Source organism: Gymnogyps californianus, chromosome 2 (genome assembly GCF_018139145.2).
Source record: "Gymnogyps californianus isolate 813 chromosome 2, ASM1813914v2, whole genome shotgun sequence".
Taxonomy (NCBI): Eukaryota; Metazoa; Chordata; class Aves; order Accipitriformes; family Cathartidae; genus Gymnogyps; species Gymnogyps californianus.
Window position 1 is genome coordinate 156,884,162 of NC_059472.1, and position 126,479 is coordinate 157,010,640.

General features: G+C 38.9%; 1 protein-coding gene across 1 annotated transcript; it reads left to right on the top strand.

Annotated features, from left to right (window-relative positions):
- Positions 1–27,752: 27,752 nt before the first annotated feature.
- Positions 27,753–86,008, top strand: VIPR2 (vasoactive intestinal peptide receptor 2). Its single transcript, XM_050891593.1, has 13 exons — positions 27,753–27,803; positions 30,980–31,082; positions 44,503–44,610; positions 48,332–48,429; positions 66,080–66,177; positions 70,136–70,277; positions 73,220–73,370; positions 74,299–74,359; positions 75,701–75,770; positions 80,199–80,290; positions 83,875–84,004; positions 84,087–84,128; positions 85,826–86,008. Exons 1-13 carry the CDS (start codon positions 27,753–27,755, stop codon positions 85,997–85,999), a joined length of 1,320 nt encoding a protein of 439 aa, XP_050747550.1. The 3' UTR covers positions 86,000–86,008.
- The last annotated feature ends 40,471 nt before the right edge of the window (positions 86,009–126,479 follow it).

Sequence of the window (126,479 nt, forward strand, 5' to 3'; positions counted from 1 at the left end):
AAAAAAAAGACCAAAAGTTATGTTTTTTCTTTCTTTAACACGAAAAATTTAAATGAAATGTTTTCATCTGTCCATCAACAAAATGTTTCACTTGAATATCAGGCATCCTCCTCAACCGTGACATAATGAAAAGATGAGTCTGATGTTAGCCTCTGTAAAACGGAGGTAGGTCATCGCACTTGGTTAGAGCCCTAAGCTTGACTTCTCTGCTCTTTTTAAAAGGTTCCCACATTCCCCATCATGTTCCTGCCCTGCTCTGTATGTAGTATAAAATACCAATATTGTCACTGAGACAAAGAGTGACTTTATAGGATGGCTGTTGCCCCTTCTTGTGTGCAGCCATGCTTTGGTGCCTTCATTTCTATGATCAGTATTTTATTGTTAGTGGTAGACTATCAACAGGGGAGTGAGATGCTTGGAAAGTGGGAGTGGTGGATGCAGATCTCTTAAGGAGAAAGGGAATTTGATGTATGTTCTCCATTCCTTGAGTAAAAGCCTAGCTGCTGTATCGAAGGATACAACCTCTTCCAGTATTTTGTGAATCTAACTGATGACTTCTCTTTCACCGTTTTGATCAGATTAGCTCTAAAATAAATAGAAAGTAAGTTATTAATAACTTTTTCTAGTATGCAGTAAGTGTATAATGAGTAATAATTTTCATTAACAACTTTTCTCTGAATTCAGTCTGCAATTACAAGTGGTTTGGGGTTATTCAAAAGCATATTTCTAGTTAATAAATGGCTCATGTGGAAAAAATCATCCAATGCTAACATTAGCTACAGACAAACATAATTCTCCCTTAGCTAAGATGTTTTCAGACCGTTGTTGGACTCTTCATGATCTCATGTTGCAAATGAAACATGATGATGACTATGCTGCAGAAAAGTAGTTAAACAAACATCTTGTAGCTGTGAATTTACACAGGACAGTAAAGCTCAGCTGCATCGACTTCTTTTATAGTATCACAAAGCAACCCTGAGATTTTGCAGAAGTTTCTTGATATATTCCACATTAATATTTCAGAGCATCTGAAAATGTTTTTTACTCTATACAAAATGGCAGTCAAGACATAGTATGCAACTAATGAAACAGCAAACAATAACCTCTGGCAGTCAGCAATCCAGCAAATCAGTTTTTTTGTTTTGTTTTGGTTTTTTTTGAGAAGGATTACTATAGCCTGAAGTTGTGAAAATGAGTCTTGCAACAAAACCTTCTCATATTACTTCAGGATATCTATTTAATTCCCCTTTTGCCAGCTTGTCTTCTTCCTACACCCCTTCTTTTGATTTCAGACAGGCTGTGTGAGCAAAATTTTAGGGCCAGCTAACAGATGTCTTCATATAAACCTTCACTTAGGGAAAAAAACAAAACACATTGGCTGTGTCTGTACAAATAGCTTGGCCCATTCTTGAACTCCAGAAAGTGCTTTAAAATGATTTGTAGTCTTTCATAAAAGTCATCAGTTCACTCAAAACTTGAGTCCACCACTTGAGCTCTGCTTTTTGGTATTACTGGGCCAATGATGAAGACTGAAGTCTTGGCTTGCCACGTGGACATAAAAGGCGGCCAGGATGCTGGCTTTCATGGGAAGAATCCACTCCTCACTGACACTGTGTACATGTAGTCCTGCTCCTCTGCGTCCTCCTCCCCTTCCATCCCTGATTGCACTCTCACTCCAGGGCTCAGGGCTGGGACAGGTAGTGAGACAAAGTGCTTGAAGTCCTGCTGGTTGGCACCTGGAGCTGGGGAAAGTGCTGCTCCACTGTGCTTACAAATACAGCACCATTTCCTATTTGTTGCATCTGTGTTCTGCCACAACACTGCAGACACATTTTTTTTCTTCTGTATATATTTACAAATATTCCATCAGCTTAAAACAAATAATCAAACCCATCCATCAGGCATACATATGTATTCAGGGTTAATGTATAGGTGGAAAGGGTAAAGAAAGTGGATTACTGGAATAACACTGGCGAGACTGACAGTGATAAACTAGAAATGTATGATTCCTCTATAAGAATGTGCTTGAAGTCAGCCATTTAAGGCCATGCTTTTGTAGACTTAACTATAGGTTAAAAAGCATTTCTACTTCCTCAAAGTAAAATTAATAAGGAATTTTCAGGAATTAGCATACCAACCTTTATGGAAAATTTCCATGGAATTTAATTACAATTAAAAAAAAGGGAGGGAATATTATGTGAATTAATTAGGTTTATAAAACAAATTTTAAAATATAGAATTTGAAAAGAATTAAATAATTATGCATAATTTCAAGCTTTTACAAATTTAATTAGATAATCATATCCTACAGTAGTGTTCTCTGTGAAGTTTTTAATAAATTTAGAAGGGTTATTATTTTCTGTTCTTAAAGGATAGGAATATTCAGTACAGATTCTTTTTACTGACTAAAAATGTTGTGTGCTTGGCAACCTCATTGAGTTCATTGGCATTGCACAGATTTGATGACAATGGTTTGAAACCCAGAAATATCAGCTAGAGATCAAACCAGAACAGAGCGAAAATAAAGGAGAGCGCTCTGTGCAATACCTTTGAAACAGGAAGATGCCTGCTTTCTTGAAGGCTTTAGGGATGTTGGTTTTCCAGATTCAATACAAAAGACCTTATTTTGCTCCTATTTAGAGCTGCCATCTAATCTGAGTTCACCACTGCAGTCTTCAAAAGGCGCTGAGCATGTTTAATCATTTATGGAATAAATTTATGCATAACTGTAAAGCTCTTAACATCTAGACTGCAATTTTTTTGTTTCATTTAATTCTTCCTCAAAAAGGTACTTACTGTTTCCAGTTCTCTGTAACTCACCAATTTCAAATGAAACAGGAGTGCATAGAAAGTAGATAAAACTCACTCGATATTGTTTTGTAACACTCTGAGAAACAGTTCTAGCACTTTCTGTGTCATACACATCCGCAATTATTAGCTGTTTAATAGAAAGTGCAAATATACTGCAAATGAACTGGTTTGCTTGCTAAAAGGCCGCCAATGTTGTGATGATAAGGCTAAAGTAGCATTACTAAACGTTTTTTTCTATATAGCTATTCTGGCAGAAAGTAATGTAGTTGGAGTTGATTAATGTTGACCAGCATTTTCCATTTAAGACTCTGTTTGAGGTTGCCTACAATGTTTTATAGAATAGAATAGAATAGAATAGAATAGAATAGAATAGAATAGTTCAGTTGGAAGGGACCTACAACGATCATCTAGTCCAACTGCCTGACCACTTCACGGCTGACCAAAAGTTAAAGCATGTTATTAAGGGCATTGTCCAAATGCCCCTTAAACACTGACAGGCATGGCGGGTGGGGGGTGGGAGTGGGGGGGTTGCGTATAACAATTGCACATTAAAACAATCATTCTACTGAGAAATTAGGAGACCTCTGTGGTTTGGAGGATTGTCCTAGCTTCATTCCTAAGTAAATCTTCCAAAATTTGGGTATGTTGCAAAGTTCTGAAAAATCAGTCAGCAATAGAAACTTGCTAGTATTTAATAGATAGGTAACTCTCCTGAGATTTTATTTGTACTCAGTATGCCGCAATCCATGCCTGCACAGTTTGAGCTGTTCTTTCCTTGCAATTGCTCTTTTCTCTTGATAGTGCTGAAAACATTAACAAGGTTTTGCTGTTCTCTCAATATACCTATTGTATGGAAGAAAAAGTAAAGGCATGGGAGAGAGAGTCTGCATGAAGCACAGAAGAAGGAAACAGAAGAAACAGAGGAAAAAATATTCCGGGCATAATATAAAATAATGCATAGTTAGCAAAACCCAGAATCCTGAATACATGCCAGAAGAGCATGCTGAAATCCATGACAAACACTTCAATGATATCAAGAGGATATCTACCTATAGGATATCTACTGATGTTATTTTACCGTTTTCACAAATTGAAATGACATCCAAAATTAACTTATGTAATGGTTGAAAAATCAAGCTTTCAAAAGATAAGAAATACAAGACGTGCATAGATGTCATGTGCACAGGTGTTATGGTGAGTTCCAGGAGACCTAAATCTCAGTGAAGAACCTAACACTGAACTCGAATTATTGCTGGACTAATGAATGGCCCCAACAGAGCTCACTCATCCCACACAGAGTGGCAGCTCATGGCAGCAAAATGTATGCCTGTGCTCCCCTGTGGTTCTCACAAGCGCTTTTTGGCACTAGTGGCAGGGTGCTGAGGCTGGAGCCTCCAAGCAGGCAGAATGCACCCTGTAGTCAAGCATCTCCATGCTCAGGATGCAACTGTATGATCACCGTGACGGCTATTTCCTCACTGTTTTTTTCCTTATACTTACACATTTCACCCCATTTAATGTTCGCTTGAATTTCCTTCCTCTCTTCCTCCCCACCCCCCACCCCCTTCCTCTTCCCTCTCTCCTTTGCCTCCTCCTGTCCTCTCTCCCTGCCTCCTGCCCTCCTGTTTCCATGACTGCCTCTCCACGTAACTATGACATGCTTCAACAGAAAGCAGCAGGAAAAGCATAACAGGAGTGATCTTTGCTTGGATACAAAATACCCACATGCTTCTGTCATTCCTGATCTGTTTTCTTAAGCTCCCACTTCCCAGATTTTACGTTATCAGTATGCGGCAAAGCAGCACAGCAGTGCATGGCCTTCACTGCCCACCCAGAGCCATCTCCCTCCCGCACCGGTCTGGGAGCACTCACCCATGCACCAGTGGTGGCTCCAATGCTCTGCGAACACAGAGAAGAGGACGAGGATCTCTGCCTTTGCTTTAGGTCTGGTCTCATCCCTTTTTTAACTCTCTTCGCACAAACTTCTCTTCCTTTACTCTTCTTAAAATTGTTATTATCACAGATAGCTCTGTCTTGGGACTTCTCAAGCTCACCGTGCTACAGAAGGAAAGACCCTCTCTTTATATGAAGTTTATGCTGGTTTCTTCTCCATTTCACTGCTTACATTCTGATGAGACAACAAGGTCTGTGAATCACTTAGGGAGCCTTTGTTATATTTATCACAGGAACATTTTGGCCAAAAGACCTTCCCAGACCTTCCTTATGCCACCTCTGAAACCAGAGCCATGTAAGCTGAATGATGAGGACAATCAAGTTTGTGTGTTTGCAACAACCTGGTGGGCAAGGGTGCCAGCAGTGAAAAGGCTGCTGCACGCTCGAGGTGTGGGTGTGCTGTAGTTCATTTGGTATTTTCCTATTCGAGAGTTGGGTTGCCTTGTCTTTTTCTACCCGGTGCAGTTTTATGGGAGGAAACAAGCCACAGTTTTGAGCTGAAGGCTGAACTGCAAGGTAAGGGAGGCTTGAGATAGGACTTGGTGGTTGTCTGTTTTCTTGCCTTAGGTAACAGAAGAAAGTGGCTTCCTGGTAGCAGCAAAGCATCAATTAATATTCAAAGATGGTTATGAGGGTTTCTTTTTCTACAGTCACCTGTGACTGAGGAGATCAGAAGTGTTCTGTCCTGGCTAGTGTAATAACAGTTTATCTCCCAGATATACCCCCAACATACATAAAAACCCATGGAAGATTGCCTGACTGCTGTCACCAAGGGACCATGCGAGGTGCTGACGTGTTTTGTTGGCTTTAGCCAGGCATGGAGGCTTCCTGCAGGAGTAGCATCCAGTCCCTAGAGGATGACGTACACGGGTCATGAAGGCCTAGGATGTCAGAGAAGTTCTCTCCATGCTGTTCTTCAAAAGAGCTGAGATCGTGAAGGAAAAGACTTGTCCCCCTCTTGCTAGTAGTCTGTAGGGGCAGAGAGGCCCTTGGAGGTACAGTGGAAATAAGCGGCATCACAGAGGCTGAAGTTCAGTCTGGCTTCCCTCTCTCTCTGCTACAAAAGTCTGGTTGATCATGTCAAAGGCAGGAGGCTGTGCCTGCTATGCCAGACTGCATGGCAGGTCACAGGGTGTGCAGTGCGGAGATGAGGGGGGTAAGCGCTGGAAAGCCCTTGCAGGATGGTAGAAAGGTAGTGGGATAGCCGCCTTTCGGGGAGCATCTCTGGCATTCGATGTTGATTTCACTGGGACTGTCTGAAGCACTCTCACCAAAGTGTCTTAAAATTGCAGTTTGTAGGTTGCTAGAAAGTACTGTAGGAAGTCCTAAGCAATTAGGCTCCAGGCATTTCAGCTTGGAACACAAAATTAGGTAGTTAGCTTTTGACCTTCATATCTAGGTCCCTACAAAGGGCTAATAATAATGTAGCACCTCAGCTGGGTGCTGTGAAAATTAATCCATTACATTTGTGAAGTATCCAAATACTCTGAAACTGAGCACATCAGAACAGTCATTGAGAAAATTGACAAATCTCTGTTCTGAGGAGGATTTGGATAGCTTGAATTAAGTAAGATCTCTAAGGTCACATACTGAATAAAAATAAAAGGAAATATTATATATCCGAGCACCGAATGAGGCATAGATACTGGGGGAAAAATATGACCATGTAATGAAGGTCTGAATTGTAATGCACATGCTAGAAGGCCAACAGAAAGTTACAGGCAACCTTAAGTCTTCTATTCTGAAACCTTTGAATGCTTGGCTTTGCAGCTTTGGTGCTTCATTTCTTTTGACGCTTGCTTCCTTCCTTCCTTCCTTCCTTCCTTCCTTCCTTCCATCCATCCATCCATCCGTATTTCCATCCTTCATTTTCCTTATTTCCATCCTTCCTTTCTCCCCCCAGCTTTTTGCCTCTTTCTCTTTCCAGAATAGCATTTTTGAATGTAGTACCTTTCCTGCCACCATGAAAGTGACTTCTACACATACAACTAACAACTTTTTAGAAGGCAAATACTTCCAAGCATCTCAAATTGACTGGATTTTTCCCAGCTTTTTAGAGCTTGATAACATCCAGAAAGAATCACAGTACTCAGATGTTTTTGCTCTAACGTGCTGAACATGTGACTCATCTTTACCGTGCACTGAGATCCAGCAGAACTTGGATCCAGGACTTAGAGAACAACAGGCCAAAGTGACAGTTCAAGTTTGTTGGTCTATGTTTTTAAAAGGAATAAAATTCCTAAAACAACGAGAGAGATTTTGGGCCGCTGATCCATATAGCTACATTAAGTGGCTTAGAAAATATTTCAAAACTATGATTGCAACCAGTTGCACAGTGCTAACGGGCAGAGTGATGGAAGAATTAGGTAACATTGTCATACTGAGGTATAGGGTGGGATGAAAAATGAGCTTGGAGCTTGCTTCTGCTCTTTATAATAAGCTCGTTTGTGCAGCACGGTATGTATGGTTAGCTCTGCATTGCCTGGCCGGACAGGCAGGCGCAGCAGGAGCACCCCGGCCCCACTGGCGGGGTACGTCAGCAGGCGCAGCCACAGGCCGGCTCCGGGCGCTCTGCCAGGCAGCCACGCGCGGGCAGGAGACAAAGCACGCTTCGTGCACAGCCGTTGCAGGGACTACTGCTTCTGAGCAGCAAAACCACAGCCCCAACCCCTACCCTCAGTATTAACAGATAGATGTAGAGAGTGTCTGCTTGCTGTGTGATCTTGGAGAAGTCACTTCGCTTCCTTTTGCCCGCAGCACGTGTCTGAACAGCGCCCAACAGCGTGGAGCCCAGGGCTAGGGCTATCATGGGAGGTCTAGGTGCTATAGTAACACAACAACTCGCTATTAACTTTAGAGCTCTGCCGAATCTTTCTGCAAATGTTTGGCAGCATTTGCAAACCACTAGTAATGCCTCCTAAATATTTAAGGATTCCATGTGACAGCAAATGCAGGACTTTACACCAAAAGAGCTGGTGAGAGCTCAGCAGTTCTGAAAATCTGGTTGTTTTTATTTAAATGATTACATGGAAGACTAGCTCTTCTTGTCCTGTCTTTTTCCCATGTATTTTTGTGAGCACTTTAAGAATATTAATGATAGCACAATGATAACTAAAAATCAGGTTCATATGTTTTAAAACAAGAATGGACTGTTATTACTATATAGTCTGACTTCCTATAGAGGTGACTAAAATTCTCTGTGCAGTTTCTTCACCAACTCTCAGTTCACCTATAGCATTTATTTAAAAAAAAACATGTCTGATCAGATCAACATCTGTCTTTAAATAAAGATACCTATCCCATTCTTAAACAAGCTACTCAGTAGATGGTTATTAGCACTGGTCAGAAAATATTTTTTCCACTGACAAAGGAATTTGAGGGTGGGGGTAGGATTCCACTTGGAAAAGCCAACACAGAGTTGCTGGGGAAATGGATTTCAAGTAAATTTTGCTTTCATTCTTTTCCATAAGCGAGGTTACCTGGCCAAGATGCACTGTGGTCTTTATTCTTCTCAAAAGAAGCATGGTATATCATTGGAGAAAAAAAAGGAAATATCAATTGCAATGGAATTCCAATTTCTGGGTAGCAATATGATGATTATACCAAAGCCAAAATATTTTCCATGTGAATATTTATATTCAAAATTATGTGAAAAACAGAAACATGGTGAAAAACATAAAAACTAGAGATAATAGATTATCTTTTACTAATACTATTTTTCTCAGTTAAAAAACCCAAACAAATATACTCTGTTCAAGGCCACAGAAGACAGTGCTATGACCAACAGCCAGAAGGCTTCCAGTTCTGCTTGAATATTGGAGCAATGTGTGATGTTCCCGGGAGTTCTTCTGTCTCTGAATAAGATACCAAGAAAAAGGAGAAACGCTTGATGTTGATGCGGAATTTGGGAGACAGATGTTCAATTTCCTCCTTCACCACTGACTTCCTATGTAACTCTGAACACGTCGTTCAGGTCTCGGTTGCAGGAAAGGCTCTGATAGCCTGATGCTGAGCCTTGCAATGCCCAACTCATAAGTTGCTGGTCTCCAAAGTATGAGTCAATAACAGAAAGATAGGTTCTAGATCTCTCCAATGCACAAAGAAAGAACAAACAGGATCATAACTGGCAACACATGAAGCAGGCGGCTGCCTGGAATAGTCAACAGGCTAGAGTGAGCATATTTTGAATTCTACCTCATGCTAGGTCCTTGCTCAGGGCTGCAGAGGGGTGCCTCTCTTAAGACAGAAATAGTTCAGCTAGCTCTATCATCTGGTGTGCCAAAACTCTTTAAAAATTGTTTGGGCAATATGAATAATTTTTACAGCTGTTATCGTGCTCACTACTATTGTTATCTCTGAGATCCAGATTTAGTTCCTTCCTCTGCTATATCTCTCACATCTCTGGAAGTGCCCTAATTAGCAACTATCAGCTATGGCATGGCCTGGGAATTCTTTGTCCCCCTACTGAAGCTCTACTGCTTTGCATAAAGCAGGGGTTCCTGGGGTAAGAGACAAAGTCCCTAATTTTTCCATCTGGAATGGCATTTGGAACAATCTCTCCGTCAAGGTGCTTTACTCTGTTAAGACCTGAGATGCTACAGGACATTTGCAGAAGCAAAACATGGTGCAGCAGGGAAGCTCGTAATCAAGAATGCAGAATCTGTGAGGTTTTGACCCCTCCAACAGTAAGCAACGGCTGAATTGGAGTTTTGGGGATCAGTTTGTATTTGCCCTCTATATTCCACACAACGGCTTTTTTCTTTTATTGTTATTTTACTAGTTTATTCTTTTGTCATTTAATCTGTTTGAGTCTCAATCTCTCATCTATGAAACCAGGGGGATGGGCCTACCTTAACTATCAGCTGAGCTCTGAAAGCAAAGGCTGTACAGACTTTGAGTTGTTGTAATTAGGATCATACAGCTAAGGTAGATGCTTAAAGTAAAGCTAAAGCTGAAGATGCGCATTCTTAGAGCAGTATAAATCAATTCTCTCACTTAAAAAAGGTGATATCCAGAAAAATATTTTTTGTTAATTCATTTTTTCTTTGTTTACAGTGGACTTTATATGCAGTATAGTATACTGAGGACAGAGTTTTTTGCATTCAAGTACAAACCCCCCAAAGCCATACCACCCTACTTACTATGGAAGGATAGATACTAAGTTGCCAGGAAGAGAAGTTTATGAAAACAGCTGAATCAAAAAGGGAAGAATTCCATCAGTCTACCAATTCCCACATAGGAGCAGAATGGAGTAATAGTTCAGGCCTTGCTACAAAGAAGAGAATTCATGGAAGACAGAAATGTTAGAAATGTTCTCACCATGGGAAAAACGTCAGTGGGAACTTCACCTTATTAGGCACTGATGAATGCACTCCTTCCTCAAGATTTTTCTTCCATGCGAGTACCCTGCACTAATGTTCTCACTTAAAGCTAAACACAAATCCTTAAAAAACCTGTTCTCTTCCAGTGGTCCTGCAATTACTTTTTTTGTGGTCGATCCTATTTAGATTTTAAAATTCTAGGAGCCTACACTTTTGTCCTGGTTTTGGCTGGGATAGAGTTAATTTTCTTCTTAGTAGCTGGTACAGTGCTGTGGTTTGGATTTAGTGTGAGAATACTGTTGATAACACGCTGATGTTTCAGTTGTTGCTAAGTAGCGCTTATCCTAAATTAAGGATTTTCAGTTTCCCATGCTCTGCCAGCAAGCAGGTGGGCAAGAAGCTGGGAGGGAGCAGAGCCGGGGCAGCTGACCCGAACTAGCCAAAGGGGTATTCCATACCATGGAACGTCATGCCCAGTATATAAAGTGGCGGGGGGGTTGGCCAGGAGGGGCGGATCGCTGCTGGGGCATCGGTCAGCGGGTGGTGAGCGATTGCATTGTGCATCACTGGTTTTTTTCCTTTTTTTTCCCCTCTTCTTTTTTTGTTATATTCCTTTTCATTACTATTATCATTATTATTATATTTTTTATTATTATTGTTAGTATTATATTTTACTTTAGTTATTAAACTGTTCTTATCTCAACCCACGAGTCTTACCTTCTTTCCCGATTCTCCCCCCCATCCCACTGGGAGCAGGGGGGGAGTGAGGGAGCGGCTGCGTGGTGCTTGGCTGCTGGCTGGGGTTAAACCACGACAACTTTTCTCTAGAATAAAAGTTTTGTACTTTGGAAACTTTTGTTGCAGGTTACAGTAGCAAGTTTTTAAGTAATTGAATCAATTATATTAGATGCTTATGGAAAACCTCAGTTCTTCCTGTAGGATTTGCTTTGCTAGATAACGCAAGCTGAAATACAATTTCCTCTGTCTATAGTATATGGGGTTTAATGAGGTTGCAACTAAAACAAAAGCTATATCCCTTTTATTCTAATATAAGCAGACTGTAAAGTCTGTCTGGAAAGATTAGCAGAATAGTGACATATCCTAGATCAGAAGTGACATCCCAAGACCAAAGGCAGTGAAACTAGAGCTATTCAGAATAGAAAGGATTTTCTCTCATGCTAACGAAAATGTTCCGGGTTTTCATGGCTCTTTCTTTATTATTTGTTACTTAACTTCAGGAACTGAACAAACCCTTTTAAAAAATATTTGGCATTCATCCCATTTGAAAAATGGTATTAACAGATTACAACAAACACCTTTATTTGCTCAAAATAATGATTCAACAAAACAAGGTAAGAGTTGATATTTATGGGTATTTTTCAGTTACGGGGGGGGGGGGGGGGGGAAGACAAACACCACCCCCCATCAATCTTCTACCCAAATCCCCATTTTTTACAAATGGTAGTTAGCAGATACATATCAGCAGTGTGATCACAAAGGGCTTATAGCTTTAGGAAACCAGATACAATTTTTTGCAGACCACCTTTAAGACAGGGCTTCAAATTTGCAGCCAAGTATCTCCAGTAAACCCCTTCATCTTAAGTCTTAGTATGGGAGTTGATGAGAGATGAGAAGTTTTCTTACTTAAAAGGCTGAGACCTCAGCTGACATATGCTTTACAGGCTATAACTGAACAGATGTTTCTCTCCACGTTCAGAAATGAAAATTTCAGGGTAATACTCTAGAAATTGGAACTATGAAAACAATTTTTATTACTACTTTGATGTCAGCTGATGTGAAACTGAAATAACCTTAATCAAAATTATGTTGACACAGTATTTCAACAAGCTTATACCATCTTTTCCATCTAGTTATTTTCATACAGTTTGTTTTTATATCTTTATGCATTTTGGGGCAGGAAGTGGTGGAAGATATTTTACTAGCTGGGGTGGGAAGTGGAGGGTATCTTACATACCAAGTTCATTCACATGTGTGCCTATGCATATACAATGAAGTAAAGAAATAAAAGGCTGTACATGAGAGATACTACAATCTCATTTTGGAAACTGCTAAAAGAAAGTTTACTTTTTGTTTAATTAGCAATTAGAATATACACAAAAGAGAAGAATTGCATATTTCCTGCCCTACTGGTTTGTTTGGAAATGCAGTAACTATATTTGTTCAGGCTTTCCTCAGTATTTTGAGCAGATGCCACAATTTAATCTCAAGGAAATTTTAAGAAGAGCATCTCTTCATTTTCTGCAGCCTAGGAGACCAAATGCTGCCTTCAGGCTCAGGAGAGTGGAATTCAGCCCCTGGCCCACAGATTGACCTCAGGAAAGCCACATCATCTCTCTGAGAAACTTCAGCTTCGCCGCTTGTTTGGGCTGGCTGGGCTCTTGTGAATGCCATGCACAGAGGTACAACTTCAACATGAGAAATGACAAGTGCTCCCTCACAGAAGAAACTTTTTCTGAGAGATGCGCTTAAGCCCCATTAGGTAAAGAAGAACTCTGCTCCACTGCACGCTGATTGGATACTCTTAATTGCAAGGCTCTGGAGCAAAATGATAATTTTTCCTCTCAGTGGACTCTACCCAAGGGAGGTCCAAGTGATGCAGTGTCTGCCTGAGATCCTGAGCTCCAGTGCACATGCTGGAGCGACAGAGAAGCCTTAGGTCACAGATCTCTCTTCAGTGTTTTCTAAAGGTTGGTTTCAGCTGTCCCCACTCGTGCTGGCTGTTGCAGTTCTTCTGAGATGGGACAATTCCCCTCATTCGCTTCATAGGGACCAGGGCGAGACTGTTATTACTTCATAATACTACTGATTAATGGACAGGGACAGGAAAAAGGAATGCACAAGTGTCTGAGGAACCACCAGAGAGATGTTTGTAACTGGGGACAAAGAGAACTGATGCAGCACGGTTTAACTCAGGATAAGTAGGAACAACTAGAAGAAGAAAGAGCTTTACAGAGCTCTGTAAGTGGTATGAAAGCTTGTATTTGATGTAATAGAAGAAGTTGTTGCATTGGAGGTATTTAGAAATAAGAATGACTTGATCTAAACTTCTGGCATGGCAGAAGTCTATGCATAGGTATATAGTCTGGAGAGAGGTCAAGAAGAAAACCAAACAAATAAAGAGGAGGATCAGACATCAAAGTAAAAAATGAATTCTCCTGGGACTGCTACCTTCTACTCTGGTAGGCACTCCCTACAGAGTGCTCAGTGTATCCAGTACCAATTTGGAGGCACTTCTTAAACTTTCTTGAGACATATTGCACATAGAAGCAAAAAAAGAGAACCTGAACTTTGTCACTTTATAGTCAGACTTATTTTTAGACAAATAAAATGCTTTAAAGGGGTGCCTTTTTTATATGAATTAAACAGTTGGAGCACTGTAGAGCAAATTGCTAAAATGAAAATTTTGCAATACTCATTCTGTCATAGCTTTATTTGAAGTAGGTGAGTGCAGATCAGGTAGAAAGGCATGAAAACCATCCAGTGGCTAATATTTGGTCCCATAATCAAGCATCGGTACCAAAGCCTTCAAACAGAATATCTGGGTTATTTCACTTCATCTGGAATGAGGAACTGGAAACAAAGACCTGTGCTAGCATTCAGGAATGTAATTTTCTTTGACCTGATACCCAATTATATGTTTTAAAATCTGGGGGATAAATTCTCCATCTTCTGTTTGTGGATGGAACTGGTTGATAGCTGTTTATCTGATTTGTTTATAATTCAGTAGGAAGGATTTGGAAATTAGATTTATCTTTCGGAGAAAGTTATTATAGAGGAATGAAGCAGTTTGGAACAGAAATAATAAACAAGGATATGTATTCATCTTAGCAATACTGACCCTGCAGAAAATTAATTTATATTTCTGTTTCTGGGTAATTCCATAGAAAACTTCACTAAATAATACACAGCTTGTTACTGAAATACATTTTATAAGTATAAATATTTGGAGTTAACTAAACAGCTTGAGCATTTGTATTGGGACCCAGTTCCAGCCTTGTGGTGTTAAAGCTGCTTAGTCTTCACCTAGCAGCACGTTTTAGGATGGGATCCTAAAATCATAGCCAAAGTCTAGAAACACATTGACAAATGCTTTTGGAAATCACAGTCTTCCAGGAAAAGGAACAGGAGCTGGCAACTCTTCTCAACGAAGCAGTCTGCAAGTACCAGGACTGAGCCCAGAATTTTCTGAAATACATTTTTCTTTTGTCCACTAGCAACTGGTGCTGGGGCTTACAGGACTGTTTTCTTTTAAAACTTTCCTTTTAGCCATTCTTTGGCCAATATTTTTTAAACTTAGCCTCTGCCAGATTTTTCTTGATTTAAAAAAAAGAAAATTAACTGAGAGAGATCTGGATAGTCTTTAGAAATAATACAATCAAAGCCAGCCATACTGTCGCCGTATCGATACATGGCTAATGAGACTCAAGGAAGTACATAGTCCTTTCTGTGTGCACGGGGTTTCTTCCAAGACGCTCCATATCTACTTTGCTGCAGTAGCCATAGCAGCTCAAACTTGTGAGCAATGTTAAAGTCTGTGAAGAGGTATCCCATGTTCCCATACCAATACGGAAGCAATTGGTTCTTTCTATCAAGTTACTTACCGATCACTGTAGAAAATTACATGTTCCCAAATAACTAATTGGTGCTGCTTAAATCAGTTACTTCCCATTTATTGATAACAGCAACAACAAGAAGCTTGCTGAGGATGACGTTCACAGACTATCCCAAATCACTGATGACATTCATATGAGGATAGCTCCCCTCCAGGAGACAGTCTTTGTGGATATGTATATATACACACCTATGCTCTTGAGCCAGAGGCTTTTCAGTCCTAACAGTATCTCCAAAAGACATTCCTCCTTTGTGTGCTCTGTGCTTGAGCTGGGAAGAAACCTGTTTCTCCTGAGTGTGTTTTTGCCTGTAGCGTTACACCTCAGAGTATCATTCTTTTCCTCCTCATGTCCCTTTGCAAAACAGTATATTGGTTTTCCTTTAGAGAGGCATATTGTCTTTTTTCTTTACATTCTGCCTACTTTTTGTTCCATCACTTTGTAACGTTCAGCCTGTGTAAGGGGTTGTGTTAAATGGACATTCCTTGCATTTGTTTGGCTTAGGAGAACATGATATACCACAGAAATATGACATTTATGCTGCCAAGAGCTAATAAAGAGCATCTTGGAAGATCTTTCAGTTTGACCTCTGACACAGGCAAGCCATGCTGCAGACAGTAACTGATTGCTAATGCAAATTGTGTTTTGGGAGTAGTGAAATACTGTGGGTCATTCCTGATACGCTGCAAGTCTTTGGAGCTCCTGTTGTCAATATTATTTTATACTTCAAGGATGAGGGGACTCCTAGACTGTATGAGGTATGTTGTACCTGATTAATTTATGGAATAAGTGGTGTAAGAATCAATTTATTTGCCAAATAAAATAACAATCTAAATGGATCTTTCTGTGCTCGCTAGTTTGGGAACACAGTGTACCATGGACTTGGCTAATGCATATTGCTAGTTGCTGTTTCTGCCCTGTCATAAAATCTTTTGAGGTTGATATGATTTCAGTTTTCCATTTCCTTACAATTAAGTGGACACCAAAAAGTGCTTAAGCAAACTTAAAATGGCAAATATATTCTCATAAAAAATTATTAATAATCTTGCATGTCAACAAGAAATAAATGTGCACTTTAAACTAGTAAACAAGGTATTTACTAATGTGTATACACTTACACAAAGTGTATGAAAATCCAAAAAGCAAATTAAAACTAAAACTAATGTGAAAAAAAATTAACTAAGAGGCAGAGTTTTGATGCTGCCTGCCCTTTTCCTGTTCTTTGTTTCTTTATCTTTCAGTTTCTTCTTACACAGTTTGGGTAGAGCTGTAGAGGAGTTAAATAAACAGGGATTATTTGCCTCATTTGTTCATCTCCAAGGGAATCACTGCTAATCCCAGATCCTGCGCAGCTGCAGGTTACTGAGGATGATTCTGGAGAAGGAATTTGCCCTCTTCCTGTTAACTACCTGCAGAAGAACCAGCAAAGATACATTTGCTTATTGAAACTGCTGGAACATAAAATCTAACACCATCAGGACTTCCATACTAATCCAATATCATGTCTCTGACAGCAGCAAACAGCAAATATGTAGAGAAGAGCATAAAACAGGACAAAGACAGTTGGTCTTTCATAAGTATTCTCCCAGAATCCAGTGATTTGCATTTAAAGTGTTTCCTAAGCCAGCGGTAATATCTTTGTATTTAACCCGCTGTGAGTTTTTCTTCCATTAATTTGTTCAATGTCTAACCTGTATAAACTTTTAGGAACCCCAGCATCCTCTGGAAAGGTCTATGCATTGTCTGTGCATTGTGTGAAGAAAGTAGCTTGGTAGTTTAATTTCATGTCCTAACTAGTCTTTGTATTGAGAGAGTACCAGCAATTTTTCATTATTCATCTTCATGCCACCCACACATGTCCCCTGGAATACCACTTAAAAATTTGTACCATATTAACTCACTGCCAATCTTCTGCACCAAAGATTTAAGTGAGAAATTGCACACTATTGTTAGCAGCTCAGTTCTTTCACTTGGGAATTCCTTTAGGATCCTTTGGGAATATTGTCAGACCTGGCAGTTACTGTTCTTCTTGTCTGTTTGTTCCATAAGTTCTACCAAAATCTTGACTAGAGACAGATTTTCCTGAAACATCACTTATAAGCAAGGCTCTGCCAAGGTGAGCTCTCTAGACTCATTCCCTGTGATCACAGATGCAAAGAATCCATTTTGTTTTTCTTCTATGGCTTATCTTTTTAAAAATGTTGATGTACCTTGATCCTCTATTGACACTCCAGCAGACTTGCTGCTTCTGATGTGTTTGAGAAAGACTTTACTACTAGTGCTGATACCATTTGGAAGCTCATCTCCTGTCCTATTCTGCTTTTTCACATATAATATGTGGAGTTTTATGATTTTTCTGGTTTTCCTCATTTGGGCACATTTTCAGCTTTTGAAAGGTTCTTTCTTTCTACTAATAACCTCCCTTAGCCTCCTGTTCAGCCATGCTGGATTTTGTCTTTCTAACATGGGATGCACTTGCCCTGAATTCCTATATGGCATCTTTGAATAGCCTCTTTGCTGCTTGCCAGAGCTTTATCCTTTGATTATCCCTTTTATTGAGCTTACTCCTCTGTATGTAATTTTTCTTTTTGAAAATAAGAGGAGTGGCATTCTTGTTTATGTATCTATCATCTCCTACCACAATTGAAAATGACACCAATATCTAGGCCTTACCCAGAGACATCACTTATCCTTTAACCCAAGAGGCTCAGGGGCATCATACTCCATAGAAAGTGACAGACTGTTGAGTATCATCCTATAGACCTTTCCATACTTTATCATTCCAAAAACATTTATTGCATTTCATCATTCCATGAGCAACCATCCATTTCTTCAACTTTGTGCAACCTCCTTGAATTTGATTCTTCCTTTATGCATCCTTTCTGCAGCGTCATGTCTGCATCTTTCTTCCCATCAGCATTAACATAATCAATGCACTCAGCCCTTGGCAGAATGGCAAGGGCTTCGTATTTCAGAGTAGCTACAAGAAAACAGAAAAACACACCATTCATTTTCAGAAACACGTAATTCTTTTCAGAAATAACAGAACGGCTCTTAGTTTCAAATTCAGTTAGGTAAGTGACCTCTATGAGCAATATATTAAAAATGAAGTAGCAATGAAGTTGCTGTGGCTACTGCGGTCAAAATCATAGCCGCTGGGTATTTTGAAATCCAGATATTGACCAAACATGGCACTCCCCAGCTAAGCTAGCATCACGGCTTGACAAGTAGGAGTTGGCAAATGACCTTAAGAAGCTGTTGAGGAAAAAAAGAGTGAAATTACTACCACATGCTATCTAGTGTCCAGCCAGTACAAGGTGGATAGACAGCAGCGCAGAAAGGCCAGATGACAAAAAAATAAACAGTGAGATCATGAGTAGATGACACTTTGAATCTGAGCCCTGTACTTCATCATCGTACTACAACCAAAATGCAAATCAGCAGCATAGGGTGATGACTAGCAGTTAAGGGACAGAACTGCAGCAAAGACTTACAGGATGTGTGAGTTGGGGGCTGTTTCAGTAATAGAGAAGTAAATGAGTAACATCAACATAAAAGTTTAGTATAGCATGAAAGCTGGTGTTAGGATTTGATCTTACAATCTTTCACATCTTCCTGTGCCACTATGGACTGAGATACTTCTAGTGAGTAGATGCAGTTAGTTCAAGCATAATGTAATTTGGAGCTCATTTACTTCAGAGCAGTCCATGCAATCAAAGCTATTTTTCAAATAAAACATCAACATTAAAGGTTTGTTACCAATTGGCATATGCAAATGCATTAAGAAAAAGGGGGAAAAAGTGGAATGACTAGGAAGGGAAAGCATGCACTGTGTGTGCTCTTGCTATGCTCTATTTGGACAGAACTTGAACATTACAATCCAGCCTAAAAAAAAAAAAAAGTAAACCTTAAAATCTCTGCAGACAACTGCTCATAATCATCTTCTAGGACATTCTGAGCTTGTTCCTTTGTTTTGGGTCCTTGTCTTGTTTTAACTACACAAAGCCCTGTGTCATCGCTAACAACTGTGGAAGGAATATGTAGAATACCATCAAATTTGGAAAAATAAGACATTACATCCACTCTAGTCATTTTGCTCCAATGTAAATCACTACATAAGGTGCAAGGCAACAAAGACTGTGGACCATTGTATTTCCATAGCCTGACCTTAATATTAAATCCTATGACTGGTGAGTCAGTTTCTGTCTGGTGTTTTGACATTTGCCTCTCACTAATCATTCTGCACAATTCCATTAAAAACAGTATATATTAAAGCAGGGTAATTACATCTCTTAGGATTAATTTCTAAGTTTCCAACTCAAAATAGCACTGTGACTGGGGAAAAGTTGAACTAGCATTTCAGTTTGGGAGACTTCGTTAGCTAATTGCTGGCATATTTAGTGCATATCATTCCTATGAGGTGCCCCATATTATAGCTGCTATAAGATACTTAAAAAAGGAAGAGACTGTGCCATGATTTCTCTGATGATCATAAGCCCAGCCAGCTATGTGCTGACCTCAAAAAGAGCAGTGTGATTTATAGAAATTTTAGGTTTGAGCAGTATTTGCATGGTTTCACAGCCAAGTGCTTGATTGTGTTCCCAGCTGACGCCAGTGGGATCTCAAGGTGAACGGGGTTGCGCCACAAATGCAGGATTAAGGCTAACAAGGCAATACTCAGTTTCTCTTGAGGGTTCAATTATTCCAGTCTGAGCTTCCTCAATATCCACTGCAGGTACACAAACCCAAGGACACTCAACACCACTCTAGAATCAGAGCAAGAGATTTCAGAGTTAGATTCTCAGGGCTTAGTTAGCACTTGTTAAAGAATGATTCAGGAAATATGGGGCAAGATCCAGCTCACAGACATACATTTTTCCAGTAAAATGTAAGCATCTAGGGCCTACAAGCACTTTATTACATCTGTTCAAAGCCCTAGTTGTTAATACCCATCTTTTGTGTAATACCACAGCAATAAATGCACTTTCCCAGGAAGTGGGAAATGTGGGTTTCCAGGGCCACGTAAGCCTGAGAGGGTTTGAACATACATCTCCTAGCTGCCCAGTCCACCAGGCTCTCTGCTCAAAGACATCCTCCATGTGTCCTCTTGAAGCTGGGCCATTATGCAGCCACGAGTCTGGCTGTCATTTTCTATCCATCTATTTCTAACAACTTTCAAACCAGGTAGCTCATCTCAACCAAAGAGAAAGTATCAAGGATGCTCTAGAGAAGGACAGAGCACATATCTGCTCCCAATATTTCATTTTGCAGACAGACGCTTGCTCACCCGAATGCCTGTCTTTCTTCACCCACTAACACTGGCAGCCTGTGTCACAATTGCCCTGCCTTCTCCTGCTTTTCAGATGTTTTCTGTTTAACTTGGGCACCTGAAGTGGGTGCTATTGATTTTGTCTGTGGAACATTCCTGTGGATTACAGGGGCTTGTTTTGTGAACAGGTATTTCTTTTACCCTCCTGTTACGTGGGAACACTCTTCATACAAACTTCAGTAATCCATTCCTGATTAGAGTGTCACTCAGATCACATTACACTTGACGATTAGGCTTCACTTACTACCTTATGCTGTTGAATTTTTCTCTTAATGGAGACAGCAATTTTAGAGTGTTTAAAAGCTTGATGACACTAAAGATGAAGTTTCTCCTTTCATATCTCCTGGGTAGACTTGAACTAAGCAATAGAAATCAAGCCACATATTGATAACTACACTGAAATCTCATCTCTCTTCTATCTAAAATTCTTGCTTTATATATATCCCCATTAGGCTGATGGTCAAAGTTTTTGACAGAATGATGTTCTGAGTTTCTAGAGTATGCCAAGCTTCAGTCTTCTTCCTGAAGCGTCAAAAAAAACCCCCCATGGCGTAAACAATATTCTGTCCTAAAGATACAAAAACTTAACAATCAAAACAACCTCAACCTGTAACTTACTCCGACTAAAAAGTCACTATATATTTACTTGGCTCTTTTGCAAGATTGAAAATCATGCAAAATTAGCACTCAAACTTTTGACTATATTAACGCAATTTCTCCCCCTCTTCCTTTACCAAGACTAGGAGTGGCCTGTTTTTTTCATCTCTTTTTTAATCATCCTTTAGTACAAGTCTTAATGTTTCATTTTCCCCTGTTTGTGGAGAAGAGCCCAGTACAGGGTTCCCGATACAAATACTCTCAAATTACCAAAAAATGACAATCCAGATCCAGCTTTTGTAAATTGGCCTAAAATCTGCTTTGAACCAAGAAAAGGTTCCACTGAACAAAAAATCTTCAGAAAGTAGAGCTTGGTAGAGACTTTTTTTCCCCCTCTAGCAAAATTTATGGTTGTTTTGAAAAGCTCCAAATGGAAAAATTTATCCAAAAGCTAAATATTTGTATTTCTGCGAAAAAGTCATATTTTTGACGGAAAATAGAAATTTTCCACAAAGGTGTGCACTCTGTATAGAAAACTATTTTTTCTGTGTAAAAATACAAAAAATCCAGCAACCAATTTTCTGTAGAACAGTGATTTTGATGGAAAAGTTTGGAGAGGGACTATTTATCACAAAGTAGGAGAGGGGCTTGGAAAAGACCTCTAGAAAAGCCTGGTCTACTGTTTGTGCACAGAGCCACAGTACAAAATCCTTTTCACTGGCTGATCAAGTTCTATCTTGAAAAGCAATTTCTTTCTTTGCCCTCACTGTTAAAATATTTGTCCAGAACAGCTACCTGCATATCTATCTATGCATTTACTCTCACCTAGGTTAATCCACCTGTTTTTCTGCCAAATTTCCTTTAGTCTACTTAGTTCCTTCCTGGTGACATATTTCATCTCAGTTTATATTTTAGCAGGCTCTTGAACCAAGCGTTCTCTAAAATCCTTAGGTCTTCATTTATTTGCTCTGCACCTGCTGAATTCATCTTTCCTGACTGCGGATTGCTAAATTTATATGCAACACTCCAGACAAGATCTGACCAGTCCTTTGCATGTTACCTAGCCTCATTACTTTACTAACTCTACAGCAAGTATCTCTCCCATATGTCCTAAGATCACATTTATTTTTCACAGCCATGTCACATTAATACTCGTATTTGCCACACACTGAGCACACCCAGGACTTCCTGCTATTGCCCTTTAGCTTATGGTGGAAACACTTGTTCATTGTTCTTTAGCACATGACCTTCCATTTTGCTTTATTAAATTTCCAACTTTTTTCTAGTACTTTCAATTTTCAGTTGATCCAGTTCTGTAGGATATCCAGATACTGCTTACTATTGACACCACCTTGAATCATTAGCAAATTTTGTTTTGTCAAAAATGAAAATAATTACTAAAAATAATAAAATAGGACCCCAGCCTGATCTCTGAGGAACTTCACTGCTATTTCCTTTTATCCTCCTATTTACACATCAACATTATTTGTCAGGTTCATTTAACCACATTTTGGCCAAACAGATTTTTCATTAAGCTCCATCATTTCAATTTTAACTAGCAATTTCTATGGCACTGTATCAAATGCTTTACTGACAGCTATCTAGAATAAATCTAATGTCTTTTCTTTGTGTAGAAAGACATTTTCTTACTTTTTCTTAATAAAGAAAAGTATTGGATTAAGCTGGTACTGACTCCTCTTGATAAATATTACTTGTATTTTATTCTTTTTCATTTGTCTTCCCTTCTGCACTTACTCTTCTCTACTTTTCTAAAGCCTTGCCTGCCACTCTATCAGTTCATTTTTTCTGCAGTTTTTGAGTTTTGCCTCTAGAGTTTTGTGGCAAAGTCTATCCTTTACTTTAAATTGTACAAAAAAATTATCATCATGATAAGTAACCATTACAAAACCCCTAAAACTAATGGAGACAATTTTCCTCTCATTGTATCAGAATAAAAAATACTTCAAATTTTCAGAACAAAAAGATCTGATTTCTTCACGTCCAGTAAAAGCCTCAAAAATCACTGATCAAACCTGGAGCTTTGTAGCAAATCATAGCTAAAATGACATTAGCCAAGTATTTTCCATTATGCCAGATACCCAAATCATTTATTTTATATTTAATTTATAAATTTAAAAGATCAGATTTGACTTCACCTATACATGCGAATGTAGCAGAATACCTATTAATTTAATGTGTTCAATAAGTATTAATGAAAGGACCTGCCTATAATGGTAACAGGAAAAATAAAATACCCTGGCCAAGAAATTGGAAAGTTCATTATACTGACGGGACTTCTCTCATTCTTTTGAAATTACAAAAGACCTGGGAGTCTTATAAATTTGAGGGAGAGAGGACAAAATTGCATACTTTACACTACGTATTATAGACTACACTCTGTCTTTGGTGAACAATGTCCCTGTGACACATTCTGACTGAAGACTTCACAGTTACAGACATCTCCTTAAACAAGCCATTTAAAAGTTGTGAGCTTAAGATACCAAAAAAGAAAAGTATCTTTGTTTTCATAGAATTTCTTTGTATTTCTAATCTGCAGAAACATATTTTTGAGTAGCCAGGCTACTTGCACATTATAGAAAGACCACTCTGAAGAGTTCTTCATATCACTTGTTGTTGGATAGGAATATGTGCTGTTTGGATGCATTTGGTATGCTGATGTTGGTAAACTGCCATTTCACAGGCCACTGCAAAAAAGCAGTTTGTGGAGCAGTTTGAGCATCCTCACTAGAAGATACGCTCTCAGCTACAGCATGAAGCTACTCTTCATGCCTAGAGACAGCAGGGCACTGTTGGGGATCCTGAAAAGGAAAAGAATGAAAAAGCTGAGGTGACACTTAAGGACAGCCTTTCCTTAGAAAACTCTCCCTCTGCAGGGTATTGCTTCTTTGTCTAAGAAACAAGCATAGGGTTCAAGAGATTATGTAGACATAAGATGATCAGTAATGACAGCTAAAGTTTGAAATAACTAGAAGAACTTTTTGAACACCTGCTGGAGCTGCAGATAAAATACACTGATGAGTTTGTTTATTCAGAGAACCTGCATTTCACCTTCTTCTCTTACTGCAGCTACTACAACATTTGGTGCAGGAGGGTCAACTGTTGGACAGTAGCAACACTGTGCTGCTTCTCAAAGGATGGTGTGATAGCCATATGTCCCCTGGAGCCTGTCCAAGGTCTGAATTCCCATTGTCATGAGCAGGACATATCGTTTGCCCCACTCAGGCCTGGCACCTTCTTTGTTGTGCTTCCATCTGACCACTGAAAGAGGCTGAATAAAATCATCTATGTTAATAGTTACCAAAGCTAAAATTTTGGGGAACTTTAATCTTCTCCAATATAAAAGGTCCAAACAGCACGTACATTAAAGTCACAATTCCTTTTTCTTGGAAACCCTCTCTAATGTCTGTTTCCATGGCTGATGAGATCTTCCCTTAAGTATTTGGACTGCAGAAAAAACAAAAGCCTAACAAAATGCAGGATGACAGTAGAGAGTGCCTTTGAGAGACTTAGGAATATCTGATGAAGACCTAGTGTCTTTGCTAAGTGTGAAGACTTAGGAAGAACATCCCTTTTGCAATGAGAACAGTACAACGTTCCACATAAAGTGAAAGCAAAAAATTTCTCTGCGGTCTCGAAGGCAAGACTCAAAAACATGTGAAATAGCTTGAGCAGCTCAAGAGATAGTCACCCTTCAAAGAGGCACGTTGTCCAAGATGGCTTGTACACATGCTTTGAGGGAAATCCTAAGTTTTTACGCAGTTCAGGTATTTCTGGCAACTGTGTGTTATGCATTGTGTAAACAATAATTGTTAGATGATTGAACAGAAGAAAATCTCCTTCTAAACAATGAAAGCAATGTTTTTTTAGTCTTTATACACGACATGAACATGATTTGTGGATAGAATACAAATTGTCAAAACATCTTGAACTCCACAAACAATTTAAATAAGGATTCAGCTCAAAGGGGATTGATGTCATTGCTTCAGTATGGAAAGCTGTTAGCTGCTTCTCCATGGGCCTGACCAAAATCACATCAGCTACTTATTGCCAACACTATGTATTAGAGGACTCTGAAGAGACAGATGGCCAGGCAGAAGGTACTTGTTACTTACAACTCTACTGGCATGTACCTTTCCTTGGTAGGTAAGACTTTTCCAACAGCTGGAATTGGAGCAAACCTTTTGGCTCCTGCATGTGCTGTGGGAGCAGAGAGCTTGCAGTACCTTGGCACTGCTTGCCACTATGCCCGTTACCTGCTGCTGAACTTTCCGTTTCCACTTTTACTGCCCTCTGTAACACCCAGGCTCTGCTGATTCAAAATAGTATCTATTTCAATCAAACTGCATTTACTTTTCTACTGCCTCTGTTGTGAAGAGGGGATGAATTTCTCTCTGTTTTGGACTCCATCCTTTTCCTCCATGTCTGTGCAGTCCTTCTGTGCCTCATGGATACCTCCACAAAATCTCTTTGTTCTTTCCTTTGAATTTGACAGGCCATTCTTGGAAATGGCATCAAATCTACACTGACTGTCTAAATTTATATGACTCCTTGGTTCCTTCATAACCCTATCTGTTCTTTGCTGCATAAGAGTATCATCAGTCTCATTCGTATGTCTCTATATATCCACAGCTGTTTTAGTTCCATTCTTGTTCTTTTTTTCCCCTCTACATCTCCTATAACAGGGCACTGAACTGTGCTATGTTTAAGCGAAAAGAACCACGTTTTCTGGGCTTCATCGATCAATAATTTGTATTCTTTTCAGGCAAAAAAAAAAAGCACTTAGCCATATCTAAACTTATCTATCAAAGTATCAGTATTTGATGCATCTCTTTCATCTGGTGTCAAAGAGTCACTGGGAATAGTGACAAAATAAATGGTTGAGAAATAACTGATGATTTTTCTTTGCGCCTAAAAATGCTGATTCATTTAAAACAAAACATCACAAAACTCTGACTCTGGACAATCTTCTGATAGAAGAGATGCAAGCTTCAAAACTTCTTTGCCAGTTCTGGGATATGTGGACTGCCTACTACGCGAGATACTAGTTTCTGGCATTCCACAGAAGGCATAATGATGACGGTTCCCAAGACTGTTTCTACACAGAACGTTAACACTAATTTGTTAATTGGTTTCCCAGGCTACTCAGCTTCAACAGCCTAATGAATCATTTGCTCGAAGAATCAAACACTGGGTTTTGGTGTCTGGCAACCCTTGTGTCCTCAGCTGCTGGGGCAGTCCAGCTGGTGTACAGCCTGCCTGACAGCTCCTCTACGCAGGGACTGCTCTTGGGTTTACTGCTGAAGTACCTGAAGAGCCCTGACATGTATAAATTTCACTCATGAGAATGACTGCTTTCTTAGCGGGATGCCAGTCATCACAAAGTGCAAGAAGTAACTTCTAAACAGAGACAAGACAGAAAGGATTTTCCAAAGCCTTACAATAATGATAAGACATCAGATTCTTGTGAAAGATAAGATTAGAGAAATAGTTTTGAGATTGTTATTTTGGAAAGACCTATAGCTCTTAAGAAATTGTGCGGAGCACCCCCAGACTGCATGTGTCAATAACCAGGAGCCTGAAGAGGAACCTCGGGCACTGGTCTCGGGAATCAGGGGGGTTGCACTGTGCAATTCTCCATTTCCAAGAGGTTTAACCTGAGAGTCTGCCCAGGAATCTCAGAGCTAGTGGCATAACCAGGTCCTCCTCCAACCCGGCTGTTTCAGGCGTAGGCGCAATTTGGCATTTCAGTCCACCTGTCGCATTCAGATCAAAGTCAATCCAAAGGGGTACTATTTTCTGTTACAGCATGCAGGTTATAACACTGCTCATTACAGTTTGTAGTATTTCTTTTTCATGATATCGCAGACGCTATAATCAGTTTTTTCTTCTCAATATATGAAAAGAATTTTTGCAAATGCATTACAAAATATGAAAATTCTCTTCAGCGTTTTCCTCGAAGTGTCCTTGGCTTTGCTTATAGCTGGTTGTTTTGGGTGGCATAAGGCTATTTAGGAGAGTTTTATGTTGCCCGCTCAGTCCCTTTTAATATATAGTACTTAAATTACAGCACAAGTAAGACCGTGGAAAGACAACTCTAATTTAGTCTCATTCTCAGCTAAAAGGCAGCATATAAACTCTGCTTTTTCTATAACAAAAGGCATGCGCTAACATAAATGTCACTTAATTATATATTTTATATGCCTTGTGAGGCAAAACCAAGATCCGTGCCTGGTGTAAACTGCTAGGCAATAACATGGAGTTGCCTTAAATTGTTGGTCCTCTATTGAGATCTCGAAAAAACCAGCTTGGGGGGAAGACAGATTTTGTAATACAGTTGCTGATCTGCCCAGTGATAAGACTGACCCTACCAGGGATCACTTCACTTACCTCACATCTGTGTGTGGCTTTTCGTGTGTGTCTGGCTTGGGGAGACTGTGCTCGATTATTTTAATGCTTTCACGGGCAAAAGGCATCCCAGTGCTGGCACCGGTACGCTGTCGGGACGGGCACCCAGGCCCCTCTGGATGTGTACGCATGAGAAGAGGGGCCTTCTCCGGCACCTCGAGGCAGGCAGAGCGGGGTGAATGCCGTCCGTAACCCGGCAGCGGCCCGGGATGGCGAGGGAGCACCTGCGAGGCGCCGGGATGGGCGGGGGGTGTCCCGGCTGAGGGGAACGACTCGCACCTCTTATGGGGGGAGCAACCGCGGCAGGGAGAGGGAGGAGGAGAAAAGGAAGCCGAGGAGAGGGGCTGAGGAGAAGCGGGAGGGAAGGAGGCCGGGGTCTAGAGGAGGAGCTGAGCGCAGAGAGGCGGCGGCGGGCAGGGACTCAGTCGGGCCGGGAGCTGACGGCCTCTGGAGCGGCGGGCGGGCGGGCGGGAGGCGGCCGGGGGCAGGTGCGGGAGCCGCCTACAGCCGCAGGGCGGCGGCCGCCCGCGGGGCGGGGGCTCGGCTCGGCGCCCCGGCAGCGCGGCGGCGGCTCCCGGGCCCTATGGTGCCGCGGCGGGACCCGGCTCCTGCTCGCCGTCTTCGAAAGGGGCCCGCGGAGCGGCGGGGGGCAGCGGAACCGGCCGGCCCCGGCACTTGGCTGGCATGAGGAACCTGCCGATCCTCCTCCTCTCCCTCTGCTGGAGCCTGGGGCGGGTAAGTCACCCCGCGCTCACCCCCGGCCCCGGCCGCGCCGCTGGGAGAGGGGTAAAACTCGCCCCTCCAGACCGCGGACGGGGTGACCCGTACGGCTCTGCCCGCCGCCCGCGTCCCTGAGGTGCCTGTGCGGAACCCACCCCCCGGGCTGGCGGTTCCCTCACAGCTTCCCCCGTTCTCCGGGGCGCGGGGCTCAGCGGCAGCCGTAGCAGGTGCGGAGACTTCGTCCCCGCCGCACTCACTTCGGGAGACAAGTGACTCCCGCCGCTGGCGCTCACCGGGTGTTCCCGCGCGGGCAGCTCGCAGGGGAGAGGGCTCACCAGCCCCCCGGCACCCCCAGCCCGTCTCCCCTCCGCCGCTCCTGGGGGCAGGCTCCCCGGCCGCACAGGCAGCGGCGGGCCGGGCCGGAGGCGCCGGCGGCGGGGGGCGCCGCCCCGCACCCCCGGACGCCCCTCAGGGGCCGGGACGGCTCCGCCCCGGCGGGGCAGCGCGGGCCGGGCCCGATCCCCGTGCCGGCGGAGCGGCGCTGAGGGGGGCTGGCGCCGGGCCGTTCGTCGCCGAGTCACTTGTTCCCCGCTATTTTCCCCGGCAGCCGGTGGCCACCACTAGTTTGCGATGAGTTTTCACGGAGCGCTGCCCTGGTACGGTCTAGAGGGTCGCTGGCAATCGTAATATGGGGGGAAATCCTGCATGATTAATTTCTCTTTAATACATGCAACCGGATAACAACGTACAAAGCATTGAGAATGTTAAAGTCTTCAAATTTAGGGCGTCTGCTTTTAACATCGTTATATTTTTAAGCGTTTCTTCAGTTGTTTGTAAGTCTATAACGTTGCTGGAAACATGATTTATGGAAAATAAAAAAATCTGCCCTCTAAATCTTTCCATTTTTTGTTACTGTAAATTTAAAATAACAGATCATTTCCACCAAAAGTCGGGAAACCATGCTGAAGGTAAATGTAAGCTGCTTGTCAGAAGAAATGTTTTTCCAGTCAAACTGCTGTTCTGGGTGCCTTAAAAATTGTTAAGCCACTAAAAACGCAGAGAGGCTCCTCAGCTGGATTTCCAGCTAACTGTGTACCTTTACAATGCGCAACACAGTGCACACGGTTCTGTATTCAGTGGTTACAAAGGATAACCTACCCTTGGTAAAGCAGAGGGAAAGATGGATGAGCACCAGCCCTGAAAGGTGCCAAGTGCCCTCAAAATCCATCTTGGGGTTCTTGATATGCTTCAAGACGTAGTCAGTGCCATGTAGTCTGGAACCCTAAATCTCTTTAGCTTGGTGAAGTACATCTGAATGAAACAGGTGTATGTATTAGAACAAAGTACATTACAGTTTGGCATGTGTCCCAGGTTTGCAAAGTAACATTGTGTTGCCTTTGAGTACTAACAAATTTATGTTCTCAAAGTAACCTTTGCTATTAGATCATTGATACTGGGAAACTTGCAGTTCTTTCAGAAGTACGAGAGAGAGAAGTCACTTATTCGGCAGGTTTCTTAATTGCACTAGCTGCTTTGATTTATCCCTCCTTTAGTTAGCTTTTCTATTTACTGGAACCTACCTTTCCAAGACCATATAATACTTTTGATGAGTAGATGTACTCTCAGTTACCGAATGTTTGCAAATGAAAAAAAAAAATATTCAAAATCTGTTACATGAAAGGAGAATGCAGTTAAAAACATTATGTATACATGGGACTTTATTTTACATGGGAGCTATCTGGAAAGTAGATAATACATAACAAAACACAGATATTTTCAGTATAGCACTGAACTTTCTATTATAAGTGCTACAAATTCACTTAAAGAAAAAAAAATCTGCCCTGAAAACATGTAATTTCAATAGTCAATATAGAGAAAAGATGGGGAAAAGGAAGTAAGGTTCTGATGTTGTCGATGGTGAAATGAGACATTTGGAGAAGAGACACGTTTTCGTGAGTTTTCATAACAGCTCCTGCTGTTATGCTTATGGCTATTACGCCGTATTTTTAAAAGCTGTGCAAGTGGCTTGCCCACAAGGAGACTGCAGAATAACCAGGTTCTCAGTCCTAACTCTGGGTCCTAGGTTCTGGGTCCATGATCACAACTTAATTAATTAAGTGTTGCCATTTTAAAAAAAAAAAAAAAAAAGTCTCATGAATCAGAGATTATTACCAGATTCTGTTATTAAATGTCTCCTAAAAAAAGTAAGGGGGAGAGAGAGAAAAGAGAGAGAAACTTGGAGAGAGACTGTCCTTTTCTTGGTAACTACAAGCGTGAGGATGACTGAAGTACTGCATATTCATGTTTTATTTCATTATGATGTTATTTCATTTGAGCTAATCTCACTGTCCCTTCAGCTCCAGTGACGTTTCCTACTTTCCCATTTGTCACCTACTACAGTCATTTCTCCCATGCAGTCTCTTATGGACTCCGCATGTTTCTCTATTAGGCTCTGTCTGCCTCTGTGAATCCAACTGACTTCAGTACAACTTCCCGGTGTCTTGTTTCTCTCCCCAATACTGCTACATCCCTGTCTCTTCCTGTGGACATAAATAACCCTTTCTGAAAACCAAGGAACTGGGGGCAGGGCTATAAATTAGTAAAGGCAATAGTGCTTTCATTTTTAAAGGAGTGGGGTTTTCCTCCTGTGTAGCACTTGCTTGAATCAAATAATCATGCTCTGGGGCCTTTCAGGAGATAAAATATACATGGTGGAAAAGGGAAGAAAAGCAAAATTTACCATGTCAAAGAGAAAGCAGTTTGATCGGTTTTCGTGTTCTGTGATTCGTATTAAACTTTCAGCTTCCTAACTTACTACAAAAGGAAAAAAAGCAAATGTGTTTACTTTCCTGCTTCAGTTTGACTCACAGTTATTCTGGAGGAAAAAGTCTCATGCAACAATATTGGTGAATGCACTAGAAAGTTAATTTTCTTGTAAATGACAATTGGCCTTGAAATGCTACAGGAAGGAACCAGTGAATGCTCTAGTAGATTATTTTAACATTTTGTTTTGAAAAGTCAATGTGTGAGAAGCAAAATGGGCAATGACTGTGCCTGTAAAATGCCTAGCACATACTGGCGCAAAACCAGTGCCAGTTAAAGTTGTGGCTTTTATTAACGGTAGTTGCGTCCTTCATAAAGCATTTTAATTCGTGTTTCAAGACCCTGGCCTGTTTGTTAATTTGACACAGGTGAATGGTGTCCATCCAGAATGCAGATTTCAGCTGGAGATTCACAAGGAGGAAACAAGGTGCATGGAACTTCTAAAGAATGCAAAGCCAGTGGACTACAAAGGTAAGAAAAGATAAGCTGTAATGTAGAGACAACTGGAATATTCAAGATTTTCTCCCTTTACCTTCTTTGCTGTTGCAGTTGCTGTATTTGTCTGTACTGTGCTTATAATTTTATGTATTTTAGAATCTATGCAGATTTTGCGTTAAAAGTACAGCTGCAGCAAGCATGTTGTGAGAGGTGTGCCAGGCACTAGGCACAGACTGGGTGGGACACTAGATGGGAGCAAATGCATTCTCATGTTTTAAGCTCTTGCTGCCAGTATTTTCTGACTGGCAGAGAAGCTGCAGGCTGGTGATGACAGGACCAGCAGAAAGAACAAGTCTGAGGAAAAGTTGAAAGCCTTGGATCCAAGCATTCTCTAGCTATGGTTGAAAGTAAAGTACTAGTGGCAGGAATGATCTCTGGGTTTCCCAGACAGAGGATCAGATTCACACCCAGGGTACCATAGAGTCATGCAAAGGAAAAACTGGACAGTAGTGTTGCATTCAAAAACCAAATTTTCTCTGTTACTTTATTGTTTTTATTTTCTCTCTACATAGAAAGAGAAATATGTAGATACAGATACGGCCAATTGTACTTTAATAGAAGAAAGAAGGAATAGATGTAGTTTATTCTTTTTTAATTTTAGATTTTACTAGATTTCACATTTTCATGTGAGTAGAACATAAGATTATGAAAAAATGACATTTTTCTTGTAAGTTGGAGCTGCTGATAAAGCCATTTGTTCAGCAAGCAGAATACGAAGGTGATGGATAAATCCAGACAGCCAAATGAAAAGCAAATCTGTAACATTAAAGTGGCGAGGGCAGAACGAGGTTAAAAGTTTTTGGCTTTTTAGGAAAATTGGAAGTGTGTATTTATTATTTTTTTTTAATGACAAAAGTATTAATGGTTTATGATCCGTTATCTTTTGTAAACCGTATGCCAGAACTTGTGAGCAGAAAGCAGTCCCTACAGACCTACTGGTGAAAAGGTGAAAGTGCTTCCTGTCGTGCTTCGTTTGCATACGTGTTCTGCCCAGCACGCCTCTGGTAAAATACTGAAAGGAAGGGTGGGCTTTCAGTGAGACTTAGATACAGGGGAAAGAAATTTTAGATCTAAAGGCAACTGAACATTTTTCAGTTCAAAATACAGTTTTGACTTTTACAAAGTAATGTCACATCAAAAACTAATCATTAAATTTCTGTTGTTAAATGATCTTTAAGTGGCTGGAAGTATTTAATTTCAAATTAGTTCTACAAAGCCCTAAGCCTCATCAGTGTCCTGCCTTTTGATATGGTAGTCCGGGTATGTATCATCTCAGAATAACTGGGCTCCTTGGAATACTACAGCTCTTGCAGTGCAGTTGTTTTCCTTTGGCTGAACTAGGTGATACATAGTGTATTTGTTTTTTTCATGTTCAGTCTGTTTTGAATGCGCTCTGAAGATGATTATGGTAGCTCAGGGACCTGCCATCTGCAGTGCCCTTGGAGCATAAACATGAGTCCCAACTCATGATGCTTTCTTCACCCCTCTTCTTGACTTAAATGTGTAACTCCCTCAGTGCATACTCTAATATCAATTTGTATACAATAAAATAATTAAAAGGATCAGCAGCAGTTTGTATTTTACTATAATTTCTCCTTTTTATTAATCCAGATCAGCAATTAGAAAAATTATAATAACAGTGAATAATTTACATGAATATCTCTCCAAGCAAAATCTTACTGGAATAATTCATCTACATTTAGATTTTTTTATTTATATGAGTGGTGAAGAGAGACGGCTGTTAAATAAATAATACTAGTGTGAAGCTAGATGGAGAAATAATTACTAGCCCAGCTTAACAGATTAAATCTTGAATTAATAAATTCACTATTAGCTATTATATGGCTTTGAAAGTCAAGCTTTCTTCAAGATCCACTTTTGTGATCCAGATGCTGGGCTGCTCCAAGGGTATCCTTGTGATGCACACCAGTTTCTTTTGGGTTCCCTAGGGGAAGAAAGAAGTTTTCTGTCAATATTTTCTTCACAGCCTCTCTTCACTGGAAGAGGATTGCCTGCTGAAGGCAAACTGCTGTGGAAGAACTTCATGTCTTGGAAGGAGACAGTATGTCTGATGGTGTTGATTCAGCTCTGCAGGTAGTGATAAAACAGCGATGGAAGGATTTATACATTTAATTGAATGCCTGGCTGAAACTAAGGGAATATTCCATTTTGTAGGAGACTGGAATAAAGCCCCTGTGGTAATGGACCCTTAAAAACTGTATGTTTAATGTTATAGGAGAATTTATCCTATGCTTCACGTTATAGATACCTTTACCAAGAACCTGTTCAGAAGAGCCTATGTTAAATATATGCATTTGGATTTCCAAAAATACCCATTCTCTATGTCCTTATTTTCCTAATAAACTCTCTGTATTCATACAAAGATGTAAGGAGTATTTTGAACAGAGGCTTGCAGATTGTCATAGTGATACTCTGACTGCTGATGAAGAAGAATTACTAATGAAAATTGGCAAGCTGGAACTAGTCCAAGTCCTAGCTCCACACCTAAAACTTGTAGTACATTTGAAACATAATTCATTACAATAAATTCATAAATCCTATTTCACTTTTTCTTGAATGGGAAAGATGGTTATACAGCCCTTGTCATAGTTTTCTAACTTTAGTATGTGCTACCTACCTTACAAAAGCTCTAATGAAATCTAGTGAAGGTCCTGTCTAGAATTTGGAAATAAAGGTTCACTGAGATTTTCCACTGGAGGCTTGGGCCTCCTTTATCAAAATCAGTGGGCATTTTTTCATTACCTTCTTGGGCACCTGAGAAGCTGTCACACCTCTATGTAACATGCTCCAGAATTTGGCTGGCATGCACAGCTACCGAATTTTGGAGGATCCAAATTTTATGGGACAGGTAGTTTCTCCTTTGACCTAGATGGCAATTATGTATTGAATATCTTATCTAATACTTCTCAGTGAGGGAGACATAAAGGAAAGATTTAAAGGTGATTGTGGTGTGGTTTTGGGTTTTTTTAACACAATAAAATGATGCTATAGTCATCTTACCTGAACTGCCTCATAACATGGGCTGAAGAATTTGACTGAGTAATTTTTGTAGTGCACCTAAAATCACTGTCTATGGAGTCTACAAAGGACTTGCTTACTTCATGGCTTAATAAAGCAATAGTGTGTTTTGCAAGGAAACACTGTATAAATACTGTGTAATTATTCTTTGAACAATGCTAAGGATATATTAAAACCACAGGACCCAGTTTGTGTAAGTTCTGCTCATTTGCCAACGACAAACTGTTAGACATCCGGACCTCCTCCTTTGCACCCTTTGGGGGATTTTCAGGCATTAACACATACTCTTCCATTAGTGGAGAGCATTACACTCCATTTAGGCAAGAAAGTCACTCTCCAAAGATCTGTGGCAGTGCCTTCCTCTCTGTAGTGCTCTCTAGCAAATCTAGTTGTTTATTTTATGAAGACTGCATTAGCTTCTATCTGCATTTGTTTTCTTCTTTCCTCCTATAATTTGACACCTGAGGTATGGATGCTCCTTAGCTGGAAGCCGAGGAGAGGATATTTTTTTGCGCACTCATTTTTAGAGGACAAATGAATTGCATTCTAAATAGCTCATAATAGCTATGGATTTTGAGGTCTGTATGGAAAAACACTAATTTATTTTTTACCTACTACCCATGGCTTGTCTTCTTACAAAAAATAGAAAGCTCCCAATAAAAGTGATTGAAAATACATAAAAATTGGCCCGCTGCAAACTTCTGTCTTTATTCAGTATTTAGAATTTTTCCTTACCAAGTAATTGACTCATTTCTGTTCACCTTTAAATGAAAAGTGAAATCTTATGGTCAAAAATGTTAAAAATCAGTCAGTAGACTTTATAACAGGGTTCTACAACAAAAAGTTCTAAAAAGATTTCATTAAGAAAAATGAAGTCTAGGGGGTTTTTTATTCATTTTGGACTGAGTGGCTGCACAGTTAAATGAGTCTTTTCGTCTTGCTTTCCAAAATGTTTTTTTGTGAGACCCATATGCCAGACAACATTTTTAATTTTAGATATGACATCTTAACTTTGAGGAAGGGATGTAGACTGAAAGAGAAATGGCTTTGGAAAGAATTTCATAAACCTCTCAAAGAGAGGCTTCATAATGCAGCTAGTAATGGGAAATTAGACAGGACTACCAAAATGGTACTCTTATTCATAAGTGTAAAGCAAGGTTAAGGTTTAAGCTGTTAAGGTTATTTCTCCAGTAAGAAAGGTGCCTATTTTGCATTCCAAACCCACACATACACACACACACCTCTCCCTCTGTATCATGCAGAAGGACTGACTGAGTGTAACTAAGCCAACCTGACGATCACTCTCTCCTCCACATCAGTAAATAGGAGACTTACACATAGCCATATGAGGCCTTTCTTTTGCTACGTGAAAAGGAATATCCTCAAGGTTCCCCCTTTCTTAATCCTCCCAATCTCATCAAGGTCTTCCATTAGTTTTTGTTGGTTTTACAGCTATTTTCTCTGTAAAATGGGTCAGTAGTTCAGAGTGCAGTGTTGCTTACAGTTATCTGAGGTAGCATTAAAGGTAGAATTAAATGAGATAGTGGGATCACGGAATTTCCTTTCATGCAGCATCAGTAGCTCTGGGCAGGACAACTTTAGCTTTCTTGAATCTCTGCTGCTGCTTTTCTAGCTGTAGTACAGACATGTTGCTACTTTTAGGTTCACAGTTTTTTTTAATGAGGGGAGCTGAAGGGGCTGCTTTGAATGTTTGTCTATTTTGGCTTCCATTAATTGAAGTGTCATTGTTAATGACACCACATAAAACTGACCTTGTGGTGTTGACAACGTCTGGGCTTTGTGGAAGCTATCCTTAATTATTTGAGGGCAGAAAAGAGGCAGAGCTGGCTTGTCTTTTGAGGAGGCTGGGCGATAGGTGAGAAAGAACCTTGAATGAAAGGAGTTGCCAACTGAAAAATAACCAACAGGAAATAAATGGTGAAGACCAAGAAAATGTCCTGATCAGCCTCATTTAAAAATCTCACATAATAAAGGTTACTAAGAGTGACAATAACAAACTTTTTTGGAAAGAAGAGAGGCAACGTGTGGCCACAGATACATTCTACAATTTTGAAGGTCTGAAATTTCTATTCCCCCAAAACATAAATAGAAATTCAGCAGTAGACATTAATAAATGGCATTTGGAGCCCTGAAAAAGGAAAGTGCACAGCCATAAGTGAATTTATTGTGTTTTTCAGAAGATTCCGAAAGAAATACTGCCCCACGTAGTTTTGCATTTCTGATAAAGACAGCTGTGGCCATGGCAGTCTACTCTCCATGACATCCAAAGTTCAAATAGCACAAGGAAGCAATCTGGAATACCAAAGCACTAAAAAAGCTCCAGCTAATACAACAAATAGCACATGGATTAGACATAATCCAAACTAACAGAAATATATGGTCCTAATACTTTACAGAGACTTTTAATACTTTGTGGTGGGGTTAATGTGAACAGGAGATTGATATTTAATGGTATTTTTTGAAGAATGTACAGCATGTCTGATTTGGGGCAACATGAAGATGAAGGTACCTCTTACAGCTTTGACTATACATCCGTGAATATCTTTGCAGTGTAATAGAAAATGGTGTTATTATGGTAAGATTAGAGTGCTGTCCAGTCATACAAAAATAAATGCTCTTGTCTCCAAAGAACATTTTGAGTAATTGGAAAGCAGGATTTACTTGGTGGAAAATTTGGATGGAAATATGTTTTCTTTTTCAGAGGGTTTTTTTCAAAGTTTTTAACTGGCAACTTCCATACTTCCTTACAGAACCCTAAAAATACGTGAATTACATTAAAATATAAAATAGATTTTTGATTCTTTCATGGGAAACTATTCTTCAGAAGGGAAATAAGGCATTTCTTCTGAAATGTTTTGTTTAGTGAAAAGCCATTAATCACCTAGAAATCTCAGTAACAGTATTTTTACCATTCCTGGAAATAGGACTGCCTTTTGCAAACCTATAAACTGCAAACATTTTAGGTGAATGAATATGAGATAAACGCTATTGGTTTCGTCATTCTTTAACTCGTTAAATCTGATGTGTACTGTAGACTTCCAAAATTCTATTTGCTGTGTATGAGTAGTTTTTGTTGACAGGTAATTAAAAAAGTTTACATTCGCATTTCCTCAGTATATCTGAATAATCAGAGCTTGTATACACTGCACAATTTCACAACAGTGCTTTAATTCAACATAGGCATATTGGAGCTGCTTCTCGACTGTTTTGCAGCCAGTGTTTTCATTTTCACACCATTGCAGCCTGGCAGCTCCTTCTGGAGGGGGTTTGGGAGCCCCTGGGCAGGCAGGGCAGCAGGCCTGGCAGGCAGAGCCCGTCCCACGCCCAGCCAAGGCAGCCGGAGGGCAGCCACGGGCACCCCCAGTCCCGGGCATCGGGCACCTCCCTGGGGTAGGGACAGCTGAGGACATTAGCCTGCAGGTGGGGGGTCAGGATCCGGCCTGGTGCAGGGAACCAGGGTCGGACACAGCCCTGGGATGGCCGGGCAGGGCCATAGTGGTGGATCGGGGCCCAGGCAGAGGCAGGCACAGGCACTGGTGTGATGAAGCTGAAATCAGGTGCACCCACAACATCACTGAAGGCCCAGACCTGAGCTTAGATGGGACCCCGGGCAGAGGCGTGAGGCTGGTCAGGGCCATTAAGGGCTATTAGTGCACTCAGGGCCCTGACAAAAGTAGACAGCAAATAACTTCAGCAAAGTAGCTTGGAGCAACAGTATTTTTGCTACTATCTTATTCCTATTACCTCTTTAAGCAGTTCTGTTGTTTATTTGCTTTGCTTCCAGTTTGCTAGCTCGCTATTTCTCTAGAACCTCCTTTTCCTTTTTTTCTTTCTTATTACTTGTGTGAAAATGCAGAAGGAATTTCAGTCCGTATATGTTCATAAATTCTCATGCGGCCTAAATTACATGCTGCAGCCGTCAGACCTACAGTCTAAAAAACATTGCCCATAAGAGGTGAGACCACTTCTGCTTTGTCAAGTTACGTACAAAAATCAAAACGTCTCCCTGTTCGAAAAATAAACCCTACACTAGTTGACAACTTTCTGGCTGATTTTCAAAGCACTTTCTCTTTGTTTCATGTATCATGCACGCCTAGAGAGTTTAAAAAATGCTAGACCTCTCTTTGAATTGGCCATTTTTAAAATCCAAATGCAAAGTGCCACCTAGTGGTTAATATATGGATAAAATGTGTATATAAAACCTTTCCAGTCCAAACCCAGCGTTACATTTTTATAGATGAAGAAGCACATGTTGGCAAGCAAACTTGCTGCTCAAAGACTGGACCTCAGACAGCAGGATGGTAATGTGGTGGCAATATTTATGTAAGCTGAAAAAAAGAGAAACAAAATGTAGTTTATAGTCTGTTACATTTCCTTTCATTATGAAGTATCTGCAAATGTATCACAAGCATTAAAGACCAAACATTGAAATAAAGTAAGTGATCTCATTGAAACTAGCTAAGAATAGCATCTGCAATATCATCTGGAGGAACAGGAGGGAAGAGCAGTAGAGGAGTGACACTGTGGCCGCACTTTTGAGCGAGTCATTGAGCAAAGGTTTTCTGGGAAGATTGATTGTTTCCTTGATATGCTGTGAATGACACACCAGAGAAATAAATGATGCAAACGAAGACATTGAAAACGGATTGTTATATGTAGGGTGCAGGACCATTCTTCTAGACACCACAGAAATAGGGATGAAGAACCTATTTTTTTTTCGCCTTTGCTAGCTTTATTAATAGGTAAAGAAGAAAGTAAAGAGTATCGTAGCAGAAATGTGCAGCAAATTTTGAGGAGCTAAGACAGATCGAGAGCTGGACTGGTTTTATATGTGTACATATCAGAGTGAAAGGACAAAAACATTCAAGGCTTGAGAATTTATTGAAGCAGGATGCAAACATAGAGACTAAATCCATTAATGAACATAAAAGGATAAAAAAATACATTAAAATACTTTTGGGTACTTAGAATACTTTTTAAATATGATAAATAAAGAAAATTGCAGACATTATATGAAATAAACATTAGAACAATTTAAGTTTTATTTAAAATGTGAGATATTTTCCATAGAATTATTGGTAAAATTGTTATTAGAACTAAAACTTAAAACCTTATTTAAAGCTAAAAATAAAAATGTTTTGTATCTTACTTGATTAATATCCTTTGGAGACAGTAGGAAATAGGCTTATATATGTGGGAGATGGGTGAAACTTCCAGAGAATAAGAGCGTACATAATGATTTTATGAAATGCAGCAGTGATGGATAGCAGTCCAGAAATCCTAACACTGAATGAATTAAGGGCTGGACAGAGAGTAGTAGAGAGTAAGCAAGTAGAGAGGAGAATGTCAAGCTTGATGTGTTAGATATTCTATGTACAGAAAGAGACACATTTAACACAGCATTTATTGCACCTTCATTTTCCAACAGCGTGGGTATTTATAGCACTGTAGGCTGCTCTGTAGTCACTGGGGAGAAACAGGCAATTGTTGGGAGCAATTAATCTGGCCTATTTTCATGTGTTTTAGGATGAAGTGAATCATTCTCTGTCACTCTCTGACAATATTGCATATGTCATTGGTGTTGTAAAAGGATACTGTGGTGGGTAAAGAGCAATACTACTTGAAGACCTGTGAAACTCACCAAGGTCTCCAGTTGTGCTACATCTTGAATTTCCAAGATCAGTGGGAAATTAATTGCTAGTTTCAATTGTGCACAATTAAGCTTGTGCTGTACAACAGAGATGTGTTGTTGGAATGGAAGAGACAAATTGGTGCAAGTGTAGTAAGAATGGACTTGTTAATTGTATCCCACCTCTGCATAAGGGTATGTTTTGCTAAGAGAAGAAAAAGATATATGACTGCAATATTGTCAAAAATCTGTAGTAATAGGAGGAGGGGGAAATGAGGAAAGGTGTGACTTGAAAGCCCACAAAAGTGCATATTGGTTAACAGTTGTACTTGTAGCAGCTTCTAGCAGCGCACCAGTAACACCGTCATTTCAGCATTCAGCCGTAGACCAGTTTTCAGAAGCACACTGAAGTCATTCAGTGACTGTAAATGCCTCCAGAACATTTCAGCAGGTTTCTCAGATTTCCTGTACCATAATAAATAAACCTGTAAATATACATAAATTGAGGCTTAATGTTCTTCTTGGCATTCTAATGACAGCCACTCAAGTTTCACTTTTGAGATTGTTGATGCATTTGAATGTAGTCTAGGTGTAGGAAATACATCTTTTGTGTTATTTCATCTATTTGATTTCAGGAGTCTGAAAAAGTGTCATTCTCTCCTGTGCCGTAGATGCCTGTAAAGTCCTAAAATACTGAGGAAAAACTGAGGTAAAAAATACATTCCCCAGAAAACATTTGTGACTTGTGATGTTTTGAATGTCAAAAAATTGTATACTGATTTCCTTCCTGCAAGCTAGCTTCGAGATCTGATACAAATTGCGTTGATTAATTTTGGTCAGAATAGGACTTGGACCTCAGTTTTTCTGTATAATATTTCATCTAATTGAAGCTTCAATAAGAGTTTTGTGGTTTTCTGTGGAAAAACGTACTAATGGAGCTCTGAAGTCCACGTCGTTCAGCTGCCTTTTTAGCAAAACCTTAGCCCAGTCCATATAGCAGTGTAGCACAGATTTATGAAGGCCTCTGAACTGTTTGCAGATTACTGTAGCAAATCCACCATCTTACAGAGAGTATATTGAACAAAACGGAAAATTTGAGAAAGTCATCAGCTTTTATGGGTGTGCATGAACACTTTCATGACTCAACTCTCACTTGTTAGTGGAAATGGGGAGGAACTAAAAATGTCTGAAGTCGCACAAGATGCTAATTATTCTTGTGTACTCCAGGGCTTGTTTATGCTGGCTCAGACAGTACACCCATCAAAGCCAGAAGAGTTCCATTTTGTCACTGTAGTTCTGAGTGCTGGCAGATGAAGAAAATAGTTTCTTTGTCTTTCTGATTAGTTGCATGTCATGTTGTTGATGTTGTTTCTGGCTTAAAATCAATTGGGAAGGAAGCGTGACCTGAATTGGCTGAGGTAAACATTCTTTTACTTTGCATAAGCCCTGGTGTTGCATCATAGAGTTGGACTTGATTTTGATCCAGTACTGCAACTCAGGAAGCACCTAAGCATGTTTAAGTTCCATTGACTTCAAAGGGCATGAAGATGATTTGCTCAGGTGTAAACCTCTTAGATTATATACAGATGACCAAGTCAACATCATCTCAGAGTTATCATTACTAACACCAGAAGAAAAGCCACAAGTGCTAGAAGGGAGTACAAGGTAGACAGGTAAAACCGAGCATAGATAAAACTCATGAGTTAATTCTTAAAGAAATGTATGAACTAGCTGTAGGGTCAGATATACTAGAAACGACAAACTCTGCATGATCATTGGGGAAAATAGGAGTGTTTGTGGAGTTCAAAGAGTATTACACTCTGAGTGAGTTGCTAAAAACACTTATTCAAGAGGTAAGGACCAGAAACCTGAAAAGAGTGAATTGTCAATGGAACAGGAACTTCTCAACCAACTGTGGAATACAGCTAAAAAGAATGTCACTCTCACAGTTCCTAGTCCTGAGTAAGTCTCCCTTACCCTAAGGTAAGGCTAAAAGAAGCAGTCAGATATATTGGTCTAGGAGTCAGAGTTACTAAAGGAACCCAAACAATTAGTCCTCTTCAGGTAACTGGAGAACTTGAGAAGCTGAGGTTAGTCACACAGTATTAAGCAAATAAGGATGGGATTGATTGGAGTAAATACAGATACCTAGAGTCTAGATTCTGCAACTGGATTAACGACTTCAGGCTCTCTTGGGAAGAAATAAGCATTTTTTAGGATTAAATTCTTCTGACCCATTTTAGGAGTTTGCTTTAGAAATATATTAATTTAAACATGAGTCAGCAGTGCACCCTTACAGAGATGAGGCTTCACCGTATACTCTGCTACATTAGTAAACTGGTAGATCAGGAGAAGCAGTTGTGTGTTTCTATTTGGCACTTGTGAGACTGCATCTCAGCAGAGTACTGTGTCCAGTTTTGGGCTCCTGTGTACAGGAAAGCCATTAATCAGCTCAGCAGAGGGCATGGAGTTGGCACTGGAATATGCAGCATGTAACAACTAACTGAAAGCTGGGTTTGTTTAGCTTCGAGAAGAGTGATCTGATTGCTGCCTTCATCTACCTAATGGGCTTATAGAGAAGATGGAGCCAGACTCAGATGTGAACAGAAAAAAACCCCAAGAAACACAACAGGAAGCGATGGAAGCAACCTGCAGCAAGGGAAATCCTAATTAGATGAGTAGAAAAATTCTTCATGGAGGAAGTTGTGTGTGTGCAGGTTGCCCAGAGAGGTTGTGATATCTCCATCTTTGGAGATATTTTATGCTTGACTGGAAAAGGCATTGAAGTGAGTATGGGTGGGTAGGTGAGGTAATGAACGTTTAATACATTTGTTGCATATCTCTTTGGAGGTCGATACAGCATACAAGGCAGCGGAGGATAAGGCATTACATGTTATCTACCCAGGCAGATAAACTTTGTGCAGTGTTCCCATTAGTAATCCCTTATTTTTGGCATCATCTTTCTGAACATGGAACAGATGCTGCATTTAGAGCTGTATTATCCTAAGAGGAGTGAAGAAAGACCCAGTCCCCGTAAACAAGTGACTCCTCTGGAGAATAGCATTTCCTTGGGAAACTGTATAAAGAGGACTCTATGGAATTGGTGACCAAATGCAGAATTTACCCCATAATCCTCCTCTCATCTTCTTTTTTCATCTCCAAACCCTATTCTTGGTACAGCACAGAGGCTCCCTCGCAACTATCACACTTAGATGTCTTCCAAAGGAAAGCAAGGCCCATGGGAATGCAGTGCCACTGGCTCTCCTTCATGCTGCAGATAGGACATACCCCCAGGGGCAAATCCAACTGCCGGTCCTGTAACACATTCTTGGGTTCCATAGTTTACATGTACTTTGAAAGTAACTTAAACTTTGAAAGTAGGATGCTAGACACTTTAACTCAACACAGGCTGTCCAAGTTTAATTGCACTAATATGGTTTAATACAAATATAGAACTTTTAAATATTCCTTTTCCAGCTTCATTTAACTCAGGTGCCTTGATTTTGGGCATGACCTCACTAGCACAGAGTAAATGAATAGTGAATTGCTAATACTATAAATATTCTGAAGAATAATATTATACATGGATGTGGGCAGTTCCTAGTCCAAGTTTCATGTTCTCTACTGAAAGGAACAAACTGTCCCTTATACTTTCTAATAATCTTACGGAGATAATACTGGTAGGATAAAAGTTTTGTTTCTTTAGCGTTAATTACAAATTTAAATTGTCAATTGTCAATTGCCTTATTTGAAGACATAAATGCCCAGAATTTTACACGATTTTTTTTTTTTGAGATAACTCAAACTGAGATAATATGAGTAACATTTCCTTACTTCTTTGTCCTCATAATTCTTCATAAGGCTTATATTCAGAAACCTTCATAACTCTTCATTTAGCTTAGAAGGCATCCATTATAAGTAGACACCTTTAAACAAATAGATTATGGTTGATCCAAGTGCCCATAGTGGGCTATAGGAAGATTTATGCTCATTCACAAGATACTGCTTTTGAGACACATTTATACAGACATCAGCATGGGCAAAGCCGTAACAAGTAGTTACTATCTACTAGTAACAAGTTGTTACTAGTACTACTATAAAACACGCCTATAAAATTTTATGATCCCGCCTTCCTGAAATCAATATACAGAAGCATTCTTTGTTCAAATCTCTGTTATTTAGTTTAGGAGAGATGATTTTGTAAGTCCATGCCCATTGTTCCAAAAATTCTCCAGTCGTGATGCGCTGCTGTTGTATTGGTGATGCTGAGTCCAATGAACTACTTAAATATTTCTGTGTGATGTTCAATCTGCCTATTACTGCAGAGAAAAAAGTTTGTTTTAGCTGTGATTAAGAGATTCTCAAAATTTTGGAATTGTTAATAATCCATATTAATACTCAGAAGTTATTTTTTAACATTTCTTGTATTTTCTTAGCATGATCCCATCCAAATGACATAGTTTTAATGAGACATTTTGCAAACAGTGTATTAACTGACCTAAAAGTAGTCTGGTTAATCAGCAGACTCTTATGATTCCCTTAACGTTTCCATAGAAAATACAATCTTTGCAACTTTCTTGAAAGAGTCTAATCTCTCTTGAACTACTCATCCAAAGCTTCCACCAAGTCTTTGTAAGGTAAATACAGTAGGGTGATTCGGACCAGACTGAGCTTTCAAGTCTGTTACTGCTGTTTTTGTTTCAGGATGTGTTGGAGTTTGGGATAACATCACCTGTTGGCGTCCTGCAAAGATTGGAGAGACTGTCACTGTCCCTTGTCCAAAAGTATTTAGCCTTTTTTCTGGCAAACCAGGTATTTCATTTTAAGGTGTATTTTTGCTGTCTTCTCTTTGGTATTTTATAACATAATGTACTAAAAATTATTTATTTGCAGTTTAAGGTTTTTATTTTCTTTTTAAAGACTTAAAATAATAGATTCTTAACAGAGCTGTTCATGATACATCATTAAAAGACCAAATAATTGGCTTTGTGGTCCGTATGGTGTTCTTTGAGTCAGATACTAAATACATATTCTGATATAGTGACACTCATCAAGGCTGAAGACATTGCTTGCTCTTTTTAACCTATTTGTGTTAATTATTGAAGCAGCTGAGCCTGACTGACATCTTTCAGCAGGTCACACGAAGGTTGTTCCTTCTGTGCTTAGGAGGGGGGCTCTGCCTTGCCTTCATGAGAATAATGAGCCAACATTAACACATAATACCTAAAAATTATCTCCTATTGCAATTTAAGGTAGTTATTATGAAACCTTTTATTCTGCTTTTTAATGGAACTTGAAAAGAGCTCATCAGTGTCTCAGATTGCTGAAACATTTAACTGTTTTAAGTCTACCATCTTATGTACCGTCTAGTCAATACATCCTAACGCAGTTTAATTTTGCACTTTGGCTTGCTAGTGGAGTTTTAAAAATAGATGATGCACACATAGCATTTCACATATGTATCTAAAAATGCAGCAGGAAAAATCTTATCCCCATTGCTCAGGTGAGAAACCTTTGTCATGAAGAGCTGGTGAAAGATGCAAAACTTATTACAGTGATTTAATTCTGCTTTTGAGGTCTCTCTGGAGAGCTTTTTAACAATATTGCTTTTAACATAGAGGCTAACTTGGGGTATGACTAAAATACCTTTATTCTCAAAACTGTTGATTAAGTCTTGTTCCAGTAAAAAATAAATAACTAAATCTACAGATGAGCAAAGGTTTTCATTCCTGGAGCTGGTGAATCTTGATTAGGTTATCATGGATAGTCTAAACAGTTTATAAAGGGGAAAGTGTGTGTAATCTTCACTAAATCTTGTGAAATCTATGAAAGTATTCAGATAAGTCAAATGAAGATATTAAGGTGTTGTCATGAGACAAGGCAAACTAATGAATATCAAAAATTCAAAATCTGAATTAAATCACACTGCTTCTGTCTATTTGCCAAAAGCTAGAGCATGCACGTTCTCTCTGGAGTTTGGATGTTTGATATTTAACAACAGTTAGTATCTTATATTACAATAACATTTTAATTTTCCTATAAAACAACTGCAATAAATATTTAAGTCTGAAACCTTCACAATGCATGACAACTCTATCTCACTTGGGCATGGCATCACCAAGAGTGAAAGATCACTTCCTTTTTATAGTTTGCTCTAATTTTCCCGTATACAGCTTTTTTTCATAGCTACCTGTTTCCTTCTTGCTTGTGGAACTAACAGGGAGGGGTTTTAGAGGTACCTGTTCAATTAAGAGGATTTTTTAAATCTTGTCTTTCTATAATTTCAGAGAAGGAAGACAGCAAACATCTTGCATGGTTGATTCAATTAAGATCTAACTAAGTATCTCAGCACCTTTATAATTTGATTATGCTCAGGAATATATAATTTATTTAATTCATACACAGCACATTTCAAATTCGCTTGATTCGTATGGCAGGAAATTATAAAAATACCTTTAAACAAGAAATCTAACTCTTTATTTAGCCAGATTTGTGAGATATATGTTTTAGGTTTTTTCAGGGTTTAAGAGGAATTAGAATTCTACTACAAGGTGATCTAGACTACCTTATTTTTTTATGGAAGTATTCCAAATCACAAGTAGGCTTTTAAATACCATCAATTCTTTAAAGAATTTTTTAATTTAAATTGTGAATTTAAAAAAGTAGTTGTCTTCTCATCTTTACAACTTTTGAAGAACTGGCTCTTAATTTCTTCTGTGATGGTCAAGGGTATAGTTTAAGCATACCATATAATTAATTCTCTATTGAACATTAGTAACTTTATATTAAGTGACTTTTTACTGTAAAAGCAATCATATTATCCTATAATGTTTTTTTCTGTATTGTACATGACGATGTAAGTACATGAGTATCAGAAAGTTATTCTGTGAATTTTTTATTCAAATGTATGTGTCAAGTTATAGGTTTTAAATGAGGTTGCCATCTGAAATATTTAATTGCATGGAATGATGGTGTAGAAATAAACAATGTCTTCCATAGAACATTGCCTAACTGTCTGTAAGTTAGAAGGCCTTACAGTATTTATAGTAGAAAATACTTCAGCATCTTGAGTACATAGAGTCTTTTTCTTGCAAAATTGCCTTTGACGTAATTTGTGGTTCTGTTAGCACATTCCTCTGCTCTGCTTAGTCAGAGAATCTTGATGTACTTTTAAAGTGAAGACTCTTCAGAGTGTATAAATAGGTTACATTTTCTTTAAAAAATGCCATGTCTATGCCAAATGGCAGAAGTGGTCCTGTCGTTTGAGGAGACACTGTGTTTTGAGGTCAAGGCCTTGTTATAAGTTAGAAAGATTTGGTTGTTGGTTGGTCAACCATCTGTAGGATATTTACAACTTTTTACTGAAGACTTTATACAAAGAAGAAATTCCAGTAACCAATCAGCAAGATAAAAGTCACAAAAGCTTTAGTTTGGAGTGTATATAAACACGTTTGGTTATTCTTGGCCAAAGTTGATCTGTGACACAAATTTGTTCTTGTGTGGTGAAAAACAGGCATCTTTAAATCAGTTAAAGACCACTCCAAACCAAAGCAGTATGCTATTATAGATTTCAAGTATCATGGATATAAAAATTGCCGTAAGAAGGGTGAGGGGAAGTTGCTTATGATTTAACGTTGTAAGAGTAAGTTATAATAATTTTAATGACTATTCTTTATTCTGACATCAGACTCTTCAGTTTTCTCCTATTGAAGCTGTTCCATATTGTACAAACATTAGTTCATATTAATTAGATTAAGGACTAGAATCATGGGTTGCCCCCATCTCATCACCATGACTTCAGCTGGGAAAAGAGTCAACTTCTGCGCTCAGTTGCAACCAAAAAACCCTTTCTGAAATTAAGATGTTCAAAATGCCTTTCCAACCATACTTGCACATCTCCTGCACGTTCCTTGGACTACATTGTTTCAGTGATTGGTTCAAAGAGTGAGATTCAGCATGCATATTTATTTCTTTGTTCTTCAACCTATCACATAATTTGGCCTTTAAAGTGCATTACCAACTCTACCAACATTTCCTGTAGCAGTAATTCATCACCATAATATCTAAGAGCTTTTATAACTCTTCAGTAGATCACTTGGTATTGCCTTCTCAGAAAAGCTTAAATAGGAGGTTAGAACAACTCTCACTTAAATTACTTTTCTATCAAATTACTTTACCTACAAATTATCCACTTTATAGAGCGAGCTGAAAGACTCCCTCCAGAATACTTTAGATAAAGCAGCAAAATATTTCAGGCTTTTGCAGATGTAACAGAAATAGCTGTTACACAAGCAGAAGCCTGCCATCGCAGCTTGAAGTTACTTCTCTTTTTCTCTAGTGCAAAGGCAACTCAGAGCACGAGTAAAAGCCAAAGTAATATGAATGAAGAGGACATGAAAGGAAATGGCTGGGTTGCTTTAACAAGAGTTCTAGGAAATACAGAATGTTAACAGAGAATGACAAAGTTACGTTGTCTAAAGATTCCTAAAGTTTCGAATCTTTCAGATTTAAACTCTCAAACTTTGCTTTACAGGAAATATTAGCAAAAATTGTACGAGTAATGGATGGTCAGATATTTTTCCTGACATCTTAAGTACTTGTGGATATAACGACTATGAAGATGATTATAAGGTAGGAAAAATACTTTTTCTATTCATTTAGATGCTGGTGTTCAATACAGCTATCAGACGTATTCTGCTTCTAAATAATTCCCATTTTACTCTATCAGAATTAATGAAAATCTGTAGTAATTTTCCGTAGCATTGATTGCCATATGCTTGGATTGCAAATGTCATATAAGATAAAATCAGAAATGTAGAATTCAGTAACTGAAACTCAAGGCTATAAACAGTTGGTAATTGCAGTAATACATCTGTATTTCTAACATTGCAGTGTTACTCGGCTTGTGCACAGTATGTTTTGCATTGTGTTATTTCTAGAAGTTTCTATTATAACAAATCCTAATACTGTAATAATCTGTTAATAATACATGCACCACTTGATTGCTGGTATGTGTTTAAGTTACAAGTAAAATAGAATGAATTTAGGTCATTGGAATTATTGCAGATTTATATTGGACTTTAAATTGTGTTAGCAATTGGAGTGATTCAAAAAGCTATCAAGATATCTTAAATACACTATAAATGGAAAAAGGAATTTGTTCACTTTGCAGATACTATTTCTTGTTCTATTTGTTGAGGGAAGTACTTTTTCCATCACAAGTTTTACCTATTTTCTAGCTGTTTTCCTGCTGAGGCTAACAGAGCAAGATTTTGTTTACAAGCATGAGCTCATAGTGTCAGTAAAACTCTTGTTATCATGAACAGATTAAGTCCTCTCATGAATAAAGATACTTGGCTGGCTGGGTTTTTCTATATTTTAGTATGTGTGGAATAGCTCTAGCAGACCTGTTCTGTCTGGTTTGCAGAGATGTGCTGGCATTCTAGCTAAGACATGCAGTTCTTGCCATCTCTTTCTCTATTTAAAAGCCCAGCCATTACTGTAGTTGAAAACAGATAATAAAGGAAATGGATAGAATATGTTTTCCCAACTTTTCTGAAGACACATTCTAAAACATCAGTATCATCTGACAGCTTGGGAACAGACACACATTACTGCTAAAACAGCCATTTTAAACCACTGTCATTCAACCCAGACATTGTCATGTGGAGTGAAAATGGGTCAAGACTTAAAAATTCAAATTAAGGAAAGATAACATTTCAAGTAGTGAGAAATACTTAATTAGCAGATGAACTAGTATAATAGAAAAGCAGTTCTTGTTTGACATATTCATTAGTAATTTGAAGGAGGAGAATGAAATGCAAATTGACTATACTTGCAGGAATTAACTTAGAGAAACTGGAAATAAGAAGTAGTAGCAACATTTACAAAAGACTGGAAAAGAGCAAATAATAAAACAGTGAGGATAAAAATCAGAAGAGAGATGTGGAAAGCAGGTACTGAAAAAATAATTAACAAAAGTACAATAGATAGAATATCATAGATATCTGTCGTGGTTTTAACCCCAGCCAGCAACTAAGCCCCATGCAGCCACTCATCCCTCCCCCCTCCCAGTGGGATGGGGAGGAGGATCAGGAAAAAAAAAGTAAAACTCATGGGTTGAGGTAAGAGCAGTTTAATAACTAAAGTAAAATAAAATAGAATACTAACTAATAATAATAATAAATAATAGTAATGAAAAGGAATATAACAAAAAAAGAGAGAAATAAAACCCAAGAAAAGACAAGTGATGCACAATGCAATTGCTCACCACCCGCTGACCGATGCCCCAGCAGCGATCCGCCCCTCCTCGCCAACTCCCCCCCATTTATATACTGGGCATGACGTTCCATGGTATGGACTATCCTTTTGGCTAGTTCGGGTCAGCTGTCCTGGCTCTGCTCCCTCCCAGCTTCTTGCCTACCTGCTTGCTGGCAGAGCATGGGAAACTGAAAAGTCCTTAACTTAGGATAAGTGCTACTTAGCAACAACTAAAACATCAGTGCGTTATCATCAACATCATTCTCACACTAAATCCAAAACACAGCACTGTACCAGCTACTAAGAAGAAAATTAACTCTATCCCAGCTGAAACCAGGACAGTATCTAAACATAGATAGTATACGGAATAAATGCATAGCATGGTGCACAGAGGGAAAGGGGAAATGCAAGAACTAATTGCATTTCAAGCAACATGGCCCGCGGGCCCTGTCCTCAAGTACCAGTGTTATTGCTCAGGGAATGTTCTTTACATGAAGATCATAAACTGGTTATTGAAGTGGGATAAGACAATAATTCTTTTCTAACCTTAAAGTTGACAAGTCAAAAAGTGGATACAATAGTGCTGGCTTGTCAGAAGATAAGCTGTTCCTATGCAAATATTAAATTTTTTGTAGTTAAAGAAAGGACAAAAATTATCAGAATAAAATTTGAAAAGGGAATCAGGAAAGCATATGTTTAAATCCATCTCTTCATGGGAGACAGTATAAAAAATGCAAGTATCATGCAGTTGTGAGATTTCAGGAGACATTTGAGGTTCTGCATCAGCGAACTGTTACACAGAAAGATGTATTCTTTAATTTGGATCTTAATGCTCAATGGTGGCACCTCGAAACAAAAAATCTTTACTCAACATGAATCAGTATAGTTCATTTTTATTTGACCTAGAATTTCAACAAAAAGAGCTAAAAATGAAGTCCTATGTATGTGGATACAAAATATTTTGGACACAAAAATGTCATGCAACAATATGCTTTGCAGATGATGTATGAGGTTGCCCTCAAAGTTACAGTAACTAAGGAGATCATACTTTAGGGAAGGTGGCAAAATAAATTTCTTATGGTAAGTCTTAAGTTTTCTTCTGTATGCTTTCTCTGAAGACAGTGTTAAAGGAGTAGGTAGAAACTGTCTTTGATATCAGTTTGGTGCCTGCATCTTCACTGCTGAATGAGTTTCCATTATAGATCCAATTAAGTATTTATTCCTGTTTTTTTGCTGTCTTTTAGGATATGGACTTGTATCTTTACTTCAAAGGGGACTTATTTCTCTACATTTTTTATATTTATTTATATATATATATGCATACACACAGACATATATATCTCTCCAGATATGCATCTGTTTTGGGCAGTTTTGAATATTCTGGAGAAGGTTGAAATGATAGAGATTGGTGAGCAAATACTGAACAGGCAATTTATTACTAGGTACCAAATTCTTATGCTGAAAATGCACTGAAATGAGAAAGCTTATTTAAAAATACCATAAGCATGTCATCTATTATTTCTCTACTGAAAGAACTTGTCTGCTTCCACAGTTTGCATTGATTTCACTCAGAGTTAAAACGTTCAATTTTTATTCCATGTCAAATGGTATACTAGCAGGTTCTATAAAAAGAAATCATTTGCTTAACATTTTGAAATTAACTATAAGTTCCTAATACAGCACCCATAAACTGAATGTTTTATTTTATGTTAGATCTTCTGTTAGTATTCTTTAGTGCTCCTGCCTGTATTTATAGGGGACTAATTTGACAAGTATGACAGTGTCTGAACAAACTATCTGTACGTTGTTATTACATCAAATTGTAGGTGCAAACCTTTATTATATACTTCCAGTCTCTTCACTGTAAGTAAACTAGTTACTGCTCACCTTCAAGATCAAGTTTTAGATTAATCTCAGTCATTCAAATAAGTGTCTTTTTTTTTCCTTTTATGCTTCTGTTGAGCTCATGGCAGCACAATGGCAAAATGAATAGCTTGATTTGACCATGCTAGAAACACACATCAAGGTGTGTTAACCCAAACCAAGCCTCACTGCAACCTTTCCTTGACATATTTTGACATCTTCTATCTAGACTGAACAAACTAGGGATGTGTCCTAGCTGTCTCCAGAGGGTATTAAACTCTCTGTCAACAGTATTAATATACGGCAAGATGCCTGGTGAATGTAAAGGACTGAAATGTGTCCACTTTATTTAAAATAATAACTGGGTCAGTTAATACAGCTTTGTCTAATCTTAGTGTGAATTGGCCCGAGATTTATTGGATCACACAAAAACCCCAATATATACAAGTTACAGGCTATGTGGCTTGAATGCATAGGGTCATACAAAGACAAATTCATGGAAAGAAAGATCCTCGGGGCTATTAAACGTGGTGATTCTGTTGCAGCTTGTGCATAAGTAGAAGCATCATCTGTGGAAGAAGTATTTGCCTATTTGGCTAGTTTCCTGAAGCATTCACTCTTAGGCTGCTGTCAGAGGTAACATCCTGGGTGTGCTACCCACTACGCAATACAGATACACTACCCAAGACAAGTGGAGTCAAGGCAGTGAGGTCAGGACTAACGCAAACACTGTCTTGAATGTCTGTAGCTACCTTTAGAAAACAGATACATTACTGCTGTCTGTGAAGTGGATCATTGCACTGGACTAGTGGATTGTTTGTATTGAGTCTAAATTGAATCCTTCCCTCTCAACAGAATGTAATGCACGGCAGCCATCTACCAATGCTTTTTCTGTGTGCCTATAAGTCATGCTATATTTATTTACATTACATTCTGCATTTTTCATTACTTTTTCCATGAGATGTGATTAAGAGACCAGTATTTCTTAAAATAAATACAAAATCTTCTTCCATTGACTTCAAGTGAGAAGGACTAGGCCTGAATATAAGCAGATGTTCTCTCTTGTGAAGCACAGTGGGAATTTATTTATTAATTGCAGACTGTCCAAAGACACTGCAGAATAGCAGTAAGTGGTGAGAATGTTCACATTCACAGATACACGTATGCTGGTACATGTTTACACAGGAAAATATGGAGTTTGTGCATTTATAAAGTTGTCATCTCTCCCACTGTCATTAGAGATCTTTGTATAAGAAGACATTTTTACTGACATAATTAAAATTAATGATGCTAATATTATTAAGAAATGCTTAAGGCAATGCTGGTCTCGTCTTTTTTGCATGATGCTTAGGCTTAAGGTGAATTGAAGGAGAAACGTGTCAGAAAAGGGAAATCATTAATTACTTGTATAAAGATTATTAAATACCATGAGGAATACCGATTTTATTACATATATTTTTAGTAAATTCTGGTTTTCTCTACACCATTTAAAAATGTGTAGAAGTGCCTGAGAAGAAAAACGTAAATTGTCCATAACATGTAATCCATCTCTTTATCTCAGTTTATATTTATTCTCTTGTAGTAAGTACTACAAGATTTTAGAAACGGCTACTGTGTTGTTGAAGTTAATTTTGCAAAAGGAAAGAACTAGGGTTCTTTATTCCACTTCTATTTGCATTTGCTCGTTTCAGTGTTTCTAAAGGACTGAACTCATTTGCTAGGCCCAGTTCTGATTTTACATTGTTTGTACAGTTTAAGGTTTTCTGATATGTTCTTCTAGTATGAATATTTGGATATTATAGAATGTACTCTGACACATGTATCATGAAAATGTAAGACCACAAATTTTAATATAGTTGTAAGTAATCATATCTGTGAATACTAGACTCTCTTACATACAGTATTACAGGAATATACTAGCCCACAGAATAAATAAAATGAAGAGTCATTTGGGATGATAAAGATCATAAATACTTTAGTAATGATCAATTATATTTCTGGTTAAATGAATACAGAGGTGTGGGTTTTTCTTTTACGGTAGGGGTGACTTCTGGTCAATAGGAAGACTCCTTTGGACAAAGAATCAAGCCCTAAACTTTCTTCAGAGCGTTTTGTCCTTCAGCACTGAATTACCCTGTTACCCCTAGAGGTCCTTCCAAACCAAGGATGAAGTTGAAAGATCCACTGGGTAACTGTCAAGTTTGCCTAGGAAGCTTCTGTGCTATGTCTATTCTGTAAATAAACAGATTTCTGTCTCCTGAAGTTAGTAAAAGTAACATGAAACTAACTTTAAAGGAAGCATTAGCAGAAAAAGGTGTCTGTTCTAAGAAAACAAAACTCAAGTGTGCGTAAGAATAGATTTTACAAAACAGTGTATTGAAGATAACACTAATTAGACAACCTCGTGCTAATCCAATTTATTTTTATATGTGTGTTTTTTCATACCCTTTTAAATCCTGTTAACATTAGGTAGCCACAAAAAAAGAGGAAACATCTTAGGATTAGATCTTTATAGTCTAGAAAGCAGTTATAGATTCTGTAAAGGTTTCCATAACATTGTTCTGAAAATCATAAGCCAATGATTTTTGCTGTGCCTGACCACCTATTGAGTTTAGTTTAGTGGTGGTAATTTGAATATTTTCCTCGAAACTTTAAAAGTAAATTGTTGGATTTCAGTTTTGGAATCAGTATTGCTCAGATAATCATGTGAATATTTTGCAGAGGCCAGCTGTTCTTACTACTGTTGCAAAAGTACTATTTTTGTTAGATTTGCAGAAAATTTCATGTCATTTCAATTTCATAATGGCATTTCAATTTCATATGCATGACTTGAATCAGTTTATGCTTTGAATACAGTTACAAAATCTGAAGGGTTTTTGATATTTATTGTGTGTTAAAATCTTTTAAAAATATAAGTATAATTTAGTTTTAAATTCTGTTTTGGTCAATCCATACCTTCTTTGCACTCATTTTACTCCTGCCAATCTTGCAAATTTTTTACTGAGTTCAGAGGTTAAAGCTGACGTTTAATTGAGAACTGGCTAATTGTGGTTCACAGAGAATAGTAAATACGAAATAAGATATGCCCCTCTTACATAAAAGACACTGATTTTTATGTGCTATTAGATTTGGTATTGCTTTACCTGTTTCTTTTGCAGCAATACAATAGAAAGAGTTTGTTTCTAAATGGTACTATGTAAAATACAGAGTACTGACAAATATATAATAGCTATAACTAAGTCAATGTTAATCTAAAGTAATTTCCTGGTTTTCAGCTACCACAACACAATGCAGAATTTAATTCTCTGTCTTTATGGGGGTCGTGTATATTTAATAAACATATAATTTCAGAACACCGTTCGCCAGTTTTTTCGTTGAGTCACTAGGAGTTATAGAGGTCTTGAAGGCAAATTATGACACAGGTATTTACACTCATACAGGAAATTTAAGTAGCAGTGTGATTGCATTCTCTTTGATGCTGAGTCTGATAAAGTGCTTCATGCTAATCATCTAAAATTTTTGCTTGCTTTTGAAAATCATAACACCTGAATTTAAATAATTATAATTTTTGATGTAATGGATTCAAAATGTAGTAGTGTTTACTTATCTTTGCAATGGTTTGAGAAGCAGGGTTAATTTTTGATCAGTAGAAAATTTTAAAACATTTAAGATTTCTGACCATTATAATACTAGACCAGTAAAATGGTCTGAAAGAAGGAAATGTGTTCATTACCCACAATTTCAAGTGTAGAATAGAGAATAATTAAAAATCTGTGTTGTATGATAAAATAATTTCAATTGTGTAATTATTTCTTATTTGCTTGTACTTAGTTTGAACAAAATGACCATGGTCAGTATTAAGGTAATGGCAAAGTACTCTTGGCTGATGAGCTTCAATCCTGACTTAGACCTCCATGTAGCTATTTCATGTTCATCCGCTGGGCAAATGAATGGCCAGCAGATACATTCAGTCCTGCTGACACTGACAGCTATTGTGCTGGACTAAAAGTACACAGGATTCTTGTTTTGATTTTAGTCAGACTATTTGTTGTAGGGGTCATGCGTGTGTACAGAATGCCAGAAACATTATTTTAAATAATATGTTTTTTCTGGAGGAAGACAACTTCTTCTATTCTCCCTAGTGGGTAGAAGTGACGGGAGTCATTTTACATGCAGCCTGCCTGACAGTTACTGTCAAGCTCAGAGTACATACCTAGAGGCTAAATTAGAGGCACAGTTACATCAGTGTGGCTGGACAACTGATGCTTTGTTAGAGAGTTCATGCGGGGTTTCACCTTTTTTTCCTTCATTTAAGAATTCTGAAATCAGATACAAGTAAGACAGGTCCAATTTCAAAAGATTCAGTCAATGGAGTTTTTCTGAAATCAAATCTAGACGGATTTTTCAAGATGGTATGGAATGATAAAAAAAAGAAACAAGTCTAACTTTTTCGTTGGGCATGTTTCAATCAACCCAATGCTGTTTGAACCACAGCTATTTTTTTTATGGTAAAGTACAAAACACTCTCTTATTATATAGTCAAATGGCTGAAAAATATTTGAAGTAATATTTTGAATTCTGTAATACCAACACCTGCCATGCAAGTTTGTTTATAGACGGCAACAATTTTGGTAAGTATATGCAGTTTAATGCAAGTTATGCATCTGCAGCCACAGTTGGAGTTATTAGACAATAGTCCAGCTCCCAACTTGAATAATGGGGTTTTATGATGCCTTCAAAAATTGACAAGGTGAAGGACCTTTCAACTTTCAATGCTATGAACATTGTGAATATAGCTGGTATAGTTCCATCTGCTTCAAGAGGTGACACGTGGCTTATATATAGAGGGCATGACTCTTGGGAGAATGTAAATATAATGGCTCCTGTATTTCTTGCCAGTGCTATAGAATTGGCCATTAGATGCCTTCTAAGGACTGAGATCATCTCAGTTGCAAGTTGATAATATCTGAAGCACAAAAGAACTGGAGTAAAGGATGTCTCTAGTGGGAATCCTTTATTGCCTTCAGGGGATTTCTGGACCATTCACCATTCCCTTTAGCAGATGCTTATACTACTGACTTTGGAAATTCACTCCTTACACATAAAAATAATCTCAGAAATGCTGTTAGATAAATTTGTGTTAAATTCTGAGACTGCCTGCAAATCCATTTAAGCTGCTTTCCTTCTCTTTGAATGTTTATGAACAATTTTTTAAAAGAACATCCTTCATTTTTGTCTTCGCATGTTATTCCTTTTGTCTGTTTATTTGATGCCTTTGCAAACTGACAGCCTGCAAAGTTGGTTAACTTGGCAGCATGATGGCAGGTCATAGTCTAGCCAGGCCAGTCAAGAGCAGACCCGAAAGGAACAATTTGTCTACTTAACCATGAGCACCAAGGGGTTATGAATTAGATGATATAAACTCTCCAGCAAGTTGTGGAGGTATTATTACAGACAGGTCAGTCAAGAACTTTGTGCAGTATACTTTATTGGTAAAAACAGCAGATAGTATTTTATTCATAAGGGAATGAGGCCATTAGGCAAAAAATACCTTTCAATGATATTGTTCTCTCTCCCTCTACCTATTTGAGTTTACATTCACATCTCAGGAAATAGAGGGCACAAGTCAAAAAAAGGCAAGTTATACGGTGAGGTATTAAGAGGAGACATAGCTCTAAGACATTGATTGCAGGATAAAAAATGTGTTAGAGAAGGGCTTTTAACTCTTAACTTTTTTATTGAAACTTTTCCTCAAACAAATGCAACGTAGGGATGCTATTAAGATACAACAAATTTGAAATGGACATCTCTGTTTTCTTTAACATACTATAAAATCATTCTGCAGTACTGTCTTCTGCAAGATGATACCCTTTAAGAGAAAAGCACAGGATATTATGAACAAAAATAACATCTGCAGTTTATAGCAGCTAGAATTGGAGCTGTGCTCACGATGTGCTCTGTGCTCATTTTAGATCTGGTGAGAATGACAACTCCTTTTGACCAGTGCCTTGCTTTGAACAAATGTAAATTACAACAGCAGAAATGAATTTAAAAGACTAAGGCTCAAACTCTGGCTACACAAAAACTTAAATCAGTTTAACTATGTGGTTTTGAAGTAAGCCGAATTGACGGGCATTGTATTTAATTTTATTTGAATTAGGTTTACTTGAATTACCTTAATTTCTAACTGATTTATAAAGTGTACATCCTCTGCATGCATACCTAGCTGTATATACATATTAAAGCCCCTATCTATTATGAGAATGGTGCAACACAAGATGGAAATCCAGAATTTTTATGTATTTCTGTGGGAAAACAGTGTTTAAAGCATAGCTTAATCAGTAGCTTCTGACACCTGACCTTTTAGTAAATTTCCCTTCAAAAATGCCTCCTCCCTCTCTTCCCTGTAATTTCTCTGTGCCAAGCACTACTAGATTCTTTTTCATTAGTCTTCAGTAACTTTGAGATACATGCTTGTTATGTTACACGCTGGCATCACTAGGACTGTGTGCAGTTACCAATAGTAGTATGATGGCTGCTAATGTACGGACACATCGCAAAACTGAGATTTTTGAACGCTAAGCAAAAAATATGTACTTTTATGTGACTAGAATTACAACTCAAATGAATTTCTTCTGACTAGATTGTACAACGTACTCATCTGCATTTAATCCAGACAGCCTATACCTTCTCTACAGTCGAAGGAGATCAAGTCTTTGGAGCCTGGATGGAAATCATGTCATCCTAATTTCTGTAAATTGCTACAACCACAATGAAGCACATGAATCATAGTGTAGAAGAGTCTGTTCTCTTCCATTGACTCCCCCTCTCTCAGGGGACAATGGCTAATTCTGCTGAGTTACCTACCTTTTAGAAAGATTATATCCCACTGTTACATGTATTAAGCTAAATGAGTCTTACCTTATTCATTTCACCTAGTCACCAGTAGTTATTTGAAAGGTTTCAAACGAATATGTTGCGTTTTTTTCTTCATGCTATTATTACTGAGAAAACAGACTTGTGTTATCAGAAATCCCATAAGAGTTGGACCTCAGCTGGAAAAATTACAAATAAAAGCAAAACCAAATACTAGACTTCAAATGTTGGCCTTCAAAACAAGATGGAAAAAAAAGAATAAAGGAAAAAATCTTAATGGACATAAACCCCGAAGTTTTGTAATGCTTTTATTGCCTGATGGAAAGCTGACCAAATCAGTGGAGAAACTCCTGGGACAGAGTCATGTTGTCTAACTTGACAACATCTGTCATCTGCATCTGCACTAGTCTCTCTAGGTTCCATTCATATTTAATGAAGAAAAAGTAGGTGTTTTTACTTCACTATCCTTCTAAATTATTTTAGATGCCGTCTTAGGATGACATGAATAGTACTCTGCTACTTCTGTTCGTTGGTTATAACGAGAATCTTGATACCTAGCTCAGATGGACTCATCCCTGCAAAATTCAGTGGCTATTAGTGCATCTGTTTCTTTACTGTACTGTTCTGCACTTTATTCTAACTTACTCTGAGGAAGTAAACAGGAACTCTGCATTCCTGGGCATGGAAAACATTTACAGGAAGGCAAAATTGCTTATCCTAAAATCAACTTTATAGAGATCTCCAAAAAAATTATTCCACAAAAAATGGAAAAAATACTCAATTGAATTACATAAACCAGATAAATTTCAGTGTTGTTACTCAGTGTAATGGATTCCAAGAAAAGGGGAAGTAAAAGATATGTTGAGTTCAAATTGTTCTTGACATGAAGCAATGCAGAACATATAAGCAGAATCAAGGCTTTCCCATGGGAACATTGGTCTGACTGCAATTTCCCAATAATGACTTCTGGTCCCGAATCATTCCTATAAACATCTTAGTGCACGCCATCTAAAGACTATAGTGACCGTGGATCCTTAGAGTCTGTAAATCAGTTGATTCTGTGTTCTTAATTTGTGAAACTATAATGGTGCTGTGTCTAGGACAGGAATGAGGGGAGGAAAAGAATGTAGGAGCAGTGCAATTCATTCTGAAATGAAGATGGGCAAAAATATGGAAAAAGTGAGCAAAGGCAATGCAGACTAAACATAGATATAAATTTGATATACATGGCACCAAACAATTTACATATTTCCTAAACAAAAACTTGCAAGGCAAGACAAAAATTAAGGGGAATATACAATCTCTCTCTAGATCTGGTATGCTTGGTCCTTTTAAGGATTATTAACATCATAAAAATACAATACATAGATGAGAGAATTATATGATAACGCAAGTGGTGACTGTTTTATAAGCAGTAAACTTGTTGAATTGCCAATAACTGCATCAGAACAACTGATCAGAAGACAAGAGATTTGTTCTTACCCATTCAGAGTAGAAGCCAAACGTTAAACCTTTCACCTTATGCGTCAGGTTTTCTTATCTGTTGGGCACTGACTCGGCTGTGTTCAGAACATCAGAGCAGGTGCTAGACCAAATTTCTTGGGTCTCTCAGTCACGTCTATGCAACACAGTCAACCACATCAAATTCTTTCCAGTTGTTTCCATTCACATACTTACCACATATTTTAAAACCTGGAAGGCTGAAATTCAACTTGCAAATCAAAATTCCTAAAGTTAGATATTTACTTGAGATGTAGGTGTCTAATCACTAGTGTGTGGAAACAGGGCTTGATGTGATTGCCTAAACATAGGTATCTAGTGCCATTTGACCCGCCACTGCCATTCCAGCAGAGAGGTCCTTTGTCACATCTGCCATGCAGATGTCTTAGATACCCCAGGGCATCTCAAGTAGTACCAGATGACTACATTTAGGCAAGTAGGTACAGCTTGTTCATTATGTCAGTGGAACTTATGTTGACCAAAAGATGATGTCTGATTCTCTGTTTGATTTTCCTTTATGTGTTTGAAAGGAGAGAATGAATATCAATGAGTAGAGGTATTCTATAATGATGAGCAGAATGCACACTTTTGACTGTGATTGAAGACATTTAAGACATTAAATGTAAAGGTGCTGATACAGCTTAACTGAATCATTATATATGATAGTAAAACATATAGTATATTTGCATTTGTGTATGTTGTACAGCCTGGATTAGTCACTCAGAACGATAAGGACATATACCCATAGTACAGTCTTTGACATCCACTCCCTGCAGTAGATACAGAAACCCTTTGGGTGAATTAATAGTAAAGGATGTTATGACTCATTTTTGAGAAACTAATGTTATATTCAGCGTCAGGTAGAAGCCAAGGACTTGAGTAATGAGTTCTCAAAAATGTCAACCATGTTCAAGAACAGCTACTTTCTATTGTTGAAAGGAAATGTGCAAGTTGAAATTACTTCTTATAGTTGCCAGACTCTTTGATCTCTCATGTAAATACAGGATAAGTGGTCACTAGCAACAGAATTATATAATCAAAATTGCTAATATCTTTCTTGTAAGCTAAATGTATGCTTAATTCAAATATTTTTAAGGATCCCTGCATCAAAATAACAATGTTTCTAGTACTGTCAGCTTCCTAATAATTCCTGTGTATCATATGTGTGCAGAGTTCTTTACAAGTTCTGCAGAAAAAGGGGTTCAAGGCTATTGTGGGTTAACTCCAGCCAGCAGCTCAGCCTCACACAGCTGCTCACTCACTCACTCCCCCACAGTGGGATGGGGGAGAGAATCGGAAGGGTAAAAGTGAGAAAACTCGTGGGTTGAGATAAAGACAGTTTAATAGGTAAAGCAAAAGCCATGCGCACGAGCAAAGCAAAACAAGGAATTCATTCACCACTTCCCATCGGCAGGCAGGGGTTCAGCCATCTCCAGGAAAGCAGGGCTCCGTCACGCCTAACGGTGACTTAGCAAGACAAATGCTGTAACTCTGAATGTCCCCTTCTTCCTCCTTCCCCCAGGTTTTATTGCTGAGCATGACATCATATGGTATGGGACATCTCTTCAGTCAGTTGGGGTCAGCTGTCCCGGCTGTGTCCCCTCCCAGCCTCTTGTGCACCCCCAGCCTCCTCGCTGGCAGGGCAGCGTGAGAAGCAGAGAAGGCAGCACTGTTCAGCAATAGCTAAAACATCAGTATGCTGTCAACACTGTTTTGGTCACAAATCCAACACAGCACCCTACGAGCTGCTATGAAGAAAATCAACTCTATCCCAGCCAAAACCAGGACAAAGGCCGAACCCAAATGTCAGCAGTGAGAGAGTCAGCACAAGAGAGTTTTTGAATGAAGCAAGGAAGTGATGAGAGGATGTTTAATGTCTAGCCAGAGGGAACTAATCGTAAGTCTGGAGTTTAGAGACCATGGTGGTACTTACAGAAAAGTGTACAGTTGGGTCAGTTTAGTCATCTGTTTAACAGCAAATGCATGAGTTGGCATGTGTCAATCTCACACACTTCTTGTCTCGGAGTTATTTCTGCTCCTTAGGCAAACCTAAGACTGTCTTTGGACAGATCTTATAATGAAATCATAGGACACTTTGGCTGCTCAGCAGCAGAAAGGGACCTTACAGCTGCTTTAAGATTTTCTAGCACAATGAGAAACCTGAATAGGAGGGAAAAAGTCATTTTTACTGGGCACTGTGAAGGGCCAGGACACAATTTGCATCAGAAGTCCTGGTTTAAGTGCTTTCCTTTTGAAGGTTATTAACAAATACAAATTATGGGAGGCCAGTGGTTACTTCAACATGTCAGGATTCGTTAAGCTACTTGGTAGTTCCCAGGATAAGAAGATGAGAGTGGTATAAATTTGTCCCTGTGTCCACTCTTACCAGGTGTTGTGTGCATGGCTTTAGGATACCTGGGGAGATCCCTGTCTCTGCTCTGCAGTAATGTGAAGTTGAACATCACTGTTAGTATTAAAAGTGTATCTCTGCCAATCAATTTTTTCCATGAAAGTGAACAAGACATCTTCCACTCAGTATTTAAACAGCACAGATCTATTGCCATCGTGACTTCTTTTGCAAATGACATTTATCTCTCTCAAATTTACAATATTTGCCTGGTGGATGTTAAGAATTTTTGATTTAGAGACCATTCAGGCTTCTATTTGTACACTCGGTAGAAATGTACTCAGTAGAAATGGGGTCTGCAAATGCCAACAAGATGATAACAAATAGAACATATTGTGGAACTTCTGTGCATCATTTCTAAGCTTTACACTATATTTGCAACTCCTGATGTGCACAAGGTCAGGAAATAAAATTCCTTTTCTTTCAGAATACTGTTGATGGGGACATGAGGCTGCCAAATTGTTAAGTCATTTATCGGAGTATCCTTTTTCCATAATTTTGTGGAGCAGGTCAGGTTGAATAAATGAAGGAGAGTGCCCAGAGTATTTGCAGTGTTCGTGGTGCCATGGGCTGTTGTAATTGCTGCTGAGAAACTGTTTATCACTCTATTCCCAGAAAATTGCCTGGAGACTGGCTGATGTTCCTTTTGCTATGACAGAAGCCAAATTAAAGAAGCATGGGGGTGGTCTGCAGTGCTTGTCTGTAGGCATAGTTTTTAGAACTGTCCAAAAATGAGCTGAACTGGGGAGTATAATTCTGCCATTCTAGCAGGGAATTGAAGGACAGTTCTTCAGAACTGATTTTGTGTGAAATTATGTTAATTTTGAAAAAAAAAAATTAGAATTGTATTTGAAAACAATTTTAGAAACATTGTTCAAGAAACATTGGACTACTTAGAGTCCTATTTAGCAAACACAAGTGTCGTGGTTTAACCCCAGCAAGCAACTAAGCACCAGGCAGCCGCTTCCCTCTCCCCCCTCCCAGCGGGGTGGGGAGAGGGGGGAAAAAAAGGTAAAACTCATGGGTTAAGATAAGAACAGTTTAATAACTAAAGTAAAATAAAATACACTACTAACTAAGATTAATAATAATATAATAATAACAGTAATGAAAAGGAATATAACAAAAAAAAAAAAAGAAATAGCACCCAAGAAAAGACAAGTGGTGCACAATGCAATTGCTCACCACCTGCTGACCGATGCCCCAGCAGCGATCCGCACCTCCTGGCCAACTCCCCCCATTTATATACTGGGCATGACGTTCCATGGTATGGAATACCCTTTGGCTAGTTCAGGTCAGCTGCCCGGCTCTGCTCCCTCCCAGCTTCTTGCCCACCTGCTTGCTGGCAGAGCATGGGAAACTGAAAAGTCCTTAACTTAGGATAAGTGCCACTTAGCAACAACTAAAACATCAGTGTGTTAGTAACATTATTCTCACACTAAATCCAAAACACAGCACTGTACCAGCTACTAAGAAGAAAATTAATTCTATTCCAGCCAAAACCAGGACAACAGGATTCATGTGGAAAACCAGGATCTTTTTGGGGCATCCGTCTTAAGTGCAAGCATTTGTACACTCTGGGTAGCTACACTTGAATTAGTTACTGTGGGGCCTCTTCATTGTCTGCAGAAATATATCCAATGAAGTCCATGTTGACTGCTTACATAGATACAAGAAGTGCTTCCTAGAAGGCCCTATGAAGAAACCCTAGATTGCCTTAGATGTTTATATTTGCAGTGTAGACAGCTAACGCTAGGTGAAATAGAGCCTACGATTTATACCCAGAGAGAGTCCTTAGGAATGCAGTGGGGCTCTGCAAATATACAGGAGACTCTTTATAGAGAGCAATAAAGTAATACTTTAGGTTTTACCATTTTAACCAGCCAGGGACACCAATTAAAAAAAAAAAAAAAAGAAAAAAAAGCAGTATTTATTCAGGATTTTAACTGAGAAACTTTCCTATGGTCATTCTAATGGCACTGAAAACTTCATTAAGTCCATATTTTCCTTCTTTATCTCTGCAGTAAATGAATATTATGTAAAGCAAACAAAACATTAAAATGTCACGACTGTTGTCAAAAAGGCCATCACAGCTTACTTCTCTAATAAGAAAAGAGATTTCTGTTTTCTGTGACACCTCATATACCACTTTTAGCTCCTAACAAGCATGACAGTTGCTATGAATATACTTAAGATCTGTGGCAGTTATGTTTCCCTTACTTTTCCCCTTTAACCATATCTACAATAGTGCAGTTGCAAGATTCTTCATTTTGTTTCACATTTCATTTGGTCTTTTCCATATCTGCATAATGTTTGCTAAGTGACTGTCCAGCTGATTTCATCATGAATTGGACTGCTCTTTACTTGGCCTTTTAAATGCTATAAAAAGAAATATATTAAGTGATTTGCTTTTCCTTTTGCTATCGTAGTTTTAAAAGTTTTGCTTCCTTGCTACTTTTTACAAACATTGTTCGAGAAGGTGAGTGATATAACCATGTGCACTAAATATTGAAATTCTGTCTGTTATACATAGCACATTCTAGACTGCTATTAAAAAATTTAATTTTGTAACATAGTAAAAAACTTTACAGTTTTAATATTTTATCTAGCTTGAGTGGAAAATAATGTCAGTCTAATGACTTTGTTGTAGGCATAAATGAAGAAGCAGCTTAATTCTGAGAATATTTAGCATTATTTTTCTTGATGTTGTCATTCAGAATAGGATTTAATGTAATATGTAGCTGGTAAATTTACAGATAACTGCAGTTAATCAGCAGACTGTGCATTTCAGTCTGCTTTTTCTCTGTTGAAAAATTTCCTTTCCAAGTTTTAGCAAATAACTTTACTAAAGAAAGAAAGGGTTGTTTGGGTCACAATTTAATAAGTATTTGAACATTTAGATTAGGAAATTAATGAGACTTAAACATGTCTTTAAAATTAAACTCATGTATAAATCCATTACAAAGTACACTAGAGCAGAAGGACTGAGAGAGATACTCTCTTTCAGAGATAATCCATTCTTTCAAACTGTGGCTCATTCTTCCCAGTTTGGTTGTGTTTATGGAAGTTGATGAATCTGATACTTTCTTTGACCTCATTGACATGGGATAATCAGCTGAAATTGTACCAGCTTGTGTGTCTTGAGTTTTGAGTTCCTGAGACTGAATTTTCTACTGAGGTCAATTGGCTTGAGATGTTGCATTGCAAAAATATGTTGGAATAAAGATACAGCATTCTCATCATGGACTGTAGAGCAAAGAGTGAAAATAATGCCATTTATTTAGCCTTCAGAGCTATTTAATGGAAAATTCTATCATTTCACAGTCAATTTTACATATCAGTAAGTGGTTTCTGCATATATATTTTTCTGTGCAGGTCAACTTCTATGTAAGGGTGAAGGCAATTTATACCCTTGGACACAGCGTATCTCTGATTGCTCTTACTACGGGAAGTGTAATTCTTTGCCTTTTCAGGTATGTATTTTGCATGAGTAAATATGAATAATGATAAGGCGGTTTTAACTGTTGTCTTTTTGCTCAGATATTTAGAAAATGCATTGTTTTTTACACTTTTCTCAATTAAACAGCTGACAATAATGTAATGCTAACTTGATTTTTGCTAGCACCAGTCATATTAAAAAATTTCAAAGCACTTCACAAATTTGCAGACATTACAGCCCATGTAAGAAAGAATAGTCATTTAGGAACGGATTATATAAAGCATTTTCAATTTGGTTATTAAAATCGACACCTTGAATTGCTCTTGAAAATTAGTAGGATACTGGTCTGCACACTGGACAAGTGGGCAGCCATATTTTGCGGAAGCTTCTGAGTGGTCTCCAGGGGTACTACAATTGAAGGTAATCATTAATTTCTCCAAGTGGGATTTAAAGGTATGGATAATTGTGCTGAAGGGTAGTGCTGAGTGTGCAATGTTTTTGTTAGGCAGTGTTAGGAAAGGCAGTACTGTCTGTTGTTTTTGCCTAATTTCTGGAAGTTACGTGAGACTGAAAGCTGTCTCCAGCTGGTAAAAGAAATTGCAAAATGGTATTATCAGTATCATAGCTTTTCTCAGTCTCTCCACCTTCATGCCTTTATGTATCACTTCTACCTGTCTGATAGAATAGCCTTTATATTCTCCATCATAAACTTCACACAACTTTTCTGTTCCACTCTGCACCAAGAAAAACAAGAAAATGCATCTCTCAGCTTTGGTAAAAAAGAAGTACAGGTAATTTGTAGAGGACAGCATGTTGTTTGTCGGAGCCTCATTCCTCTGATGAACTATTCCTATGGCAAGTTCTGTAAGCCTTTTAGTCTGCCATCAAATTTTCTCAATATTTAAATGTTCAGAGACTATTCAGAGCAGATACATAACCCATAATTATATTTTGGAATATCTTTGAAAAAAATGAATTGAGTCACTCATGGTTATCTTCTTTCTACCAGCAAATGCTACAGGCAGATCGTGCATTTTCAAAACTGCTAAAACCTAATAACACATTTAAGACAGTGTGTTACAGACATCTGAATGTTGTCCATCACCAGAAGTCAGTTATAACAAACAGATCAAGAATTTCAGAGGTGTACTCAAAGCCTTCAACTTCAGTTTAAATATCTAAGTTGAGAACTCCCCAACCTCTCTGTTGAGTCAGTGGAAAGACCCAGGCTTTTTTTCAGGGGGGAACATAAGGTCTTCTAAGTCTCCCCCGAAAGAAGCCTGTTTCTGTGTTAGCTGCAGGGAGTGTAGGGGCCTCCTAACATAGTGAGTTGAATTAGGAACCCAAATAATAGTTGTAAAAATACCCTGTTCAGTATATAGTTTCCCAAGCACATAGCAAGCAGCCAGTTATTATGGAAGGCTGCAGCTGAAACAATTGTAAATTATCAGTAATAGAAGTGAATGCAAATAGCCATGTGTGTATGCCTGTTTGTCTCGCAGACATGTTGTAAGGCATCCCATACATTATGGTCATTTTTAAGCCCAGAGTTCGGAAAATAAGAATGCTTATGTAAGTTTTAACTTTTCGCTACTCAGCTGGTAACACCTCCTATCCAGGAAACATACTTTGCCCTGAAAGGTCCCAGGGTTCTTTATAGAGAATGTCAATCTACTGTTTGTAAAGATCAATCACTCACCCCTGAAATGCATTCACCTTTGAATGTAACCAGCAAACTTTCACCTTGCTGTGTTTAAAAAGGAGAGCAAAGAACAGCTCTTCTAAGTGAAGCTATCTAAAGGAGATTTGGTAGTTAAGTAGTGAGTTAAAAATCAGAAGTTACTAACGCAGTAGAGCTGTCAAAATCCTGACTTCATCCAGCAGGATTAGGATTTGAACTCTGGATACTAGTAACACAAGAGATTATTAAAATTGTGCATTGCTGGATTTGTATATGTATGCTTCATTTATACTGCACTTAATCCTGAATACGTGCAGTATTTTTAATGAAAGGAAACATGGAATAATGTGGAGTTTAATTTAATTGTAGGTAATATGTTCATGACAAGGAAGTGGAAATTCTTTTTTAAGTATTATGACTTGACTTCTGCAGTCCATTATATATTGTTATGTACTGTCTGGCAGAACGGATACAGCCTCAGGGCTTTGCAGTTGTTCACAATATCAGCTATAAGCACACGAAAGGCAGAACTGTCGGGTGGGGAAAGAAGAGTTGTTTCTGAACGTTTCCATGCAGTTGCAATATTCTGTTTTGCATTTCTTCCAAAGAACTGGACTTGATTTTAATCTTTACAGAAACATTATATGGGTTCCCATTCTTAATATCTGTAAAGGACACATTCAGAAGCGTTGTAAAAGGAAAGGATTTTATATCTGGCTAATCTTTTAATCTCAAAACAAAGACATAAAATGTGAATATATGTAAATACCTTGCCAGACTAAGCTGACAGCATTTTTCCTGTTACTAGGGTGCCACTCCCCACATAATACTCTATGGACTTATTATAATTAAAACTAATTGGTAACTTTCCAGCACACTATTTTCCTGTTGGAGGCTGCCAATTTGTCAGGCACATTTTTGCTTCTGCAAACTTAATTTATAAACAGCAAAGCTAATAATTTTGATTTAGTCAAAAGAAGTTGCCTTACCCTTCTTAGAATGCAAGTTTCTATTTCTTCATTTTGAATGTCTGTTTTAATATATCATAAAGTTTTAGAAAAGTGGAAATCAAAATGATTGAAAATAAATAGTATTTTTCAGATATTTTAAAAAAGGTTGGTTTGTTCCAACTCACACTGAAAATAAATTGTAGAACAGCGTATTTCTACATAACACTGACATTCTCGATCTTACTATACTTCAGGGTTACTCCTGTATAACAAAACCTTCCAAAAAAATGTCAGTTTCTCTGATATGTGTTTCTTACCAAGGAGAAAAATACGAATCTCCATCATTTCTATAAGATGTGCTCTCATGCGCATCAACTGTCTGTAAACGTTCCTCACATGGTAGTTTTGTATCATGAGGTAGTCATATCAAAGGAATAAGCATGATAGCTTTTGTTTCATTGTTAAAGAACAGCATTTCTTTGTTCTTCTGAATCATCATACATATCTCAAATAAAAATACTTTCTTGCCCACTACCTCCAAAATGTTGGTTTGACAGCCTTGTATATATCCAACATTATTTATTTCAGCTACTGAATGGGATGAAGAACTAATCATCTAAATTAGTTACTCAAGAAAAATATTTTCCTCCTATTTGGAACTTGCATGTATCTCTGAATTCCAGAGGAACATACAATGCAGTCCAACGTAATAGCAGTATTTCAGTTTTTCTCATAACCTGTTTCAGCAAAGGACATGCATAGCCGCAGAAATCACTGGATTTTTGACAGCTGCTTTAAGTTCAGCCTGGTATTGTGTCCTTTGCCAAACTGGGGGCTAGCAAGATGGATCTATTATTTATTTCCCTACGCTCACTGTAACTATCCTTGCTTTAGTAGTTTCAGAATGGATTATTTAGTGTTTGGTAAAAATCAAAACCTGAAGACTACTTGGAAGCTGCCGCTGCGCACCACCATAACATCCTATTGCATCTTCGTTCTTTTGTTGCTTGTACTTGCTAAAATGCCCTGGCTTCTGGCGTGTTTCCAGGTGCAGTTCAAGGTGCTGGTTTTGACCAAAAAAAGCAGTGGTATGCAGAAATACCACTGGGATCTTTTGGTCTGTGATACTGAAAACAAGTAAGAGATACTTTATTTGTATATTTTGGACAGCCTATAATGATGATGAGGATGATGATGATAAAAGAAAACAGCAAGGCAGCACTGACAATATGACAGAGTAGGAAAGGGTAGGCTTTTACTCAAGGTTCATATTACTAAGAAACAACCGGAGAGTAATAGAAGTCTGTTCAAGAGCTTTCTGTCTGGAAATCTAAAATGCCTGTTTTTAAATCTCTTCTTAGAAAACTTCATTGTACTCGGAACTACATCCATCTGAACCTGTTCTTCTCTTTCATTCTAAGAGCAATCTCTGTTTTAGTCAAGGATGATATTCTCTATTCCAGCTCCAACACAGCTCACTGTCCAGAGGATCAAACCTCATGGGTAATAAACCTCATTTACTACCTGGTATAATACTGTTGTGTCACTAAATTTTCCTCCCTGATCCCTTTAAATATTTAGGAATACCAAGCTGTCAGTGTAGACAATTCCACAGAGAATATAATGACTAGCAAAATGGTCTATTAGAATTAGCCAGAGAAAGAAGGTTGCAGCACAAGTAAGAGAAGTTAATGTTGTTTTGCATGTCCATGAAGGGACAACATGTCATCTACCAAAACAAATCATGACCAGCTATAGCTCAGAATAAATATAGCCACTGCATTCATCAGCTGGGAGAGTTTAAGACAAACAGGAGTGCCATCAGCTGGGAACGATTAAAGGCAGCTCATCTGGAAATGTTCCAGCAGCTTTATCAGGGGTCCAGGAATTGGACAGGTATCAATGGAGGCAGAGAAATGAGTCAGGGAATTAAATATTTGCAGGATTTGTCTTTATTAACTCTTCTGGCTATGACAGAAGTGTTGTCATCTGCATTCTTGGCAAGCTAATATGTTTACTGCATTTCCATGCGCAGGAGTTAAAAAAATCTCAAGTCATGCTGTTAAAAGACTGACCACTATATGATATTCCCCATTCTCTGCCTCCGCTGTTTCAGTCAAAAGTGCTGCAGAAGAACCCCACAAATATTGCTGAATATCTTCTGAATTTAATTTACTACAGTTTAAGCTTGTGAGAAAAAAATGGAAGGAAGATATTTCTATATTGATGAAGCCGTATTGTCCCAAAGCATAAAGTTCTTAGCAGTGACTACCAAGCTGTATGTATGAATTCATAATCTGGGATATTTCTGATGAAGGCAACTAGGCTCTGAGTTAGTAGACCCAAAGTAGGCAAAGTAGTTAGTAGGCAGACTGCCAGGGGTAATCAAAAGTTCTTAGGTCCTTGAAAGATTAGTCAATGGACTCTCAAAATACTACAGGATTTCTGCAATTTCTTGTATCCTCCAGTTATTCTTGGCTGCAAAGCCTCATATTTTCCTATTTGCATATGTCCAGTTTTGTGGACTGTTGGGTAATTTCTGTTGCGTTATACGTGGGATGATCTGACACCAGCTTGGCAAGGGTGTTTTGTCTTGCATCGGCTGGATGCTACCCTTCTGACGTAACTGCATGCGGGGTTTGCCCCTTTTGTCACGTGTGTGATGTTCCACAGTTCTGCTGCACGCACAGATGTCTAAAAGCACACAATTCAAAATGCAGTGTAACTAGGTCCTGGATCTGAATGACACAGAGCCATAATTTTGGCTAACTCTTTACTACTTCCGCTGTTCAGCATCTGGAAATACCCCTGATACAGGATTAGCTGCAGGAGGAAGGGAAAATATTTTGATGCGGGGCTCTGGTATGTAAATCAAGAATATAATACAGGGGAGTATTGGAATTTAAAAGAGATTACAAAAATTTTAGACTTTGACTGCTAATCTCGTTCTAAGTAGTCATAAGCATAAAAGCCAATTTCAGCTTGCATTTTGAAATGTTTAATTTTCTCCATGTTAAATTTTCTGGCCCATTACTGGTCTGCAATGGATATCCCTTCAGTGGATACAAAGTCCAGAGGTAGGATTGGTCTTACCAAACAAGATGACTGAACTAAGCTGTTTCTCTGGGCTTCTGTCTTTCTCACTGGACAGTTTATCTCATCTGCTTTAAGACTTTCTCTGGATGTGCCTGTCTCTCTTCATGAGCTGTATAAGGAGCTAGTTGGCTAGTAAGTGGCTAACTTTCATCAGAAATCTTGCTTGTAGGCAGCTAAAATTAGGTGAAATGAATTCAAGCCTTTGGACTCTTAGTTGTCTATATAGGCATGTACACAGGCATAAATATAGGTATGTATGCTGCTTGGGATGCACTGAGATATCTGAGACACCACAAGGGGCTGATGGATAGAAAGAAGTATCTCTAGGAGGTCTATGCCCTTCTGGCTTAGCAGCTGGTGACTGGAGTCCCTGAGGGCATCTCACTTCATAATAGACACCTATGTTTAGACAGAAATCAATTACTAAATGAGTAAGTTACCTACTTAGGTATTTGGTGTACTTGGAATTTTAACAGAAACAGTGGAGGTATGAAGGGTATTTAAAATGGGGAAGGGAGTAAAGCAGGCAGAAACTAGGAGTTTTATTTAGTCCGTTTTGTTTAGTCTGTTACATTCACCATATCATCACATTTCTCAGCTCAGTCTCAGCAGAAGCATTTTTATGTTCAATTCTCACATCCCAGATTCCTGCTGGGAAGTACCAAAGTAGCAGCAGCCAGCACTGTGGAATATCAGCAGCACAGACATCTGAAAATTAATTCTGAAGAGCAGCACACAGACTATAAGTATATTGGGACTTCATTTTATGATACGTGCTTATGTGTTTTGTTAACTAAGAAACACTAAAGCATTTTCTAAAGGGAAAATATAATTTTTAAAAGTCCAGTCAACTTTTTCTTCTAAGTTTACTTAGAGTATTCATCATGTAAAGTTACATTTTTCACTGTTTCCCATTTAGCCTTGAAAAATTCATAAAGCAGTTTATTTGTTAATTTTTACTACATTAGGAAGCCAGCTGGGATTTTAATACATTTATTAGCCACCTAGTAGATGATCGTTTAATCTAATACCATTCATTAACCAACTATTGCAAATGTGTGCATTTATTGATAACCACCACCTTTTACAATATTTATGCTATGAAGTTTTCAAAATTTCTGAGTGAATTTGCTATGACAGCCATCTAAATAATTTTTTAATAATTCATTTTCTTTTTATATATACAGTAACATTTACAATGTCTCAATTTGCTTGACTGAAGAAAAAAATTTCTACTGGACCTGGGTTACTAGTATTATATGCAGAGTTAAGACCTATAGGATATATTAATAAGAGAATAATACAGCATCTTTCCTGCAACAACTTTGATCCCTATTCTCATATTTCAGGTGGGCTGCAAGGCTATTTTGGTGTTTTTTCAGTACGGTGTTATGGCAAACTTTTACTGGCTCTTAGTTGAAGGACTTTACCTCCACATCCTCCTTGTGCTAATATTCTCCCCCAACAGACACTTCACAGTCTACCTGTTGATTGGATGGGGTAAGAACTTAAGACATCTTCCAATAATATTCTTTTTTCTGGATGAATGTATTAGTCAGGTTCAATATTTCATACCAAGGTAGTCATGCCACTTCTGTTGGATGACTCCTCAGACTCACTAGTTCCTCAGTTCAGCTCCAGCATAGGTTACAGCCGCTGTACCATGGGAGAGAGCGGGCACAAAACTGCCGAAGCATAGCTGCCAGCTTGCTCCTTGGCACAGGCTCTGACCTGTGCAATCTGCACAATGCCCAGGGGTTGTTCAGGATATAGGATGGTGCAAGGACTGCCACTGCAAAACATATGATTCAGGCTGTCCTAATTTGGGAGGAAAAAGAAAGTTTAGCTGCACAGCCACAGGCTATGCTATGCTATTTGCCTTTTTGAAAAGCCCAATAATATTGTCCATCTGGTTTTAAATACATGTATTCCATTCATTTCCAGAAAGTGCAATGATATTTATGTGGAGCGCTTTAAAGCTTCCGGTAATAGGTGGTCATAAAACGTTTAGGTAGTGTTGGGAAATGGGAATAAAGCAGTGTGTGGGAATGGTTGCTTATGAAATGATTTACACTTTGGTTTTATATTGTAGTCATTGGAAGCGCATTGGGAACACATAACTTGTATCTATCTCCTTGCAGGTCACTCTGACAGCTTGAAAGAAGCCTAAGAAAGGCACGTTCTTTGTGTATTAGTCATTATGGCTGCATTTTCTTAAGAAATAAACCCACTTCCCTGCAGTCTTTTTTTGTAATACATTGTTTACATCACGTAGCTCATCAGATGGGCCTCTCCCTCCATTCACTAAACTGTTTAATATATGCTGTATATTTGGGGAATAATTGGTTACTAACAGGCTGAACTTTTTTTCTTTTTTGTGGACTTAAATTTTTGTGATCATCCTCTCAACCTCTTTGGGATTTTTCAGGAATTCCTACCATATTCATTATTACATGGACAGTGACACGGATCATTTTAGAGGACACTGGGTAAGTGCGTGTGGGAGAGAAAGCTCAAAGCCTCCAATTGTGCCAATACAATTCTTGCCTTGGATATGGTGGTGTTCACCCAAAGGTAGTTTGCTGTTCTGAAGGGGATGAGCACAGAACTGAAAATTCAGATACGGCAATAAAGGCACAGGTGTTTAGGAGCTCTTCAGCACGCTCTTCATGCTTGCTGTTTATTCGAAAAACTCTAAGGGCAGGAGAGGGCCGAGATAGGTTATGACTAACATTACCCCTTGAGACCCACATTTAGAGCTATCATCTGCTTTGGAAGTCAAAGTAATACTTAAAATAGCAGTCGGGGTCCTTGGGTTCAGTGCTGCAATACAGTGCAGTAAGATGCTGGGCATTCTAATTTGCTAACTAGCAACTCAAAAGATTGAAATCTAGATAACTTTGGGTATATCTAAATTACATTCCCAGAAGTGAAGCAGTGTAATGTAAACATATGTAAGATGCACATAGTCAGGTAAAGCTATGACTAACTAGAGCTAGGCCTGGCTCCTGGCATGGAAAGGGGAACTGAGATAAGAATTTTGTAGGAAGATCAGACTTGCTGCTCCTGCTGGCCCCAAGGAATGGAAGAGCATTCCTAGCTAGTGGGACAAACAGTTTTCACACTCCTTTTTTTCAACCTGACTAATATTTTTCAATTGGTTCTGTAATTAAGCTGAAAAATCATGTCCTACATAATTTCTAAGTTTTCTTTGCAAGACCTCTAACAGGTAAACTGAAGGCTAACTCCTTTTTCCTTTGTCATTATGATCACAGTTAGAGGAACTCGAAAGGGTATTGCCCTTGCTTAAGATTAATCTTTCAGAGCACTTATTCTCAGAGTATTTGGACCAAAAGGGCTGAGCCCATAGTGAAAATTAAATTGTCAGTTTTTCAGACAATATTTCAGGTTCAGTCTCACATTTTCCTAAACCAGTTCCAGCCATCTGTAACCTAAATATCCCACAAGGAATTAATTATGTCATTTCAATTGTATCTGTCAGTTGCTTTAGATCTTCCTGCTACCCAGAGGCTGGTGTTTATTGGAAAAGTGTCCTTACACAAAGTGAAACTAAGCTTCGTTTCCCTAAAGGCCAACGTCCTCCATGATGTCTAGTGGTACAGTCTAGTGTGCCTGATGTTTTAGCTGATTTGAATATGTATATTAAAACCAGGGAAGTAAAATTAAAAGCAGAAAAATATTGAATTCTAGGCTAGAACAGGGATTATTTTAGTGTACTTTGACTTGTATGTAAGAAATACTTCTCTTCACAGGTCTTGCTTGCCAGATGATATTAATGTCAACGTCGTTTTCCCTCTTTTTTTCCATAGTTGCTGGGATACAAATGAGCATGGTGGTCCCTGGTGGGTTATACGAATACCAATTTTAATTTCTATTATAGTAAGTAAACTTTGAAGCATGAATTATAGATCAGTTCAGCATTGTGCAGTGCATATAGCCATTATTCTTTACTGCTAGTTACAGATAGGCAAGAATCCTGTTTTAATGAAAAGAAATTGCACTGTAGGAGAAATGTTAAACAGATGCCAAGGCCATTAAAATTTGTTGCCTTCAAAATTTATCTGCCTCCTATTAAATGAGCAGTTGCTTTTATTTGTATGTTGTTCTTTCTTTAACATCTCTCCTGTTTATGAGCCTGGGGGAAGCAAAAATCTAACTATACTTTTCAATGAATTGCAGATTTTATTTTGCATATAAATAAGATAGCCCTGCAATTGAGAATCTGATATTATTGCAGCCATAAAAAACTACGGCTGTGTATATCTTTCTTTAATTGGTAGCCTACTGAAATATATATTGAACATGAAGTATTTGCAAAAGAATACCATTGAGAATGTTTCATGGGGCTTTTCCTATGTGAAGCTCATTAGAATTACTGGAGTAGCATAATAAAATTCCTGTTCACTGTGATGACTGTGTAATTAACTTTGGGCATAATATACTATTGTTATATGTCCATTTCTGAAAACAGTCACAGTGCAAATTAATACATTTCAGATACACTTGCTTTATTTTTAACATTTTAGTCAGAAAAATTAGGGCATTATTAGATGACAGAAGATTTCAAGAGTACACATTACGCTTGGGCTTGCCTTTCAGTCTGTGTCTGCTGAAAATAATTTTGAGAGAACTTCCTATCATCTTCATCAGAGTGAATTCTACAGTGTTTAAAGAGAAAGCAGAGTAGGCATATCTGTGAAATGACATAAGGTAAGGACTCACAGAAAAGATGTTTTATGATATGAAGAAATGGGCATGCAACAGAACTACAGCATGAAGAGGATACGTGTACCTCAAAGGGGCTGGAGAATGGGGGATGGTCCAGAGTGAAGAAAATATGCTGAAAGATAAAAGCAAAACAAACCACCTGGTCTTTACAGAAAGATTAAAGTCTATTCTCTGGATGTTCAATTTAAACAGCTATCTGGTAGACAGCTGAGACTTCATGTGCCAGAAAGCAGTGCTTCTCCAAAGAAGTCCTAGATCTGGAAACAGAAGTTATCCAAGTGCTCATTGGCAGACTTGCATTGCAGCTGGATCTTAGCAAAGACTGGGAAATGAGTTGTGAGTTAAGAAAATGGAGTACTGGTCAGTCAGCAAAGGTCCGGTCTATCATAAAATGTGGACCAGAATCACTGTCTGAGGCAAAGGAACAGTCGTCCTTTGGTTTTTTTAATGGTTCTATTACCGATTTGATACAAAGGGATTGTAAGACATAGGGAAACATTTTGCAGATGACCTTTTTTGGCTTGCCGGGTACACACGTTTAGAATCTGCTGTCTCCTTCCAGATATGTTTCTTCTCTTAAACAACATGTTTTAGGGATGAGAGCAACTAAAGATGGCCAAGTGATTCTGCAGTGTGTACTGTGTGAAGCCACTTACTTCTCCAATTAGATGATTCTTCAGCTGTTTGATCAACTACATTTTGCATTTGGGAAGTTAAGCTGTGAAAGAGAGTTATAAAAGCAGTGATACTCACCTTTTCCTGCTGGATAAGTAACATATCTTGTTGGAGCATTGAACTATAAACAGCACGTTCATTGTGGCAGCTAGGATGCTACGCAAACTTACTGCTGTGCATTCCTAGAGCAAGAGGAGCTAATGAACGTAAAATTGGTCACGTAAAATTGGTCATTGATGAGTGAAAAACACTACATTCATGAGACCATAACTTTCAATGTACATACACCACGATAAGCCTCAACGTTTCCTGTTACCTTCTAGAAAAAATAGAAGTTGAAGATTCAGATCTTTGAATAATGAGGTCAGTGCTGCCTGCCATTCAACAGTGAAAACAGATTATTGCAAGTTCTTTGGATAGGTGTTGTGAAAGAGTCATGATGTTTCTCAATAAAAGTATGATGTACTTACATCATACTCACTCACACAGTGCCTTCAGGCTGCTCAAGAATGCAGGAAGACTGGAAGACTCACGGAGAATGGTGACAAGGATGACCAGCAATAACAAATGGCTTCAGTAGTAGGAAGGACATCTGTGTAAGTAAGTAATCAATGAGGTGAACACAGGAAAACTCTGAAAGAAGCTGAATTTCAGGACAATAAAGGAGAGCAGAACACCTGAGCTGAGAACTCTCATGGACTGTCTTATGTAGTGGCGTGAAAGAAAGCCCAGAGTATGGCTGATTGATATTGAAAATCTTTAAGAGGAGGAAGAAGAGTGAAGAAGAGTAGAATAGAGCCTGGTTGTGAGGATGATGCCATGAATATGCTTTTGAAAGACAGAGGAAATCAAGCAAAGGTTTTAAGGAACAATGGTTTAACTGCATTAGATTTAATGGGAAGTCCGCTCAGTCTTCATGCCATATCCACTGTCGTCCATCGATTTCTGTGTTAACTCCAAACATTTTCACTGCTTAGAAGATTATACTTTCTATAAGGTTACTATCCAACAGTAAACAGTGTTGTGAGAGCAAGTTCTGAAGTCACTTCTCAAAGTGGGAATGGCTCCAGTTAATTCAGTGTGTCAGAAACCTTCCCTAGCATCTCCTCCTGACAATTTTGGCTTGAGAAAAGTTATTTGGCAGGCTTCTATGCTTCATGCTGTACACATTTCAGAGTTATTTAATTGGGGGTGACTATTCCAAACAGTTTATGTGGTGTTACCCGTATTCTCCATTTAGTAAATGCCTCCACAGCTGCCTTCTCCATACTTCCACTTGCATAAACTGCTCTCATTTGGAAAGGAGTGGTGTTCGGGTGGAAACAGTACTTCTGTCACACCAAAGTAACTGAGAAATGTTTATCTTGGTCTGTACACTCTGCTGTGGTAAGTCTGTAGATACAATCACCAATAACAGGCTTCTGCCTGTTACTTTTGTAGGGGACTTGCATCAAGGAAAACGTCTAAGTCATCATCTGCCTGAAAAATGTGTGTTAAGTTCAGTAAAGGCCTATATTTTCTAACATTTCTTTTTTGTTCTTCTACTTTCAAAAAATTTAGATATAATTTTCCTAATTTTTTATTTAATCCCTGTCAGTTCCTGTCACTTCCCTTCACCTGTCATTTCAAACAAAATATTAAATACAGAGGGGTGTGCAGTTGCTACGATCATGGTTTATTTATTAACATCACAAATTGTACTGGGTATGTCAGAGAAGACACAGAAATTCATTGAACTTGAAAAGCTTACAGCCAAGTTGTTAAGATTGGAAAAAGAAGAGTTCCAGCAATACATCAAGGCAGAGACTGAGGGTTTATAGCAGTGAGGCAAGCACTGTCTGGTTGGGTACCCAACCTCCTGATTATGGGCTTTGGGATGGGGTTAGTTAAAAACAATAAAATGCTCATTTTCACAGTGATAGACATTTTTTCCAGGTTGATTTCTTCTAAAATGTATGCATTTCATGCAGCTGTTTATGTAGCTGTAGCTGTAGTTTTTAGCTCACGTTGTTGCTGTGAAGGTGTGGATTCCAAGTGTTCCCTCACTTTAGTACAGGCATGCTATATTTAGTGCGCTGTTTTCTAGACCGCACCAAACAATCCAGCACCAGAAGGGCTGGTGAACACAAGATGCCAAAGGCCAAGAATGAAGAAATAATGTGAGTGAGACTTAGGATCTACTGAGTTTTATACTTCCATTTTCTAGATTGATCAGGGTCTGATCATAACTTTTTTTATGCAAATGGCTTTCTGTGAAATAAAATATGAAATAAAATAATACCACTGTTCTATCTCAGACAGCTGTCACGAGAATTAGACTGCAAGGATTCAGTTCCTTCAGTGATAATGTCTGCATCAATACCCAAGACGGACAGATACTTGTGAGAGGCCCTTTCTATGCTTGATCGGAGTGGACAGGTCACCTGTGCAACAATCTTCTCTTCCCCTAATTCAGACAGAAAATATTAAAAGTCAAGGCGAGAGGCAAGAGAGGGTCAAAACTGTGTATGGGACTCAGATTTTCCTTTGGGCTTCCAGTCGTGAATCCACTTGACAATTTCGGACAATGCTTGATTGCACCAAATCACATCCCATGTCCCATACTGCTAGGAAACCTGTCTTCAGCTGAGATTTTGGAAGGAGGGCATTGCTTACAACTGGAGCTTTCAAAGGCTTTTGCCAGCCAGACTAGAACTGGTGGCCATGCAGAGGTGTGCTGGACGTAACAAACCTAGTGAGGCAGAAAACAGACAATAGGTTTGACAGTGTAGAGCTTGATGTGTTCTGGCAGGAGATACACAACACCCACTGCTGAGTTGATTTGTCTGACTTGATAAGCATTTCTTTGTGGTCCGTATTGAGTGGAGAAGTCAGAAATCACCATTAAATTTGTTTTCTTTGCAGGTGAATTTTATACTTTTCATTAGTATTATAAGAATCTTACTGCAGAAATTAAGATCTCCAGATGTTGGAGGAAATGACCAGTCACAGTACAAGTGAGTCATATTTTTAGATATTATATACAGAACCAAAATAATCTCTGTAAGATTTCCTCTGCTGAAACCTGCTACCAACAATTGCTGTGATACTACCATTACATTTAATTCCAAAGTACTTTTAGATGTGGTTTAATGAAGATCTTATCACTATGGTGAAAGAGATGAACATAATTTTTTTGTCAAACACTAAATTCAATAAAAAATATGCAATTTCATAAAGACCAACAAGCTATTCTTGAATTTGAGTTTAATCCATGTGTCCTGGTTTCGGCTGGGACAGAGTTAACTTTCTTTTTAGTAGCTGGTACAGTGCTGTGTTTTGGATTTAGTGTGAGGATAATGTTGATAACACTCTGATGTTTTAGTTGTTGCTAAGTAGCGCTTATCCAAGTTAAGGACTTTTCAGTTTCCCATGCTCTACCAGCAAGCAGGTGGGCAAGAAGCTGGGAGGGAGCAGAGCCGGGGCAGCTGACCTGAACTAGCCAAAGGGATATTCCATACCTGCAGCTCGACGCGCCCCGGGATTCCACCTCAGCCGGCGCTCGCCGGCCCTCACCTTCATTTGTATCAGCATGAATATGCTGATACAAAAAATATGGAGAGTAAAATCTTTCTGTTAATGTATAAATATTTCATTTTGACATAACAAAAGTTTCAAGATCAAAACACTTTGCTTCAACCTCCTTGAAAACACTTCTTTCAAATTTTTCATCTCTAAAATACTTTTTGTTGTAATATTTACATATATTTTAAGAGCTGGAAAGAAGTTATGTTGTTCCCAAAAAGTAAAAAAAAAAAGAAATACAATGTTTTATGTTGATTTAAAATAGCATCTTTATTTTTCTAGAGGAAAACAAGTGTTTCTGATTTAGATCAACTTCATTTCTGTTTAGGCTTTCTTCTTTTGTGTTTTGGTTTGAACATCAAATCCTAACATCCGTTGTTTCCACAGCTTTAGAATCAAGGAATGTTGGGGGGAAATTTAAATACATCGCTAAAATTCGATTTGTTCTTTATTATATTGCCATATCAGTTATTGTTGTTTATTATAATAGCTGCTGGATACTGTAATCCAGAATCAAGAGTCTGTTGTAGCAGGTCTTATTTTAAAGCCCAGATATAGACACTGAGTTTGACACTTCAGTTTGTTGTTAATATGATATTTCAATGACAAAACCTCACATGAACACTGAAAATTCAAAACCATGCAAGTGGCCTTTGAAAATGTGCTCGTGGATAACACCTTTTCTTCACTTAAAAAATACTGAATTCCTGTCCCAAAAGCAGATAAAACATGGTGTGCTAAAGTAAAGCATATCTTTAAAGCCAAGAGAACTAGGACCTTATGTGTTTTGTAAACAACGTGACACATTTGATGCAAAAAGTGAAGAATTCTACTGTGCCATGGAAAAGGTGACACGACTAGATTGACATAAGGCTTTGCTTCCTATTGCTACAAGGGTCCTTTTTTGTGTTTGCTGCTTGACTTAACTAAACCTGTGGGAGAACCAAATTGACCTAGATGAAATTATGCAGTTGCCACAGTATTATTTAGCACAATGACCGACCTATGGGCAGGAAATCCCCTCAAGTTTACTTCTTGTGACAGGAACTTTTCTTTGGCTCCATGTGGTATTTATGTATTTTATGAAAATGAAGCATTCCCTTCCTATCGGTCCCATCATTTTCCATAGTTTACTGTAGTGCTTCATAGTATAAAATGTTCATTAATAGCAACCTTGTCCTTCATTATTCGGCCCTGTGAATTCTTTGCTTTTAGCATTTGATTGCCTGATTAAGTTTGGATTGGATGGTCTTTAGCCGATACCCATGGGAACAGTAGATTAACCTCCTCAAGAAATACTGCATCTACAGAGCAAATTAAAGGTCTGGAAGGCTCGTTTTTCAAAATGCAAATGCATTGTCTAAAATACAGAGAAGAATAAGGCTATTTTGTCTGTCCCTTTCCTTCACTAAAATGTAAGTGCAATATAGAGAAAGTAACATCAGCTAGATAAAAATTATTAAAACAAGAATGGAGTGGAAGTGAAATATGAGTCTAAAATGAATACTACTCATGCAAGTCACCATTTTTCTTCCCCTCTTCTGTCCCACTTGCTTGTACCTGGTTCCATCCTTTTTGTTGCTGATTTTACTTTTGCAGTGGGTAAGGTTAAGTTCAAATAAAATCAGTTTTCCATTTCACTTGGGAAACCAGAAAATTTGCTGCCATCGTCATCTCCTCCAGTTGTAAATTAATTTCTTCTGCTAAGGAAATCCTATTTGTCCCGCTTACTGGTATCACCTTTAGATGTGAGGGTTTTACTATTCTTGAGAAACTTTGCTGTCAGAACTGATTATTTCCACATAAACAGATGCAGCCTCTGGGACATTATGAACAAAGGAAGGCCATGAAGACTGACACAGAAAAAATAAAACTGCTTGAAATACCTTGACTTTTCTGTTAAAATAGGTGCATTCACAACAGCATCCTTTCATTGTTGGATCAAGTTATATTCATCAAGACAGTGAAGAATTATGGGACTGAACGTTATAACTCCTTGAATTTTATCTGATACCAGATATCCATAATCATGCATGACTGGCCCTGTATAATATATAAAACTGATGTTATTAGAGTGAAATAAGTGATAGAAAAGGGATAATTAGCAATTCACCATTTCAGTGGTTTCACAGGCAGTTTGTCAGAGCTGCTCTGCTTAATGATTTAAAGTTCTCCTTCCTTAACTTCAGTAGTGTCTTGTGCTAAAATGTATTATGTAATTGATGACATTAAAAATTAGTTAATGGTATATGCTTAATACCATCAGTATAGTTATGAGATTTTAGCATTTGGGGGTAAATCTGAAATTGCTCATAAAAATCTCACAGTTGAGATTATTCTGGATTACATTTCCTAGATACTGTTTGCATAGTGTGTATGTCCAATGTACAGACTAACCATACAGTTGCACATTTAAAGGAAATTAACATCAATTAATTTCAAAAGAGAGATTTTGCCTTCCATGCAAGAGGATCTGTCTGTATGACGTTGCAGGAAGGTGTTACTCCTTTCCACTCTGAACCCTTTATGCCAGGTAAAAAAATACCTTGAGAGACCTGATGGCAGCTCATGACGCTTGGTCAGATGTGGTCCTGTGGAACAATGCAGTAAAACGCCACCCTCAAAAACCGTGCCATGAAACCAGGCTGGCAGCTGGATGTGTGCCATAGAGCCACAGCAGAGGGCAGGTCCTACACCCGCGGCTGCCCAGAGGGCAAGGGAAAAAGGGTCTTTTGGTTTAGAGAGGCCCTGCAGCCCTTTACCAGCTTTTGGAAGAGTGCAAGGTCAGCAAGATCAAGTATAACATGGAATTGCACATGTTAGTTTATGAGGTTACTATGTGGCTAATCTCATAGCAAGCCTGAAAGGAAAACAATTTGCAATAAATGACTCTTACTAAGACTGTTTATAAATCTGAAGTCATACGAGGTTTATGTAAACGACATAGCATCAGGTTCTTATCTTAGTAAAACGAGCTTATCATTAAACTCCAGCCTTTTCTCTTTTGTTTACTCAGGAGGCTTGCAAAATCCACGTTGTTGCTTATTCCATTATTTGGAGTTCACTACACAGTGTTTGCTCTATTTCCTGACCGCAGTTCCAATAACTATAAAATAATCTTTGAGTTGTGTTTGGGATCTTTTCAGGTAAATTTTAAAGTTTTTATTCAAAAGAAGTTTTATTGACCTAGGTTGGTACTGCCTACTAAGAAATATTGTCTCTTTCCAGGGGTTGATTGTTGCAGTCCTGTATTGTTTTTTGAACAGTGAAGTAAGTCTCACCTTTTCTACTGAGGATGTTAAATATTGTTTTCAATAAATCTATAAGTGCCCCTATAATTCCACTCTGATACATGAAGCTGTTTTAGAAGATGTTTGCATTCCTATTTATAGAATATGTATGTGGCAGTTTCCATGCAAAAGGAGAAATTAGTGTATTTGGGTGAAGAGTTAAGAGCTGTTTGAAATCTAATTCCTTGCAAACCGAGGTGTTAGTAAGTGTGTCTTCTGTTATTTAACATGATGTAATTCCAGCTCTGTTACAAGCAATGATGTGTATTGTGCAAGTGAGGGGCAACAAGTCTAGAAATTTATCCAAAACTTGAAACACCATTTAGTAAGTATTTAGGGGTAATCTTCTGACAGAATCTAACTCCCAGAACAGCAGCAGATTTTCAGAAGTGCTCAGCATGTAGCAGCTTTCCTAATCTCAAATGAGGAAGATGCAAGGAATTCCTTTTGATGTCAGCCACTTTTTAAGGTAGAATATACATTAAACAGCACGCAGTGTCTGACAGGAGGAATCTGTCTGAAGAAGACACCTGCTTGCACAGGGAATTGGCATTCAGGTCTCCTGAGTGCTATTCTGGTCTTTGATATTCATAAGATGCCTGATTGTGGGCTAATCATTTGGGTCTACGCTTTAAGTACGTGTGATTAATAGCTAGATACCAAAAGCTAATGTTGCAGCACAAGTGATACAAAAACTGATTTTGAAAGTGGCCTTGGGGCATCTCCTCACAGACAGTGTAGACACAGTCTTTGCCTCAGTTTTGTAATTTTGTAAAAATTGATTTGATGTTCTAGAGGGAAGGGATGCCATCCAGAGGGACCTTGACAGGCTTGTGGCGTGGGCCCATGCAAACCTCATGAAGTTCAGCAAGACCAAGTGCAAGGTCCTGCACATGGGTCGGGGCAGTCCCCAATATCAATACAAACTGGGGGATGAATGGATTGAGAGCAGTCCGGCAGAGAAGGACTTGGGGATACTGGGGGATGAAAAATCAGACATGAGGCAGCAATGTGCGCATGCAACTGAGAAAGCCAATTGTATCCTGCATCAAAAGAAGCATGTCCAGCAGGTCAAGAGAGGTGATTGTCTTCAGTACAAGAATGACATGGACCTGTTAGAGTGAGTCCAAAGGAGGGCCACAAAGATGATCAGAGGGCTGGAGCACCTCTCCTATGAAGACAGGCTGAGAGAGTTGGGGTTGTTCAGCCTGGAGAAGAGAAGGCTTTGGGGAGACCTTGTTGTGGCCTTTCAGTATAAGAAGGGGGGATTAAAAGGAAGATGGAGAAAGACTTTTTAGCAGGGCCTGTAGTGACAGGACAAGGGGTAATGGTTTTAAACTGAAAGAGGGTAGATTTAGATTGCATGTAAGGAAGAAATTTTTTCTATGAGGGTGGTGGAGACACTGGAACAGGTTGCCCAGTGAACTTGTGGATGCTCCATCACTGGAAGCGTTCAAGATCAGGTTGGATGGGGCTTTGAGCAACCTGATCTAGTGAAAGGTGTCCCTGCCCATGGCAGGGGGGTTGGACTAGATGATCTTTAAGAGTCCCTGCCAACACAAACCATTCTATGATTGTATTCCTAGAGGTCCCCATTTGACAGCCAATAAAGGTGGAAAAGTTCCTCACGTAAAAGAACATTTTCAGCCCATCGTGTGCATTTTCTTTTTAACACAGGTGCAAGGGGAGCTGAAAAGAAAATGGCGGAGTTTGTGCTGGAAGCAGACAGCAGGCAGAGATTACAGACTCCACAGCTCTTCGATTTCTCGAAATGGATCAGAAAGCGTTTCTCAGCTCCACCGGAATTCAAGGGCTCAGTCATTTATGCAGACAGAGACCACCATGATATAAATCAGCTAGGTCCCCCAAAACATGAAAAACTGTGGGATATATCATTCATTATGCAGCTTGATGTGATATTTTATAAAATGTACAGTTTAGTTCTTTGCTTTTCTACATGTTGGTATTTGGGAAATTGGTTTGTGCAGCCAACCAGTTAATAAGAGACACCTGCCCCATGGATGCTTTCTGGTTTTTTTAAATGGTATTCATATTAATTCTGATGTTCTCTTGCCATTTACTAGCCGTAACTATTCAAAAACTCATTTACTATAATGGTCCCTTTACCCTCCAACATGTCTACAAGATAGATGTATGGTATCCTGTTCAATGCAGACTGCTTTGGTACATGTTGAAAAGGTTAAGATGGGAAGCAAGAAAATTTCTTACACTTTATTTATAGTTAAGGAAACATTTCTTTTTCCTTAAGGATTAGAAAATTCTTTCCTAATTATGGAAAACAAAATAAAAATGAAGAAATGTAAGACTATAATTAACCGCACTGGGAGTTTGGTGTGCTAATCCAGGAAATCATTAACATTATTTATACAGAGTGAAAAAAGGTAGTACTTCTCTGATAATTGTATAAATTTCAGAGATTACTATCTAAAGAGTTTGATTCCAATCCTCTTGTTCCTTTCAAAAGTGCCTGGTTTTATGTTTAGGTGCAGAAACTAGGGCTACCTTTGCAGTCCATACAGAAAAGGCTACTGTAATAGTTTTGATTAAAACATCAGCATTTTCCAATAGTGCTATTGCAATCACCAGTTGTTCTCTTCTGTTTAAAATCAAAGAGATTTCTGTTGATCTTTTATTAAACAATTTTCTGAAGAGGTGCTTTATTGCTAGAGCAGTCTGGCAAAGGATAAACAGCCTTGGATAGCATATTACTCATTGAAAATATAATTTTTATATAATATTTTCATTGAAATATGTCTCTAGAACTACATACGTGGCAGCTAAAACAAGGAATATTGCAATAAAGTTACAACTCCCACTTAAGGAATAATGTAAATTCTTTTAGCTTAATTCTATTCTGTATCTATCTGAGCTGATTTAAAATTTAGTCCTGACCATGACTACAGCAAAAAAAAATTAGACAGAATCCCTAAAAATTACCATAAAAGGCATAAATAGAAGGAATTCTCAACAACGCCAAGCCTCTTATGTAGCCACTTCGTAAAAAAAAGACAGAGAACTGACAGATTCTTATAAACATACACAGAACATTTGCACTCTTTAAAAGAAATAAACCCAGTGATGTTTACTTCTCATGTCACGTTTAACCATGTCCACTCTAAATAGCAAGTGGGAATAATATCTATTTGCATGAGTACCTCTGAACCATAAAAGCAATTGCCCTGATATTTCAGATAACAGATTGTATAGAGCTAGCAGAATCCAAGGTCCATAATATTGCCAAGGAAAGGGAAGAACAGCAGCAAGGGCATGTCTTGGCCAGCATACGTGTACACTCTTGAAAATATTACCAGTACTGGGAATATTGTTGGCAGCCGTCAAAGTGTCCATACACCTCTTGCTCTGATTTAATTTAGCTATTTATCAGTCAAACACAATTTATTTTAATGGGATTACCCTGGAGTGATATAAAGTTATGTCAGACCAAAGACAGAAAAGGCCCCATGGTTCACATGAGTACTGCAGAACAGGTAACTCCGTGAATGTTACATGACACCAACCTTTACATAGTAGGTATTGTTTGAGTTAAACAATAATCACTTCATGAATTGTTACTTTGCCAAACTTGACTTTAAAGAAGCTATTGATCACCTCCAGTCATTCAGAGTGTTTTCTGCTGTCACTTGGTGAAGCAACCATGAGATTCTGGAGTGAAGTAGGCTGCCCAATGACAGTACCATAGGGTCTAAAGATACACCCCAACACATGTATTTAAACTAAACATATTCCCAAAGGCTTTAGACTCAGAAACCACTGTTAAACTTTAGTGTTTTTCCTGGATCTCTGAACAACCTTATCAACAAACTCTTAACTGCAAATATGTGAAGACACATTGGAGCTTTGGGGGCTGCTCCTATACCTAAATTAAACACATCTGTGCGCTTTAGGCTTCTTGGTCTGAAGTGGCATTGGGACTGCTCAGCTCCCTGAGATGTGAATTGCAGGATGTACTTTTTCCCCCAAATTTCTAGGGTAGAAGGGCACACTGGGCAAGCATTCAAGTGTACTCATCTTTATGTTCAAAGGAGGTTCTTTGAGTGAGTTGGCACACAGACAGAATGACAGTATAGAAATAGAGGTTTCAAGCAATCTGTTCCATCAGTCTGTTCTGCATGATGCATCACCAATTATATGTGTTTATAATTCATTTTATCCTAGAGAAAACTGTCTGTGTTGTAGTTAGGTGAGCATGGAGGAAATCTGCATTTTAATGATTTCTGGATTATAAACCAGAAAAACTTAAATAAGAAAATACATTTTAAGTTGCAACAAAGCAGCATAGTTTCCTTTAACAGGGCGCAGATGCATTTGGACTTGATTCTACTTTTCACGCAGGGAGTAATGCCGTATGAGACAATGAAGTTACGCCAGTGGGAGAACAAAGATACCAGTGGGTGTCACTAAGTTTGTAAAGGACTATGTGGGCATGCAAAGGATGGCACACAAGGGAGAGAGGTGCTGCATGTATTTTTCTTTCAAACCAGTGAAAAGTGCAGTACTTTGTAGAACCTCATCCCTCTATTAAAAGTCATAGAATCTAAATACAGAACATATGTTTTCTGTGAGACAGTTTAACTTCATAATGCTTTGTGCAAGCATTTTCATGTCAGCAAAGACCCAGAGGGCACTGTGCTCACTTGGTTTTACTCCCAGAAAGTTCTGATTTCCAAATAATTTTATGCAAAGTTACAGCATCAACCCCATCATCACCTGTTTGACTTGCAGCTGCCTTTTCACGCACAGATACACATATTAAAATGTATGTAAAAGCTGCAAAACAGTATGACAAATCTAGTACTTGATCAATGTTTTGCATCTTTATGACACCCAGAAACATGCTTTTCATGGCTTTGTCTTTCATTGCATTTTGCACAGGGGTGTGGAGTTAAACACTCCTGCTCTGTGCTGTGGTGACTCTAAGAGTCAAAAGGACAATGCAAGAAAACATCATTTGGCCTTCTGTCATCCCTAAACCTAGTTCTCGCTCAGTCCTAGCAGCATCAGGGGAGGAGGCAGAGGCAGCAAGACAAGCGTATGCTTTCCCGGCACAGCCTTGTCACATAGTGCTCCTCTCTTTCTTTATTCCTTTACTGCCTTTCTCCCTTTGGTTGCATCAGGGTCCAAACTGAGTTGTAAAGTCTTCAGAGCAGGAAACCTGTTTTTTTGTCCCCACTGAAAAGCCAGTAGCACGTCAGGTAAAGTTACTGAACAAGAACGGTGATAGAATTCACTCTCATACTGCCCTTACTTGTTGTACTTTACTTTCCTTGGAGCTGCCAGGGCAGCACTATTCATTCTGAGTGATTTTTATCAGCATTACCTGCTGCTGGTGCCTAAGGGACACAGTGACACATTACTCTCCAGTTGCTAACCATGATCAAAATCTAAATGTATAGCAAGCATTGACTTAAATTTTCCTCTGTAGAGTAGATTTCAGCTAGGTGCTCAATAAACTCAGACGAAATTCATCTGCCTTCGTTTCAGTATCTAAAAGCTGGATGTCTGTCTGAGCTAAAGACTCTTTTTAAGTGCCTTCCATAGTCATCATAGAGAAATAGGTAGGCACTAGTTGAAGATGATTCATCCCATGTTCAGGTGGGCATCTAAGGTAGGTAAGCTGAATCACCTTTCTGTCTATACTTACTATAAAATGAGCCCAGGGTAGCTGGCTAGTACTTAGTTTTCTCACTCTACATCTAAAATTAGGTAAGATGAATCTCTCCAGAAGAGGCCATTCAGTTATCTGGCTAGTATTAACCAGATACTCCTTTTTAAGCCAAGTAACTTGGGTTGGCCAAAGGTATCCTCCAAGAAATGTGCAGGGTGATTCAAAAGTTCAGGCAATGGAGGATCCCTCAGTTCATTTGGTAGGGTGTCCCTGTGGTTGACTGCCTTCCGTGATAAAGCCAATAGCCTTATGTCCCATTTTGATTTGCCTGGCTTCAGCTTTCAACAATTGTTTCTTGTTTTGGGTTAGGTGTTTGGCTTTTTGTCTTTTGTAGAGAGGTCATACGCTAAAACAAAGTGCTTTAGACTACCAGAAATTTTCTTTATGTGAAGTCTCTTGAAAGTCACTCTTTAAATCATGTCTTGATTTCCTGTCTGAGAAACTAAACGTGTCAAATATTTCAAATTCTGACAGCGAGGCATTTTCTCAAATATTCCTCCTGATTCTCTTCTGTGCTCTGTTCCATTCATAATAGCTTCAGCCAAGAGAAGCAAAGACAGTATTTCAGTAACTCCTCCTTCAGGAGTGCACACACCATTGACCATATTTCTCATTCCCACTTGCAGCTCACCTGGTCATACCTTTGAAATCTTTGACTTATATAGTCACTTTAACTGACCAGGAACTGGCTAGTGACATGCAGTGAGGTTATTGCTGGTATGTTTTTTGCCATACAAACCAGTACCTTTTTAAAATATATTGGCCTTGGTGTCTGGGTCAGGTGCATTAATGTGCTTTGCAAAATAACCTTAGGAATATGGAGAGCACCCTTTTAGCCGTTGAAAGCAGTACTGGCTTTCATGAAATTTTAAGAATTATTTGACATGTATTTAAGTACTCCATGCACTCCATGCTGCAGTGCACGAGAGCCCAACAGATTGCACCTGAACAGCATGGTGATGGATGCTGCAGCTAGCCAGCTGAGGAACTACCCAGTTGAAGCATCCGTTGGAACTGTACTGTAGCGGCAATAACTAATCGGTGGCAAAAAGCATTACAAAAAGCCTTCTACAGTCAAGTTGGAGGCAGCCTGCCCCACTCTGCAGCATCTGCTTCATGTCCTGATGCACCCCAGACAGGCTTCCCTCTGCCTGTAACGTGATGAAGGGGAAAGCAACAAGCATAGACCCTCAGCAAACCAGAGAATCTGTCTGGGACAGCTTTATGAAATAGGCATTACCAAGTGCACGTCTCATGCTCTGTGCGTAAGGACTAAGATGAGTCATTTGCATTATTTGTCTCCTATTTTCGTGAGTTCTAAAAAACACCTTCTGTTAACTGTGAATTTGTCCATTTCAGCAAAGTGATTGTGAATAAAGTTCAAATTCACTTTATACAGAATTTTTTCAAACATCTCTAATGAAAAATCAAGCATTAAATATATCTGATAAAAAGGAAGAACCAGCAAGTAACCTGCAGAGAAAGCTGCTATGTATATAAGGGTTATTGTCTGAGCAATTACTGTCTGTGCATAGTGATACAGGAAATACTTTTACTAACAAAAGTACCTTCACGTTACCACGAGTGCCTATATAAGCTGTGGGCTGTCAGTACTACCCTGACATAACCAAATAGCGGAAGTTAGTATGCAGTGCTATTCTGTTGATGAAAAAAAAAAAAAGTGTTCTAACATATGTTATGAGAGGACATCAGGATAACATTTAAAAGGAGCATTCTGTGGTATGGCTTAACCACTCTGTGTTGAACCTGGTTCTGCCCAATGATAACAGTATGTAGTTAAATCTAAGTCAGTAACATTTCCATTGTCAGCTAAACCAGTGGCTGAAATGTCCCAACATTTTATTTCCCAAAGCATTGTAATAAGTTTATGATAACCTGCAGCTTTTTTTCCTTGGCACATTAGTATGAATATTGCTTTGAAATTCTCTTTTGTCATCTTTATCGATAACTTTTTATCTGTCAAGCACGGTAAAAATTAAAGATGATGTAAATGAATGTGATTATTTTTTACAAAATGTACAGACTATGATGTTGTATAGATTAACGTGTGTAAATAGATTTCCTTTTCATACTGTAATTCACTATACTTTTCTTCTGGTTTTGTTCTTTTTTTCTTTTCTGTTTTCAGTTTTTAACGTCACATACCTAACAGCCTTCTCTGAGATATGTTATATATAAAGCTGTGAACAAATAAACGTTTACATCTTTATGCTATTAGAGATAATAGTAGTTAATAACACCATAATGGACTGAAGAGGAATCAGAGAATAAAAAATTTAGACGTTTTGCACAGAAATTCTGTTATTTATGTTTCAAAAAAAAACGTGTAAAATGATGCAGTTTTCTTCCTGATTCAGTGGGTCAGGGCCATGCTGAAGGATGTGGCTAAGTTAATATTTCACTTTTGAATTCAACAGCTGTAGGACACGCATGTTTGTTAAAGAAAACCAGCCCCTGTGTGAGATACTCCACTGAGGAAGACGTAGCTTCATGCAACCTAGATGTACTTACAGGGGTGTGAGAATGGCACACACGTAGAGCAGACCCAGGTGATCCCGTGTGTTGTGTATGTCAACACCTCCACGGCCAGTAGCTATTTTTGACTTGCTACATCTTACTTAAATTCGTTGTCCAGGTATCTGTCAGAAGTACAGTATAATGGAGCTAGAACAAAGGAAATCTAGGAAATCTTTGCTGTAGAGGGAACACCATATATGATGTATTTCTTCCCTAAAAGATATGTATCTATTCATATATATGTAATGTATATTTTTTAGAAAATCAGATGCACTCATAAAGCAGATTTTCAAAACTGTAAATGGTCCTCGTGCCTTGGCAGCTCAGGGCTCCTCAACGACGTAATTAAAATTGAACTGTATTGCACAGAAAGCGAAAGGCCAAGGCTGCTCCTGCCATGGGAATGGGCACAGGGAAGAGACACACCGGGGTGAGACTGGCAATGGTACGTTGCTGGTGGGGCCAGAGAGGGAGGTGAGCACACATGGAGGAGGAGGTGGCACCTCATGGGGCAGCGTACCTCCCCTGGCAGCAGCACCGAGCAGGGACAAAAGATGGAGCGCTGTTTTGCTGTCTCATGGACCAGAGAAGCCATCCCTTTCTGTGTGTATCTATATGTATCACAGAAGCTACATCACCAAACGGTGTCTTCTGACCCTTTGAGAGACCTGAGCTGTCATCCTCTCCCACCTTATGTGTGTGCCTGTATGAGCTGCATATCAGCCTGAACCCTTTTCCAATCAATTACATGACTGCAAAGCACTTCAGTGTCCTTGCCCACATGCCTGTCCTTTCTCCCCCATTGCTAATTGGGTGGCCCCACAACCAGAGCACCTTGACATCTGGAGGTGAGCTGCTTTAGGGCTGAGCCCGAACGTGCAGGAGAGCCAGGGTGCAAGTGAGCAGGGGCGCTGGCAACTGGACCGATTCCCATCAGTGCTGGCAACAGTGCCTGCAGGTTTCCATGGCAAGTCTGAGTCCTGTCAGATGCAAAAAATGGATCCCTTCTTACAAAAATTCTGGATAATTTTAACACCATCAGAGCTGACAGACTCCTGTAGCTAGAGAAATGAATGTCCCTAGAATAAAAGCAAAAGTCAGTGTATTGGAGAGGGGAGAGAGTAAGGGAGCCTGCACTCAAGAAGCAGTTTGAAGAAGCAAACACTTCTATTACAACATCTGCATGGTTATGTTAGGCAGTATCGGCTGCATGAGTCTCTTAGCTCTGTACTTGTAACCACTGGCCCACAGGCAGGCTTGAATACCGCCCAAAGCTCCCAGTTTTCTGCGATTGTACCAAGGAGTTTCTAACTGGGACATTTGAAAAGGTAAAGGAGATCAGTGCCTGGGATGGTAAAAGAGTCAGAAAGACTCTTCCCCTCCTCCCTGTAAGAGAGCTGAACCAAAGAACTACAGCAGACAGCAAAAGAAAAAGGTATTGCAAACTCTGTGTGTGTGTAGTGTGTGTTTATGTATGTATATGTGTAAATTTGGGTGTGGTTTGTAGAACGAGGTTGCTTTTATAGGACATCTTGTTTTCCCTTGGCAGTGCATAAGCCAAATCCCAATCTAGCTCCCAATTCCAGTTCTGTTTGCTTGTACCTAGGCAGAGGTCAGCCCTTAGGTGACAGAGTGACAGTCTAAAAGGGGATTTACACAGACCATGATGAGGAACCGGGCACTCGGTGAGAGGCCTGAGAGGCTGTGTTCAGGAAAAGCAGCAAATCTACACCGCAAGCTGCAGTCTGCTGTACAAAAGCAGAGTCTGTGTGTAGCCTCTCTGCAACGCTGCGTTGTCAGTGGAGTTTGAGGGGTGACTTTTACTGCGGTGGCTCCGTGGCAGGACAGAGGTCATTCCAGTTTGCAAAGGGGATTCCTTGGAGTGCACAATGCTATTGAGTTAATACAAAGTTCCAAATAATAGACCCTATATGTCCAACTGAATAAAAAAATGCTTTCTATTAATTAAGTTCTATTATTTATAATTGACTGTATTTAGTACCCTCCTCTTTCCTCAACAACATAGGCTGGGATATATTGTGAGCTAGCTGACATGCAGTTTAGGTTGAACTATTGTATCCAACCATTTAATAAGTAAGTATAACTTGTATCAAACTATTTATAGATTTTTCACATAGGAAAAAGAAATATTTTTCTAGTAATATCCTACAGAATACAGTCAGTGCCCTAGGATATTCAATTAAATATGAATATTGGGTTTGGAAGACAAAAGAAATCAAAATGAAGAGCTGTGCTTTATATTGAAGCCCTTCTGTATTTCTGAGACTTTGTAATTGAGACTGCTCTCAACACAATCCTGTTAAGCTGTGAAATCCTCTATTCAGAAAGGCTTTATTTAGCAATAGCCCTCAGCCACTGCTTATCCCTGGTTTCCTGCTTACATTCTTCACCTGCTCTTAATTAGTGCCTTGGGCTTTGGCTGCCTGTCTCTGTAGGATATGAAAAAATATTCTGCAAGTAATGAGGGAATCAGTAAGCAAGTTTATAACAATATAATTAATAATGGATCCTGACTACTAGGGGACATTTTGTTGTGCAGAGCTGTATTCATGAGAAGGAATTTGAAAATTAAAACATAATCGGAGTAATACAGAAAATTGTGCTGTAGAGGATGATCATGTCTTAGCCAGGTGATGAATTGGACAATTTAATCATTCCTGCAGATTCTAGCTTCTGTTATTCAGATAAGTACCCAAACCATATGGCCTGTTTTAAAAAATACTTAACTTGACCTTATTACTCAACAATAAAAACATGAAGAAAAGTAATGTTTCCCTCAAATACACAACATCTTTAAAGAATCATTTTCATTTTGCCTATAAAGACCATAACATCCTGTTTCTTGGATGAGGACAATAATTTATCAATTTAGACACTTGAAAGTACCATTTTGTCTTGTAACACACGGAATTAATATTGTTAATAAGTTTTTTAAAAATCCTTTAAAAGCCCAGCATATGCCTTGCTCAGGGTATAGCTCTGGTTACTCATCCTGATGCCCCAAATATGAGCTGACTCCAGCTTGGAAGACACAGGCAATATTGGTTTTTTTGTCATTTAGGCCGAGTTCTTTTCTATCTAACTTTAAACATGTTTAAGTGTTCTATTTATAAATCCCCTTTTTGGCTGAATGCAAAGCCAAAAATCCAGCCCGAGCACTGATCCTGCCTCTGGGCTCTCTCACGTCCTGCCCCAAGGGAGGGCTGCACTAAGGACCTGCCTGGCACCTGCGAGGGGCTGCAGTGGGGAGACCCCTGTCCCCGCAATGGGTTCAGCAAGCCCTGACAGTGCTGCTGCCCCTCACGCACACATTTCCCTCTCATTGGCAGCCCGACAGGGTTGTGCTATAGATTTGTTGAGGTTTTCCCATTCTTTCAGCCGCTTATGAAATCTGAATCTTAATTTAAACCGGATGATCACTAGCTTTATTGTCCCACTCCCATGACATTCAGTAAGAAGATACTTTACAACCCTCGCTAGCTTCACTGCAGTGAAATATTGAATTTACAGCAATGCTTTGGAACAGCCTAATGAGGAGGGGGAATGTTTTATTTAAAAGGATTAATGTTGAGTAACAACTGTTCTTGGATGCACAAATGTTAGCAGAAGGAGATTTTTATGGTTCTGCTACCTATGCAAATTTCCATACAGAAGTCACATATTGACTGGCATCGCATAAACTGAGGCTGGAAGTTAGAAAGTTGTTTGTAATCACTAGAGGAGTGAGGTTTTGAAAAAGCCTCATAGCATCTAAGGAAAATTCCACTTTTAGATTCCTGTTTATATGGCTTAGAGGGAGTAATATGGTATAAGTCTAAAACAGCAGGGGATTAGACCCCATAACCCATGAACTTATACTTCCTACACTACCATAAGACTATGGGATCTTAACTGCATTAATATGTCCAAAGTTTTGGAAAGAAATAGGAAAAGTTAGAAAAAAGTTATAAACTTTTCCAAATCTGAGAGTTTAAACACGTAAATGAATCACAAAAATCATTAGGTTTTGATCCTTTGTCAATTGCTATCATAAAACTCTCTATTAACGCTATTTCAGTCGATTGTTTCAGCTGTAGATTCAGTCTGACATGGCTCCTTTGTTCCTGGATGAACAGAAACTGCTGTTGACGTAGATACTTTGGAAGAAATTGTGAGTACTATAAAGAGATTTTTAGCCTAAGTTCATCTTCTTCCTCTATTGTGCTCTGCATTCATCCCTAGCCTAGAAAAGTTCTTCCAATTACCTATTCATATACTGATCCATAAATAGTACAACTGTAGTTCTATATATGTTCTCCAAATGTCTGGGCTGAATAGTTTATTTCCTCTAATTATTCATCTCAGCATTTGGCAATGTTTTTGAGTGGTTTTAACTTTCCTCATGCAATGTGTCATCAGGTTTAAAAAATAGTGGTTTCTTTGGACAATCTGGATACTGAAGTATTTGGTTGGCTCATAGGGTGGAAAGTGGCTTCTGACCTTCACAACTAACTTGCAGTTGACTGCTTTAGTACATGGTAAAAATTCAGATTAACTCAAAATGATAAATTAAAAGAAAAACATACAGAAAAAGGATGTGAACTTGGGGAATAAAATGGGGTCAAAGCTAGGATCTTACTTTGAGGAAATAAGATTATACTCTTGGAAAGGAATCTTGGTTTGGGGGGGGCACATGTGGTATGAGGTGGGTGGAAAAAGGGTTGTGATAGGAAATTAAGAGCTTTGCTGAAGATCCCATTTGAGTCAGTCACTCCCTGGGGACCATTTTCATGGGGAACTGTGGTGGTGCAGCACCCCCCTGGGCCACGTTGCGATGTCAGGACCAGCCACCGTTGCGTTCCTGTGCAGTGAGCTGAGACAGTCTGGTACTTTCTTGTCCTGGCTACGATACAGTGAGTTCGGACGATCAGGCACTCCCTAACCGCACCTGAAACTCCTGTTCCCTGGAACCGCACCTGACACTCCTGCTGCTTTGATCATGGCTCGCCTTGGAGGGTGCCAGAATTACCTGACAAGAAAGAATGATGGCCAGAATGGAAATATGCTGACCAAAGTCAATCATGTCACTATCCTATAAATAGCGACCCTAAGTGAGACCCTTTGAGCTCTCCAGGATCGCAGCAGGCTGTGACCCAGTATCTCACCCTGAGCTGGGACGCCTCTTAGGGTAGATTTCGCGAGGATTTCCAAGATCATCTGCTGATAGATGCCAACAAAGAAGAAGGGGTCTAAGATTGTCTGCTGACAAATGCTGACGAAGCAGAATATGAGTAATTCACTACAGCTGGATTTCATGAGGTTTTTAAAGATCATTTGGTACCAATAATTTATCACAATTGGCCAAGACAGAGAAATCGTGATTATAGGTTAACCTCTATATCTGTGTGTGGGCTTGTATGTGTGTGCGATTTGATTTAGGAAACTTTGTAGTGCTGATAGCAAACTTTATTAAATCACTCTGATAACTGGCTGATGATTAAGTATTGTTAAAAATCATATAGCCTAATCTTGTGATTTACCATAACAGTGTTAATAAATCTTAAATTGCTGCTACCTCAAAGTCGTATAGGATCCATAATCACTCATTTCCCGAGTAATTGGCATAGTAATTTAACAGGAGATTTTCCTTACCCTTTGTATCCCTTCCATTAATTCCATTAGACATAAACCATTGACCAAGTCTGGGACTGAGATTGGATCTAGCCACACATAAGCTCCATCAGGAGTCTAGAAAGCAAGGGGGTCTGCTCTGAACCTCATGACTCAACAGGAGGGTCTCCCTTACCCTTTTGCATCTCTGGTCTCTGTGTAAATCATTCTGAACTGATTCTAACTCGATTTTCCTGTGTATGTCCCACATGTAGTAAATAACAGAGTGAACCTTGCCATCGAACTTTAAGTTGCACTTTTACAAATTCACATTAAAAAAATCACTTTTGCTAATATCTTTGACAGTGATTCTTTAAGTGATCTAAACCACTCCATTCGCGACAGGAACTGTGAATGGTCTTCCAAAAAACTTTGCATTGTATATGTATGAAGCTGAACTAGAAGCTAAATTTTCAGAAACATGCACTGCATATAAAACCTGAGCAGTTTTGCTCCAGATTGCAGCTAAGTTATACAGGCTGAAAAATTGAGGTGTTCAGGTACAATCCACCTGTCAACTGATGGTCTATATTTTCTCTCCTCCTAAATAGAAATTTTACATATTTTAGGTTACATGAAGGCCATTTTTTGGCTCTCTACATATGACAAAATGAAAACTTCTCTGAATAAAGAATAGAGTTGGGGTTGTTCAGGCTGGAGAAGAGAAGGCTCTGGGGAGACCTTATTGTGGCCTTTCAGTACTTAAAGGGGGCTTATAAGAAAGATGGGGACAAACTTTTTAGCAGGGCCTGTTGCGATAGGACAAGGGGTAATGGTTTTAAACTAAAAGAGGGTAGATTTAGACTAGATACAAGGAAGAAATTTTTTACAATGAGGGTGGTGAAACACTGGAACAGGTTGCCCAGAGAGGTGGTAGATGCCCCATCCCTGGAAACATTCAAGGTCAGGTTGGATGGGGCTTTGAGCAACCTGATCTAGTTGAAGATGTCCCTGCTCATTGCAGGGGGGTTGGCTAGATGACCTTTAAAGGACCCTTCCAACCCAAACCATTCTATGATTCTATGATTCTAACACTGATTCATCTGCTAAGACAGAAAAGGCAAAAGCCTTTCACACCACCAGACGAAGAAAGCATTTTTACAACAATAAGCAAATAAGGTAATACATTTGAGAGGCATTTAATATAAATCATAATTCTTGGTCTCATCACCAAACTTAAACACTGTGGTATTAACTATGTCAGCTGAAGGATTATGTTTGCTGTAATTCCCAAAGCCAAAATCAGTAATGGAAAAATAAAATTCTCTAGACTTTCATATGGCTTGAAGTATTTCCACTATATCACAGATTTTTTTCGGGACCCAGCATGGCTTTATTCTTCCATTCTCCCAAACCAAAACACAATAATTTTGGCTTTCACTCTTTCATTAGTGTCCAGGTTGTACCTGTTTAATTGCAAATGATTCACTAATGGTACAATCCCAGTAGCCAGCGGGCTGCTAACCATCAAAGTACAGCTCAAAACCAGCTAAGCAGAAGGCAAGTTCTTGATGATGACTCATTAATCTGCCCTTCAGTTTTCTACTTGCAAATAGTTAACATTTTGTTTCTTTATTAATACGACTTAAAGTTTGCCATCTGCCTTTGTAAAGCCATAAATTTGAGACATAAAGAGTCAAATTCCTGCAAGGTAACCTATTGCCTATCGCAACCTCAACTATGTCTCTGCTATTCCTGACCTATCCATTTAATTTATTCTTCATGTCCCTCAGCAACAGGGACTAAACAACCGTCCCAGGGCAGAAGTCCCATCAGGGAAGGTTTTTGTCACAAGCTGTGGCTGATGAAAGACCTATGCTTTGTGTACAGCCCTTCCTCAAGTGCTTGTTCTTCCCCTGCTTATGCTTCATGGTTTCAATTATGTAAATTATATGTGATCTTGAGAATCCTTTACCAATACTTACCCATCTTATAGCATCTGTTTGTAACTCATCTTTTGCATTTCCCCAGGATGCAGTTTATTTCTTTGCAATACTGTGAATACTTTATGATGTTGTACATATTTCCCTTCAATTTATATACACATTACTTGTTTGCTGGCATTGGTCTGCATGTTATTATTGTTTCAGAATTGTTTTGGCAGGAGAAGAACAAGATCAGAGCTACATCTGAGACAAGACAGTCAAGAGACCCCTCAGAGCAGGAAGCTGAGACTGGAACATTAAGCTGAGAGGGCGAGTGCCAAGGCAGAGAGCTGGAAGACCAAAGCATGTCAACATGCTCATGTCAACATGCTGCAGGAAAGAGCCTTGAGCACCCATACTGCCACGGGCAGAGCCAAGGAGATACAACTAGAGCCTCCCACAGAGGGGGCTGAAACCTTTCCTAGTGACCTTGGTGTTGACATAAATTGCCACCTCACCAGAAAAGCATAAGGGGAGGGCTTGGATCAGCTGCACCAGTGCTAAGGGAGCTCTTTTGAAGGCTTTAGTTGACTTATTTCAGCAGATGATTTTAAGGGACAGCAATCTCATCTGGGGCCATTGGACAGCAGTGCAGACAGCTCCAAACTCGCAGGATGACCTCCCAGTTGTGGGTTCCAGCAGGATCTCTGGCTCATACATCAAAAAGTCTCGCTATCATTGCTCAAGATTTCTGTTTATTATTTCAGATATCTTCTTGCAAATGTTTAACTCCTGACATTACGTTCAAAGTACTGAGGTGACTTAATTATGGATTTGAGGCATGGCTTGAGAATATGATGGGAGCTACTTAAATCAAGATGGCTTTTATCTTAGTTAATTACTAAGAACTTGAGAGATTTGATGTAGCACTACTTGGAATAGGTTCTACCAGGCCTATGAGTGTGTTACAGTGGAAGGAGAGAGCTTGAGTATGTTAAAAACAGTTTCAGATTTTGAAGATATAGGACACACTGTGCTGTTCATGAGACATAAGCATAACCAGCCAAGATGCAGAGGGCCAGTAGGCCACATTTTATTTCTTCTTTTATGGGTGAATCATAACTTGGAGCTAGCTTCTAACTCAATTTCAACTGACAATAAACAAGTAAACACTCATGCAAGTCCATCTAGGTGCCAGCATCACTTAAAAATCAGCCATTGTAATGTAGATGAGGAATTCAAACAAGTGGAGAGATGAGCCCACTACATTTTCCTTCTAACCTCCAGTGCAATCCTATTTTTAAAACTGTTGTACATTCTGGATGGGTAATAAGAATAGTAGTCTATATCACTACTTGTAGAGCTGAGTAATTCTGAATGACATTTACAGTAATTCCTGCTTCTTCCTATAGCCTTGTTTCTCATACATAGTTTTTTTCATCTTTTCTCCCCCACAGAGCAATATCGTTTGTGATTTATCACATGCTGATTTAGTACCAAATTAACAAAGCCCAGAGTTGATGACTGAACACTGAAAAAAATAGGATGTAAGTCACTGACACAGGACACTGAATTAGTGCAGAAGTTTCTGTGCAATTGATGATTGTACTTGAGAATGGTACAGTGTATTTAAAGTACTTAAGGATCTCCAGTAAGTCTCACACCATCCAAATGAGATAATTGTTGTTAAAGTCATGTCTTTGATGGGGAAAAGTAAGAAAGCTAGAACTTGTGACATTTTCCAAGTCAACAGCAATATCAGTGATTGAAAAACAGAGGTTTGCCTACAGATAAAATTAGTGTTCCAGGAATAGACAACTATGTGGACTTATAAGTGAGGACTGACTTTCTATTTGTGTGCATAGTGTCAGATTCTCATAAATTTACTTCAAATACCATTTTAGTCCACAAATCATTCAACTGGATTCTATGAGATGTCCCTGCAAAGGGAAATAATTGGTGTAAAACAACGATAAAGACTGCAACTATCTGTTATAAACTGAGTATCATGTATATGTCTGCTAGTTTTCAAGAGGCTTTTTTTGGTTTGTTTACCTATTTACAAACATTTCTGAATGCATTGTTATGTCATAGATAGTACAATGTGGCATACTAGATCAAATCAGTGATCTTACTGTCACCTATACCAAACGCTTCAGGAAAAACACATCTAAACATTGTTAGTGAACAACCTCTGCTTGGGTTCTTTCTAACCCAAAGTGTTCATGATCTACACCCGGATACATGCAACACCCAGCTCCCTGTGTTGCATTTTAACTATTCCATAACAGTCCCCCCCAGGACTTATTTTTTTTCCACTGCCACCCCACCGTAGACTGTCCTTTCTTAAAGGGTAACTTTTTCTTTTCAGCTATGGTTGTTGAGCTGACCAGTGCACTTTCTAAGCGCAATGTTTCCGTGCTATATAATACAATACTTCCAGCAGTCTAAAGTTTCCAAACTAAGACATTGCATTTCCTTATTGGTTTCTCGCCTCTGGGCTCAAGCATTGCTCTGTGTTGCTCCATGCTGCTTTGCTGCACACCAAGAGATTTTCTTGCTATTGCTGATGACTGGAAGTTGTTCCTTCTCCTTCCCCAGCCCTTAAGATAGCAATTTCCAGGCTGCTTACGCAGATGAAAACACTGTGATGTGCCAATGCTTTTTTTCAGGATTTCCACTCCCAGAAGAATGGAAAGCTTCATCACACATCAAATTTCTCTGACTCTGCTGTTTCAAAAACCTTACAGATTTGCAAGAACAGATAAAATTGCAAAATATCAGTAGTCTGTATTTAATAATAAGAACCTTCCTTGCTTGCTTTCATTCCAATTTCAATGAAGGTGGAATTAACTCTGTGATGTTAAGATTAAGTTTTAAGATTGCCCAAAGCAGCACCTTCTTCCTGCCTTCCCTTGCTTTTCTCACTCTGTAAGGACAGGACCCAAAAGCCAGAATTTTCATGTGCTCACTGTTGTGGTTTAACCCCAGCCGGCAACTAAGCCCCACACAGCCGCTCACTCACTCCCCCCCCGGTGGGATGGGGGAGAGAATCGGAAGAGTAAAAGTGAGAAAACTCATGGGTTGAGATAAAGACAGTTTAATAACTAAAGCAAAAGCCACACGTGCAAGCAAAGCAAAACAAGGAATTCATTCACCACTTCCCATCGGCAGGCAGGTGTTCAGCCATCTCCAGGAAAGCAGGGCTCCATCACACGTAACAGTGACTTGGGAAGACAAACGCCATCACTCCAAACATGAAGAAAGAATGAACTACAAAGAAGTATGAAGCTACTATGAAGAAAATTAACTCTACCCCAGCCAAAATCAGTACAGTCACACAAGCTAGAAAGCATTCTTGTGCCCATTTTTTTGTTACAAAACTTTGCTTCTTTGTTTCTTGCTGTTGCAAGAGAACACCTTATGATACTTCTTCTTCCAATAAGGAAAATTTTCTCCTTGAAATTGTGTAATATTGCCCATTTTATACTTTTATTCACATATTTCTGCTTTCATCTGTCATGTCCTTTTGAAAATGCTCTAGTAAAACCTTTTGCATCATCATATGAATAATTTTCAAAGCACATTTTTTTGCCAGATTCAAAGCTGTTTTCTCCCTGTGAGGCTGTAAAAAGATCTAAAGATGATATCACAGGTGGTGAAACTGGAACAAAGCTGCTTAATTTGACTAATATCCCTTTCCCTAATACATAGTGTTTAGGACCCCATTCCATTCATATCCTATTCCATTCATGAATAAATCATGGGTGTATTGGCACTATTTGTGGGTTTCAGTTCACAGTATTTATTTCTGAGGGTGACATCCAGAATTTAAATAATGCAGCATACCCCGTGTATTGCCAGCTCTGAGTGATTTTATGTAAGGAAGTGCAGCTTACTTCTATATGGATCTGGAAAGAGCAATTGAACTGGTTTTGTTGGAAAGGAGCAAGACTGTGATCAGGCAGTTAATTAAGCAATCAAAGTGTTTTGTTTATGATGCTGCAGGGGCTGTCAATTCACATTATTTGTTAGATTAGTTTCACTGGAGTGGAGCTGAGAGCTGAGGGAATGGTTTCTGTCTCTGCTGGAAACCAGCAGCAGATAGCTGGTGCAGAGCAATCTTCAAGTTCCTGGTCCAGCAGGCAAGGGAAGGGAAATGCAGTATTTTAGCACAGACATGAGGTGTGCTGCTAATCAATCTGACCTTCTCTCTCTGGTACCTTGGCAAAGGCATGATTCTGTCTCTGTGCACATCTCTCTCAAAAAGAAAATCACCCTGCAAAATATGGTTATTTTTAGCTTAGAGCAATTCCCAGCTCTGTTTCACCATGCTGCTCGGCAAATGGTTAATTTGGCACACTTAGAGTTGGTGTAGACAAAGGAATGGGGGTGGGAAAAGGGGGTCAGAGGCTGCTTAAACCATAAAGAAAGACTTGTCACACTGTACCCATGTGTGGGGATAGTATAAGATTCTACCTGTGGCCTTTCAGAGGAACTACAAGTTGAGTTTTCTTAGAGCAGGAGCAATTGGTAAAGTATGAACGTGGGGAAATTTTAGTAGCTTGAAGAGAAGGGACTGAAGAATGAAAGATGAAGAGAGAAATCAAAGAAAACTAATTTTATCAAGTGAAAGATAAGATTATGCCAATATTTCATGTTTAAAATCTGCAGTGCATGAATAATTTAGACTCCTACCAAGAAACAGATTGTTTCAGATGTAGACACCCTGTAATGCACAGTGATGAAATATAATATATATTAATCTTTTGCAGCTCTATACTGTCTCAAAGTGTGTCAAAGTGCTTGAAAAATATCAGCTAATAAATTCTCCCAGTTTATTAGCTTGGTAGAACTAATCACATTTTTTCTAGGAGGAAAACTGAATATTTCAGATATGTTTAGTTCATAAAGGAAGTGTGTGGCAGTCCAGGATATAGTCCAGACCTTCTGAATCCCAGCTCTGCTCTTTAGCTATGAATTCAGCTTTCCTTAGACTTGACTTGTTTTGAGTCACATCTCATACTCTGAAATAGCCTCCTCCCTCGCCAAAGTTTTAATTCAAAAAGGATTAAGGGTACAATTTTGGGGTGGATTTAGGAACTTTTGGTGAAAAAATGCATGGAGACAAGCCTCAAATTTACCAGCAGACAGGCTGGCTTGACACCGATAAGGAAGAGAGAACACAGAAACTTCAAGGATAGACATTTTTGAAAGTTTTAAATAGACATGTTGCAAGGTTGCATGTAAAGTGTACTATGATGAAGCATGCTGTCATTAACACTATCTACTCCTTTTCTGGATGACAACAAGGTCAAATCAGCCATTTGTCTGCCAATTTTCTCCTTTTCAAGAAATATGTGCAAGTTTACTGAAACCTTTGTAGACTGCCCTGGGCTATTCTTGTGAAATCATTCTGGAGGAGATAGATTGTGCAATGTGATTTTCTTGAGAGATGAAAATTCTTACTCTCCATTCCCTCCTTACATGCTATCAGAGTATCAGCATGATGGAGCCTCTCAAATTCTACGTTATTCAGAGTTTTGGAAAACAAGTAAGACCATAACATTGCAACGTATCCTGCAGTCCAGACTGCAGCCGCCCCAGAATCCCCTCTATATTAGGTGTCTTGATCTTTTACTTCTATTCTATCTTACTTATTTTTTCAAATGTTAATTGATCTAGATTATTTTCCACTAAAGCTTGATTTTTGTTTAAAAACACCACAAATTTTTTGAGTTTTATGACACACTTCTTAGAATTAAAAGGTCTAGGCAGATGCATCCCAAATTGTGGCTGACTCGTAGTCCTATCCTGCTCTTTTAGCACCTTTTTAAGTTAAAATTAATCTTTCCTGAGTACAGGTTAGTACAGCTGTATAAAGCGTTCCACTTGGAAACCTGCATTTTCCCAAATCACTTCTTATTTCTACAGGAAATACCTTTCCAAACACCTTCTGGGACTGCCAGTTCTTCCTCAGAGTAGCAATGGCAGTTCATAGTCAATGATGTGACTAATACACCAGTCTTTCATTCTTTCATTCATTCTCATAGAAACATAGAAATGTGGTTGGAAAAGATTTCTGGATCCCCAGTCCAGTCCTCCTCTCAGAGGGAAACTGTTGCCACCCTGGATGATGACAGCTTTAGCTTTGCCTAGCCAAGTCTTGGAACCTCCAAGGACGGCACTTTGGTTCATAGCCAAAGTTTATGATAGCAGCCCTTTGCTCAATGGGCTTCCATCTCACATTATGTTTAATCCCATTTCTAAGATTTTGATCGTGAAGTGCCATGTAACTATATTTTCTTTACACAACAAATCCCTCTATAAGGATGATTTTTCTTGACTTTGTTTCATCTGCAGGTTTCATTAGTAAATTCCTACATTTCTGGACCAAGGCCTTATGAATTTAATTAATGATTACTGTTAAGTAAGATTAGTCTCAGGAGTGATTCCTGAGGAATTTCGCTGATATCTCCCTCCACCCTAAATAGGACTGCCTGCCATTTCAGCTTTTTTTCTACACTGCTTATACTAACCCCCATCTTCTCTGCCTAAGTCACGTTTTTAGACAGTCACATGCCAAATGTTCTGCACTAATTCAAGTACATCTAGCACTCTCTTTGCCTAAGAGATCAGCTGTTCTCCAAAAAGGATATTGGATTTTCCAGCAGTTAGCTGTGGCAAACTCTTATTTGATTTCCTCCCATTTTCTATTTATTCCATTCCTTAAGTTACTTTTTCCTTAAAAAAAAAGGTGTTTTAAAGCTTTGCATCCCATTCAAGTCACACTGCTCATGTAGTTGTTTGATGTCCTGTCCTTCCATATATATAGTTACAATGCCTGCTATTCTCTAGACATGTGACACAAGTTTGGTGCTTTGGACTACAGACTTTTTGCTAGAGGACTTACAGTTTTGTGTGCCAGTTAGTGATATGAATTTGTAGTTGGCACTTTTAATGGCAAGTGACACTCTGACTATGGGCTGACTCCTGTGCTGATGAATTAATTCAATCGATTTAATGCAGTTATTCAAATCTGTTTGTCAGAAACATGTATGGCTACATGCTGGTAACTATTTAAATGACTAGAAATGCATTTGTGTTTCTTTTCTGGCTAGAAAGGGGCCATTTTTTAAGTCTCTAGCTCCAAATTATTGTTTATAGAAACCAGTGGAGATGTCCCTGAAATGTGTACTATTGTAAATGAGGGCAGAGTTGGTTTACCAGTTCCCATGCAGCTATGGCAATGGGAGCATTTTGCTGGAATACTTGAAGCGTGGCAATGCTTCTGACCCTGTGAGCTGCACACCAGATATTTCATGTGGTCAAGAGCCATGAGTAACATTCCACATATGCTATATAACTAAAAAGAAGGGGATCTCAAAAATTATGTGAATGGATGAGATAATGACAGCTTCCATGGCTTCCCCTATTTCCATCCAGTTTGAGGCTTTTCAGGCTCCTATGACAACATCATGACTAGTCCCACTGGCTCTCGCTGGCTCATTTCCACCCAAAAGCCACTCAGTTTACCTGCCAGCCCTCCTGGCAGTGCCATGGGTCTGTCCTGGCATGCAAGCACACTCAAATGATTTGCTGGCTGAGTGCACATTGCAAACAGTCATTATCATTTTTGAAAGTTCAGGTAATCATTTTAAAAGTTAATCGAAATAATATTTGAATGTTAATTTGTCCTCCTTTTCTGCTTGCTTCAACTGGAAAATATAGACTACCTGTCTCCAAAAGGAGCAAAGTCAAAAAGGCATGTATAACTGGAAATGTACCTGGAAGTATGCACCTAGCATGATTCTCCATGACAGTGCAGCCTTGCAAGGCAGAGTGGGACAAATTGCAAGACAGCACAACATCAGCTAGTGTCTGAGCTCATCAAGGTATCCCTCGTGCATCCCCCAGAACCTCCTTTGCCTTTCTGGTCTCGGTGCCTTTTCTCTGCTGGTCATAGTTGACCTTCCCACTTGTGCTGGACTGGAAGCACAGTGCAGAGAACTTGGCAAGCTGTCTGTGAAAGGGATGCGTTCCAGCCTGAGGAAAGCAGAAGTTCATCAAGAAAGACTTGGTAAACAATGACCTGCATAAAGAACAAAAATGGAAGTAGAATAGCTTGGAAACTCATGAGCATTTTGAAATGGCAGGAGCCATGTTACCTGGCATCTGAAATACGTTTAAATTACTATAAATGTTGTGGATCAATGATCACTAAACTGCATACTGGAAGGAAACTGGTGATATAAAAAGTAATGAGAAAAGCCAGAACTGAGCATTAGTAATTTTCTTCATAAAAAGCAAGTTTCCATGACTCATTCATATACTATCAATTACATGTGTTTAGAGGCTGAATTTTAAGATTAAAATAGTCAACTAAATTTAACTATGCCATTATCTTTATGTTCTTGCAGAAATGTTTTGCCCTGGCAGTTGCAGAGAACAGCAAAGTGATTGTGAGCATAGGTTATGATAACATCCGCCCGTAAACTGCATTTACTGCTTATATAAATGTGTGGTTAACGTTGAGGGGATTTTCCATTCTTCTAAATATTTGCTTGCCAAGGTAACACTGTTTAATTCACATTTCCAAAAAGAGCTTTATTTTTACAGATGCATCTTTAGTTTTTTTCATAAAGATGTTATTTATGTGCAACGTGAACTGAACTAATGTCCTGGACCGCGATGTTTAGAGATTGCTGCAGCCATACCGGCTCACATTACGCATGATGATTTTCACTTCCTCAGTCTTAGTTTGTGTTCACCTGTGAATAACTTGTTTGAGAATAAGGACATAAATGCCATATAATATCAATCCAGAGATAAGCCCAGGTAATTAGTCTGTCTCTGGCAGGAATTTGTGGTGGATGCAGGGGGAAAAGTGATGGGAAGAAAACTATGGATAAAATGATTCTTTCCTGCATGCGTTCTACCAGTTTGCAGCTTATAATAGTCTGGGAATATCTTGAGTCAAAGTTGCATCCAGCAGCTGCTTACCACTTAATATTCACTGTCAGGTTTGTCCTTCATGAATTGGACTGAACACAAGTATATCTTTTTGACCAACACAGCATCCTCAAAGTCTGAGTACTACAATTTCACTATGCATTATCTGAGAAATTAATTATTTTTATTTTAACACTGTAACCTAATAATTTAACTGGGTGTCCCTTAAGTTTTATATTATGAGAAGTTGTGAATAATGCTTTTCTTGTTGCTCCATTCGTGAGTTGACTCTGGGGTACCTTTCTGCAGTCATCACTCTTCTAAACCAGGGAGCGCTAGGACATTGTCCTGGTTTTGGCTGGGATAGATAATTTTCTTCACAGCAGCCCATAGGGTGCTGTTTTGGATTTGTGACCAAAACAGTGTTGATAACACAGGGATGTTTTAGCTATTGCTGAGCAGTGCTTACACAGCGTCAAGGCCTTCTCCGCTTCTCACACCGCCCCGCCAGCAAATAGGCTCGGGGTGCACAAAAGGTTGGGAGGGGACACAGCTGGGACAGCTGATCCCAACTGACCAAAGGGATATCCCATACCATATGACACTGTGCTCAGCCATAAAAGCTGGGGGAAGAAGAAGGAAGGGGGGGACATTCAGAGTTATGGTGTTTGTTTTCCCAAGTTAACATTACGCATGATGGAGCCCTGCTTTCCTGGAGATGGCTGAACACCTGCCTGCCGATGGGAAGTGGTGAATGAATTCCTTGTTTTGCTTTGCTTGTGTGCACAGCTTTTGCTTTACCTATTAAACTGTTTTTGTCTGGACCCATGAGTTTTCTCACTTTTACCCTTCTGATTCTCTCCCCTTCCCACTGGGGGAGAGTGAACGAGCAGCTGTGTGGGGCTGAGCTGCCTGTCGGGGTTAACCCACAACAGCTATTTAATCTGTCCCGATATGGTAGATGCTCTGTCCCTCTGACCATGTTCTTCTTCCCTCTTGGTATCATCTCTAGCTTTGCTGCATCCCTTTTCCAACAGGAATCAGAGCTGCACACAGCAATAAAGAAGTGGGTGCACCATTGATTTCTACGACTTAGTGATGATTTCCGTTTGTTAAGAAATACATATTAAAGGATCTTAATTAAAGATCCTTAGTTAATATTCTCTTTTTGACTTTTGACCACCACTGAGCACCAAGACAGCATTTTAATGAAATTACCTAAAGGCACCTCTCTGAGTGGCTATGGCTCATGTATATGTGGCTACAGCCATATATACATACAGCTAGGGGTTTTATTCCCCATCTGCAGTCTTTTGTCAGGAGTAGCTTCCAGAATAAAACTGACTTAAAGCAAAATGAACCTCAGAAAAGAATACATCAGAAATTTCTGAACCCCATCCATAATGTATTCAATTTCTTCTTTTCAGAACACCCTGCCTTGAAAGTCTTACAGCACAGAAGTCCTATGGATTTACATGAAATATTTGAGCAAAAAAGAATTGTTGCACATGAATCAGAATCCTTCTATTAGCAGAATATTCTTTTCTGTAACATTTGGTCTCTCTTTTCATTATATGGCATAGCAGGAGTATTTTGAGTTGATTGAAAAATAATTTATAATCAGTGGAAAACAGAACATAAAAAGCTGAATTTAATATCCATTTCTTTTCACATCCATCTCCCGATGAGCCTCTCACTTTTTTTCTCACGTTGTTTAGCCCTGTCTTAGGAAATACTGCAATTACAGTCAAGTAAAATCAATGCAGTCCTTAATTAGAATAATTTGATTCCTAAGGAAATGAAAAAAAAAAAAAGAAACCCAATAACTAAAACCAGTTACTTCAGCTACAGATTTTTGGTATGGCTGTATTTGGAGAGCTTGTAACAGAATGCCTCCTCCTTCAATAGAAATGGTTTTATCTAAATGAATAAAAAAAAAGAAATTCTAATTCTCAAATATTAGCCATAAGTCCTTTTGACTAACCGTCACGATCGGAAATTGTTGAGAGATGGTGAGAGGAATTTCAGTTAAAAGCAAGTCATTCTTAATAGTTTATCATGGATTATCACAACAGTTTATAAACTGGGAAAATATGAACAGGTGAATAATCTCATGGAATTTATGTTATTTAAATCGCGTGAATAAAAATAATCTAATGAAGGACTTTTCTAGAGAGACACAGATTAAATGGTTGTTCGGTGTTTTAAACCTAACACAAATCCTGCTATTTTTCTCTTTACAAATATGTAGTTATTAATAATAGGTAATAAGATATGGCTATGTCTTATCTTCAGGAACATCTGACAGCCTAAAGCAAGGCTTCCCAAACTCAGTTTAACTGAATTACATGATCAGTCTGAAAAATATTATGGTACATGGGTGTCTGTGGTTGCTTCCCCTCTCTGGCAAGTCCTGATGTGTCTTGAGCAACAGCTACCTTTGGAGCCACTGAACTGCAAGAGCCAGCACTGATGTGTGTGAGGAGATACTTCTTTAATCACTGTTATTTTGACTAGCCACTATCCATCTTGCCAAATCCTCCCAAAGTCTGGTTTAATAATTAAAATAGTGTTTTTTCCATTCTTTTTCTGTCTTCACCCTTTCTTCCATGTTACAGATTCTTTCCTTGCTCTTTGTTTTTTCCTCTATTTAATACTGATTTGACGGTCATTCCAACACACACTTCCTACAGATACTCTGATTTTGGCTTTTTCACAATTGCAGTGCACGTACAATTATGATACTTCATCATTTCAGAACTTGTGAAAACAAACCTGCAATGATGGAAAGGTCATTTTTCTGCAGGAGCATGGAGGGGGAGGAATACATACTTTAATTTCACCTTGTTATATAGTTGGCATAACAGTTCATAGAATTTTATTTGGGGACACTTCAGTCATTTGTTGCTGTTATTCAACTGTTTGTTGTGTATTTTGCCATTGCACCTACAACAATTCAACTTTTAACAAGATGAGATTTTAGTACCATACACTCAAGTGACTTTAAATTCTCTGACACAAAACATTCTATTTCTTCTTCTGTGCTTTTGCAATAAATATTTCTTTCAAAACCCACATTTTAAGGAGATAATGCGTTATTTTTCTCTAGAGTATTCCCCAGTCCAGGGATAAGAAGCACAGCACTCAGATCAGCGTTTCTCAGAGGAAGTGTGTCTTCCTTGCAGTCCCTGAAGGACCTAACTTCATACCACACTATTGCCATGAAGTGTTCTGTCATGGGGTTCATCTCAGACGTAAATGATTCGCTGCTATCAATGAAGCAGGGTTGTGATTTTCCCCACTCCAGATGATTTTATAATGCCTTTGCCAGTGTGATGAAAACCCTCAAAGCAACTTTAAACTGGCAGTTTTAATTTATCTTTTAGTCACTTGACTCTCTGAGGTACTTCTTTCATTTCTATGGGGTTTAGCAGTGGTTGAGTTACTTGCGAAAAAAATCTGAATGCTACAATAATGTCTTAAATAAGATGTGGTTATCTGGAATTCCTCTGGTGCTCTTAGCCTCTTTCATGTCTAATTCTTAAATAAAGTCTTTAAATCTTGAAAAATATCACCAAAAAACACTGTTTCTTCCTACCTGCCCCTGCAGGCCTGGTCTCCAGGCAGAGGGTCGGGGACCTGCAGTCTGGCAGCTCCCTGTGGAGGGGATGTGGGGGCCACAGGGGCCCCTGGGCAGGGCAGGCAGGGCCTGGCAGGCAGGGCCCATCCACCCCCAGCCAGGAAAGCTGGGGGACAGCGGGGCAGCCCCAGCCCCGGGCGTCGGGCACCTCCCTGGGGACGCAGACAGCCAGGAGCCCTTCTCTCCCCACAGCCCAGGGACAGGGACACCCGCAGCCCCGGGCGGCAGCAGCAAAACCCCTGACACGGGGCTGCTCTCAGAGCCATGACAGCCTGTTTTTTTCTGGATTTAGTAAGGATTATTCTTGAACAATGCCAGATAATAAATTTCCCTCTTAATATAAATTATCTGTAGCGTTCTTCATTAAGAACCACTCACAGCGTTCAAGGCCCATTCGCAGTTGCCCATTAATCATGTATTATGCGCATAGCAAGAGTTCCCGTGCGTGGGTTTGCTTGATGAAGGTTTCCATTAAAATGGAACGTGTTTGTGAACGTATTCTCAGCAGACATTTATCTATGAATATTAGCACGTGGTTACTCCAAAAGAAATCTATGAAATGCCTCATCTGCTGAGTACTTTGGTGAACTAAGCCAAGGCATACATTGTCACAGTAAATAAATCCATTCAGATAAATCCAAATCTGCCCGCTCTGACAGTTTTTAAACAAAGCCTGTATTTGTGCAGTGTCTTGCGGCCTGCAGTTGTGTTTGTTGTGTGCCATTTGTAGAGCAGGGAATTAAATTGCTTCATGGATAGTCTCAAAATTTGCTCAATGAGTTTAAAACAAAGCTTGGTTTTACGATTGTTTCATATCTCAGCATTAATAGGATTACTGTGAGATCAAACATCAAGGGAAGAAAAACCATAATTAATTTTTTGAAATTATTTCGTTAGCTGCCCAAAGAAAACAAGTGGAATATATGGATTGTTAATCTCGCATTCAGTAGCTCATATGTAAACTGATGCATCCCAGCAATAAAAGTCTCAGTAAAACACATCACTTTGTAGCGACACCAGAGATAACTGATGATGAAGATCTATGCAACGCCAGCTGAGTTGCTGCCGCGTTGCTACAAAGCTATTTAAGTTAATTTAATGGCACAATATCCCTGGTTCAGTGTATATTTGGTGAATTAGTATTGAATTAGTTCAAGTTACAAGGAAGTGCCTCAGAAGCCAAGCAGCATCAGATAATTACCACTATGTGCTGACAGCATAATCTCATTTTTTTCATAGACGTTGACTAAGCAAATCACTCATGTGCCTGCTTCCCTGGCAAAACATTTATATTTGATTAAGAATCCCATACACATAAACCATGTGCCCGAGGTATAGTATGACCAGTCATCACCTGTTTTTCAAGAGATTTAAATAGGCTTTGGATCAAGTCCCAGACTGCAGTGGTCTAGTTCCTTACAACACTCTCTTAACTGATAAGAACTTGAAAAGGTCCTGAAATTTTATTTTATAAGAGCTACATAACTCAACAGAGTGAAGAGAGGACATACAACACTCCATAAGGTTAAGTATTAGCGTGCTACTTCCTGGTCCTGCAAAATATTATTATATATTGCTAAAAATATTATCTTCCATTGGTTCTGTTTTCCAATTCTTTGTGCTCATGGTTTGGTACTAAAAGTAACACTCAAGAACAGGCTGAAGTGTTCTTTGGACGCAAATGTTCAGTATACATATCACTCAAGGTGGGATTTTTTCAGGCGGACTGGAGAAGTCAGCTCATAGTTACAATACACACTTTTGCGTGTGCTAGTGCACCGTTTACATATGCAAATAGCCACTTGCATAGTTTCCATGACTCAAGGTTGAAGGCCTTCTTTGAAAATGTGACCTCCTTAGAGCCTAAAATGAAAGAAGAATCAGAGAGTTGCAGAATGACATCAAGAGCTTTTCACTAATAGTAACTGTGGTATTGTATTTCTACCAGTCAAATAACAAATGCAAGAGTTATTTCCTTTGTTATCCTTCATATGAGATATATTGCTAACACAATACTGAGTGTATGTGTGAAACAAAACAAGTAATTTCACACACAGCAGTCATTTAAGTGTCCATTTATTTAATCTTGGTAAGAAGTACAACCCATATCCTTACGCTGCCAAATTAAATTGATTTCATTTGTCTGTTCATCTTGCTGCTTTTACGTTTGAGATTTTTGACATCCACAGAGATGGATGTCTTTAGGCAAGATGCACCGTTTAGTGTTCTATAGTGAAATAGCACTGACCTACATATATGTCAGCAATAGCATAAGGAACACTATACAAAGAATATCAGAAGTTAATTTCCTCCAAATTTTGTTTAATGAATTATTTGAAAATGTTTGCTATATTTGTTGGTAAAGGCTCATATGTATGTGAAATGCTTCTTTAGTCAGTTCTGGTCTTTTTAATGCACCTTATGAGGCTGTCTGTCAGCTCTTATTAACATCTACACTAAAAGTTTTGTATGTCTTAGTTTTGAAGTTTTATAATTTACAGGGAAAACAGACCTTTGACATTTGTTTCTGCAGAATGGACTATAACCAAATAAGATGGGCAGTATAGTTTAATGCATATAGTTATACTCAGTCTTAAATGCCTTTTGGTTAATATGCTAACAAGCACTCCATGCAGTCTTAGAACAGTGACAGAGGTAAGAAACTTGTATCCATAGCAGCAATTCACAGTAACCAGTCTCTATTTCTACTTACTGTCTATTGTAAGGAAACTGCATAAAATGTTCTGCTCACCAGGGAGGAGAGAAACCAGTATCCCACTTGCTGCTTTTGTTAATAGGAAAAAGTGGAGTGATTAATCATTAAAGAACAAAATGTAATATATTTTGTGGGAACAATGACGCTATCAGTAAAAGCAATGTAAAGGGCACCTACACAAGTAACAAATCTGTGTTATAAAATGTTGGGGATTATGGCATATGGGATAAAAATCGAGGGTGAATTCCTAACAGTTTTCAAATCTGTTAATGTTTTTCAGTTTTCTAACTTCTGTGTAAGTGTCTTGAGGTACAAAGAACATCTTCTACCACCTCTGAAACCAAACTCTCAAACTTTTTTAGTGATATTTATTCCCTCTTTAAAAGAGTGGTTTTACCCTGCAAAGTCACAACGTTCAAATGATCATATTCAGCTTGCCACTTTCCTCAGCTGTTCAGTCCTAGAAGCATATTTCAACACCATACTGTTAATGTGTCTTTTGATTTTGTCTTTTCATTACTTCTTTCAATTAGATAGAGCGTTCTATGATTATTTCTACAGTTGTAGACCAAACACACAAAAACCACAGGCACTTAGAGAAGAAGCAGAAGATATGCCCAGACAGTAAGTTTTAGTGCAAGAACTCAGGTTGTTAATTTAGTTCTTTAGGTTGGAATCATGAAGATAGGACGATGCTCCCTTATTCTTTAACCTAAACTAGAGACCAGGATGTGAATCACCTTCTGAAAAGCTGCTTTCAAATAGCCATCTAGAGAGAAGGAGAGGCTTCTTTTCTCATTCTCTGCAAGGAATTTTCTCATTTCCCTTTGCAAGGCACAAAAGGTAATAGAGAAAATAAGATGGAGACTGATGTTTTAGAAGTTATCAGGGCTCCAGTCCGGATTCCCACTGCTGCTCATGTTTTTTGTACTAAAGACCATTGACTAAAATACATAGGTGATTTGGTGTCACCATACCCCAAGCCCCTTCTCCCAGAGACTACTCATCAACAAGAAGCACTTTGGTTCCTATTTTGTGACTCTCCATTTCAGTCTAAGGGCTTAGCTTCACTAGGAGGGATGAAGGGCTGCCACATTTTATAATCTGGTGTTAGTCTTTAAGCAAGAGAATGATAGCACTTATGTATGTGACTGAATTGTCTAAATAATTTTTTCATTAAAATCAAGTCAGTGCTGTACAAAATAGGTTCCCAGTGTTACAGTTACAGCTCCTTCTGTAGATGGCCAGGGACAGGAATGACAGGAAGACTGTGACTCTAGGACTGTCTCCTTTCTGTTGTCCTCATGAGAACAGGAACCCCCGGACACATCTTTTTCTTCCTGGGGCATTATAGATCTTCAAAGAAATTCTGTGTTTATCAGTATGCATTGGACTGACTTCCATCCTCCAATTTTACTGGGTTCTTTTACACTCAGGACCACCATGTCCTTGAGCAATGACATCTGCATTTGGATAGAACAAGTCACAGGGTTTAGAGCAGGTACTAGCTTGACGTGTTTTCTTCCTTTCCTAGAAACCTTTGGCTTTGGAGTCTCCAAAGCATGGGAAGACATCAGGGATACCTATTCACTATACTGATCTAGTGCATGCTTAAGAGACTGGTTTAAATTCTAGCAGCCTGGGAACTGGTCGTGTTATCTATCTGAAAAGATGGAGTAGTTTCAGTAAGTTTACAATGGAACAGACATATCTTAGTTGTAATATTCTCTGGGAAAGCACTTCAAAGAGCTAATTCCTGGAAGAAGAGCATGAAGTCATAGGCGATAAATCCAGCTAATGTTTATAAAGTATGTAGAGTTTTGAAACTACTGAATAAAATATACTCACAGAAAATCAGACAGAAAGAAGACGTTTTGTTCTTGGCCTTATAGTTTGTTTGGCAGCCCAAATGAAATGTGGGGTGAGGGACACTCCCACTGTACCAAGGGCAGGAGGCAAACGTTTCACTAGTGTATGAGTGGGCTGTCCAGAGTCATGTCTAGGGAACAGAGCAAGGAGAAGATGAGGGAGTGAATAATTGTTTTTTTCTGAGGCCCATACCACTTCTCATGGTCCTGAGTAGTTCATTATGCACCAGGTCCTTTCTGAAGATGTAGATATTCCTAAAGGTTTTCTGTTAATGAAAGTTCAGAGCAAAATTTTGCCCATTCAATGTCCAGCTGAGGACTGAGAGGTCACTCTCTGCCCATGTACAATTGCAGACTGAGACATGGCAGGTCCAAAAGGAGCGCTTTTCATTACAGCTTCTCATAGGGATCTTCTTTCTGAAGAACTTTTATTCGTTGCTGACTCTGAGGCTGTCTAGGCAGTGGTCAGCTTTCAAAATCACTGTATTGTTTTGGTAGGTTTTTGTGGGGTTTTTTTAACTGTAAAAATCTTTATGTGTGTTAATAACCTGAAAATAACAATTGAGTTTGTTCACTACCAGGCAAGTCATATCTCCTGGTGAGAAGCTGCGGCTTCTCAGCAACTTTGTTGATCAAACCATTTGGCAAGGAGTCTGGCACTGTGACCCTGGAGAGACATAATTATGTTCTCAGATGCCAGTGGATGACTGGGACCCCAGAGAAAAGACTCATCCTTCCAGATACATAGGTACCACTGATGACAGGAAGACACTTCAGAGAAGACGGCAGCTAAGGTGTGTACTAAATCACAAAAAAGTTCTGATGGAATGTTAAACTTGCAACATATCATCAATGACTAGTTTGCAGTGGACTCCAGCCTGCACCACTCAACACTCTGGCACTTCTTTTCCCGAGAACACCCAACAGCCAACTCATGTGCTCTTCCTGAATCAGGATACCCCACTCTTAGCAAGGAGGTTGTAGCACATACATACCCTATAGTGATGGGATAAAGTCTGTTATCCATCAAGGCCATGCTAATTTCTGTGCATTGAAGTATCAATATCTCAAATATAATTTCCATAGACAGCTACAGAAATACCAGCCTTTAAGCTGCTGATGCAGCATGCTGTCCTAGTTTTCTTTAAATATATGTATATATAACTGTATATTCACAATATACACACATACGCTCCCTTTACCCATGGAAAAATGCCACCTATGTGCAACAGATGGTCTCTTAATTCCTTTTTGTTTAGTAAAATATCTATTTAAATACATAGTAAAGCCTCTGAGTCATAATTTCTTCAAGATAAAAAAAACAGGTTGCAGCATAGTCTCTATTAATTAATGGAAATATTAATAAAATAATGCAGCGTCTTTAATAGTAGAAAAAGAATTGAACCTAGTAATCAGTTGTAATTAAGTGAAGGGCCACATAGGAGATTTGTCTTGGAAATAATAACTTTTACATAGAAAAGAGGTAAGAGTAAGTCAGGAAATCAAAAGAAAGAGAAACTCAGTACACAGCTCATAATTCAAGAATGTTTTGTGCAGTAATCAGTGATAAATGTTTCTTCAGGGATATCTATCTCTGCAGGAGGGAAAAACATCTAATGAAATATATGCTGCTGTACAGAAAATTAATGAGTGAGTGAATTCATCGAGTAGAGAACAAGCCATATATAAAAAAGAATTAGCATACAGATACATCAACACCATGATATTGGCATTAGCATATATATACAAGAAAAGAAAGATAATTTCTCAGTGATATCCACACTGAACTTCAAAAAAAAAATCCCAGAAAGATTAGGAAATTTGTTCTAGTTCTAGAGAGTTCTGCCTTGTCATTTTTTTATCTTTATTTGTCCTACTCAATTTGACTGGTTTTGCAAATAGATCATAGAATCATGGAAGCTCCAACCTTCTGTAAGAAACCTCAGGAAATCAACTGACTTGCAACCTCTGTCCTCAAGGATCAGCTGAATCTAAACCATTACTTCAGCATTGCTGTGGCATGAAGACTGAAGGACCTCTCCTGATAAACCTTGCTAAACAATTTCTGAAGCATACTGCCTCATCTGTACTAAAAATCTTCCATTAACAGAAATTCATAGAGTCACTGGGAAACACGCTTAGCAGCCTTTTTGTTTTTATTCTGGAGTGTTCAATATCTTTCAGGCTATTAGTCCCCTGATAAACTATTTTCTGCTATAATGGAGATAGCAGTTTACACTCAGAAATGACTTTGCCATTAAATTACATTTAGGAAGTCCAGTGTATGGTTCCTTTATACTTCATTCTGAATTTTTATAGAAATACTGTGTGGCAACTGCAATAGAGGAGATGGAAATCCTTTCTTAAATTATGCCATATTGTCATCCCATAATATCTCCCAGGACATCACAGTTCTGCTTGCTTTTTAAAATTTCAATAGAAGAGGGAAAAAGGGAACAAATCATATAATCTTAAATTTCTCACTGCTTAATTACTTTCACTGACATTTACATGGCAATACTTTTCATATATTTCAGTTTCCTAAATACAGGACTGTTTGAGAAAATCACTTAAATAATCATTAGATCATTATTGCCGTTCAAAGAGAAAGCATTTAAAATGTCATCGCACCGCTTATCCCATAAATAAAGCACTCAAAAACTGAGTACAGTTTTACGAGGGCTGAGCAGTATTTTGCAGTTAGTATGCTTTTCTGACAATGAAATATAAAAGGACAGCCTTATTTCAGTCAGCGATAGCCTCATCTTTTATAGGAATATGTTCTGTATCACTGCCATAGCTTGACTATTGTCTAATTTATACTAAACTAGTCAGTGCCTTCTTAATGACTGTTCTCTATTTGTTATACTTTACAGCTTGCTCTTGGATGTAACAAACATATCATACATCTCCCACAGCACTTGAAGAAATACTATACTTCCTGCGCAGTCTTCCAGAGTACACAGCTCTGTCACAGCTGAGGACACATTTTGTCTTTTTGCTCACTTCACTTTTAGTTTTGAGGATTTCCCTTCAGTTAGAGCTCAGCTAGTCAGTACCACCCACTGGCTTCTCCTCTGCACTGAAGATGCTCCATGCATTTGCTCTCTCATGCTCGTGTAGATTATGTTTGCATTTCACATTGATTATCAAGTCAGCAGATCATGCTCTGAAAAATTTCGTCATTGGGTAGCATTTACTATCATTTCAAGTAATATTAGATACTAATTTCTGCATTGTGCTCTTCCTCTGTTTTTCTCTCATGTACTTGTTTAAAGAGATGATACAAGAAATAACACTCATTTGGGGAGATGACAGCTTCCAACATTTTTCATGGCTGATGGTAGAAAGCAAAGAGAAATTTACATTTGTGTATTTTGCCCACAAGGATGCATCTGCATTGCTGCTGAGGGCAGAGTTGACTTCAGTTGACTCTGTCTCCAGCCACTGACTGCTCGTGCTGCTGCTCCCTCTGACACAGGGTCCGGGCTGGGGTTATCACGCTCCATGCTCAGGTTCACTCTCTGTGGTTGGGGTAAACTCAGCTGTGAGCATTTCCTCCCAGTTTGTGCAAAAGCCCAAGCCCAACATGCCAAACTCAGCTCATATCTTGCGAGTGCCCTGGATCTCAGATTAAATCTGAACCTGAGTGCTTTTGCATGCTAATGGTGTGAATAGTAGATGAGGCTGGGCTTTAGACCAGGTCTGGACATACATTTAACCAATGGTGTAAGTATATGGGGAGGAAGAGGAGCAGAGATTCTGGTCTGAGTAAGTTTGAATGTGATGTCAACAAGATCAGTTCAGTTTAGAATGAGAAAGCATTAAAGAAGTCTTTTCCAGGGATGGAGTTATCCTCATTTCCCTCATAAGTTTTAAATTTTGTTTCCCCTTCATCTACTGAGGTGATAATTACTTGGGATGGCTATCAGAAGTTGAGTACCGATTTTTTATATAGTTCTCCTTTCTCAGGAACGTAGCTGCATCCATCCTAACAGCACACTCCAGTGTCATTAAGGACAACCGGCTCAGCGAGAAATGACCGTTCTGCCTAGTAGCAAATCTTCCATTTCCTTTGTTATCCAGACAGCTTCTTTCCACTGTGGCCAAGGACTGTGTGTTCAGCCATGAGCACACAGTGCAGGCCTGCAGGAAGGGGAAGATGCATAATTTATGCTGCAAGCCAGCACAGTGTCTCGCACACTTTAAAACAAGCACTTCCTATTTCATGACTTCGGCCAATTCCACAGCTGGAGAGGGCTTCTGTCCCATTGCACATAAGCCTCCTTTGCATATTTCAAAGTCTTAGTCCTACAGCAGAATTTCTTTACTTAAAGGGAAATGAAAATTTCCTTCACGCTATCAGCAATCTCAAGCTAAATGTCTTCTCTTTTTCAGGCAGCTGCAGAGAATAAGTGCTAGCCCAGAAAGGGAAGGATATACCTCTTGTTCCAGGTGCAAATTCTAATAATCGGAGAAATTCTGCCCTCATCTTTGGGAGGACATAAGCATTTGATTTTCCTCACTGCTCTGTTATACCGGGTGTCACTTCAGCCCCCAGCTGTGGTACGTGTAATCCTTCTTTGCTGCCCAGTGAAGCTAGTACAGATGTGAGCCTGATCACCCAGTGGAAGACATTCAGATATTAAAATGCAGACATGTTGCATTTCAATCTGTCATTGCAAGGCTATGATACCTGAAAGATGCTGTCAGTACTTAGGGCAGAAAATAAATCAGGATTAAATGGTAGCCAGCATAACTGAAAGACTGGTCCTTTTTCCTCAGCAGGAGCCAAATAACACCACCCAAACTGATGCCTTGTTTCTTGCTGGACGGGAGCAGTAAGAAGACAGAGAAAAAACAGAATAATTATTTTATGAATTGTCTTTTAAATAATAATATATTAAATGGCGCTATATTACTGGCAGTGGGTCAGTCCATGACAGATTTGCTTTGCTCTGTACTCAGTGAGAATTGTGATAGGAATAGTTAATGGCATTTTGAAATAATTTTATTTTCAGTGCAAGTCATTCTACATTTTCATTCCCTTTATACGGCTTAATTTATTTAATGGAGAGTTGTTGCTGTAATACAGCATTTTACTCTGGACATTTCACTTAATGTTCTAGACAAATGAGAAACTTTAGAGGAGAGAAATAAAAAACCAAAAACTTTAAAAACCCTCAGCCTCTTAGAAAGAGTTGGAAAAATTATCTTCACTCTAGAATAGAGAAGTGTCAAAGAAACATGATAATAGTCTTCATATACATGCAAGGATTGTTACAGAGTAAGATAATCCACATTTTTCCATTTCCACCAATGATGATGTAAAAGATGGAATCAACTTCATTTGCAGTCAGAGGAGTCTGGGTTAGGAAAGCATGAGTGCTGTAGGAACTGGTAAATCCTACAGTAGATCACCAAGGGAGATGAAAGAATCTCCAACACATAAATATACATTAAGATTTATGTCTTGGATTATACACTATGTGTGCATGTCTTAGACATATACCAGCTAAAGATGTGCTGGTCTTACAGATGCAGAATGGGGTAATGAAACAGCAGGCCTTTCCCAGTCCTCCTTTCCATAATTTATTTGAACTTAGAGCAGGGAATCTCAAAAGAGAATCCAGCCCACTCAGCAGTTAGAAAGGCACATAAATCATAATAAATCTTCTAGAGAAGATTTCTAGCTTTCACTCTCTAACAGCATCAATGTCTAGACAGATGCTGAGTGAGTGACAAAGAAATCAGCTTGCTGGTTTTTTAAGCAACATAAAGGCATGAAAAGGTAGTCTCTGTTGCACCTCCCATAACATTTGTTCTAATCTAATTACTCTAATTAGGGCTGATGGAAAGGTCAAGAAGGGCAGGTTGCTTTTCCTAAGCTGAAAGGACCGACTCATCCCCTGGTTTCCCAGCTATCAACTGGGACAGCAATGGGCATGTCGTAGAGCAGAAAATGACCCCTTGAGGAACACCTTCTTTCTAAATTGTGCCAGGTTATCTCAGAAAGTTCAAACTGAAATCTTACCAGCATTGAATTTGATGGGAATTTTTCCACTAGCTTCAGCAGAACCAAAGTTTTCCTCTCACATCTGGGTTGAACGCCTTCCAGAATGGAGGATGTTTAGCTGAAAACTGTCTGCAATAACTCCATCACTTTCAGCTGTGGGAACACAACCTTGCTTTAAACTAAATGAATAATCTGAATCTCTGGAGTCTGTAAAAGCTCATCTGACCAGACATGACAGCTGTGAAGTACTTTCACTGCTTGAGATAGGGAATACCGGGCCCATACGCTGTACCATCGGGTTCTTGTTTTGAATGTAACTAAGCTGCCAACTTTTTGTAGGCAGTGGCTGCATTTGGAATAACTTCAGAAAGTCAGCGGGAGCTAAAAAGCCTTGGAGATCCTCCTTAGCTCCCTTACTGGCCCCTAACGTGCTCGTTAAAATTACACAGCAGCTCCATGCAGGTTTATATACTTCTCTCATCCTCTCTCGTTTCCTAGTACCTGCAGCTCTCCGCTGTGGGATCACTCCTGCCAAATGACCCAACCTGGGGCTCATCCACCCCATGTACAGCAAAGATGCATCCACTAAAATAGTAATGCGATGTACCACACCTACCACCACCACGCACTTATCTTCCTTATATATGTGAACAAATGATTCATGCATGAGACAAAGGTAGTTTCCTTCATCGGATATACATTTGTTTGATCGATCCTCAATGCAAAACATGCTGCCTGGCACTAAGTATGCCACTGGCCTTTAATTCTTTACCTGGCAGTCTTTTCAGGATTTCACCCAGCATTTTCCTTTCTTACCAATTCCAGATGTCCCAGAGCTTGGAAACAAGTGTGATTTCCAAAATGTGCAGCTTAATCAAACTGCTTTTGAGACTAGAGAAATACGAAGGTATTCACCTCACTGACTTTCTGACTTTCTTAAACCTTCCTAAGGATCTGGCACCAGAAGACATGTATTATTTCCTTCAGTTGCATTCAGCCAGTCAGTAATCGCTATCAGATCCAGTAAGTACCTACAAATTTTTCTTCTACAGTCCTCCCCAGCATGGTATAAAAGGGAATATTTGAAAAGATTATTCCTTACTCTAAGGCTCCCCAAGATGCTGTAAGGTGCTCAGAAGGCAGACTAACATTGTATTTTGCTTCCAACATTCTCAGGAATATTTTACTGACTCATTTTCACATTTAAGCTTTCTATGGTCCATACCTATCCTAACCATAATCTCTTCTATGCTGTTTGAGCTCTTGACTTCTACCTAAACTGGTATGCTTGCAGGCAGTGATGTAAACCTTAATCACTCTAACTTTCCTTTTCCATTACTTACCATTGTGTATTAAGATGTTCATAGCCATTGCATTATTCTCTTGAATAGCTCTCCTTAAATTCTACCTCCACTATGATTACTACAGACAATTTAACAAGAGTTATATAGATGGAGTCACCATATGTTATTTATAAATTGCTGTTCTAATAATTTGAGGCACAGACATTGTTTATAAGGTATGAGGTGCTATTTTTATAATTAAATATAATAAATCTTCAATGGTCAGCCTGGCAAAATAGTGTCTTGATGGAAATCACTAGAAAGAAATACATGAAATCAAGAAAAGTAAGTTAAGATAAAATTGTAAACAGCAGTTTGACAGATAAAAATAACCATCCAGGGCTCTAGTAGATATGCCAATGGCAGAAAAAAGTAGGAGGAGCAGAAACTGAGCCAAGTTAATAGGAAAGTATTGCTGCTGACACTGGTTAGCAACGATAGATGTAAGAAACCTTGATAAAGGTATTTTGAAAATAGCCAGACACAACAGAATAGTGTAGAAAGGATTTTTCATTTTAAAAGTGGTTACTGCACTTTTGAATTATAAAAGAATGAAAAAAAAAGTCCTAAAGAAATATCTTGCAGGACACATATGAGTTATGAGGTCACCTGGTTCTTAATCAAAACCAGAGAAGCCCAGAAAAGGTGCAAACCCACACAACAAAATCTCAGCTAGCCTTCCCATCACTTTGCTGTAACAAGAAAAAAAGAATTGAATCACTAAGAGGAAAAGTTATTGAATTTGCACACCCCACTGTTTCATATTTCTCTGCTTGACCTTACTGCATTTTCCTCTGGGATGTCCTGTAATCACCAGAAACTGAGCTACTACTGCTTGGTGCTGCTCCCTCTCCACAGAGCTGCTGAGCCAGCACTTGCTTTTTGCTTACCTTGACTGCAAAGTGAAATGAGTTAGCTTAAACCACCTGACTTGTCTCAGCACCTTTGGGACAATCCAAAAGTCAGTAATCAATCAGTTACAGAAGCTGAAATTTGCTTTGCTGCTTGCAGCTGAGGATGTCATGTGAATAGTTCCCCCGATGCAAGGACTGTCCACATGCTCAGCATTTATGACTTCTCATAGTTGTTTGAAAAGAGGCATATGCCTAGACTATTTTTCGTATGTGAGCTCCTTTGTTTTCAACCTTAAGTATGGCCCATCAAGTATGGCCCATCTATGAGAGCTGAGCAGTATTGTTTCTCCTTGGAACAGTCCACACAAACTGCCACCATGGCTACCAACAGAAGATAATGAGAGGAAGCTTATCAGAAGACTTTACCATGGGCAAAATTATACGTAGTTAACTGGTCTGTTCTGTCATGCTGAAACACAACCAGTTTGCACCAAGACTGCGGTCTCCTTACTGTCCGTGCAAAGTATATGCTGGTTCACATTCAGACTCCTCTCTGACACAGGTCAGATAGCTCAAGGCAGGGAAATGCAGCTGGAACTGGAGGCTGGACCTTTCAGAGATTTCTGCTCTACATGTAGGATGGGTATGACCAGTGACCAATGCACAAAAGCAGCTATGCTCTCTTGAGTGGAGAAAAAGACCAAAGCCACCTGGCAGAGATTCAGAGATCTGGCAGCGATTTGGTTCTTAAATAGTGGAGAACAAACAAAGAGTCAGCCATGCATTGTAGCACATAATTTGCTTTCAAGTGAATGCTTAAATCCACCCTTAGCCAACAAAGTTTAAGTTTACTAAGGGTTTGGCGAATCTTTACCTGAATTAATGTCAGAGAGAGCCAACTTGCCTCTGAGGTCTCAGAAGGAGTTGGAGAAAAACGTGTTCTCCCTTCCTTCTACCCAAATCATTTTTTGTGCACAATAATGCACTGCACTTTAAAAAAGTGACTGAAGTGTTGCACAGAGCAATCCTAGCCAGGCATTGATTGTGACAACCTAACACTAGTGTGCAGGCATTTAGGATTTAGCTGTTTTTCAATGATCAATAATTGTTACCAACCACAAAAAAACCCACCCCTGGAATGGTATTTATGCCCAGCTTGCCG

Excerpts from the sequence above, each read along its gene's own strand:
- VIPR2 (XM_050891593.1), top strand. The coding sequence starts at position 27,753 with ATGAGGAACCTGCCGATCCTCCTCCTCTCCCTCTGCTGGAGCCTGGGG. Across the intron at positions 66,178-70,135 it reads GTAATTCTTTGCCTTTTCAG|AAAACTTCATTGTACTCGGA; the intron begins GTATGTATTTTG and ends ATCTCTTCTTAG. Across the intron at positions 73,371-74,298 it reads CTACCTGTTGATTGGATGGG|GAATTCCTACCATATTCATT; the intron begins GTAAGAACTTAA and ends GGGATTTTTCAG.